The 142,067-nt window shown below is 41.6% G+C and overlaps 4 protein-coding genes across 4 annotated transcripts; 3 read left to right on the top strand and 1 right to left on the bottom strand.

Moving 5' to 3' along the window:
- The first annotated feature begins 32,787 nt into the window (after nt 1–32,787).
- On the top strand, nt 32,788–57,757 carry prickle1a (prickle homolog 1a). The gene is made up of 8 exons (XM_080474894.1): nt 32,788–33,071; nt 51,087–51,290; nt 52,974–53,087; nt 53,965–54,102; nt 54,618–54,821; nt 55,015–55,201; nt 55,307–56,176; nt 56,276–57,757. Exons 2-8 carry the CDS (start codon nt 51,102–51,104, stop codon nt 57,133–57,135), a joined length of 2,562 nt encoding a protein of 853 aa, XP_080331020.1. The 5' UTR covers nt 32,788–33,071; nt 51,087–51,101; the 3' UTR covers nt 57,136–57,757.
- Nucleotides 57,758–59,475: 1,718 nt separating this feature from the next.
- Nucleotides 59,476–79,547, bottom strand: LOC308116928 (uncharacterized protein). Its single transcript, XM_080475455.1, is given in 11 exon segments — nt 59,476–59,640; nt 59,643–59,805; nt 66,638–66,772; nt 68,293–68,369; nt 72,064–72,236; nt 72,542–72,625; nt 75,602–75,663; nt 75,947–76,168; nt 76,264–76,337; nt 79,100–79,165; nt 79,348–79,547. Coding segments are annotated over 10 exon segments (1,020 nt in total). The 5' UTR covers nt 79,101–79,165; nt 79,348–79,547; the 3' UTR covers nt 59,476–59,611.
- A 334-nt stretch (nt 79,548–79,881) lies between these two features.
- LOC308116927 (YY1-associated factor 2-like) lies at nt 79,882–86,836 on the top strand. Its single transcript, XM_080475454.1, has 4 exons — nt 79,882–80,058; nt 80,398–80,523; nt 84,467–84,619; nt 84,723–86,836. Exons 1-4 carry the CDS (start codon nt 80,033–80,035, stop codon nt 84,961–84,963), a joined length of 546 nt encoding a protein of 181 aa, XP_080331580.1. The 5' UTR covers nt 79,882–80,032; the 3' UTR covers nt 84,964–86,836.
- Nucleotides 86,837–87,739: 903 nt separating this feature from the next.
- On the top strand, nt 87,740–95,753 carry gxylt1a (glucoside xylosyltransferase 1a). Its single transcript, XM_080476041.1, has 8 exons — nt 87,740–88,048; nt 88,364–88,456; nt 90,355–90,538; nt 91,075–91,206; nt 91,288–91,539; nt 92,102–92,225; nt 92,303–92,475; nt 95,456–95,753. The coding sequence occupies exons 1-8, from the start codon at nt 87,831–87,833 to the stop codon at nt 95,615–95,617; spliced, it is 1,338 nt and encodes a 445-aa protein (XP_080332167.1). The 5' UTR covers nt 87,740–87,830; the 3' UTR covers nt 95,618–95,753.
- Nucleotides 95,754–142,067: the final 46,314 nt, after the last annotated feature.

Here is a 142,067-nt window from a genome sequence, read left to right as displayed (position 1 = left end):
CACAGCTCTGTCACTCACTTAACACCATTTCTTCACATCTTTTCTGTGTCATAGACGTTCATCCCTTTGAGCTTACATGACGTGGAACCTGCAGGGGCTTCACTCAGTCATCAGAGATGAAAACACACCTATATGAGTGTTGGACCACAAAGATGAATTCCAAACCGGGCTGCTCTACTTGCAGACCACTCCGTAAACCAACAAAGCTCATGTGCAGGCAGCCTCATTAGTTTGCTATTAGTTGTCTCCACTTCCTTACTTCTTTGCGTGACCCCTTGCTTTTGCACATCCATCCAGCCACCTGAAACCCTGCATGAGCCTGCATGATCGCTCCTCACTCTGCTGAGTTCAGTGTACGGTCAAGAAAATACCCCCAGCTGAGAAGCCTGAGGATCACTCATGCAAGTGTCCTGAGAAATCCCGCGCGAGGACTCACAGTCACCCTGCAATCATCTAAGAACGTCAACGCTCCCACTGATGCTGCAACCCTGAGACAGCAGTAAGTTGTCTAGAATTGTGGTTGGTGGTGAGGGGAGTGTCTGTTTCATGTAGTTGAGTCAGTTTCAACTTGGTGGGTTGGGTGACGGAAGGGAGGGAGGATGGGTGGTGAGAGAGAGACCAAGACCAGCTGTTTTCCTGCTGGTTAGCACAAAGGTCTGCACCCTGTGGATGATCCTCACCCATTGTGACCTGGAAGTCAGTTGTGCTGTCAGCAGCTCCTGGGAGTCAACGTGTTCATCTCTTTCATGTTGAAAACTCAGCAACATAGCATCTTCTCATCCCCGCGGCTTTACGGCTGGAGTGAAACAGCAACTTTTATATTAAACTTTCTTTTCACATTAGTGGTAAAACTTGACCGTATCAGAGATGACTTCACATATTAAAGACAAAAAAATAAAGTTCCTTCCAGATGTAGTCACTCCTCCACACATTTGTACTCCTAATGGAAAGAGGCTGAAGAAATAACAGAGATATCTTCAGGATGGTTAACCATGAGCGGTCCCCTCCCCCAGACTGCCTCGCTGCCCACTGTTTCCAGTGCAAGTGCTCTCCATTTGTCTCTGTGGATCAAATGTCCCAGCGTCTGCTCTGTTGATCACCAAGCCTCCTTATAAGGTCTGGGCAGAGAGAGGAAAGGCTTGAGAGAGCCTTACCAGCCCTTTCACTTTATTTACACAGACTCTTAGTGCACACAAGCATGGAAAATCCACCCTATCTGACTTTCTTCACGAGCTCCAGGAATATCTTTATCGCCAAAAACACTCCTAATGTGGCACAACCAATCACAGCAATCTAATTTTATTCTTTGCGTGCACTGAGATGGATAGCGTTTCACGAAAGTTACGTTTAACTATTAAACACGCTGTATTTGAAAAGCCTTTTACTGCCATCCCATTAGAAATGGCTGTAAATGCACGTGTGTGGCTCAGAAATTCTGATTTATATTATAATACAGTAAATGTCTGACATGTTGCCAAATGCCCTAGAAAGTCAAGACCGGTTTGTTTTTTATACCCCTTCAATTTATGGATGAAATTCAGAAGACTTTGCAGCGCAGATCGAAATTCATTATGTGACCCACGCAGACGACAGTGTCGCCTACAGCATGTGAAACAGGAATTTCCTGGGCTGGAAGGCTGTTAACCTGAATCCTGGGGTTAATCTGAGTGGAAAACGCTAATATGACTTTTTTCCTCTGCTTAGATTTGAACATGTGACTTATTGAGTAAACATGGAGTCAGAGAGAGCCTTGTGTGAACAGTACCTGCATTCAGTCCCGCAGCCTCCCAGAGGATCTTTAAACCACTTGCTACAATGCAGCATAACACACTCTTGAATTAAATTTATTTTAAGCTTCTCTAAGCTGATTTTGAAGTTTTGAACTTGCAACTATTTTGCCGACACAAGCGGTATTGATTTGTTTCTTTTTTTTATTTGTATGCTTTCGTCAGTCATACAGTTTGCAAGAACTTCTCCAGGTAGTCATCAGGCTCAAAAGGTCTAACACATGTTGACTTTATAGGTAAACTACCAGCGGAAAACCTCAGGTGCAGGACTGGAGAGCTTCGCCTCAGCAGCAGCTCAGTTGGTACGACTTTACATTTTAAATGTCACAAGTTCCAGTCTGGCACGAGTCAATTAAAAATGATATACGGTCGAGATGTTGAGACGAGTGCTGGCTCTCAGGAAACCTGCATCGGTCAAGCTAACAGAATGTTTATTGACCGTTTAGACCAACTGATCTGATTGGATGACAGGGCTGCAACACTGAGACAACTTCAATTTGGAAGAAAATCATGTGTTGGATGGATGTTATCGTGTTTGTAAAAGTGGCTTTAATTCACAGTCCTTTTTTTTTTTTTGCTCCTCTTATAAGCACTTGTTTATGTGGTAATTGACTATTTTTCAATATGTTTGTTACACTAGTTGACAGACACACTTATTAACATAACATTTCAATATGAGGCAAATCCATTAGCTCAGTATTGCTCAGTAGTTTCTTTGCCATTGTTGATGGACCTCCAAAGATTTATCAGCTTTTTTTTCTTCAGGTGAATTCAACTTTTGCCTCATTTACACATTATGACTCACTTGTTTAATACCACAAATCTAACATGCATGATACAAACAAAACTGTATTCATTACACTATGCAAAACTTTGAGAAAGATGTGAAAACAATCAAGTTAATGTTGATCATTTTCGTGATGCTTACACAAAATGAAGGATTGAAACTCAGCGTTAGGACATTGTTTGGGGATGTGAACTGAAAGCAGGCGGTCATCTTTACCGAATCAGACCAGTGTCCTAAAATTAATTATCCCAGCTGTGACATTTGTGCTGTTGAGACCTGGCCTGACTGCTGAGTCAAAGGTCCTAGACATGCAGTTATACAGATAATGAGCGAGTGGAGCCAGACGGTGAAACATCCGAGTCTGTGTGTGTGTGTGTGTGTGTGTGTGTGTGTGTGTGTGTGTGTGTGTGTGTGTGTGTGTGTGTGTGTGTGTGTGTGTGTGTGTGTGTGTGTGTGTGTGTGTGTGTGTGTGTGTGTGTGTGGGTGTCTCTATATGTATGTGCAAAATAGTAGAAGCAGTGTCTCAGTCCAGCATCAAGGCTGGCAGATTGCAACTGTCAGTAGCTTTCAACAGTCAACAACATTTTATAAAAATGTGTCAAGCAGCCCAGACGCTTGAACTGTGAATGCTATAATACACTGAGGTGATACATCTCTAAAAAGGAAAAAAAGAAAATCATGAGCCGGGTTAACTGGCTGGAAAAAGTTGTGCATGTCCAATAAAAGTCCAACCTTCTACTTCCTTTAAGAAATAGTCCTTCTACTTTGGATCTTACTTTAACGAAGCTAAATTTACAGACCCCTTGCTTATGCACTTAAAAATCATTAATGTTGGGTAAACCCATCAGGAAAACTCTTGTGTGTTTCTGTATATGTCTGCTAGCCAGTAAATCCAGCCAGCCAGCCAGCCTGTTAGCCCGCCAAGCTGTGAGCAAGGCCCTGAGGCAGTCTGGGTAATTACTGGCAAGTCATGAAGGCCAAACGTAATGTTTACTTTACCTCAGGGTTTGGAGCATTATGAGAGCAGTCTCTAAAAATCCTGACAAGATTCACATTAGGCCAAAACGATGTTTGCCATCCCTTCTTTTAAGACAATTATATTTAGTGTCATGACAGGCTGTGTGCACACTATGCACAGAATGGAAATAAGCTCCTTGAACAATGACTTGGTTTCACCGCTGGGTGTATTGTCGAGAATAGGCTGTAAATCATGTTTCAGGAGCAGGACACAGGTAAACACTCCGGCCATAAACAGTGTTGTTTGACAATTGCACACATGTTCTATGTAAACCTCACAAATCATCTTGCTGAGTATGATCTTTAAGAATAACTGTCAGCCACCGAGGCTTCGGCCTGACCCTGAGCTCTTGACCTTCGACCCCAAGGAGTTCACCGAGTGGTGAACCTTGTGGCTCTGAGGGCAACTCGGCCATGACTGGTCAGGAAGCAGACACACAGCTCAGGGGCTAAGGCCAGACATGAGAACTCTAATGCCAATCTCGGAATTCCACTTCGAGAGTAAAAGATGTCCATGGAAATGTAAAGTTTGTGATCCGAGAGTGTCCATCTTCGATGCCTTGCTTATTCAACTCGGCAGATTATGAGACGTTTGTCTTCCTGGAAAAAAAGTAAAAAACAAATTTGAAAAACATGCAAACTCCACACACAAAGACTCTGAGTCTGGATGGTGAAATGATGGCGTCCTCGCTACGAACAAATAGTGCTACTGGCCACCACGCGGCCCTGAAAGAGATTCACAGACCTTTAAATTGGTGTCACCACAGCGGGTTCTACAGGTGGCCACATGAGGGGCAGCTGCTCAAATGATGCAAAAAAAAACAAAGATAGACGACAAGAGATGGCGTGTGAGGAGGTCATGTTCTAGCTGTGGCTCAACGATGAGGAAGACCGCATATGTAAGTTACAAATGGGGTTTGTTTAGTTCTGTTCACAGACAAAAGTGTATAGTTTGATTGTTATTCAATGTGTTTCCTGTTCACATTATGTGTAGTTATGATGAATATGAAGCTTTGGTTTATCAAGTATTTACTGTGGCGAGTTTTGTATTTTCCAAAGATGTGCTAATATCTGTTTAAACTTGAAAGTTTGGTCATTTAGTTGGAGCCGCAACGCGATTGGTACTCACCTCAAGGAACTAATTGATGTTATTGTATTGGTGAAACTGAGTAACTTATGAGTATGACACTTGTTAAAAGCATATTAGATCCTGCAGAAGAGCCAAATGCCAGCTCAAGTCATCTGCCTCTTTTTTTTTTTTTTTTTTTACTTCTTTTTGTGGCATCACTTTCCTCTTACCCTCTACAGGACTATACAGACCTCAAAGCCTCAAGCATTTTTCACTTTCAACACCCTTGTGATCTTAGAATTAATACAGGGAACAACCTTTCCAACTGTTTTCACATGACTGCTCTGACTTAATTAACGCTGATCAGCCGAAGCGTTGTGAGTTCTTTAAATGGTCCTTGAAAAGTAAACCAGTTCTTTAAATAATATATGATTAAGCAACTAACTAACAAGTACAAAGCTGCAAAGTTAACATCCTGTGGGATGATGAGAGCTGAAGCACAAAACTCCTTTACAGTGTTTTTATTTAAAAAAAGTTTACTCCTAATTAAACACAGCCAGCAAATAGCTTGTTCGTGAAGAAGCTGGGAACTCACTCAGAGTGTCAGAATGATCCTGCTTCCTCTGCAAAGTTGCTGTTCTTGGCAGTAAACAACACATCCAACACGTCCAAGCCAAAGTCTGTGCTTCAGTAATCATTTTCCACTTTCATTCTGAGCTGGCGCTTTTGCTTTCAGCCTGTTTTCAGCAGTTTGTCCACATCGCAGTGCCAAGTGAGTGGTTAGGATGTATTTTTGTCTTCTTGTTTGTTAGATTATTTTTTTTTTTCTTTGTTTTGGCCAAAAAGTTAAAGACATGTTGTGATTCTTAGTGCATTAATCCTTATGTGTGGGAACGTTTTTACCTTTTGAGTTTTGCACCAGCTCTCGCTCTCTCTTTTTCTGTGTTATCTGTTCTTTATCTGTACATGATGTAATTATGTGACTCACTGTTGTCTCCGCAAACCACCAACTGATGAAATTGAAAAAAAAAATAGAGGTTAAGTTACCCGTACAACAGCGAGCGATAGGATCAGTTTCCTCGGTGCAAGGTATAGGGGAAGTGGAATGGTACAGTAGCAACCACTTCAGGGGATTTAGTGTGAAAGCCCCTCTTGTTGGCTTTCCTCCTGTCCAAAATCGATGCGACAGATCTCTGTTGGAACAGCAGTGCAGCTTCCCACCACAACAAAGCAGTCCGGGGCCTCCTGCTTAGAGCTTAGTGCTTCAGCAAAGACTGTGGGAGCTCATATCTGCCGGAAGCGGAACTGTGAATTATATTGAGATCCTGTCAGGAGGAAAATGTTCAGCTCTTGCACGAGGCATCTCGGTGTCGTGTGAAAGAGCGATCGAGCTATGCGGTGTGATATCATGGGCTGTTGAAGTCGTGGCCCGGGGTGACGTGCCCTCGGTACAGTGGAGACTTGTTCAACTCATCCCCAAATCACACCATCAGCGAGAGGAAACGGAACAGGCAGCGTTGTTTTGAAAGTCTGCTCAGGGCTGTCTGTGTGGTGCTAGAGTCTCAGCCGCTCGTCAGGACAGCGCATCTCTCTGGTATGAGGCCGCCTGTGTGAAACAGGCTGCATACGGGCTACTGCCCTGCACTGTCTTCATTCTCTGTAAGTTTCGTGGAGGAAGGTAATGTCTGAATTTGTAGATGTCAGTGCACTTTTTCAACTTTGTTTAGAAACAGAAAAACATGTAATTTTCCGCTCGAGACTTGAGGCCATTTTATGTCATTAAGGCGCCGTTCACACGACATCCTTTCACGAGACAACACCAAATCCGTAAAAATAAAAGGAGTGCGTTTACACTGCAGCAGCAGACACACTGACAACGATGTAGTTAGTATGCCAGGCTACGGGAGGGTGCTGTTGCTTGATTTTGTCATGAAACCACACAGACGTGTGCAAAAACAATACCCTATAAACCTGAAGAAAACTAAGAGAACCCGACATCCGTATGGACTGATGACGCATCGGATGCTATCAGGGGTGAGTCTCAACTATAAAACTACTTATATGGACGATACAATTAGAATACGGACCGCGAGTCATATCACTATGGGTCCGCCATGTTTGTTTACAAGTGGATCAGTAGAAGGAAGGGAGGGAGGGGCAGAGATACGCATCCACACACCAGTGTCGTGTAAATGGACCCACCAAAAGTGAAGACAGTTTTGCAAATACACTCGTATTCGTTGTCGTGTAAACGGGGCCTGAATCGTTTGAAAGTTTGACTCCAACTCGACTGAGCACCAAGATAAATCCTGTACAATATAGTTTTACAGATTATTTCAAATTGATATTTTATATATGTTTCAGATATCTAGTATATGTCCATATATATTTAGTATGGTATCATATGTCTTTGTTTCTCACCAAGAATGGTCTTCTTTGCCCCCCCCAATCCGAAACTTCGGCACTGACGTGTGCTGCACATGCACGTTCCAGCTCGCTAATGACTGCATCGGTCATATTTTAATCATGTTTATCAAGTAATGTCGCTACTGTGTTAGCCCCACAGCTCGTTAACATGTTGGCAGGAGCGCTTACGTGATGCACCTGAACGCACCACTCAACGTCTTTACACCGTTACAAAGATACTTTGAAATCCAATCCTTCAAATCAATAATGCCTAAAAAGCATGTAGCGTTGCTCCTGCATGAGCCCCGCAGCTCGTTAACATGTCGGAAGGCGAGCCTCAGACAAGTTACCGAGCACCTGAACGCATCACTCAAAACCGTCATCTATTAAGCGTTTTTGTGTGAAATATACTTAATATCTTATGTATTTGTGTCAAAATACACTTAATAATCCTTACAAATGTGTCAAATATACTATGTAATCCAATCCTTCAAATCAATAATGCTGAAAAAAAATAGTTGTGGACGAGTTGTCCGTTCACCTTCTAAGCCGACACACTGATGGTGGCCATTGGTTTCATTTGGATTCTTTTAAGACTTTCTATCACTCAGACCCTCATTTGCAGTGGCCGATACACATCACTACTACTCCTAACAGTGTTAGGGTTTAGAGAGCAACTGTACTATATAACACTGCCTTCCATTTCATTTCCCTTCCTGTCGGCTCCGTGTGTCTTTAATTTTACTGCTAGTATTAAAATAACTGCAGGTCTCCACTTGCATCGTAATTTTCTTTTTCTTTTTTTATTATCTTTGTTGTAGGTGCCGTTCATGCACCCCACAATGTTTTAATCTTCTGCTCATATTTTCACACATATTTCTCATTCATGCAATTAAAAGAAAAAGACACCATTAATGATCACGTAGAGGTCCAAGATAACATTTTGAAGAGAATAGAAATAGTTTGAAACCATTAGTCAATGAGGATAAACTTAGACTTACCAGCTGGAGTCATTGACTCTGACGCTCATATTCTTAAATTTTAGGAGTTATATGGATCGTGATTTGAAAGGTTTGGATGCAATCCAGCAGAATTATGCATTACATCGGTGCAGAGCAATGCAACATCTGAGTGATTAGAAGTAAAACAGAGAGAATTCGAAGCAGGTCTTGCCAAACTCCCTTCAGGTGACAGCAGCTGACTGTTTGTGCAGGGTGCTACAGGTTTCTGAGGGCAGGAAGTGTTCAGTCAGAGTTGATTCCGGTAAAGGGATCTGTGAGATGACACGTGTTCTGCTAAGTATCTGCAGAGCTGCTGGCCACACTCAGAATATGCCACAGCATGCCAACTGCTTCCTGTCGGCTGCCCGGTCCCAGAGAGTCAGAGAATATCTTCTGGATCAAAGCAAATGACTCATTAGCATCGAAATGCATTTGGAATAATAGACTAGGCTTAATGAAACCAGTGTGTGTGTGTGTGTGTGTGTGTGTGTGCGTGTGCGTGTGCGTGTGCGTGTGCGTGTGCGTGTGCGTGTGCGTGTGCGTGTGCGTGTGTCAGAAAATGGAAAATAATTTTCAGGAAAATCTGTGTGGCTTTATTTGGAAAAGGATCAAACTGAGGGCGAGCTGCCAAATGAAAAGCTAATAAATGAATGTGTCCTGGAGGAAGTCTTGTGTATCTTCCATCCAGGCTGCACTCTGATCAGGAATGTTAGTTCACTTCCTTACCTTCTGTATCTGACTGTAATTACAGGACTTGATATTTCCTGCTACGGGTGAACAGTGCTAACAGAGTGATAGGGCCCCTCTCTGTAAAAGAAGGAAAGAAATCCTGCTTATAGAACTATTTTTGGTTTGACTAATGGCTCAGATAAATGTAGATTTTCCTGATAAATGGAGGGTTAGGAAACATGTTTAATAAAGCTTCACCAACCGTTTGTTTTCTTGTCCAGAGTGCCAGAGCAATTTACAGCAAAGGGAGAACTGGTTCATATTTTCAGGGTCATGCGGCCTAATTGAAAAATGTTTGGGGATCATATGACAAGGCACAATCCAGGTGTGTGTAAGCATGAACGCGAGCACTTTTTTTTTTTGGACCGGAATGCGGAGACTTGAGAAAACATTTTCTGTGCACCTAGCAAAGGTGGGGGAATGAAAACATGGAATGAATGCAGGGCCTCAGAGCGCCATGTCCGGCATGTGCTGACGAGAGCCAGGGACCCGGCCTAATCCACACTGCCGGCTCGAACCAGCACAAGCTCCTGCATAGATGCAGGAAAGTGCCTGCTCATGCACAAACAACCCAGAAAACAGCTAAAGTTGCTCAAAACAAGCTGATGAAACCTCGGGTTTATGCTCTTAAAACATGTGATGCCTTGCACATATTGTTTTGAACATTTTGAGAATGATCAGGGGTGATTTCTGACATGAAACCATCTCAACTCAAGTTACCCACAAATTGACACTTAAATAGCAGACTGGAGAGAAAACCTTAAAAAATGGAATTCAAATCGAAAGTGACACTAAAAGATTACACACAGCTGTACAGTTTCATGCCGAGTGGCAACTTTTCGTTGATGTTGGACGGACTTGGGAATTTCACAAAGAACGGTTACTTTTCATTTTCTTGTGTGATGCACAAACCAAAAGAAGCAGAGACAGAAAGAGGAAGTCAAATGGATTCAAACTATAATATGGGCCTGCAGTCATTCCTGTTACATTTCCTGCTCACTTTACATCCTGGTTCTGAACCGTATTTGTTGTTTATATTATCTCCATATACTTTAATCTTCACTCTGCATCAGTAATTATTATTAAAATATTATATGCCATTGATACATAAAGTGAACTTGGCGCATTATGTGAAGTGTCAAACTCAAGGCCTGTAGGATCTTGAATGAATATAATTGTCTTAAAATGAAAACGTCTGCTGAACTAGCCAGAAACTATATATTCAACGCTGCATGTCAGTTTTGTGACCTGTGTGACAGCGTTGTGTCAAAAGATGGGTGTGTTTCCATATCTGTGTTAAATAAACCTAGAATTACAGAAATCTACTGGTGCACTGATTCACTACTTACACAAATGCATGCATACTGTATTTATATTGGAACAAATAATTAAAAAGAATAACTGCATAGACAGTCATATGTCTGTATCATAGGAAGTAGTTATACTTCTTACACTCTTATAAGGAGAACTGGCCCTTGAGTGAATCCATGATACTGATGTGACCTCTGATGTAAATAAGTCCCTGCATTTTATAGACTCTTCACATTAGTTTTTGCTCCTGAAGTGAGGTTCTCCATGCAGGACCGTTACTTCGGAGGAGGTGTTGATGGTGTTATAGATATTTCACTTAAGGGCAACGCTCAACACCTTTTCCAATACTCTCTGAATCCAACCAGGGGAACCTTTGCATTGAACTTCAATATCATGGACTCGCGAGACAGTAAACGATGAGTTTAAATGCTTTTCCAGCATAGTGAACATCTGCTGATAGTTTGGTGGTTTGCAAAGCATTCCTGCAAGGTGATGCTTGGACGATGACACAGACAATGAACTGGAAGATCCTTCATTTCTACAAAATGAAGTCATTCATGACTCCGTATTCCTTTTTCCCTCTTTATGTTTTACACAGTCTGAGGACGAGACAAGTATTTCTATTGCAGGTTATTGTCCAATGCCCACACTGGGACTCCGGTCTGGAGAGACAAAATGGGTTTTTACTTTTAATTAATCTGTTTGCTCTTTACAAGCCACTCAATTTGTTTCTCTTTGATAATGGCAGTCTGGCTTTCTAGGATTAGTTATAGTGCTGCAGTCCATCTGCTGGCTGAGAGCAGGCAGGACCAGAGGCCATAAAGCATCTTCTTTATTCATCGCAGAAAGCTGTCTGTTGGTTTGAACTGGAGCTCTGCACCAACTATAAGCTTGCCTTGACTCATGTAACCTTCTCCTTCCACTTCCACATGTGCATTTTTGCACAGATGAAAAAACCCATTTGGTTTGCAACATATGTTCTGCCTCTTGATGATAACATTGTCAAATATCTGAAGAGAAGAGTTGGAAAGGTTCCCTCTGTTGCTATTCAGCAATAATACACTCAGCCATGTTGCTCTTGCTTCCAAAATGAAACAGTAACAGTCCAGTAAATGTTAAAGTAAGCAGACTTGGCCAATTTCAATCGAGGAGCAGTTCATTAAAAAAACCCTCCCTCACATGGACGGACAGGGAATTCCTCCGCTCTGAGTACCGTTGTGACCTAAATAGAAGACCACACCTACGAAAAATGGAAACATGAGCTTTACAGAGTGCATGTAGGAAAGTATATTCCTCAAAGTGAAACCATATGACTCAATCTCTGGCTGTTTTTTAGCTGCAGCATTGCCGGTCGGGGGGGGGAAAGGTGTTGGCGAACGCAGAACTATTCTCAGCACGCCGTCAAGTGAAAGTTTATTATGATCTTCGCACGTTGAGGTGGGCTGAGCGTGCTCCTTTTGCCTCGTCGCAGTTCAAATACAGTTCTGTGTGTGTGTGGAGAGATCAGGTTCAGACAACATCTCACCCAGCCACAGGTTGCTGTGTTTACATAGTTTACAAAGGCACTGAAAGATCCCTGTCAAAAGCTGGTGAGGGGCAAAGCCACCATGTAAGTTTAGCTATTACACAAGCCCTGAGAGTATGCACTACATGGGCTTTTAGCAAATCAAAATATCTGCCCATAGTCTCCAGCCTTGTCTGTATTTAGCTGTTCAGACACAGGATATTCTGGTTGTGTAGTAAAAAAATAAAAAATACAAAAATTCAGGCTGGTTAGCAGCGATCGCACAGAAACTGCTAGTTTCCTGACCTGTGAAACCAAATGATCAAATATATATATATTGCCCCTTTTAAAAAGCAATGCCCCTTCATGCAAGAAGCAGCAATGCAGAAAGAATTTTGCACGCAGTATTTTAAGAACATCCCCTCTCCATTATTGTGCTCATGCATCACTGCATTTTGGAAACTGGGTTCATAGTTTCCTGTGTCAATCCCTCCCCCGTTTACAAATCTCTTGCCATTACTCATCGGTGGCATTCAATTTGTCAACGTTGTACTTGCAGTCATCTGTTAATGTCCGCAGATGCTCTTGAGCAGGGACTGCCTGTTCTCCCTGCCCACAGTAGACGCGAGCCCCCATCACAGCTCGCTGAGCTCACATCTATTGAGATGCACCATCTGCACTGCTATTTCTCTCTTCTTTCATCCAGGTTTTTCCTCCAGATCCTCCCGTCCTGCTTTGTTTGAAAGAGGATTTCCACGACAGAAGAGAAAACTTACATTTTTATCAGTGGTATTCTCTCCAAACATGTTTTTCAGGTTTTAAGATTTTGCACAAGGGCAGTGGTCGCCGACCTGCAACTGTGGATTGTCGTGCAGCTTTATTGCCCCCTCTGTTGTGACTTCTTGTAGCTTTCACAAAATCATGTGTAAACAGACATTTCATTTACACTTTTGTCCCACTGTAGAATAGATTTAAAAGTCACTTTTTTTTTTTCTTTTCTTTTTTTATCAAAGTGTTATACACATAATTATATAGTGGAAAGTGTGGTGGTAAAGCATGTAGACCCCTGGGCTTGGTTTTAAGGTTGATGTGCTCTCATCTCATTCTTGTTTGCAAAATATTTCAGATTGGTTTTTTGGGGATAAAATTCAAATTTTGTATACACAAAATTTGTCTTGCTAAAAAATGCAAAGTCATCAGAATTTTGTTCATAGAAGGCCAAAGGTCCTGTTAACGCGACAAGGAGTTGAAGTGAAAATGCATCATCTTTCATTTTGGTTTCAGCGAAGTTTATGCGCCAACATTTGGTAAACAATGTAAGTTTACAGGAAAATGGCAGAAAAAACTAAAAATTTATGTAGTTAGCCCGCGAGACCACGAGTTGGCACCGTTGGCTGTTGTTGAAACCAGACACGCATGCAGACAGAGAACAATACACTATAAATATAAGCCAGGAAACTGACATTCATTTGGACAGACAACATTAAGTTGGATTGCGATTTCAGGTGAAACTCAACAAAAAAAGCATTAAGTCCCAGGAGGATATGGACCGGGAGTCATATGCCACTCCGGAGGAAAACATTGGTGTTATTGTCCATTTCTGAGAAATCAATGACTTGAGAAAATTTGATTTTCACACAAACGTCCACTTAATGGTAAACAGATTGATATTTGTTGGTCTCTTCACACTGTCCCCCACACTTTTCTCCCCATTGTGATTTCGTGCATGATCCCGCGAAGATCTTGAGTAAATGCCTCCATGTGTTCATGTGTGCTCATGAAAGCAATAATTACATAGGAGTGGTCAAATGTCAAAGTCAGTGTGACCTCAGAGGACACAAAATGTGCCTCAAGTAAAGAATTTGTACCGTAATTAAAATACAATTTCACGCCATTCTTAAGAGGAGTTATCCAAGACGGCCTTGGGTTTGGGTCTTGTCACAAAGCTTTCTCTCAATCCTTCATACTGCTCCGTAACAATGGAAACCAACAGCAACCAGTCTGTTTTCCTCTGGAAATTATTCTCTGAAGACATTATAGAAATAGTGATACCTTCCTTTGGGCCAGAATACACACCCAATACCTTCTGTTACATTCTTTAACAGGTCCCTGTTCATTTATTATACAAGTGTTGAAAAGATTGATGGGAAGTACAACTTTTCTGGTTCTAATATTAATAATCACAGTTTGTCATAAGAACATAAACCTTGTTTAATGCTTCTTGGCGTACGATTAAATAGTTTATTTTCACCAGAGGGCTGCAAGGTGTTCATGTTAGCGAATATGTTCACCTACCAGACTCACTGAAAAACTCTGCACTGGCACCGAAATGACAGACATTTCTATAAAAAAAAAAAAAAAAAAAAAAAAGAGTGATTATTATTTCAAAGCAGTGAGCCCACACCAAATCTGTCTACCTTCCACTGTCTGTAGAAGCAGCTGAGCTGTCAGAGGGAGGATGGATGGGCTCAGGGCCTCCACATGTCAAAAGCAGAAATTACTGTAGCGTGGAGAGAGACAGAGGGACACAGAAGGAAAAAGAGAAGGGGCTTTTGGTCCACCCTCAGCTGACCCTCACCCCTCCTTTCCTCCCGTCCCCCCCATCACCACCACCACCAGCAGCAGCAGCAGCTCCAGCCAGAGCTCATAACACCAGCGGCGGACGTGGGTTGTTTGGACACAGCTGGTGGACAGGCCGGCGGGTTCTTACAAGGATGGGATTCAATCAAGCATCCCCCCCCCCCACCCCCCCACCCCCCCACCCCCCCCCCCCCCCCCCCCCCCCCCGCCAAACCCCCCCTCCCCTCTACGGCACAAAGATAGCCGGATAATGTATTAGTCCTCTTCATTGTGGTGACTTCCTGCACATGATAACCCTAACCCTAACCCTACATGAAGAGGAGAACGCTCCATATTCCTCGCGCTGTTCTGTTTGAAGTGGCACCGACTGCTGTAAGGGGTTTGGACCACTTGGAGTTGTTTGAGCTGTGGTTTGTGTTCAGGCTAAAGGGTGTAAATCCTCAGAGTGGGAACCTGACATAAATCTGCACACACTGTCAAACCTTGTTATGTTTCCAATTTGGCTTTATGACATCGTACACTTGATATGTTTTGTACTTCGTTACGAACAACCACAGGTAGTTTGAAAGTAATATAAGATAAATAAAAAGGAAGGTAATATTAGATCACTCATAAAGTAGTGAAATGAATTAGATTAAGACTTGTTCCCAAAAGTTCACATGCAACTACTAGGTTTTTGGTGATTTAGGCAATTACTTTGACAATATATGATCTTTATTCCCCCCCCCATATTTCTTTCTGGTGCCAGTGGTCTCACTTACAGATGTTTTCAATGCAGCATTCATCAGGACGTTTCCAAAAATGACAGTACACACGCTGCTCACAATCACCTCTATTGTATTTTCCAGTGACTGTCTGCCTTATTGTCTTTTGTTCAGACTTCATGTACACACACTCCTTTATTCTGCCAGCCCATCATAACTTACCCTGCAGCTCCTGCTCAGGAAACGAATGGAAACGGTGAAGCCTGCAGTGACTCAGGTCTCTTTACCGTGTCATTTATGACACGGCTCGCCTCACTCACGGTGACATCTGTCTGGCATTGCGCTGCGGTATCGCCGTAATAACAGACCGAAGTAAATCGCATCTCTGAGTGATGCCTTACTGCAACGTACACCAAACAGCCCCGAGGCGAGCTCACGGAATGAAGCTTAATAGTCACCTATTGTCAAAGGGTTGGCAACTGCAACTGTATCACTGCTGAGCATTCAGTCAGTTCTGTATTCAACCTGACAGCTTATTGTCAATATCACAGCTTAACCTGAGCTGGATTAATTCTAAGTGTTTAACTCAATTTATAGCTTGCGCTCATTTCCCGCACTCTGGGACTTTCCGCCAACGTGAGAGTGATGGCGTTGCCAGGGCCACATGTTCAGAACAACATCATGCCCACATGTGATATATTATGGTCTTGCAAATAAAAATATTTGATAAACTTGTATCATCAGCATTTTTGGTTTTTATCTTATTCCAAATAGATGCATGGTGGTGTAATGTAATTTTTGAAGTCTCGCTACATGTGTGTGTGTGTGATTGTCTCACTGTGTTTGTCCTGTGATGGACTGCTGATCTGTCCAATATGTCCTCTGCCTTTTCCTACAGTCAGCTGGAATTAACTCCAGTGAGCCACAAACCTGAATTGGATAAAACAGTATGGAGGAGCTGTATAAATGGCCCGCGCATGCGGGCACTCAAAATCGTAATTTCAACGGTTATAATAACTATACTTTCAAAGAAATGACCTTTAACTACTTTTTCATCACACCAGCCTAACCTGACCCTCACACATTATGCTTTTGTGTAAAGTGTCAGTATCATATAGATACTGTATAATCAGACCCACACAGCGCTGACAGCTCGGTTAATGTGTGCCAATAACAATAAGACAAAGAGAATGAGACTGTTAAAAGTGATACAAGAGCTATTTTTCCAAGTAGAACGTTAAATTGAGATGGTAGAATAACTTGCGGCTCAATGAAATATTTTTAAATAACTTGGACAACATTGACAATTAAAGCTGCTGACCCACGCATGTTGGAACGTGGCGCATGGTGAGGTTTGGTATATATAAGAGTGCAATCGAAATGTGGGCTGAATTCCATCCTCATGGAGGCCAAGCCATTGATTTTACATGAATTCTTTTAACATTTGGTGGCTCTGTGGAGCCATGTTGCCCCGCGTATGTCTGAAATCAATTAAATATGTAGATTTTCAAGAGGGCGGATTTTTGCTCAAAATGTCGTCTTTCTCCTACGTCAAAGCACAGACCCTGACAAAAACCTTCAGGTCATGGGCAAGAAAGAAAATGAGAAGTTGAAGAGTACATGGCTTTGGGATGACAAGTACTACTTGCAGGCCAAAGTGACATAAAAGAGGAAGTTGTGTCTGTGATGGTGAATCCGGAAAGCCTCAAATACTGATTGAGATTTTCGGTTAAAATATTGTCCGATGTCCAGGAATTTAGCCAGTTTTTATTGAGGGCCTGATTTACAAGAAAAATCCTGGATAAAGTGTGTTAAATTGCACACTTATGCAAAGGGATGGTGTTTTAGTTTTGCATGCATTTTGAGGTGGATTTGCTTAGAATGACACCGACAGTGACAAGCATCAACACAAGCGTTCAATTTAGGGTTTCTTATCATTTAGACCTTGTTTACACAAAACCAATCTGATTTTGCTTCCCTGTTCATTTTCTCTACCATAAATGTAGAGTTGGTCATGGTGGTGGAGGAAGTTCAGGTACTGCACGGAAAATACTTTATATAGTACACAAGTAAAAGTTGTGGTGAGCCAGCTAAGAACATGTCTCTCTTCACAATAAAAGCAGCACCACTGCTGAAGGTGGAGCTTCATGCATGTTAAAAACAGATGAGTTAGTCAATCACATTGTGCAATATACATTAAGTAGTAAGCATGAACTCCTCTCAGTGTTTTGTACTTTTTTTTAATCGAATTTCATAGGGTACATTTGCAGTGACACACCGTTTAGGTATAGTTTCCATTTAAGCAAGTATACAAGTTGAGTGTCTTTTTTTTTTCACTACGTGCTTAAACAAATAAGAGGCTTTTTTTACAGTTGGCTATTTTTGCAGCATTATTCTTATTTGGCCTGTCTTGCCCCCTTGGAATAAACTATTTCCAAATATAACCCAGAGTAATATGCATGCTCAGATAATGAATTATTCTCCTCTTTCACCCTATAGTTATGTCTTCATACTGGCCCGATCAGCCCCATTGTCCAACTCAATTGCTGTTTCAGAGGCGGCTAAAATAGGATCATTTGTCTTTATCAAAAACTGCCTGCAGAAAACATTCAAACGAGCCTCCTCCATCCAGGCTGGAAAGCCCTTGTTTTTTTCTCAGTTTCGAATATTACAGGCCCAGGTGATGGAGTGTGTTTTCCACATTAAACTGTCCTGTACAAACCAGGAAAATAGGTGAGACAGACAAGAAGTTGTGTTTCCTTCCCTTGTTTCTGCCAGTCTGTTCATTTTTCATGCATATAAATGTATTTCTTTTAAACGTAAAATGCATCTTTGCTGTTGCATCTTTTCCATCAAACTTTGCACAAACAAATTGTATACAGTTGTGTGCATCTTTCTTCATATAAAAAGCTTTGCAACATTGCAAACAAAATCTGACGTAACTTCAACGTTTCCCGAGCCACAGCAAAGTATAAAAGCTGTTTGGACATCATTTGTATTTTATTTAGAGAACTAACCTGGAAAAAAAACTGGAAAATTGGATGAGTATCAGATCAGTATCGGATCGGTATCGGTGCTACTGGCCCTGTATTAACTTGGTATTGGATCGATAGCAAATCTTGCAGTATGGCACACCGCTACAGCTAAACACATTATGCTGTCCCCGGGAGCTCACTACTGGGGGAATTTGGGAGTACATCCAACTCAAGAAAGATTTGAATATAAAATGCTCCCATTCAGATTTTTACATAGTTTTCAACACATTATAACCAAAATAAATAAAATATTTTGTGTGTCACGAGGACATTATTTTAAACCCCATCCTATTATGACGGTGACAGACTATACGTACAATGATGGACACAGCTCCGACTCTCCAACTGTCACCTCATTGACCTGAAAGTGTGCACCACCAGTGCTGCATTTGTGTGTGTGTGTGTGTGTGTGTCCATGATCCACGGCCGTGTGTCTCAAATGCCTGACGCCTGAAGTAAGAGAAGGGAGGGCCATGACACTCTCTGTTGCTCCGGGCTGCCGGTCGGCTGAGTGCTCGGATCGCACCACTCCTCGCTGATTGTCCAGGAGACAGTGAAGGAGTACTGAGTTAAAGTGATGGATAAGCACTTGAGCAGTAGAAAGGGAGCAGTTGACAGAGATGTATACACAGACGTTATGCTACACCACCTGAGTGAAATGCCTTTTGTTGCCCTGACGGCTCCTCAAACTTTCCTCGAACTGATTTGAAGTGAGTACTCACTCTGTTAGACAACATTTGCTTGTATGTTGAGTGTTATGAAGACGTCATGCGCTGGCTCCGAGCACAATGAGTTGAATCGGACAATAAAAAAAAAGATCACACTCATTAACAGTAGGCAGCAGTAATGCCTTATAATGTGAGATGATGACCGACGTTTCACTTTGTATAATTCGGCCCATAAAGTTTGTTTACAAATGCTAATAGAGCATAACGAAACAGGTAAAACCAAAAATCTGAGAATATACATTCATTATATTGAGGAAAATGGAAGACTTTTGTGCAGCGAGATTTCGGCACGTGAATAAATAAAACCATCTAAACCGAAATGATGATTAGGAGCTACATATTTGAGTAGATTTGAGTAGGAATTCATTTTACTTTGTCAGTGTGCATGAAAACAAGGCTGATTCTCCTTAAAAGGCGTAACTTAAGTTACTGATGCGAAAGCCTGTTTTAAACATTTAAGAGGGATGTTGCATTCGCTACCAGTGTTGCCACTGTTACCTTGAAAAAGTAATACGATTACTGACTACAAGTTACTCCTTTAAAAAATGTGTGTGTGAGGAGGAGAATGAAGGACCTGCTGGTTCTGTTCAGTAATAAAGCGGCTTTACACACGAGAAACTCTTCAGACAAGTTTTCCATTCCAACGTCCTGCGGGACGCTACAATAGTAACGCTCAGTGACTCGGAGATGTAACTTTAATCTGATTACTGGTTTGGAAACAGTAACGCATTAGATTACTCATTACTGAAAAAAGTGGTAACATGTTACTAAGTAACTAACTAAGTAACGCATTACCGGCGTCACTGTTCTCTACAGTCCCATTTCCTGGTCATTTTGCTGTTTATTATTAAACTCGTTGGTTTTGGGGGGTTTATTTATCCTGGCATACGACACTATAATATTGTATTTGATTGAGCTAAATCTAAATTGCATCCTATTGTATTTAATGAACATATTGATTTGCATTATATGGGTGGTGGCTTGTCATTAACACTGACCTAAATGTCAATGCAGCAAGCTAGTAACAACAAGTTTGCTGGTTCAAATCCCGCTGATGAAGGGCTACTATAATGGGTCAGGGCTTTAATCCCTAATTGCACTGGTTGTATCATGGCTTGCAGGTATCAAGATTGCAGCCAAACTACAATAAAAAAAACATTTTCTGAGCAAATGATTATAGCATTTTATATATATATATATATATATATATACTGTATACTTTTTAGGTGAATTGGTCACATGTCTCAAATTCAAGTGACACTAAATATTTTCTTTATTAGTTAATGTGTTTAGCTTTTAGAGATCTTTTTTTGTTATAATTGACTTACTTTAGCATTGTTATTATGCCGATCTAATTTTGAGGAGTGTGCCATGCGAACACAAACTGATTTAAACTGTCATGAGAATTGTGACACTTAATTTGGAGGCTTTCTGTCAAGGTTCAGCTGCTTTGTGAAAGCATTCCCACTAATTCACCTGCACGACGACTGCGATCGACTCAGCTGATTTAGCCACTAAAATAAAGAAATTAAATGGCGCCATTGAATTGAGTGAACACAGCCTTCATTTCACTTGGATATATTCCACGTGGGAAATAAGAAGCAGATCTTGACTGATGAGTCTCATCAGGCAGTCATGATCCATCACCGTTTCCTGAGTCACAACCACCCACATGTCACTTCTCAAAAAAAACATTTATCAAATTTTCGCACACATGGCAGCTTCGGAAAATGAGTCATAAATATTCTGATGGTGTTTGTCTCCGAACGTCACACGAGACTGGTTGTCATTGGGCCAGCCGTGACCCCCTGACTCTGTCCGTGTCGGAGTCCGCTTCACTGTGTAGTCACCTGCAGTTTAACACAAACTTTCCCTTTGCACCTTGAAATGAAACACACCCACAGGGATTGAAGAACCCAAACAAAGATAACCATCACTTCTCTGGATGTCGGAGTCGAATAAATCCCCGCATGGCCCAGGTGCAAGATTGTTTTGCAAAATTTGCGTTTTTAAGAAACTGATCTAAAAGGAGCAGCCCCCTTTTTGGCTAATTAAACGGATTAAGCTCCGCAAAGCTCCTCCGTGATGTATTTGATATTTGGCTTAAGGAGTAAAATCTCCCTGGTGGCAGTTTTAATAAGCACAGGTTGGACCAGAAATCACACAGAAACAATGGTAATGGTGTGGTTTGACCGAGGTAATATCTTGATCATTAGGAGCAGTATACATGCTCCAGCTTTCCTTCATTGTCCCTCGTCTCATTAAATTCTAAACAAGTGAGACTGTTTGAACGTGACGCCCCAGACAAATGAGATGACATACTGTAGATATGGTGCGTCTCATTAGAAGTGTTGATTGACAGGCAAGCGGTCTTTTGTGTTAGGCAAAGCTGTTTTTTGCCACCTTGTATATATGAATGCATTTGAAACCGGAGCCAAGCCAAAACAATGAAAGATGGCACAGTGGGATGTGTCACTCTATTCCTGTCTTGAAATCAGGCATCTGGCACTCAGCTCCTGGTTTGCAACAGAACATCTAGGTCACAATGAAATATGAAAAAGGACGCTCAAGCATTTGTGGAAGAACCAAATCTCTTGGAAGGACTTTTCTGTGACTCCAATATAAATCTGAACGGACATGAGAGTCCACACTAAAAACCAAAGCCTCGGGGGTTTCTTCAAATGCTTGAAGAGCTCATAAATATAATAGTAGTCCTTAAAATAACAATCGCTGTCTTTGACTCGTTAAAAATTCATCTGATCATGAAAATACAAATATGCTTCTTTAGTAAAGACACAAGATCTTATTTGACCTGCAGTGAACCTTGAGACCCGACAATAGATGAAGCAGGACAGGAGTAGGATGGATTATCTAATATCATCTCATTGTGATCCAACTCCTCTCCTGAGCTTTGGAAGCATTCCTAGTGGAAATACTCACAAAACACAATGATTGCTGAGATCTTGATGGGGCATTGAAATTCATACAAGTCAGTCTCATCTCATAGTAAAACTGACTTATTTTTCATATTTCGAGTAATATTTTTGTGCAATTAAAGAACATCTGTCATAGAATCTGCATGTCGTTTCTTTGGTTTGCAGATTGTTGTGCAACATAAAAGGCTGTTGTCCAGTAAGCTGCTTACTATGGTCCATTTTCAACCTGCGGGTTGTTTGTGGGAAAAGAGTTGAAAATAAAAGAGCCGCAGAATTATTTCTGGCCAAATAACAGGAGGAATAAATGAAATCAGACGCGCTTGGCTTCCGAGATGGTGTGATGTAGCTGCTGCCAGCAGAGAGAGAGAGAGAGAGAGAGAGAGAGAGAGAGAGAGAGAGCTGAGATGGATTAACACTTTGTTCTCACTGTCCTTTCCAACCTTGGGAGGACTGGGTGGGCCCTGCTTTCTGGGTGCTGCAGTGTCGTCTCATGTGGGATGAATGAATAGATTCATGGAGCATGTTTGCCCCCAGTGCAGGAGGATGAAAGGCGACACCTCCTGCCCACAGTTTTTCCTTTTACACTCAGCTCGACATACTTTCCTTTCCCCATCACTTTATCGTCAGACCGGGGACAAACGGCAGTTCTGTCTCCTTTATGTCCTCCATAGCGAACCATTCGTCTTTGTAATGCCTGCTTTTAACTTTGATCTGTCTCTCAGTCTCTCTTGGTTGGCATATTTTTGAAACTCTGCTCCCTTTGCCTTCTCTTTGCTTGTCCGAGGGCTGTTTTGACGTTCCCCTGTGTATATCGTCCACAGGCACAACCATCTGTGGCTGACCCTGACCACACAGCGTTGTCCCCCAGGCATAGACCCTTGTCATTATCATCCACAGTAACTTTCGGAAAAGGATTGTCAGGACCACAACTACACCAGTTTCACATTAGGATGGCAGAGCCGCAGAGAAAAGTGCACACACAAATCCCTCATCCTGGCTCAGCACTTGGTCGGTTAAGTAAAACAAAGCCCACAAACAGCGAGCCCGAGCAGGGATGGGTCCGCTGATAAAGATCTGCTAATGGCACGTTTCCATGGGACAGAAGGCTGAAAGGAGGGAGGAAGAGGGATGAAGGAACTGAAAAAAGGAGAGTTGGAGCGATCGTTTATGGGGATATAAAGCGAGGGCCAAGGTTTCCCAAAGCTATAGGCAACAACAAACGAGCATCTCCAACAGAAACATGTTCCTGTGAGGCAGGTTGCACAGCGAGGAATTTACGGAATGGGGCAGATTCCTCTGAGAGGCTTTTACCTTCAGACTACCTTTGCACGACCCCCCCACCCCCACCCCCCCAAAAAAAACATTCCCCCATCAGCCCGTTTTGCAGAGGTGCAGACAGAGTTGCACTGGCACGGCCCCAGGTTGAAGATCCTCACAACACTGTTCTACAAGAACAAGGAAACTCCTGCAGTGAAAAGACACCTATTTCTTGAAAAGAAACCTTTTGGACCGAGGTGCCGCAAGTACGATGGAAATAAAGAAACCTTTGCCTGCAAGTGCAGATAGTGCATGCACAGCAGTTAATCTGGTTATAAGGCTTTTTTCAGTCTTTAACAAGTCTGTGCACAGTAATGTATTCAATGTAAAGTGTCACCCAGAAGTGCGGCTGACCTCATTTTGTTAATGTGTTTTTTTTGCCGGCGGAACAAAGCTGTTGATGGCATTTTAGTGAGGCAATATGACTCGACGGTGAATTCCACAGGCACACATTAAATTACAGCCCAGTGCTGTCGAAAGCTGCAGGGGATTGCAGCTGAAGATGTGCAGCCCCTGTTATGAGGGAAACAGACACTGTCCACTGGCTTCGCAAAGAGTTCCCATTGCCAAGTAAAGACAGGATAATGCTGGAAAACGATTATACACGGCAGGCTGGGAACTCATACGTATAGCTTCCATCTGATGTCCATCAAACATAAAAGATTTGGGCGTTTGTTTAGAGAATGCAGGAATGGGAATTCCTTGTTAGCTTTTCCCTGTGCCCTAGCAATCAGGCAATCGCACACTCATCCGACACACATACAGTATGTATAGGTGTGGAAACCGCCAAGCTTATGTCCAACTTCTTTCAACGGGTTTTGGGTGAGATTGCTCTGGGAAGCTTTGTGTGAGAGGTGAAAAGGCACCAACAGTGACACAGAAGTTCAACTCTACAGCCAGAGTAGTAGTTCTGATTGGACAAGGTCTAAAAAGTCCCAGCAGGAGTGTGATGGTGCAAATCCAGTGGAGCTGAAAGCTTTAGTGAAGACACAAGAGACGAGGAAGGAAGAGAAACATTCTGGAGAGACTAATGTGGAGGAAGAGAGAAAGCAGAGGTCCTCTTATGTCCCTTATCTGGCTAACATAAGGAATCCTAATAGTAGCACAGGTTGTGTGCTCTGCGCTGTCTCACTTGCGACAGAAGACCGACCCAGAGCGCTGCGGCATGCCGAACGCTGCTTCAGTTCACCACTGGGGAATTAATAGCAGAAGCAAAGCAATGTCTGGGATAAGAATGAAAGGCTTTAAGGAGGATACTGAGATGGGGGGGGGGGGGGGGGGGGGGGGGGGGACAGCAACGGAAACCAGCTAACATCAGAGTCTGATCCTTTGACAATTTACGTCTGAAGCATAACATTTAGAGGGGCGTGAAAAATTCAGCAGGGAAGCTCACCCACACGAACAAAGAGGCACGGCTCATCAGCCAGACCGTGTTAGGAAAGGGGAGATAATGCTTGAACTCAAACCTCTTTGCTGGCACGGCTCATTCGAAGCCTCTCTGTGTTTGTCTTTCCTCCAGCTCCGTGGGTTTTCCTGTCCGAAATCTTAAAACCCTTCCCGAAGCTACGTTCCTTGGACTGGGAAAGCACGGGATAGCATGTGCAAGTCCTTCAGACTCCCTTCTATACATGCACGTTGCCTGCCAAAATGATCCAACCTAAAGCCCCACAATTTGGCCAAAGAAAATAAGATCTGTTGTCGAGATAACGCCACATCTGCTCGGGCTTAGAAAGTTTGTATGTTATAACAGGTGAGGATGCCAAAGTTTGCATTAAAACCCAGCACTGGAATATTATTGCTTCTTTCATCATATTTTACTCATAAAAAAGTATTTGACGTTATTCTACTTAATCTATTCAGGGACCAGGATTACGTGAACTTTCTGTGGGATACACCTGAATCAAAGATTTAAAAAGCAGCGCCGTAAAAAAAAGAAAAAGAAAAAGAAAAGTTAATAAGAAAAGTTGACATACAAGTAATTCCAGATGGTTCGTATTAGACTTCAGTTTTGATAACTGCTGAAAGCAGTGGCTTGTGTAAGCAAGACCATTACAATTTCATATTTGATTCTACTGTAACTTCTATAGCCAGAGCAGAACTGAGAGGGGAAATACTTTCTTCACATCAGGCCGTTTCAGTTTTAGATTTACAATATCAGGCCACCACTAGACCCTGTAAGCTTAGCCTAGAAGCACAATGACAGGCGAAAGTTGTTTTATTAGGTGCAAAATGTGGAAAACTCTGGAAATGCTCAGCTGCTTTAAATGTTCCTATTATGTTGGGTATTTCATAACTTAGGCCCCGTTTACCTGAGGTTTCAAGTGAAAATGCAGATTTGTGTTCACACGGAAACATTTTGTATACGATGTCCGTTTACACAGAAATGACTGAAGTCAGTGTAGTTTTGATGTTGGGCCACTAGGGTGCTGTTGTTTGTAAACATTAACAATGGCAGGTACACAGACGTTCATATGGACAGGCGAAGTTGGGTTGCTATTAGTGACTCTCAGCTATAAAAGCATCAAATCCAGGAAGAAGATGGACTTGGAGTCAGGACACTCTGGACGCAAACATTGTTTTTCTTCTCCATCAACTCACGAATGTGCAGAAGAACTATTTACTACGGCTGTTGTGCACATGCACAGTAATAGCGTTTTGCAAAAGGTACGATTTCCCCAATTTACGCGGAGACTGAGCATTTTCGAAAAGTTCTATCTTGGGAGTCTTTTTCAAAAAAAGTTGCATTTTTCAGTGACTCTGAGTACCGTTGTCGTGTGAACGGACACTGAAAACACAATGAAAGTTTTCCTTTTTCACTTGAGAACGTTGTCATGTAAACAGGGCCCCGGGTCACTCCCTCATAAAAGTCAAGTTACAGTGTTCAGAAAGCAGAAGGCAGGTGTCCAGTGAAGCAACTCTTGTCCTCGCTCATTCTGGCTGTTTTAGGAAAAAAAAAAAGAAACTTAATATACCCAAGCAACACTGTAGCAGGGCTGTACGTAGTATCTGAAACCTTGTAAGTACTGTGAAACTAACATGAAGACATAGTTTATATAAAATGGTCACTCGGCTGTCAGCCATCTGGAAAACAATACGTAGTCATCATACAAGTCCATCCATCCATTGAAGGTCACAGGGTGTTGGACCCAATCCCAGGTAACTGTCGCCAGTCCATCCCAGGGCAAACACAAAGAGACACACAACCACACACACTCAACCCCTCGGAGAAATTTAGGATCGCCAATGAACCTCACATTCATGTTTTTGGACCAAGTTTAACTGTATAAATCACATTAGTAGGCGGGTCTTTCATCATTTCTGCTCTGCAACTCAGAAAGGCTCAAAATTCTCTCTCTCAAAAAAAAGAAAGAAGCTCTGAATCAACTGGAAAGCAGCGTAGCTGCCAGAAGTCACATGTCGGATCATTTCTTGGTGAGGTTTGCCGATTCCTGTTGAAAAGACTCCTTTAGCTATGCTAAGACAACTTGCTGCTGGCTCAAACTTAATGGCCACTGTGCAGGCAACAGCAGTCTGCAAGAAATTCAATATGTGCATTCTCAAGAATAGTTAAACTATTACTTTCAAGAATCCTTCTGAGGTGATGGGTTTCAGTTTTTTTCCAATGTAGTTTAAAAAAAAAAAGAAAAAAAAGAAAGCGTTTGCTGGTCTTATGTGATTCACATAAAAGCAAACGCAAAGTAGTTAAAGGATTCCCTTTTACTCCCACACACTCAGCCTGTGGATCATGAGCAAACAATGATAAGCCTCAATAGAGATACAGAGATGGAGGCCAGCCGATATCATGACATCACTACTGGCAGTTTTACTTCTTTTTCTACCCTGTAACAATTCCATAATTAACATGCTCCCTGCCAACCAGCTTTTTCTTCTTTCAGTAGCTGTTTATAGTTATTTTGGGCGAGCTTGAGCAAGAGCCAATTAGAGACTACAGAGACTAAAGTCTAGCATGTCAATTATAATGGTCTAGTGTTCACGAAATGCGATCAATGAGCCAAAAAGAATAGCCATAGCCTATTGTTACTGTTACAGTTCATATGGCAGTTGAAAGCCAATCAGGAAGTGATTGACTGCTGGGACACCGACTCATTTATTAAGCCATAATCCCATTCGTTAGTCTGTGATAAATGGCCCAAGACAATGGAGGGCCGGCATTTAAGGGCCCTGGAGTGGTCGCTGGTGTTCTGAGTGTGGAAAACGATCTGTTCTGTTGAGTGATCTCAACTTTGCCTTCAACCACCAGCTTGTGTCCCTGTCACTTGTTTGTTTGTCTTCCTGCCTTTGTTTGGAAAGGAGGCTTCCTTTGTAAACTCAAAGAAACCAGATCTCTTGAAAAAAGAAAAAGAAAAATCCCCTCCCAAGTTGCTTGAGTGTATCTCATTGCAGATTTGTTTTCTCTCTTTGTGGCTGCATTGAAGCATTAACAAGCAATTAGCAGTTATCTCAAGTGGAAATAGGGTTTCTTTCTGTATCTCCTTATCTCATATACTTCAATAAGCAAACGTCTCAGTGGGTTCCACACATAATGCGATAAAAGAGTGAGAAAAATCATCTCAGCAAAATGTATTTACACATGCTGCAGCTTCATGTTCCCTCATGCTGAGCCAAAGTAAACACGCATTCACACCAAAAAGTAGAGCAAACATGAAAAGCAGAGTAAACCACGTGATTAAGACTCCACTAATACTCAAGCAAATACCCCCATCCAACCTGGCAACCACAGTCATAACTGCATCAGTGTTTGGGAAGTAAATAGCGACTTGTATCTGGTGGACAGCCTAATTACTGTAATTTCTTCCCAAACATCAAACAATACCATGGCTGGAACTTGTGTTGTTGAATCTAAACCACTGTTTACAAGTCAACCAGATACATCTGCACTTCCTGAGTATGAAATATACATGCAGCTGGGAGTCACTGCAGCCAGACACAAAATTCCCACAAGGCTGCAAAAGTGGGTCTCTGTGGCCTGGCTTTGAGAAGAACGGCAGACACTACATAGTAGTAGTAAGTCTATCCTGGCAGGTTGCACTTAATGTATGAATAATTCATGAACACAGCTTCCATGGAGGGGAGATGAACAGAGAGGTAAAAACGTGAAAAAAAAGAGTTAAAAATGGAAGTTGGTTCATACTTTGAAATATGGTTTATCCATGCTTCCAGACTTGGGGGGGGGGGCACCAAAGTCTCATAAGAGGTATAACATTTCTTCATATAAGTGACTTAGCGTTTATGTCTCAAAACTACAAATTGTAAGCATTTCTATTAAAAGTGTATCATTTAAAATTATGATTTTTTTTTTCAATAATCAAACTTTTAGTTTGTGTGTTGTGAGAATATGGGTTGAACATGAACATCCTGTCTGCAATATATACAAAGGTAAGCCCGCAAAGTCAGCAGCGGGAGAAGTAAATGGGGGTGCATCAGGCTACAGAGAAAGACTTTTTCATCAAGAAAATATAATAAATAAAGTGTGTACCAAAAGAGTTATATTAGATATGGCTTCACTGAAGCACTGGACAGAATTACAGCCAAATTCATCCTTTGAGGCGTAAAAACTGGCAAAAGAAAGTTTGAAACTTCAAACTGACACGGCACCAGTCCACCAAACACCCCGAGACGGTGTCTCAAACCAACGAGTTTATCTTCAGAGAAAAGGCAAACTCCAGAGATGTTTCAGAGATATTCTCACTGTAAAATATAATAAGTTGAGGTTACTTAAATGAATCTAGGAAACCCGTTGGACTCAGAAAAAGGTAAATAAATGTCATCATTTGTCTTAAGTTCAGTTGACTTCACATCTACTGGCTACGTTTACTCAGAATCTGTGTTTCCTATTTTGTGAACTTAAAAATAGCAAGTATAATAAACTTTAACTTTCCAAGTCTCAGCAACTTAGAATGAGCCAAGTTAACTGAACAGTTGCACTCAGTAGAATTGAGTAAACATATTGACTTAAATAAAGTAAGCACAACAAAGAGTTTTTTTTTCATCCATACATCTTCTATCTCACTTATCCAGTTCGGGGTTGTGGGGCGCTGGAGCCGATCGCAGCGTACTGTGGGCGGGGGCAGGATAGACCCCGGACAGATCGCCAGTCAAACACAAAAAAATCCACACATTCACAACCAGGAGTAAATTAGCATCACCAATTGACCTCACATGCATGTTTTTGGAGTGTGGAAGGGAACCCATGCGCACAACATGCAAACTCTACACAGAAAGGTCCACAAGCCATATTGGAACCCACAACCTAGTGAGGAAAGAGCACCGACCACTGTCTAACCATGCAGCCCAGTTTTTTTTTTTTTTTTAACAAAATCCCATTCAGAACTTAGTTATCCTGAGAAATGATAGATTATACAATAAAAAACAATAAGATACAATAAATCTAAAGAAAAATCTCTTCCAAGGGTTCATGGCATAGTTATAGCAAAAAACTATGGAAATATATCTGTGCCATCAGAGTTTGGATTTGAATTTCCAACTCCGAATTTGTTTTTTTACCATCAAGCTCAGACCTTGAATCGTCTCCTGTGCTGCTCTACTGCACATGTGCACAGCTGAATTCTGTGTTCACTCAAAAATTACAATTGCAGTTTACTTAGATGAACCTAGTTTTAAACCTCTTTGAGTAAAAATGACTACATACTCACAGTTCACGAATTAACTGAACAGAATAGTGGGAAATGAGAAAAGTACACTAACTAAGCACAGGTATTACCTTTTAGAGTGGCTAGTGTAAAGCAGTAAAAGTGTTAAAATGCATTATATCAGTATGTATGTATTATTACCATTTTTTTTACCATTTGCTCTTCACTATGCTACTGTACAGCCTGACAGGGTTTATAAAGACAATTACACTCCCTATCTCAAATTAAAGCAGATTTCCCTATGGGCGGCTGGGTGGGGGTTACAGCTTTCAGTGTATAATCTTATTAATGGAATTAAGCATTTTGCCCACACATCCACTACTACTCTGTCACACAAATTCAAAACAGTGACCATCGGAGGAAAAAAAAAAAAAGGGTTCAGTGATTTGTAGCCCATCCTGCTCTGCTATTTGATACTCGGCAAGCAGGTCCTATGTTATTAAAATCAACATACATGCAACTTGTGCTGAAACGTGCTGGAAACAATTCTGGGCATTTTTTTAACAATCCAAAGTGATGTAGGAGATGCTGCTCAGAGGTTGTTGTTTTCCTTTTACAATGCCGCCATAAATATCCCATTAGATAAGCTGGAGATAAACTCTGAAGAGAGACAAGATAAGTGATGGAGAGGGCGGCTCTGACGTTGCAGCTCCTGCAGGTCAGACATTCTCGGCGAAGGCATGAGGGCTCTTCAGAATAATCAGTGGCCTGAAATAACATATCGTCATAAGCATTGTGTTACAATATCCTGACTTATATACCAAGTTTGTTTATATCTGTCCTCCTCTACCTCATCCTGTTCTCACACATGTTCTGTGTAACGTTAAGGACAGCGTAGAAAAGAAATGGGTCAAATATCTCTAAATAGATCTACAGCTTTTAAAATTAGCTCTGATGCTAAAATGGGACACGTCGGAAATGGAGACGAGACAGTAAAGCATTTTGATCCGCGCGATAGAGTTTTGTGGCTGATTACCTTCTGATACCTCGTATCGATTTTCATGTCCCGACGGTGATAGGTTTAATTAGTTTGACATGAATCCTATCAATCTGCTCCATATGAGACTGACACAGTGCTGCGTTGCGTCGTGTGCAGACAATGCCTGACCTCTTTGAGCTGACCAAACCTGTTCTCACTTAGGATCCGTTCACACAGTCAGATCTACTCGATGATGACTGGGTCAGAGTGGAGTCGGGTTCTATGTGAGAGGAACCCTTAAGATCAAAGGGCGCACGATTACATTCATACATTTTGTCACACACGTCTTTCAAGTTTCAAACAACTGAAGTGACGTCTCGAAAAGAGGGCAGGATTTCAAAAACACGCTTAACGTCTTGATTGCAAATGCGACAAATGATCCGGAGGCAGGCGATGTGTTTGGGGGCGCAGTGTCACACTGATGTCATGGAGGAGCCTTATCTCTGGGGACAGGAGGTCAGAGCCTTCCTTCAAGGTCCTCCAGGACAAAACACATGTCTTGGGTTGATTTGTACCACTGAGCTCCAGACCCACACGCCAACAGAATTACCAGAAACACCACAGTGAATCTGTGGAAGTGAACTAAGCACAGAAAACAACTATTTGTGATACACAGCAGCTTTCACTGCTGTATCATGTTCACACAGTGATTTCTGGGTGGTGGCTGCTCCTACTCAATTCTGTGATCGCCTCAGAATATTCTCTTGGACTTTTTTCTTCTTCTTCTTCTTCTTCTTCTTTTTTTTTTGTTTTTTTGTCTGAGTCTTTTCAGTGTATGCATATAGACTTACCTTTCATGCCCTGCCGCAAATAGGAGTAGAGTTACACAGTCTGTGTGGAAGGACATAAAAGACATTGTGAGACATTTGTATTGGTCGCAAGAGGGACAAATAGGTTTGTCAAAAAAGGATCACGTTTCAACAGCTGGTGTTGCAGTTATAGTTGTTGAACTGATGTTAAAGGACAAAAAAAAGAGTAGTTATTCTTATTCTTGTTCTTGTTCTTAATACATTAAAATGTAAAAGTCATAAAAGTGTGTTAGTAGTTCCCTGCAATGTTGGACAAGTTGTTGAATACAGTTACTTTGAAAAGTATGACAGCTATTTTACTAGTCACTTAAGGAAAGAGTCATTTACTGGTGTGTTGCTTTGAATTGTTTCCTTCATTTAAGATATTTAAATAATGTGTACATTGTCATCAAACAGATCATATCATATGGAGTTGTATTAGTCTTGCTATGACATCGTCTGTGTGGATTCATTTAATGAATGACTTACAAATGACATTTAGCTGAATTTTCTTCATGTCTCTTTCTATACTTTGTGCAATTCAGTGTCATTGGACACTTGAGCTGTTCATTACAGACCTTAGAGGGGTTGCTGGTTTAATCTCAGGGCAAAAACAGTCACATCGATGGGCAAATTAGAGACACCAGTTACCCTCAGACACATATTTTGGATTACAGAAGGAAACTGAGTATCTAGAGAAACAAGCACACGCACACAGGAAGAACATGCAAACTCTTCACAGAAAGGTCGGCCGAGACATGATCCCATGACGACTTCGCCATGAGGTGAGTTTGCTAACCACTACTGGCTGTGTGGCCTCATCAGTCCAGCATTTCCAACTGTACTGTACACTCCTGCCAGAAGGGTACAATCTCCAGCAGCGGTGCAGAACATAGCTCAACATGTCTATCTAGAAAAGGTGCTGTATAAATACATTTTACTTACTTACCTACGTACGCACAGTAGCATACAACTCTTTTAAAGGTATGCTCACATTTATTTAAATTACATGAATTACATGCAAACAGCCAAGGGCAGAGAGGCAGCAGCTCTACAATTGTTTTCTGGACTACAAAAGTAAGGAGTCAGGTACAATACATGCTGAACTGCAGTTGCTGTAGCTGCATTTCATAGAAGTGATCAATTACAAGTGGGATACTTCCAAACGCAGTGGCATTTCAGTAACTCGCTACTTTAATCTTTTTATTTTTCGTGGGTTTTTTGGGGGTTGTTTTTTTTATCCACAACGGTGATCCTCACTACCAGTTTGATGTAAACTCTCCACACCAGCAGCCCGAGTTAAACTCTCAGGAGCATTTGTCCACAGTGAGTCCCCAGGATTGGTTAGGCTACTTGTTTAAGCCAATAGGCGGGAGGAACCGCTAATGTCATTTCACTGTGACCGCTGAGAGGAGCGCCAAAGCGCACCGTGCTCCTCTGATGTGGTGACAGTGCGTGAAGGCGGACCAGACTCTCTCTCTTTCTCTCTCTCTCTCTCTCTCCTCTCTCTCCCTCTGCTCTCCTCTCCAATGCAGCCAACATTACCAGGGGTTTAACGCTTATCGCCTTGCACAGCGCTTAGTTGAGCTTTGCAGACACAGCGGTGCGCCCTCTCTGGACTTTAGCAACTAAATGCCAATGAGACGCAGCGTGCATCGCTTTTCCAACTGCAGGAATATTGGCTCTGGATACTCGGTTTACAGCGCCTGAACTGCTTTTGAGGTGAGTTTTATTTTTCCACTCAGAAGTAGTGTATGAGCATTTACAATAAAAGTTTTCCTTCATCTGTACTAATGATTCTATTTTCAAGTTTTGCGCAAAGAAATAGCTGTAAAGGGTGTAAATAAATAAAGAAATATGCAACGCGATTAACTTTGTGAACTTGATATTGTCCGTCCATAAAGAGCATACTGGTTTTAATGTCTTCAACAACCAAGCGATATTTGCGCTTTTACGCAGTCTGTTTCACACCCCCTTGCGCGTGGAGTCCGAGTTGCCCCGTTACTCCGACGCTTAAAAAAACAAAAAAAAAAAAAAAAAACTTGGTCACAGATCGGACGTGTGGAAGTGTGGAGTCCCCGGGGACCTCCAGATGTATGGACTCAGCTGTCGCCTGTCACTTTGCTGACAACTGGTCTGCGCTGCGTGACCGCTGCCTGTCCCGCCCGCCACCGCAGGCTGCGTGTCGCTGTCACGAGTGCTGTTGGGATGATCGAGAAAGAGACGCACAGATATGCAACTGTGTGAAGTTTCTCTCACTTTCTCCAGTTCTGTCCATGATGGCTAGAGGTGAGAACGACTTGAGAAGTGGTGCAACTGCAACAAGGATAGGCATGCTGAAAGGTTTCCAATCTTCAGTCTCTTAAATGGAGGGATGACTTCTCGAAACGCATTTTCCATTCAACTAACCTGGTGTTTATTCCCGTGTAAACTGACCTTGATCAGTAAGTTCCCAAAGCCTGAAAATAAAGTGCACACTTTTAAAAGTCTGGCTGGATGGCGGAATTCACAACTCTTTCTGGACTCTAAACATCCCATAAAGTATTTTCTTAATGCAATGACACACCTGAAACTTTCAAACATTCCCATCCTCGGCTGTGCTCTAAAGTAGCACAACTATACAAGGCGCATGGGAGTAGTTACTGTTCTATCTGAGACTGTCTATAATAATAATTTGTTCTCATTGGACCACGGCAAAGATCACCATGAGCCTTTAAATCCTGTGCGTGCCTTCACCAGGGCTGACAGAATGAAAAACTCAGATGGCTCAGTGTATAAGAGCAAGCTGGTCTGAAATATGTCAGCAGGACCACAGCTGATGAAAACAGAGCTCTGCGGATCCCAGGACAGTTCAACATCAGCAAGGTAAAAAAAAGAAAAAGAAAAAAAGAGGACATGGTGTGGTCTTCATTTAAACACATTTATCCATAGTGGAAGTTATTTGAGGAGATGCAGTGCAAGTGAGAGTGCATTTAAGTAGACTGTGTTCTACTTTGGAGCACACTGACAGTACAAAGGAGGGAGATTAAGAGCTGGTTCTGCTCAGTGTCAACAATGCCACTTCAAAGTTAGAGCTCCCCAGGTCAACATCTCAATATATTTGGACCAGACGCTCCTCTAAACCATGGTCACTCCCTTCCGCGATTACCAAACTTTAAAGAATTCTTCTTTGTTTCTCTCTTGGGACAAAGACCAGAGAAGGAAAACAATCCTGCAAAGAAGTCGTCTTGAGTGTGAGCTGTGGACAAAGATACAAAGGAGGAGGCAGCACAGAACCAAGGGGGTGGTGTCACCTAGTGGCCAGATCACAGGCTGACAGCTAAGTTGCACTGGGACTCGCAGCAGGGCTCATCTAAATGAGTTTGGAGTTAAAATATCACCTGGAGGTTTAAGCAAGTCAACGTTGGCCATCTTTAAAAAAAAAAAAATGTAATAGTAGATACAGCACATTCCATTTTAGAGGTTACATGTATTAAAATGTTTTTCAATGCACCAAACATAATGTGTAGCCACTGAAATGTAGTTCTCATGCCTCACAGCTGCAGGCATTAGTGTTTAGATGACCTAGCTATGAAGGCATGTGTTGTGGGTGAGATAATTTCAATGAGCTGCCGCAGGTGAGAATTCTCTGGGAATATTAGGATATTTATAGATGGGGGGGGGGGGTTTCTGGAGCAGCTTCACGTGCCACGCAGTGTTTGTTCACAAGTCATTCCCAAAGCCTTGAGGTGAACCAAGAAGGAATCCAAAGACCCTCAAAGACTTTTTAAAGATTGTGTGTGTGAACGCAAGAGGGACATAAAAATATAGCGAGTGATGTTTATGAGTACTGTGGATTATGTCAGTGGTTTATGTTTCCAAAGTGCATGGTTAAAAGTAGGGTATAGAGACTGGGCAGCGCGCTGGTCTGCATTGTGTTGGAACACATCGACAGACTGTAACAGCAGTGAAAATGCATCACAGAAATGAAAGCCGCCTGAGACATAAACAGTGTGGCATGTCTGCGTGTGTGTCTGAGACGGACAGAGACAAAGTGTTCACATATGTATCACTGATGGTAGGTGTCGGAGAGCCCAAGTGTGTGCCACAGACACCCAGCTGAGTGTGAACGAGCAGAATATATATAATGTAAGTCCCAGTGTGTGTGTATATGTTCCCGTGTGTTGATTTAAAAGCCGCGTACCAGCGAAATGTAACACAGAGGCCTGTTTGTGCAAAGCTAGAATGAATCACCCTTGCGTCCGTGTAAATCGCCTGCAAGCCAAACACTCTGGCAGCCTTTTATCCCCAGACGTGGTCCAGCTCACCGCAGCCGGGCTAAAAGCAGAGCAGGACAGGACAGGGTGTTGTGAGGAGCTGTCAGACGAGGCCGGTCTTTCATGGCCCTGCGCGGCGAGATGTGGCATGGAGTCGAGTTGCCATAGACAAACTCCAGAGAGCAGAGTCCATCGACTGTAAACTGTTTGTGGTAGGTTGGCAGGAGATTGGATGAAATATGGCTTGTTTAAACGCCGGTGGTCCCTGGATCTGCGGTCACTTGGTCTGGCGGAGTGGACGATGGCTCGGTTGGTCAAATTTAGGGCACTGTTACAGTAGTGGTTGAAAAGGATTAGGATAGCTGCTCGGTTGTGGATGCAGAGATTATAATGCTGTGCTTTGCCCCCGTGCTGAAGTTTCCCCTGCTGCAATGTTCAAACGGCATCATGCATGAGTCGGAGAGACTCTGCCTGAAGCGGTGGCACACATTGGATGCACATGCTAAGCATTATTCTAAAGTGATTAAAGGTAGTTACTGATTTAGCACTTCCAGACACAGCTCTGTTTATTAGGAGTTGCAGGATGATGTTAGAGGAAAACGGGTTTGGCTCGCACACTGAGGTTTAATGCCCCGGCAGATCTCTGGTAACCACACGGGATGATTGTGGGACCAACCATCAGACCACCGCGATGATGAAAGTCATGTTTGACACACATGTTTCATTAGCAGCATCATGTATGGGCATGATGCTCAGTGAATGCATCATAATAATGGTGCCGAGCTACCAAGCTGGTTATTATCAACATGTGAGTGTTTCAGAGAGAGGAGTAACAGATATAAAGATAGCAAACGTCAGCGACCTTACTAATGGGGATTTGGAAAGTTCTTTTGACCCATCCTGACACAGACATGGATACCTGCAGGAGGCCTTGTTTTCCCCTCTGGCCTCCACTCCGATAGCGATCCATCCAAGCGATCGCTGCTTCGCAGGGCTTGGAAGCAAAAGAAAACATATTACCCTGAGATAGTCATTAAAAGGCCCAGCTCATTTCCCCAGCACACAACAGGGGATTCAGTTAAAGCTTTCCGGACCCCCGGCTGGAAATATGCAAAACACACTGTCTCCCCGCTGCCCTTCCTGTGGCTCTTGTTCCCCCTGTTGGCATTGTCACATGGGTGGAGTCAGTCAGTGTGGATGATCTGGAAAAGGTCAGCGGGGTTTAAAAATGGACCCTACGGGCCAAGCCATTTGGTTTGGGACCGACAACAAAGGTATTTCCTGAGATTTTACTAAAAGGTTACAGTTGCAGACTGGAAGGACAGTGTCTGGATGACTGCCAGGATACCCCCCCCCCCCCCCCCCCCCCCCCCAAACATCTACGCATTAAAACCCTTGTCATATTTTACTGTGCTATTAATCTGGTTTTGGGAACAAATGTATGAACAGGGTTTGACCGTATTCCTGAAACACACACTACCAAGTTTGGTTCTAAGAATAACTCATCAAAAGTATTTCCTGGGCTATATTGTTGGAAGATTAAGAGAAATACCAAGTGATAAATCTAACCATTATCTCCTTCCGGTTTCCTTCGAGAACGATTTAAAGAGATGTTTCTTCTTTGTATTATGTAGTGGACAGGTTTTACATGTGAACTTGTTCAAACATAACTCTTTATCCGGATCTTCCTTGTGAGAGCAATGTGTTCTCCATAGACCACCAGACATGTGCTCTTTGGCAACTGCTTCACATTTATAATAACACATGCAACACCTCCTCATACCATGTGAGATGCACATTAGTCTCATTCCAGTGATATTGCACGGTGCGACATTTACCGTGAGAAACTGCAAGTTTTGAGTTAAAGTTGTCACAAAATGTAATATCCATGAGTGTATATTGCATGTTTCAGTGCGCCACATGATCCAAAGTGGGTATGGTGGGGTTAGACTAGTAAAAGATACAAGAAAGAGGTCATCTCAGCTAATGGAGCAGGATTGGGCATTTTGTTTTTGAGGGGAAAACATTCAAAACTACACGTTTTGTGGAGGACTGAGCCATAAGTTGTTCTATTTTCTCTTCATTGTTCCACTTTCTCTTCAGTGTTACATCCTTCTCATCTCATCAGTATGTTACATGGTGTTGATAGTGTTGCTGCTCTGCATCAGTGAACTTCTTGTATTTCTCTGTGGGCTTGGTCCGCTCTCAGTGAATCAAACTGTAACATTTCAACACTCAGTAGATGAGTAAATGTGCATTTATCATACAGTCATTCTATTTTAAATCATAGTTTCTCATTGGTCTTGTACCCTCTCAGGTCCTGCAAAAGGCGATGCAATTGTCTACAAAAAAATTAAAATAAAGGGATTCTTTATTAATAGCTTCAAATGAGGTTAGTAGCATGAGCTTCTTGTTATATTTAGATTTATGAAACTTTACATTTTGTGATATTTATATATTTCATCTACCATATCTGCAATGTTTTCTCCCCTCTGCACCTACTGTGAGTTTTATCATGACTTTGACAGCTTCTATAAATTATTGTTTTTATGTGTTGTTACCCTGTAATCTCCTCCAATCTGTTCACATCAATGAAATGTATTATTATCAGATGGGAATAGTGCGACAGTACAGCCAAGCTAGACGTTTGCTGGATAACATACAGATGGGTAAAGTTCGCCAAAGGCCAGCTGAGGACGTTTGTTGCCACGCGGCGATGCGAGGCCCGATGCGGGCTCACTGAGCTCGCAGGGAGAACGTTCGTTCGGCCACAACAACCCGACAGCAGCTCCTAGTGAGAGGCCAGTTCAAAGAACTGGGCTTTTTGTTTGCTATGCTCGCACCGTCTTCCTGTTAGGGGCTGGGCTCCCAAAGAAAACAAGAACAGTGGCTGAACAGATGTGTGCATCTGTCCATGGGTCCCACCACAAGCAAAAACACACTCTTTAACCATTCAGGGTACTTTTATTTTCTTTTTTTTTAAATTTTAATATATATACATTTAGAGACCTTGAAAATAAATAAAAGTGAGGTAGCTCAAATTGAAGAGAGAAGATGAATCGACTTGAAACTCCGACAGAGCGTGTCCGGCCTCTGTCACATGTTCCATCGCTGTAAATGGTTTGCTGTCATTAGTGACCTAAGTATTAGCAGCTCCAAAAATAACATTCCCATGCTGACAGAAACAGACATATTACATGCGAGGCTTCTAAGAATAGGCTTTGCCCCGGAGGACTGGTGTCCGTAATTTGGAGGGTGATAAGACAGCCAGTTGTGGTACTTTTTCCATTCCACATATGCTTTGTGCCAACAGACACATTTATACACACACAGGCTATGACGCCTAAGACGGAGGCTTACTGACTGCCTCACTGTAGGCATGTATTAATATATATTCTGATATGCATGAAATGCCAATCCATCTTCTAAACTGTTTTATCCAATTCAGAATTCTACAGTGATCTCGGGCTCTCTTTTCAAAAACTACTACAGTAGGTACTTTCAACTGCATTCGACTGCATTATCTATAGCAGGGAGTCAATTCACTCGACCTGTATGGAACATCGCCGTTCAAAGTTTCTCAGCGGAACAATAAAGCATGTAAACATGCAATTTGTCATTTGTTATTTCAACAAATTTAGATATAAAGCAATGTATTTCAGGTATAAGATTAACTTTATTGGCTCCAATAAAGTTGATCACAAGCTTTGAATATTCATTCTAATTGTGGATGTGCCCATTACCAATTTATGCTTTCAAAAGTAGCAGAACAGATTATTTGGTTTAATTTTTTTTCTTATGAAAACATGAATGTTTGGAATATGCAAGTACTTCAAAGTACTACTCCATTAGATTAATTAGAGTGTTATTGATTCAATCCTCCTCTGACTGTTACAAAGTCATCCACGAAGGACGATTTAGAATCACCAAGATACCCAAAATGCATACTTTTTCAAGTCTGTGAGACAAAACGCACATTAGGAAAACATGCAAAACACACAGAAATGCACCTGTAATTCCAAATCAAACCAGGGATTGTCTCATTGTATGCCGGCCACATGGTGGGGTGGTGATTAGTATTCAACCCACTAACTACTGAATTATCTTTTGGAGCCTAATCTGATCCAAATTTACTTCATGTGGTGTTACATTTGAGGTTTAAACTGTTACAGGAGAAATAATTATTGGAAATAACCATTTAGAGGATTCAGGCGTTAAGCAGCATTAGAGATTTCTTGCTTTCAATAGGTGATTAGGATGAGACCTGGGCAGTAATCCCTCCCCTGATGTTACCTCCTGCCCCTTCAGACAACACAACACCAGCTTGATGAGGGACTAAAAGACGTCTGGGCCAAAAACAAAGGTTGAGCATGACAGTCAATTTAGTTTATTGTTGTATCCTGATCATAGCAGACCACACCCAATGGCACATTAATGTCTCACAAAGCACTAGCCAATAACATTAGAGTTTATAGTACAATGCTTCTAAAATAACTTGTATTTTACTTTAAACTGAGCCACCTGTTTTATTTAATCTAAGTTACCTCCTTTATAAACAGAATTTTTAATTCTCCCATCAGCTTCATTTACCCAAAAAAAAATTCCTATCCAATCATGCATATGCTGTATACCATTGTGTGGGTGTATATTCATATTTTTAGTGTTAAAAAGGTTGCAGAGTTCATATGAGGATCTCATGACTACATCCCACACCCTTTTGCACATATTCTTACAAAAGACCCCTACTTTAAAAGGGATTATGTGCAAAAGACAAAACAAAAGAAAAAGGATTAAAAAGAAAATTTCTCTCTGCAAAAATCACAGTGGCTTGGGTCATATGTCGCAGTATAACTGAACTTTCTTGAATATATCAAATATGTTCATCACAAACGCATGGCTTTCATAAGATGTGACTAAAATGCAGCTGGACATGTTTCATTTTGAGGAACCTAAAGGAGGTTAAAGGGTCAACAACATCAGAGCCACAGGGAGTCCTACAGGCCCGATCATTGGGCCTCTCCTCTGCTCTTACTGCTGTTTTACTACCACCTTAATGACTTAAATTGTATCCAATTAAGCAGCGCTGGAAAGAAGCATCCCCACTTGCAGTTGTCAGAGTTCCCTCTGTGCTGTTGCACTGGAGCATGTGTTTAATTAGAACGCTCTAAAAAGACTGTAACAGAGCGTTTCTTCAGGAATGTTAATCATTAGTGGGATCCTGACTGAGCAGCTCTTAACTATTTCAGAGTATTGTTGGATTCCACAGTTTGCCTTTTGAAGCTGAGCAGCTCAGGAAAATGTTTCCACGTGTGGGAATTGTCAACCTTATTCTTTTTTTTTTTTAACTGCATCGTCTTTTTCTTCAGCAGCCAGCTCGTAGCACTCATGACCAAGAATTGCTTGTTTTGGTATGGCGGTTTCATTCATGTGTCCACTCGAGCCCGAGGCTGGAAACACACAGGAAATAGTTTGGGTTGCCATATGAAGGAAATACTGTTGAACTCAGAGGACGGCTGAGGAGAAAAGCCCAGATGTGTGAGGTGTGAGGTTTAAGCAGTGCGTGAGCTGGTCTCTGTGAAAGCATGAGGTCATATGCTAAAATTTTTTTGCAATGTCTCATAGGTCATAAACATTGAACCTGGACATTGGCGGGGTGCTGCTTCAACAGGAGTGATCAAACCTTTTAAAAAAAAAGGTGATGGCTTTTGTAGTCACAGTAAAATCATTAAAGCCTCACTGCAGAAATAAAATGATGGTAAAACACCAGACTTGCTGGTTAAACTTGCTGCTCAGGGACTGTGTGGTTATTTAATGTCTCTATCTGAGACCACACATGACAGGCCTTGCCCCTTCACTGATCCACTGCTTTTGTTGGCGCAAGTGTGTAGTGTAAGAGCAGCCCATTCATCCTCAGCCCCGCTCTGTGTGTAGACAGCCACGGGCATTTGTTGAGTTATAGCGTCCTCAAATAAAAGGGGCTTCCTCCCTTTAACAGCCCCAGGAGCTCCTTCGCTCCACTTCCCATTGTCCCCAATGAGGTCCGACTTTTACAACTAGGTGAGAGGGTGTCAGATCGAGGCTGAAATATGACCTTTGCGGATCATACGTGTCTGCGATGTTTGACAAAGCAGTCGTACAGTAGTGTACGTGTTGTAAAGAGGAAAGAAAACAACCAGTTTCCTGACACCAGGCTTTGTCTGGAGACATGTCATGTGTTTTGCATGTTACTCAATGGAAACTGGACCTTTGAGTCGCATTACATCATATGTGATGCAAAAAAAAAACGTTATTGCAAATTAAATGAGCTGAAAGAAATGGGCCGATATGGAGCGTGGTGACAGACTTCTTCCATTAATCCAGGCCCGTTCAAACTAACGTCATCTGCTTCAGTGTTACGTTGTTGGTTTGATACAATGGTGTACTAAAATCTCATAATGAAACCTGGACAACCTGGTTATTAATTTATAATGTTGGAATTGTGACCGCCTGTGTTTGTGTTCGGTATATTAAAAATATTTGATTATCATTTGATACGTGCGATTCACACTCACCCGTATTGCATTCCCACTTCAGTGGTAATAATCAAATCAATCTCAATTACTTATGTGGTTCATTTTGATTTTATTGAGCTCTTGAGCAACACGTGAACCTTAGGGTCAAGTGTCAAGCGAGTAAATATTTCCCTTGAAATTTTTACAAATGTGTCAGGTCAGAAACAGGCGGAATCTAAGTGTTGCCTCTCAGCTGCCTGCAGTGTGTCAGAGGGAAAGGGTAAAAAAAAATAATAAAGGGGGTTACGTGAGGGTTATAGGGCTAACAAGCCCACAGTCTGACCTGAGTTTGTCAGCGCCAATCTAGCTAAGTCAATATCAATGCACTGGCTGCTCCACCAGTTGACCTTTTCCTCCCGCTTTCAGGGCGTAAAAAGGATTGTTGTTACAGTAGGGTGATAGGCTTTTATTGGCCTTTATAACTGAAGCTTTTGTTGTGCTTGTGTCCTGCTAATACCCGTTGGCAAGTCATTTAAACCTTGAGAATGCCTACTTTTTATAAGGTAGCTCACACACCAGTGAGAGCGGCTCTCAACAATGGTCATCAACGGCGGTGGATTAGAGACTGACCTTCCCTTTGCCCCCGTCAGCAGCCCCGTTTATGACAGGTGCTAAGACCAAAACTTGACTCATTTAAGCAGATAGATGACTCTGGGCTTGTGTCACCGGGTGGATCTCATGCTCGCTGTGAGATGGAGCATCCAGCTTTAAACGAGAAGCCTGGTTTTTATGGGTCCCCTTCCCGAGGACGTGTTTAGACCAGAGAAGAATGTGGCTTTATCGCCGAGCGCCGAGTGATGGTGATCACCCCCGTCCTGTCATTGTCAGGGCTTGCTGGTCACAGCAGACGGCCTCGCCGCTAGCACGGGGCGTATTTGTGCTCCTGCTTCTACTTTTACAGCGTTAAGAAGATGCAGACCAGGTGTGAGATGCTCTTCGGGTCGTTGCGACTATGACAGGGGAATGGGCTGTAAAGCCCCCCGGGCCATAGATTTATGGGTCATCTGGTGCTCTTTGAGGTCGAAGGTCAGGGATGCATGGCTTGTCCAACTTTATATTATTCAACTATCTGAGGTGAACCTTGAACCGGCTCCATCTAACTTTAGCATGGTACGATCTGACGGCTGTAGTTCTGATACGAAGCTTATCCGCGTCGTCGTTTGCGGCAAAGCCTAAATATTCACACTCCAGTTCAGTTTGTAGAAGCTATTTAAACCTTTGCACAACATTGAAACGGTAAATGATATATTAAAGTTACTCTATAACTGAATGAATAAGAAAGAGTTGGGCTCTCTTGCGTGTCGTTGTTGCTCTGCACCTTTTGTCCACGTTCGCCCAGCTTTGCATTTCATGAATCTCGCCTTCTGGGAGGGGCCCTATTGTATTGCCCCCTTTCCCTCAAAGACTTGCTAATGGAGCAGGGTGCTGTGTCTTTAAGGACAACCACAAAGGCCTGAAGTTTGCTGTGAAAGGGTGCCTCTCCTCCCTGGACTTGGCTGCTACAATGGCTTTGTCCACACACGTATGCAGTGTATGTACCACTCAAGTGTAAATGCACTGCGGCAGCCTTTTTTTTTGTTTTGTTTTTTTAGATCCTCCAACTTACATCAGACACAATTTGACTTACTTTCTCAAGAGATTATGTCCATAAGTATTCAAATGATGGTCACCATTCACCTCCCACGCTGTGATATTTCCGCACATATACTGTGTCAATGTATGTAGGCGTGAAGTGGACGCAAAAACTGCCACTCAGACTCTGTCAATCATGTGCTGGAAATGAGCTCCTGGCCTTCACCAATCTGTGAGCTGAATAAAGTTGAGCGTGTCCTAAATTTCAAAAGCATGGCCTAAATCGCTCATGTAGATTAATAATGTCCTTAAAAAATAAATAAATGAATAAATAAAAAGTACTACTGCATGTTCATTGCTCAAACAAATTCACAGAATTCGGTTTTCGCGCCACACCCACAAAAACAAACAGCTGCTAAAACGTTTATGAAGCAAGTAATTCTAGCTGTTTAATAGATTCTTTGCTTCCTAATGAAAATGTTTTACAGCGGTAAAGCATGCTGACACACTACTGCAAAAATATTTATAAAAAGCAGAAACAGTCAGTTCTCTTTGGAGATAGTCATCTCTCTCGTTAAGTGAACCTTGTCAGATGGAAAAATGACACTTTGACACAGTAAACAAACAACCACCAGCAGATGAAAATGGTGCAGCGCCCCAGAATTTGACCTGAGCAGCTCACTTTTGTTTTCTGAGGCAACAGGAAGAGAAACAGGCTCTGACACTCCTGCAGAGGTGAAGGAGAGGCAGAGGTCAACGGCATCCTCCCCCCCCGAGGGAGTTTCACTGCATGGGCGGATAGGTACATTTGGCTTTTATAGAACGTGTATAATTTAAGTTCCTGTCTCTGTGTGATATGAAGACACATTCAGCTAAGAGGCGGGGCACTTACTGATTGCTTGTTTTGCTGTGAATCAGTTATTGAGACATTTCTTCGTGATCTGATCTGATCTGATTACCCTGCAATTACTATTAGCCTGTTGATAAAGGGTGGTTTCTACTCTAAAAGCTCAATTTTACACCTGATTTAATATATCAGAGATTCATTTAGAAACATTGCTTCGTTTATAATGAACATCACTGGAAAGAATCCAAATGATTTAGAGATTCAACATCTCAATCTATATCAATTTTATCAATCGTATTTGTTTTTATGCTTTTATAAATCTGTTCTTGAAAAATGGTTAAAAGCAGAACGATGTAATGATGTAAGAGAAGAACATGTGAATTATAATCCAGATATTTCTGAATATGTGTCACGTTTGACTTGAGAAATTTGAAAAGTTTTATGCAATCTGGTAACTTGAAATATTGATAACCTAATGGACTTAGAGTACACAGTAAACGTTTTTTTTTGTTTTTTAAGTGAAACTTCCCAATATTTTGGATTTGTAACGCAAGAGAAATATTTCAGTCCCTTTTTTTTGTTATATTCAGGGTCATTTAAGCTTATAAGTTCCAAAAATCAAAATTGACTTTCTCAAACTATCACAATATTTCACAAAATGAAATATTTGTTTTCTACATTTTTAACAGGGACAAATGCTTTTACAATAGTTATTTTAAGATCAGTGAAACTTTATAGTTTATTTCTTGAAATAACAACTCTTTACAACTCTATTATTCAAATTCCTTGAAATGTGTGTGTACCTTTACCTGAAAATGTTTGTCCGCCTGCTCCATCTAATACGATCCAGTGAGTCTACACTGTGGTAGGATTCTCAACACTACAGTTACCATTAGGCGTGATGGATGACTTCATAAAGTTGAGATAAATAATATTGGACATTTCAACTCTTATTCAAATGTGAAAATGACAGTAACAGCTATGTGGTTGATAAAACTGTCTAAGGAGTTTTTCCCATGTCAAAGATATAGTGACATTAATTGAGTAGGAACGTATATGATGCTGATCTAAGATGTAGATTATTTTTTTTAAGCATTTTTTGTTTATTTGCCCTGACAAGCCCTGTAATCATAAAGCTGCAGTTAGCAAGCAGCTCCCTATAACTTAGTGGCATTTTAGTGTAGAAGAAAACAAAGGAGAAATCGCCAGCTAAACCAAAGCCAGACTCTTTAACGTTGACCACTTTCCCCCGCAGCTTCAAGCCACTGATAGAAAAGGCGGAAGAAGAATGTCATGTGAAAGCTCTTGTGGATATGAGGTGGTTAGTGTGGTAAAACCAGCTTTGCCATCACTGATGTGCTACTTAAAAGTGCAGTTCCTGGGAGCTCTACTGGTGGTTCTCATTTGTTTGAAGTGTGATGGGAGGGTCGGGGAAGGAGAGAGGCCTGCCTCGCTCTGCCTAACCTTTCCGTGACTGGCTGCTCGGAGGTTAAGGGGCCGGGCTGAGGTGAAGAGGGTTGGAAGGAGGAGGAGGAGGAGGAAGAGGAGGAGTGGGAGGCAAGGGTGGGATGACCATCTGGTTGGGCTCCTTCATGTGCACGCACATGCACACACCTCTCTCAAACACTCTCTCCTGTGTGCTCAGACATCTCCCCGACTTTGTACAGTCTTTCCCTGGAAATGGGCCATTCCTGTGCTGACAGCTCGGACAGAGAAGTCTGACTGCTCCTGTCCTGTCCCGTCCTGGAACTTGGGCTCAAACGATCTTGTGCAGATATGAAGCCCAGAGGCTGGAGAAGAATCTAAGTGTGGATATAGCTGTGATTAGATCATCTGTTTTTCTGCTGGCCTCAGGAGCAGTTGGCCTACACTGAGGTAAGACCAGCAAAGAGAGCACTGGAGATGTGGACTTGTGTTTGAGGAGAAACCTCCGGGGGGAAAAAAAATGCACAAAAAAAAGCAAGAAAGAGTGAAGATGCCATAGTGTTGATCACAACTTATTGTGAAGTATTTTCGGGTCATTATGCAAGGACATGTAAGACTTATGACATTTTAATTCTAGGACTATTGGTCTTAACAAGAGAGAAGCTTAATTGTGAATCCATGCCGCGCATGATTCAACAACATAGAGAACAGTTTTCAAAGCAGCTCTGACTGACATTAAAATCTCCTTTCACACCATGGATGGTGTTCAAACAGCTGATAATTAAGTCTCCGTCAGTGCCGGCATGCAAATGTTCGATGTCCGTTCTGTGACATCAGTACCTGCGGGCCGAGCCTCAGTCCAGCCTACTAAGCACATGCAGGTGGTCTCACTCGTGGAGAGTTCTGTTCAGTGGGGATGTCACTCCCATCCATTTGGACCGGATAAACACTCCCCCAGCCATGAAAAGAAGAATCCAAACTCTGTAGACCCATAGCGCCTCAGCACTGCATAAAACAGGCTCCTGTCCGCCTCCTTTGCCAGGAGCAGCTTCACACTGACTGGAGTCTAAAAAGCAAATGTTATTCATGGTTTATACATGTTTGATATCACACATTTTTTATTTTTTTACTTAGCTTTACGCATGATGATATACCTCTCGAGTAAATCTGATATCGCCTGCAGTTACATATTTCATAAGAGAGACATCTTGTTAAGCACCGAAAAATTGACAGGCTGTCATTTGAAAATGCTTTCAGGGAGAGAAATGACACACTGCATATTTTCCGATTTTCTGTGTCATAAAAATTGTTTTTAAAAATAAACTGGTTTGTTGGAGCTCTCGCTGAAGTAAGCAGGGACTTTGAGCTGAATTTCTTGTTTTTCTCCAATTTGAGCCAGTCTTGCATTGCTGAGCCAGCACAAGCCAAGTTAAACATGTCGGGTCAGTCCAGACTGACAGAGAGCACGTTGTGTGCACGTCTATCATTCACTTCCTAGAGGCATATAGACAGAGCGAGTGCACAGGAAAAATAAGCAGCTTCTGGTCTGAATTACTAAGGTTGTTAATCCAAAGCCCCACTGTCTGGAGTTTGGGGGAGACTCTGGTTAAAATGTTGCTGAACGCTCTTTAAAAATGTCCCTCTTGGCTTTATTTATTGTCCAATCACTGTATAGGGTCTTGTGAGAGGTTGGTGTTCCACAAAGTGATAAACAAGATTATGCTTGACTTTGCACATGATGCGGTGTTGCACAGTATTTTCTTGAGGGTGAATTCCAACAAGTAACTTCTTATGGACTTTGACTTGCAAACCTGATTCATTTAGCTTTTGTTGCAGGTTTGTGAGAAAATAAATGCCATTGTGTTCTTTCGAAGAGCACAAACCTCTTCTTTCTTGTTGAATTACTTGTGGGATGTTTAGGAATCTAGAACTACTATTTGAAAACAACGATGTGTTTGCTCTCCCCTCGTTCACCTGTCACGACTTAAATATCCTCCTTTTTGTCGAACGAGACATTAACATTTTCATACATGTCAGTCACCCCATTTTGGCCTCAGCCTGACTGCACCCCCACTGCCCTGCAGCTCTCTTGGCACATCAGTCAGATATGCAGGACCAACAGCTCCCAAAGCCATGTTAACAAGCACCTTTACAAAAGAGTGAGAGGCTGTTAAACATTCAGGACTGCAGGGGTCTGGCCAGTGTGGGAGGAGGACAGGGCAAGGGGGGGGGTAGTTTACTAAGTAATCATACAATCCATACATCCCTGTTGGGAGAAATGTGCTGAAACCCAGGAGACGTGATGAGTCTGGAAGTTGGTGAGTCAGTAAGAGGGTGAAGCAGGTTGGCTCAGTGCGTCTGTCCTTCCAACCGTTGAGGAAATTCAGAGGAAATGAACTGCACAACATCTAAAAGGAAAAATTAGCATGCAAGCACATATGGTTGTGTGAGCGCAGGGTTGTTTTTTTTCGGACCCCGAGCCAGGCACATCCTGTGTACTCCATCTGACGGCCTGGTGAAAGTTCAAGCCTGACATTCCAGTAAGTCAGGTTTGGCCAAAAAAGCAAACATCTTTCTACCAAAGGTAACTGAGTCTGTCCCTGATGCTGTATTAAAAAAAAGGTGAAGCTGTGAACTCCTCAGTCTGACTGAACCTGCCTATAGTTAGTCATCTCCCCCGTGAAACCCAAGCTGCTCTCAAACAAGGCCACATTTTTGGAGGTTATTTTGGTCTCATTTGCAAGTCAATAGATGCAACGAGAACAAGAGGGTGTCTTATTCCTCACCCTGCTCTCTCATATGAAGGCAGGTCGTGTATGAGGAGATAACGTAGCACACTTTCAGAAAAAAAAACCCAAAAAGATTTGAGACTAAACAAACATCTGTTGTGAGTAGAATCATTCACAAAGGCGTCATTGTTGGCGACACCAGAGGATTTTTAATGAGACACGCTATGAGTCAATCCACCTGCCCTGACAGTTTGTGGTCTAAATTTCTAACAAAAAAAAATCCATTAATCCACTGTAAATATCATCTGTCATGTAATTCTTTTAAGCTCATCTCTGGGCAAACCAGTCATTAGTAATAGGGAGTCCAAAGTGACGGGCTTCATCTTGAGCAACATGGCTTAATATGAGAAACCAGGAGCTGCCTGGGTGTTTTGGAGAACAGTTAATCATTCACAGTTGGGTCCCTATCTGGGAGTGTGTTGATAATACTTTATGTGTCTGTGGGGACCAGCTTAGCCCATAGTAGCTTGTTTCTTTAAGTCTCCACGCCTGCACGCCTCCATGTGTGCATTCCCTCTTTAGGTTTAGGACCTGCACACTCCCAGAAGCATATATCATTCTCTCAGAGAGAGCGTAGATATTCAGGCCCCTTTGCCCGTCATGTCTGTGTTCAAAGGCTGCCTTCGAGTGTGTCTGGTTTTCCCAGCTGTCTCTCTGTGGCCCTTTGTGCCCCTACCGGCCATAGGGGGCTAAGGCCTGAGACGCGGGGGGGTGAGGGCCAGGTCTGCTGGATGCTGGCTGGTCTCCCATTTGATCTCAGCTAGAGCCCTCGGCTTGTGAGAAATGACCACAACTGGACACACATTCATCATGTATATGTTTGTGTGGTCCTGAAACGCTTACAGCAGCTCAAGGAATCAAGTTATGGAATTTTAGGAGTGATTTAAGAGGAAAATATGAAGCTAAATTGAACAGATCAGGTATTACGATAAGGAAGGATGAGGAGAGACAAGGGCAAATGTGACTGAAGTGCAATCCAATAATCCAAACATAATATTACCTATAACTAGTTTCAGTCTTGACCATTTACATGCAATCTTTCTTCAATAGACTAAAAGGATTTTCCAGCAACAACTTTGAGAACGATTGTAAACTCAGTGTTTAATTGTATAATGTTTGCAGGCTATTAAAGGATCAGGATTTCCCTGCATACCCAAATATTGGAATTAACTCATCTTGACAATACATATCACATGTATTTCACATGTCACTGATTCTTACAGATCTCCTTTGTTACATGATGCCAGTCTTGTCTCACTACAATGGTACATGTCTGGTAAAGTGTGGCTGTGTAGAAATGCATTAGTGACAACACTCACCACACACAGTCGAGGCCTTTGATCTCCTCACTTTGTTTTTTTGCCTCTTGTCGCACTGTCAGTATCTGTCACTCATCCATGTTAACCTCTATCTATCTATCTATCTATGCAGCTCCTCCACCTGTTCGACAATAGCTTTGCCCAGCTGAGAGATGAAAGAATGATCAAACACTCAGTGCGGCAGGTTGGAAAACAAACAGTCCAAAGAAAAGGGGCAGATAAAGGGAGAGCGCAGGCTTGTGGACATTCTCCATATGGTGGCCCTGTGTTTATACAGACCTCAGCCTCAACTGCTCGAGCGAGCATCCCATGGGGAGGTTCCTTTTGGGACTTTACATGATGCAGCATCTCCTCAGCCTCAGATGATGTCATACAAGAGAAGGTTCAACCACCAGCGTTTAACGCTATTGTTTCTTTTGAGGTGTTGGCTGCATATGCATATATGTTCTGTGTAACATTGCCCAGGAGTGTGTGTCCATAGAAGCAACTTCAAATTTATGAACAGCACATGGCTTGTTATTGCCGCCATAATGAGTTCGGGCGTCGTGTCATGAAGCTTTGGGAATTTCCTAATGGTCTCTGCATCCTCAAAAGCCACATGAGGAGGGCACGTTTAACTGCCACCACAATAGCAGTGAAAAGGGTATAGTTCTCTTTATTGGTGTCTTTATGTAGTAGACTCATCACCAAAAATGCGCCAAGAAAAGCTTGCTTAGATACCATAATGGCCTTTTGAGAGGGTTGTGAGCCTCATGAAAGGCGCCAAGATGGTGTGATTCAGCTGGTGGTTAACATTCAGCCCAATGGCACTGAAATGACAGAGTGCAACTTGGTGGAGCAACGGTAGCATCATTGAGGAACTGATGTCATGGCCAGACAACTAATATTTTGTTTTCTTGTCTTTTGTCCCTCCCACTTCTTCCTATCCTTTTTCGAACGCTTACCACAACCATCCATCTTCCTCCTTGGCCTGTCTAGTTAAAGGAGAGTCTGATGAGCCTGGCGAGTGCAGCGGGGCCGGTGGCCAGCTTCCAGGGTGGAGCACGCCAGCGAGACTTTGTGATGGAGCAGAAAGTCAGCAAGTTAACCTCTGGCTTCCAGCGCAGCTCCACGTCCGATGATGACTCAGGCTGTGCGCTGGAGGAGTATGCCTGGGTACCACCTGGCCTTAGACCTGAACAGGTAAAACTATCAAGTATATTTGTACGATCAAAAAAAGATTCATCGTTGCTTTTTAAGCTGATCCGCTCAGTGTTCAATATAGCCCTCTTGTGTCGCAAAGACTTACAGAAACCACAACTAAAAAGAACAAAGTCATGCTATTTCATTAATTCCCAAGTAATTTATTCCTCAAAGCATCACAATGAATAATTTGTGTATCCTATTGACAGGGAATATAAACAGTCCTGACCTGATTTTAACTCCTTTATAGCCCATTTACCTGTCCCAGATAAAGACCATTCAGCATATTACTGACACATAAGCTGAAGCCTCTAAAAGTGGCACCTAAGGGACAGAAAACGCATTTCATGAGGCGTCCGTGGTTTGTTTGAGGCTGACTTATCAGGCTCTACCAACCAGCCACTTAATGGCAGGATGTGCGTACTTTTATTTACAAACTGTGGTATGGTAAAGTCTGCTTGTGATTATCAGGGATCTGTTAGGAGTAGAGCTTGGTGGGTCGAGTCTACTGCTGCTGGCAAGATCAGAAATCAAGGGGCCATCTTTTAACAAGCCTTCCCCTCCATAAACACAGCCAGGGCTGTTAGTTGTGTCCGCAGGGCAGCCAGTGTGATGTGGCACGTTTCCCAAAATCTGCAGCATTTTCCCTCGTTTCTTTTTTCTTCTCCTCATTGCCTTGTTCTTTTCTTGATGTGCCTCTCTTCTCTCTCATTCTCTTGCCACCACACATGGAAATAATGAGCGGGTGATGGGCATGAGGGAGATGACTTTGGAGCAGCAGAGAGCCCCGAAGCCTTAACATGCATGGCCTTTTGTTTCAGGAAATGCATAGGTCAGCTGTCATGCCTTTACTGCAGCCATTTCCCTAAATGGGCCGTGCATTAAGGGTCATCATTACAGTATACAAACACATAGGTCCCTGGGTGATAACTGAGTGTTCCTCAGCCCTTAGGGAGCTAGATGAGGGGTAATAGCAGCATGAAGATGTGCATAATTTATGGTGGTGGTTTGCGTGGGGTGGGGGTGGGGGGTGAGTTGATTGTCAGGGTAAATTGCCGTTACCCCCCTCTAGACAGCTAAAGCTGCAGGAAGTCCTCGAACACACAAGACAAGCACATCCCACCTTTTTATCTAGCTGACTGTAATAGCCCCTCCCTCATAAAGTTGAGTTTTCTGTGGTCAGCCTCAAGGGTCAGGGTCTCACCATGACAGGCCGCTTTGTGCTGCCCCTACAGAGACAAACATATGACTGGAAAAAAACAACCGTTAAACTGATTTGACCTGTTGACCTGTTTTGGCTTGTTTGGCGTGCTACACTTATTTTCTTCATAAATCTGTACCACAGTCAAAGTGCTAAGAAAACTGTCATTCCACAAAGTCAGTCTTCCATACGTTTGACTCAGAGTCATCCAGGATCATGCGTCGTCACAAATCAATGTGTTTGTGCTGTAGTTTCTTGGAAAGAATTACGTGTAAATAAAACTATTGCCCCAAGATAATAACCACAATATATTACTGCAATTAAATGGATGACTTCTGGGAATTTAAGAATTGTTGGGAAATCAAAACGAACCAATGATAAACAAAGGATTTTAAGTGTGTAAGTTGAACTGGATTTCATGTGTTTTGTGACAGGAATTGGCTGAATCTGGCTTAATACCTCCATTACATGATCTTCCCCAGGTCCAACTGTATTTCTCCTGTCTACCCGAGGATAAAGTCCCCTACGTCAACAGCCCAGGAGAGAAGTTCAGGATCAAGCAGCTCCTATACCAACTGCCACCACATGATAATGAGGTGAGAATATTTTTGAGTATTTTGTCTGTAAAGTATCATTTAACATATCCCAGCAGGTCCTCTCATATATGCCACAGCTGCTGGAAAGATCCACTGTCCATTTTTGTTTTACTCGCTGAATCTCTTGCCGCCCTGCTAATCTTGCAGTCTTAAAGTCTGGCCTCTCCAGGCCATCCCACTAATGTGAGCCCTTGGCATTCACGTTGACATCACACTAGGGGATTTTTGTTCCTCAATCTTGTAGACATGTAGTGTGGGCACAATGTAACTTTTGACTTGATGATTTTATGATGTTTGCCGGGAGCCCCCACCAGCAGGATTCCTGTCATAGCAGTGGTTTTTATGAGGACTGCTCAGCGGGAGTCAGGGATGCTGGTTGAAAGAGGCTTTATGTGATGCCACCACCGCAGTGGCACCACAGTTCGACTTGGCTGTCTCTCTTCTTTTGTTGCCCATCCTCTTGATTTCACTCTAAACACAGGCCTTGTTTGTGTAAACGTCTGCTTTCCCTCTTGTTAAGGCTTTGGGAAACATCAAAAAGGACTGTTGTAAAGATGAGGTTCTCAATCAGGGGGCTGTGGGTGGAGATATGTTTAAAGGGGTGTAAGAAGGGCAACCTGGGGTCAAAAGTTGCTTTTGTTCATTGCGCTCTGGTATGCACACTGCCCTTAGTCATACTTACCTAACTTTATAACCTTTTTGGTGACTGATGACCCTGCATTGGGGATCGTTGAGAGGACATGATAAGAAAAGGTCACTTTCACCTTTTGAACAAAATCCATACCCCACATAGCTTCCTTTTTTACTGTGACACAGAATAAACGCATTTTGTATCCCTTTTGTCTGTTAACCCACAAACTGTCACCTTTTCCCTCAGATTCGGTATTGCCAGTCCCTCAGCGAAGAAGAGAAGAAAGAGTTACATATGTTCAGTGTCCAAAGGAAGAAGGAAGCACTCGGAAGGGGAACAATCAAACTCCTGCCCCGCAATCTTCTGAACAGTGTTTGTGAACACGTACGTTCTCTGTCATTGACTAGTGTGCTGGAACAGGGAACATTTGCATACTGTCCTCAGTGGATATATTCCCCCTTTTTACATACAAGTGCACAACGTGAAGCCATTCAGACTTAAACATATTTATAAGTTATGCTGGCTTAAAACGACCATTGAGCAGCCATGATACATTTTGACAAAACACAGTCCCACATAAGGCACCTCTTCTCTTTTCATGACTGTTTGCTTCTGTCTTTCTTTTAAACAGCTAAAACCATGGTCACGATATGACAAACCATATACTCATAGAATAACTTCATCGGGATGACAGTTAAAAAAAAGACAAATTACCACAAGGAAACTGCAGTTATGAAAGTCTGGTGGACTTGCACAACATGGATCTGACATATTTAAAATCATTAGCCCAATCGTACTTGAAGTAATATCACAAGATATACCCATAATCAACATGAATGTGCAATTTCTGAGTGACATCAGGGGAAAATATTGACGTCAATTATGTCTTTTTATGGCAGTGTGGAGAAAACCTCAACGGTGGGGAAATGGCAGTGTTTGCCTCAAGGGCGAGTCCTGGGCTGTGCTGGCACCCAACGTGTTTTGCCTGCTCCACATGCAGCGAACTTCTGGTGGATTTGATTTACTTCTACCATGATGGAAAGATTCACTGCGGAAGGCACCATGCTGAGCTCCTCAAACCGCGCTGCTCTGCCTGCGATGAGGTAAAACCACACGACTGGAATTCTACCTAAAAACAATGTAGAGAAGGAAGAGAATCTGAAGTATACTGCCTTATGGAATAGCAATAATATATGTCTCCATTGCTTTGAACAAACACAACTTAGATATGAAGATCTATAACGGCTCTGTCTGTCTCACTGTTTTGTCTCATCCAGTGAACATTTGTGTCCACAGATAATCTTCGCCGACGAGTGCACTGAGGCAGAGGGGCGCCACTGGCACATGAAGCACTTTGCTTGTTTTGAATGTGAGACCATTCTGGGGGGGCAACGCTATATCATGAAGGATGGCAGACCATACTGTTGTGGCTGTTTTGAATCTCTTTATGCGGAATACTGTGAGGCCTGTGGGGAACATATTGGTAAGAAGATGCAGTTATGGAACTCAATCGCCCACCATTAGTGTGTAGTCTTAAATAGCAAGGTATTGTCAATTGAATACTATGTCAACATTCTCCTTTTTACAGGGGTTGATCATGCTCAGATGACCTACGACGGGCTCCACTGGCATGCTACGGAAACCTGTTTTAGTTGTGCTCATTGCAAGAGCTCTCTACTAGGTTGCCCCTTCCTGCCACATCAGGGGCATATCTACTGCTCTAAAGCCTGCAGTCTTGGGGAAGATGTGCATGCATCAGACTCCTCCGACTCTGCATTCCAGTCTGCACGATCACGTGAATCCCGCCGCAGCGTGCGTATGGGCAAGAGCAGTCGCTCAGCCGACCAATGCCGTCAGTCGCTCCTTTTCTCCCCCTCTGTCAACTACAAGTTCCCTGGCTTTAGTGGGAACCCCGATGACACTCTGACCAACAAACTTACCCACATGAACTTAGCAGATGAGCACTTCTGGAGGGGAAGGGCTGAGGAGACCGAGGCACCGGAGGAACCTGAGGAGGAGTGGGCTGAGCATGAAGACTACATGACTCAACTGCTCTTAAAGTTTGGGGAACATGGGGTCTTCCAGCAAACCAATGACTCTCGACCGACAGATTTATGGATTGCTGAAAAGGATACCAAGTTAAAGCAGGAGACCTCAAAAAGTGGGAGCGGTGGTGGCAGTGGTAGGGGTAGCCTGGCCAGTAAGAAATACCAGGCTGACATGTACTGGGCACAATCGCAAGATGGACTGGGGGACTCTGCCTATGGTAGCCATCCAGGCCCCGCAAGTAGCAGAAAAATCCAGGAGTTGGAGCTGGATCATGGAGCTGAAGGTGGTTTTCAGGGAGAGGAGCCACGGTGGTACACTGACTCATTGGAGTGTATTACTGATGAATTGAAAAAGACCGATCAGAGCGTCCGAGACTCCATGGACTCACTTGCTCTCTCCAATATTACTGGTAAGTAGATGCACTGCAACGTCCAGTCTAAGGATATACTTTAATATTATACTTTGCCTTTGATTTGGACATTTTATAATTTTTCTCTCTATTCTCCAGGGGCCTCAGTCGATGGTGATGGCAAGGATAGATCTTTAACATATTCCTTGCAAGGCTATCATGACCTAGAGACAGAAGAATGTGAGAAAACCAGCAATATGGGAACTCTTAATTCATCTATGTTACACAGAAGTGCAAATTCCCTCAAGAGTCTTGCATCTGAGCAAGAAGAGGAGGTTCAGGAGAATATTCCTGAGGAAGAGGAAGCACTAGAGGACAGACCCAAACCTCATGTCCCTGCTCTCAGGAGGACTCGCTCACAGTCTCGGCCGCAGCAAGTCAAGTTCTCTGATGACGTGGTGGACAATGGACATTATGGAGATCTCCCAGTGCGTCAGCCTCCTATGAGTGAACGAACTCGTCGGAGAGTGTACCACTTTGAGGAGCAAGGCCAGGAGCTTCAATCAAGTCGCCATCATCACCACCACAGGAGACGCCGAAGCCGCAAGTCTCGATCTGACAACGCCTTGAATCTTCTGCCCAAAGAGAGGGTTCAGATGTGTTACAAATTAGACCACAGAGGAAATGCCCTTGGTCCCAAGGGCCACAATGCGTTCCATGGTCACCCACATCCTGCTGCCTCGTCAGACTACAGGCTACAGGGTCCACCAATGGGCAGGTTCGCGGGCCTGTATGGTGATGATGATGACTGGTGTTCCACATGTTCTTCTTCTTCCTCTGATTCTGAGGAGGAGGGTTTCTTCCTGGGCCAGCCAATCCCTCAGCCCAGGCCCCATAGACACTATTACACTGACGACTTGCCTACTGCTGTAGCAGGCATGTCCTCACCTCCATATGGCCAATGGACCAAGTCCAAAAAGAAGAAAGGCCACAAGGGGAAAAACTGCATTATTTCTTAGGCTTTACACTCCTGAGCTTTGGGTATTGCTCTGACTCTTACCTCGTTCGCCTACACTCAGTGTTTGTATTACAATAATGGTCTACTTGCTATTAAATGTTTCCAAGCACTCAACTTATCAAGGTAGTTGTGTAAGACACAAGTCCGTATTCTCACTATTCATAAGTGTATGCTTCAGTAACATTACAAACTGCCGGTGAAGTATTTCAGGTTAATGCATATTTATGGAGCACAATTTAAAATGTGTTTATTTAACAGTGCATAATATGTATATAATGTAAAGTTGAAGCAATAAAAAAGATTAAGTGGCTATTTTTGTAACCTTGACATGCTTTGTGCCTGAATGGCATCGACATGAAAATATTGACAATTGGTACGGAGCCACTTTTTCTACAAGGGTGTCAAAAGTTTTATGACAAGTTTACTGGACCCGAGCGCTTCAGGTGCGTTTTCATCCAGGTTTGTGCAGCAGCAAACATTTAAGCATTGTGTGTAGAATTGCCTGGTTGAACGGTGTATTGATGGGTCAGTGTAATGTAAACAAATCATTGTAATCTGTAAAAATGTACAAACTGGAATATAAGGCTAAGATAGATGATGATTGTAATAAAATTATCTATATATATTTTGTGTTGTTTTTTTCCTCCATTGACAATCATTTTCAGTGTTACATTATCAAGGACACTGGAAGTATTATTTAAAGCAGGGGTGTCAAACATATGGCCAGTGGACCAAAACTGACATGCAAGAAGCTCCAATCTCGCCAATTATAACATTTTAAACAGTTTTATTAAGAGTGGTGGACACAACACAACACTGAGACCGAAGATGCAACGTTGGCGATGCTGCCATAAATACATCAGCCCCAAAGCCATGCTGTCAGGGTGAGTTCGTAAAAACATGCATAATGCAACAGCTATCGGAGACGTTTTTGGGATATTTCATTGTGTTTTACGCCTGGAGATATTGTTAAAATTGACTTTATGTCGAGATTGTAGTCACTTTCGGTAGAGTTTGGTATTCAAAATTATAGACATTTTCATCAAGTACACTCTGCACCACAAAGACAAACTGTAAAGTTTCAATTTAAAGTTCATCATGGCTCTATTTTAATTGTCCAAACCACTCAAGATGAAATTGGACTGTTTGTGGCCCCTGAACTAAAATGTGTTTGACACCTCCGATTTATAGCGTGGTGTATTTTTATAAAGAATTCAAAGGTATTTATTCTGGGTGACTTAATGTGAAAATATCACAATAATGCACAGATAGATTAAAGCAAAATTTTATTTAAACTTTTTTTTTGGTTCACTTTTTGAGTAGTAATAGCACAAACAGTGGTTTTCCTTCATGCTGTGTCTCAATCAATGAAAAGGCCCTGAACCACAGCCGAAGAGAAGTAACAGTATTGCATTGGTAAAGGAGGAGCGCTCTGTTACCAAGCTCATATCTGAAAAAAGGATTTTGCAGAACAAGGCAAAAAAACAAAGACAATAAAAACACCTGGAATTAGACAGCCGTCAACATTTTTAAACATTGGTACTAGAACATGGAGTCATGTGGCATGTGCTGAACTTGATGCTTCAGTTTTAATACAATCTGTAGTGTCCTCAGCCTATTCCTTATCACCCACCCTGCTGGTTTCACACAAGCCAAGATCACTCTGCTTCTTGTATTTTAAAGCCTGTGATCAGTTTAATGACATCCAGCACCTGTAGGTGGCTTCTCATCCCCCAGCATGATCACTTCGTCACCGCTTATCACACAATCTGAATATAAGATGACCACACTTCCAGACTTCTCTCTGTGCAATGCGCACACGCACGCACACCAACACACACACAACCATACCCATGGGTACTTGTCACACTATCCAACTATCGTACACATTCTCTTCTTTAATTCTTTATTCCTGGTGCAATGCTATTCTGTTCTGTGCGTAACCTGTGAATTTCCCCATCGGGATGAATAAAGTATCTATCTATGGATTGATTTATGGTAAGTAAAACACAAACATGTATCATACATACTGCAATGGCGGAATCTCCCAGTATTTGAGCATCAGCTCCTTTAAAACCACAATAAGTAAAAAAACACGATTCTTATGAACTTCACAGATTAAAATACTATATATATCTATATATTGAAAGCATTTGGCCCTTCAATACAGATTGTAAAATAGTTGTGTTTACACATAGCGTCTTTTACATCTTGTAACTGCCGCGAGAAATTCAGATACTGAAACAGAGTTACAACACAGAAGTGATTGTGAGAAAACACACTAAGGTACCATCCCTTGATCACTGCTTTCTGAGAGCTGCTTCAGTCGAACTCAAGCTGGTTAAATCTATAAAGCTTCAGTAACGTTCAATCATTGGTTAATACATCAGTGAATTCAAGGGCTGTGGCAGGGACAGAAAGAAACTTAGAATAAACTACATCTTCCTCGGTCCACAGTGACTATTTCGATGTGTGGCTCATGCTGAGGCGTCTGTCTGCTCTAAATCTTGTCCAGCTCGGTCACGAAGCTCCTGAGGGCGTCCAGGCAGCGCTGCTGGAGCTCGTTCAGGTTCTCATCTAGCGACGCTTGCAGCAGATTATCCAAACTGGGCTCCTTGGCCACCAGCATCTTCACCACCATGCGAAATGTCTCGCAGTCCTGCCTGTAATGCTGCACAGAAGACAGTCCTTTCAGAGATGCCAGTGCTCATTATGAATACTGAGAAGGTACAGAGAGGAAGAAAGCAAGTCAAACAAAGCAAGGCTTTTGAGCTAAAGAGAGAAAATATTTCTTTGAGAAAAACAAAGATGATTATAGCTTTTCATCCATCCTTTTTTACTATCCTACCCAAATTATTTATGGACTTACAGTGGCTGATAGAAAGAGAAAGAGAGAGACAATAACCAGTGTCATACAAGGTTATTCATATTGAGCAAAATGCGTTCCTGAAGATCATACGTGCTCTTTAGAGGGAGACAATTAACATATTTTTGGTTGTTCGTGTTGCAAATGAAGGTAATTGATCAGGATTTTTTATCAGCATCTGGTTAACCGGCAGAATTTACAAGTAAATTAAAAGTAAAATAAGTAAATACAAGTGAAGAACAAAGTAAAAATGGAATGTTAACGTCAATGACACACAATATACAGTATATGGACATGCACAAAACTTCAAACAACTGCTGCTTTTTCTAAAACTGTAGTCTGTCAGATTCACCACATAAAGCATCAATTCAACAGAAATAAAGTCCACCTCTGTCAATCTGTCCCCCATAAAGAATAAGATAAATTAGTTTTGAGAATATAAAGAAAGTATAGACAATTGTCTTTAAAAGTAAAAGGTATTCTTAAGTACTTGTACTGTGTTACTTCCCACCTCCGCCACCAGCTGCTCAAAGTCTAATGACCCCCGCCACAATTCATGAATTCCACTTCTGGTGAATTGGTTTATCCCATCAAACAGGTGTGTGTTTGAATGTGTGTATGTGGGCCTGTGCGATTGTGTGTCTGCCCATAACGAAGGGGACACGAGGTGTCAGAGTATGTTTAGTGGCGCTCGGGCATTCTTTCACACTGCTTTGTAACAAGCTTTCACATCCCTCTCAGATTTTACTGCCGGCCCAAAACGGCTGTTAACTTCTTTATTAGAGTCCCAGGTGCAAGCTCACAACATCTTTATCACCTGGAGAGGAACGGCTGAATGTGAGGGCCCTGCACTAAAACCACAGAGAGGGTCGGGGAAAACACTGGCCGGTTCAGGAGCCTGTCCTAATCAGCACTCCAGTCAAGGTAAAGTCATCGGGTCACTTTTCCTGTGGCTTAAAACAGCCACTCTGTAAGCGCGAGAAGAAGAAAATATACAAACAATTACACAATCGATTTTCTATAATTATCCATCGGCGCTTCTTCGGTTGGTAACAACGCAATCAGGTGCAAAACAATAACTTGTGTCAATTTAAATCAAATGTCGGGAGATGTGGCCTGATTTTTCAAGAGTAATGACTTAATCACACAGTTGCAGCCTCCTTAGAGGTGCTGCGTATCTGTGTCATGTGCAGATCGCACGGCCATTTTAAGAATGTAGGTTTCGTAGGCTGTGGAACTAAAATTAGTTGACAATAACTCATCCGCTATTGACTTGTCTTTTAAGCGCCAATAAAACTTGAGCCACTGGCTTTGGTAACTCTGAAAAGAAAAATGCTGCCTGTCAACTTAAATCAGAGTCCATGCTCAAACAGAAATGTGAGGTTAACCGGTTAAACAGCCATATTCCAGCCTTCTGTCAGTTATGGGGAAATTTCAAACCACAAGTTGCCGTTTCTCTGCCTAGATACATATTATGCAATGTGAGCCCGAGCTAAGTCTTGATTGTGCATCCATAAATCTCTGTGCTGAACACAGGAGCAATTTAAACTTCAATGTCACACGAGTTAACCTTTCGCGAAGGCAGTGAGAAAGACACCGTGTTGGAAAATAAAGGATAAAAAGGTCGCCGCTGAATGAGAAAAGGAGACAAACCCCAGTGCGAGTCTACAAATGTGTTTTAACAGCAGTGGAAATGTAAGAGAAGCTTTACTGGGTGGGGCTTTAAAACAGAGTGAGAAAAAAAAAAGGTCACAGAAAGAAAAATAATAAGGGTGAAAAACAGCTCCTCATATGGGAACCATTCCCTGCTTTTCCAAGCAAGAAGCTCATGATGGGAAAGAAAAAAAAAGAAAGAAAAAAGTGGGTACCTGTTGGGAGGAGAAGCAAATCACAGGTGCACATTTGCGGGAGTGAGACAGGGACCAAAGTAGGTTAAGAAGTTGATGCGAGATGGTAAAATTAGACACAGAGCTTGCAGGGTGAAAATTAAGGGTCGTCATTTTATGTCCTACTTGATCATTACAACGACGCCGCCGGCCACTTTGCTTCTCCTTTCATTTCATCCGTCTCTCTTCTTCACGATAAATCCGAGCAAGGCTTGCTGCAGCACGTTCGGATTGCCGATTCCCGCTCATCTTTTCATTCCTGCATCCCTAAACAACCCTCCTGTACACACCGGGAACAATGCGTGTTCCTGCAACAAGGAAAAGCTACGACTGAATGCACGTTATTATGGCTGGATAACAATGTGCATTGTATGCACAAAGCAGGGGAAGGTCATTTCGGAGGACTCCGACAGAAATACACCAGACTGTGGGAGATGTTGGACTTTCTGTAGATCATGTCAAGCGAATTTGGAGCCCCCACATAATGATAGTCCTCGGCTCAACCGCGCGAGAGAGACTCACGACACGTGTGGCCAGCTGAGCTCAGGGTCGGCATCATTCGACGTCATAGGTCTCCTTCTTTTCTCCCCACAGAGCACGGGACGAGCCCTTTCCCCAAGCCTGGAACACTTTCTAGTCAATAATCCTAATTCAACACAATCCCAAGCTTCGGCAAATTTCTACACTATTTGTGAAGTAAAACATTTTTCTGCTCCTACGAACATTTTTTTCAACAAAAGGATTTCAGGTTTTAATAAGAAGGAGACATGGGATTGAGCTGACACAAACATCTGGTGTGTGTGTGTGTGTGTGTGTGTGTGTGTGTGTGTGTGTGTGTGTGTGTGTGTGTGTGTGTGTGTGTGTGTGTGTGTGTGTGTGTGTGTGTGTGTGTGTGTGTGTGTGTGTGTGTGTGTGTGTGTGTGTGTGTGTGTGTCCCACTAACCAGTGCCCACTTTAACCACTTTACAGTTGATTGTGTGCCATTTTTCATAACAAAACATTTCCCAAGCTGTAGCCTTTGTTGACTGATTACATTTTCTCTTCGGTAAACTCCAGATACGCGCCAGTTTTCACAATGGAAAGCCACGGTGTAAGCCATGTGGGGCCCGAGAACCTCTGGAGGGAGACCGAGAGGCTTCGTCTGCTCCGAGGTCGTCAAAGAAAGTCACGGCAGGCCTGGGTCGTTTGCCCTTGCTTTTAGTTAGAGCGCTTTGGCTTTGGTATCTTAGTGAGAGTTGGTGTGGCTGCACTGCATTGTTTGGCCAAACTGAAAAAGGAAAACTCGCGTTGCGTTTTGGACGTCTGTTGACACGACAAGGTTGCTTGGAGCCACGGAAAATGCAACTGTTCGAAAACACCGTGTAAATGGAGGAAAATGCAACTTTTTGGCCGTGGTAAATAGTTATTCTGCAGACGCACGAGTGGATGGACAATAACAACAATGATGACCTCAAAAGTGTCATAACTCCCAGTCCAGATTCTCCTGGGACTTGGTAGCTTTATAGTTGAGAGTCACCCGGAATATCAATCCAACTTGGTCATCTGTCCATACGAATGTAATCCCATTCTTAATGTGTGTGTGGTTTCATTACAAAAACAACCAACAGCACCTACTAGTGGCCTGACAAGCCAAAGACATTGTTTTCATCATTGCTGCCATTTCCAATGCGAACTAAAAATCGTTTTCAAAACGTCGCCATGTAAACGCAAAACTGAAGAGCCTTAAGAGTAAAACTTGGGGGAATCGCAACACAAAAGGTTGAGAGTCATTGGAATCCTGTAATAATCTTGGGACTGAAAACACTCCCTCCTTTCCCATAGCTGGGACACAAAACATCTTCATCTGTCTTGTTCAAAATAACCACAACTGCTATTGTCGCGTCAACAATTGTGGACTGACTTAAAATAACCACCTACTTGGTTGTAAGAGCATGTCTCAGATTAATTGAACAAACAGGAAGGGCTGCTTTTGACCTGAGCATGCTTCTTATGTTGAGAGAAAAGGTTGCAGGGAGGTTCTGGGAGTTTCCTCCCAGCAGTGGGAGCCCTGAGCTGATCTTTAAGCCCGATACTAAAGGGCCACACATGAAGGACCGGAGCCCCAAGAGAAACAGCACCACTCGGGGCCTTAATAACGAGCCTCAAAAAGTGGCCTCTTGCCCAAATGGGATGTTTGCGGAGGTCCAAATTGTGAACATGCTGACAGGAGTGAGTGTTGGAATATTGGGGGGGGGGGGGGGGGGGGGGTTATACACATGGATGTGAGGTTCGGTTCAAATGAGCACCGATGCAGGCAGGGGTCCTGCATAATAAGGGAAGCAGGGTAATCACTTGAGGGCTGGTACACATTAGAGGATATTAAAAGAGCCAGTTTAATCACTCAAACTACAAAACCGGACCTCTGGATGGAGAGGTTAATAGTTGAAATGGATAGGTTTCATTTGCACTGATTGAAATGATGAATGGGCTCCTCTCCAAATCACTCCCAGGCACTTAACTACAATAGAGCACAAAAGAAGGATGTAACCTATGCTTCTGTGTTGTTGTTGTTGTTGTTGTTGTTGTTTCATGTGTTTTCATTATATGTTCAGTGAAGAATCACCCAACAATCATCTCTTGCATCAGAAAAGGGAGAAGGACATGTTGTGATGAAGGTTCACAAAATAACTGCATGAAATCATCAAATTTCAAAAGATGTTATGACAAGTGGTCTCATAAGCACTGATGTTAACCGTCAGTGAAGTTGTTGGCGGGTTTGGATCTCATTCATAGCCTTGAAACACCCACAGATTGTATGCATTACACTCGGCTCTGGGCTGAAAAACACCAAGCAATGTTGGTGTAACAAATCCATTTCTGATTGAATTGAGCCCTGCGGTAAAAAGGATGTCCATGCAGTATTAGGACCATGCTGAAACAGCACATTAAGAGATGACTAATGCTAAAAAACAAGATGAAGTGATTACGAGTTTTGGACTGCGTACGTGTGACAACTTTGTTTGACACAAACTAAACTGGACCGGTTCTATTAAACCCATTTGGGGAGTCTGTGGTCCGGCTGTGCCAACCACCCGATCTGTTCAGTTTGGCAACCGGCAGCGACGGATCAATGTTTGTTCGAATGCCGCCCCCCCCCCCCCGGGGGCAGATGTTAAAAGTCGAGATGCAGCCAGAGGTTTCTGCCTCTCACCACGTCTGGTGAAGCAGCTGGAAACGGCAGAGTAAGCATGTGTGCTCTAATGCCAAGAGATGTACCACACTGTGGGTGGGCCGCCGCCTGAATCCTGCGGGGCAATTCCTGCCCCGCTTTAACGGGAACAGATAAGTGGCACTGTAGCGCAGCACGATGAATAGAAGGGGAAAAGTGCAACTCCAAATGGAAGGCCACAAAAGGCATCACGACCTGAGGACGTTTTTCTGCTGACTCATCCTCCTCCCTCAACGGTGAAAAATGTGTCTCGAATTAGGTGTTTCTCAAATTTAATGCGGAGCGAGCCAAGGCGCATTTGAACATCTTTGACATCATCTCTTTTGACTTTCAGCCACATCATAAAGTCAATTAAATAAGGCTGTTCGGATACATAAGCTACCTTGAAATCAGGGTAAAGTCCACACATGTGACGTGGAGCCAGAAGGAACTTTCCCTTTCCCTTTTTTTTTTTTACAGCTTAATAAAACACATTTGTATTGAATATTGTGACACACTTCATACCATGTGCTGCAAACGTTCTGACCTCTGCTCCGGACTTGTGTGATTACACACTGGACTGACAGCCACACATTTTACTTGTGAAATTAAATGTAATGCGACCTTGTTTAAGGGAACACAGAAAATGTGTGTGTGAAAACGGGGAAATCATACAACATCGAGCTTAAACTAAAACAGAAACAGACCAACGGTACGATCTCTAAAGGGGAAGGACCCTCTACCTCGCGTCCGGACCACCTGTGCTTCATTATTTCGATACGAGGGTATAAAATGTAACTCACTGGGACTAAAGCCACTTAATTAGAATTTTATTATACATTTGTTCTGTACATTTCATGATATTGCATCCTACATATTTTTAAAAGTGCAATAGTTTCACTCAATACCACTTGCTCTACTGGACATGCTCATGGTAGTTTAATGCAATTTCAGAACAATACTATATAATATTTATACATCAAATTTCAACCTTTTTATTTGCCATGCTTCTTTTTAACTTTAATCGAATAAATGTCTTTCTATTCTTTATCCATGTATTTCTTTGTGTATTATCGGATTATGACGAGGCGGGTTTCATATAAAAGGGGCATTAAAGCTTTGAGTTAAAAATACCAAGGCTGTGCAGGAAGTACATTTCATAATTTAAAATAAACGCTAATGAGGCGAGAGAAGGATCTACTTTCACTTGCTGTCACATTTCTTTCATCTGTTTTTAGAGCTCTTTTTTTTTTTTTTTTTTTAAATAGGCATGTGCCAGTATTCTGAGACAATACACAATAATGCAAACTCCTTTAAAAAAAAAAAATAAAAAAAGTTATTTAAGCTAAACCCTGCTACAAAGTACAACCTTACTGCGTTTTACAGCAGTCAGATCTTAGTGTCTGGACGACATATTTCACAGTATATTAAGTCCTCTTTGATAATAATGCATGTAGGTTTAGATCGAACCAATGTATGTAATGAATTGTCATGGTTTAGGAGTTTGTTAAAGTTCTGAAATATAACAGAGGGTTTGGTCGTTTCATGGACCAAATCTTACTACCTTCTCGATTTCCAGAGCCTTGGCTCTAATGGCCTCCGACCGGCGGGCCTTGAAGTCCTCCTCTGGTGTCAGCTTTGGCTCCATGCTGGCAGTCGCCACCTCCTCCGACTCCGCTACAGATGCTGAAGGTTGTTCCTGGCGGGGTCAAAGGTTGAGGGGTTAGCGGCGGGGCCACCGGGTTTAGAAACTCGGCTCTGATTTCAAAGTGTTGCAAATAGAGACAACTCTGCTCCCTTACAGGTGCTGAGTACTTGTTTTCGTATGTGCCGCATGTCAACAGTAAACACAAATGAGGTGCCATACAGAGAGTCTGTCCTTCTAATTACAGAGTGGCGGCAGCGAGAGATCAAAGTGAAGACGCGGTGACGCAAACACAGCAGCGAGTCGCGTTCACAACGAGGGAAAACATCCATTTGAACCAAATGACACTATTTGTTGATTATTTTTACTGCGACGTGACGATGGCTCACCGTGCTCTATTGTCGCATTAACTCATGGAAATACTGGACATTTTACATCTTTATGTTAAAGTTGCACTTCTGCTGCATATTATTGGAAATGCTTCTTATTTAATAAACAGGAAGACTTTCATAAAACTATTGAGTGAATGTTCAATGTGCTCATGTTTTTATTCAAATTATACTCGCACATGATTTATTAAGATCCAAATGTTGGATGACATTATCTTTGGGTTGTCTTGGTTAGATGATGATAAGATTCATTTATTTCTAAGAGGCATATACACATAAATGTATGAGATTATAAACCAAAAGCTTATTTCCGTCTACATTCCGATGGCAGACACAATGATCACAATAACTGCAAGAAATTGCCGCAAATAAATTAAATGCAAAAATAATAAGAGATATTAAAAAATAAATGAAGTTGCTTTAAAGTTCACTACATAAGTGAATTATGTGCATTACTGAAATCAGTTATTGCACTTCTTCTGGGTTCACAGTATATTCTTCACAGTAAGTCCAAACACAAGGAAAAGCGAGCAGCTCAAAGGTCCACAATGCAACTACTCAGACAGGACAATTTAACATGTATGTACAATAAATACTTAATTCAACAACCGTTTTCTACTTTAATAATATTTAAGTGCCGTTCCTGATTTTTTTATTTTTTTATTTGTTGTCTTCTGGGTTTCTGTTCCATACGTTTACAGGGAACTGGGCAAAAGACCGTTTGTTTATTATGCAAAGTCGCAGAATGACTGGAGAGACGAACAGAGAAAGTCTCACTGAGCTCTTTTACATCCAAACTGAGAGCAAACTTGAGTTTGATTCAAAAAGATATACTACAATCGTATTCTTTTTGTGTTTTAAATGTGTGATTTTAGAACTGCTGCTGGCTATCTTGGCCAGGTCTCATTTGGAGAAAAGAAGTGTTTAATCTTGATGCGACTTGACATAAACGGTCTAAATTAAAAGAAAAAGAAACTGTAATTATGCTGCTGGAATTTCGTTTTTAATGTGCAATTTGCCAATGTGCTTATACTTAAACATGTATAAAAGTGTAACCAACAATACCTGATCATAGCTCACTTAACGGGAGCTTTATTCTGCATTACCCAAATGTATTCTAGACACTCTCCCATGCTTCCTGTGAGATGAGTTTAGGTTGATCTTGAGCTAAAATGCTGCTTATACCTTAGATGCTCCTGACGTTTGGGGGGATTCCTCCACAGAGCTGCTTGAGCTTTGACTCACCACCACACTGGGCTTATCTGCAGAGGAAAAGGAAAAAAAACACCACAGCGTAATAAGCAAAAGAGCGGATAATCACCCACAGGTAATTATGGCCAATTAAAAAATGTCCTGACTTGGATTTTACATCTGCAAAAAGAAAGCGATCCAATTAATACAAAACAGCAACCAAAACATTGAAATAATTTCTTTCTTGGTACTAAAATGAACCCTGGAGGAACATCGTGGTAGGTCAGGCTTGGATATGTGCCACATTAAGCATCACTTGTAAAAAAAAAAAAAAAGAAATCTCTTGGCAGTAATCTGTCTTATAGTTTACACTACGTTTCCTCTCTATTGTCCTGTCCAGCTGCGGTAAAACAATATATCTTTGAAAAAACATATATCCTTGAGGAGTAACTGTTTTCTACTGTGAGACATCAAACAATTACTCACTTTTTATGGTGACCAATCAGGAAGTCATAGCTCAGAAGCAACAGAAAAGTACAGATGAATGCTTTTTCTTTCTTTTTTTTTAATACTCCCTTGTTGGGAGCCTCCCACACAATAGCTGCCTTTGAGTTCAGCTGTGCCTTAAATTGAAATATTGTTCTTTGTTGGCTCCAGTGTGTCTAGAAATAATCCGCCAGGGCCGAGCTGTCTGAGGATATTCCTCATTGTGATTAGAGCGATCCAGAGCAGAGCCGATCCCGAATCCCTGAGCGAGACGACGAAGTCCCAGGATGACACTTCCACAGACATCCCCACAGAAACAGCAAAAAAGGGTAAAGCCGTGTGGTTTGGGGTATTAAAATGCCCCAGTTATAGTGTCATGTCCTGGAGCAGGCGCAAGAGAAGATGCGGTGAGAGCATGAAGCGAGTTGAGTCGGGGGACAAACAGCCTGCCGTCATCCCGAAGCGCTTTCGTGCAATATTAGCTCGGATAGGAGTAATAGCATGTTACTGTATATGAGTAATGGATGAACTTGTCAACTGTGGCTTCATAGCGAACCGCCGCAGAGGGTGGCTCTTTGGGATGAAGATAATTGCAGTTAGCACAGTCAACAGTGTGTGAGTGCTTTGGTTAAAGCCCACACTGGAACCGTGTCCCCAATTCACTCGCAATTCCGCAGCCTCCGTTTCCTAAACTACGAAAGAGTCAACAAACGCGTCTTCGGTAGACTCGCATGTTCCACGATTCACAGAACGTACGCAACTAAAACAATTTGGGAGGCTTGTGCAACATTGGAACTGGTGTATGTCCTTAAACATTGAGGCGAACAAATGTAATCCAGGAGAGAAGAAAAACATTGTCAAATGTCAGGATCTGCAAAATACACACAATGTAGGAGAGGCGGCAGAAAGAAGGAAGAACAACAGGGACCAATCAACTACAAGGAGAACTCGGTTCCTGGAGCCCACTGTGAGGTTTTCTTTCTTGACCGACTGCATATCACTTATAACAACAAGGAGAGGGAGTTTGTACCCAAGATGCCGTTATCATTATGGACAGAAAAAGAAAAATGCAGCAATTTTCCAAGACAAAACAGAAAAACAAATTCCAACAATAACTTCTGAGAGCAGAGAAGATGTAAGAGTCAGTTGCAGAGTTCATACAACTCAGTACAACAACACAAGCACCTTTAAAAAATAAGAACGAAGTAGCACATCAAGTTAAAGGAGCTGTAAGGAATGGGGAAATACAACAAGTATTCCCTGAAAAAGAACAAAATGCACGATTCAAAACAACTGGCAAGCTTTTATAATACACTATACCCCCTTTGGGAGCAATGCAACGACAGATGATAAATAAGATAAGGAGCCCAATGAAAGTGAATCAGACCGATCTGCGGCCTTACAAATCATCACCCTTGATCAGATATTGGAAAATATCATGAAGACAATGTCAGACAACCGCTGACACACTTAAAAGTTAAAAGGTGAAGAAGCCATCGTGTTGTCTCTCAATGCCCAAAAACCGTTTAATATGTTGCATGTAGTGTCCTGGAAAAATCTTATTTCAAGAGTTAAAAACGATTTCAATTTGTCCATCATTTTATGAAATAGATTCACTATGATCAAACCCACGAACTGCAGTCAAAGCAACTGGGACTCCTAGTAGGTCAGTTTACTCTTGGAGACAGACGCAGACGGGCTCTTGTCTTTGACATTTGCATTGGACCAGTGGTGCAGCTAATCAGCGACGATCATTTATCAACACGTTTACAAATGATCAAATGATACAAACAAGAGACCAGCATGAATTATCCCAGTAAGCAGATGACGTTCTCTTATATTTTAACAAATTCCACAAATTATCCCTTCAACCAGCTGAAGGAGATCAGCAGGCAGAAAATTGATATATTGCAAACTATACAAATGTAATTAAAACCCGAGGTTTGCATTTCCATAAGAAAATGCATATGTGGATGCTGATAGTGGAATAAAGCTGATCTCGGCGTCTCCGTGGCAACAGACGCTGATCTCCTTTTATCTCAGATCGCGTGCATTTTAAGCTGTTATTCCAGTGAAGACACCAGATCGTCGCCACCACTTATAAATTATGTAAATGAATATATATGTTGTGAAAAATAAAAAAATAAAAAGAAGAAAAAACAACCCAGTCAGCGTCAACGAGACATTTTAAAGACACATAGTCATCTGTGTACAATACATGGCCCATCCTCGCCATCCCGTCACTGTGAACTATGCTCTGCTGTTCTAATTAGAATCCCAGATGGGAGTGGAGGTGGAAGCTACAACTGTTTTCTCGCTGTTTTATTGCATTTTCAAAGGGCGGCGCAGCACGGCGCTATGCTTTCAACGCAGACATTTTTATTTATTTCACAAATCAAAGGACAACAGGCATTACTGTTCACAGTTTTTCCCCTCAAATTAATGATAGTCTTGACGCCATATCACTTCATAACAAGCGTTTGTAATGAAAGTCACAAAATGTAAAACGGACAAACCCAAAGTTATTTAGAAGACGTCACTGAGGAGTGTATTAACTACTTTCCCACTGAAGAAAATGTTGGGTTTTGAACGCAATGCCAAACCGCTCCAATAAACCAAGAGTATCCTTTTTCCCAGCCTCCACAAAGTGTGTGCATGTGCGCGTGTGTGTGTAATTAACATCCTAACATGTTTGAGCACACCCTGACCCCTCACATTACACACCTCTTTTGAAAACAGATGCTTCACCTGGAATGGCTTAATTCCTTTAGACATACTGGGGTCACATGCGTCTCAGTAAAAAAAAAAGAAAAGAAAAGGGGGTTAATGATTTCCATCGTTGCTATTTCACACAAATTTTGCATTCGGTGAGGGGGAATTCACAACTTTACACGCAGAACCTAAAGCCTGTGCGCATTTCGATTATTTTATTTATTTATTTTTTAATACTGTGGCCAATCGCAGAGTGTCAGGTAGTCCAGAGCGCTGCTCTGTTATTGGATGTCATAACATCCACTGGGTCACCGGGTCAAATGGTCAAGTCCATTACTGCAACGTCTGGACAACACATTTAAAATGAAAGGTAAGGCCAACCCCCTCACAACATTGTGACTTTACTTAAAATGACAAAAAACAACGACAAAATAGCTGATCGTTGTCCAGCAGTGGAACCTTCCGTCACCGCACAGACGTCTCTGGGTACTTTCTTCTGTTCTTATCATTAGATAACGGCGAGCGTGTACATTTGTTCGGCCGTCTGCGGAGGACCGAAACACTTACGCTTTTTCTGCGTCTGCTGATGGCCGTGCCCTTTCTCCCTCTCAGGAGAGACGCTTCGGTTGGAGCCTGATGCAGAGCGGGAGGTCGCGGGTGCCGAGCCTTCTCTCTTCACAGGGGAGCGGTCGCGTTTGACTACCAAGGACTGAGAGCTCCTGTAATCGTCACGATCCTCTCTGTCAAAACATGAAGTAATAATAATAATGACACATTGGAATTAACCTTCAGAAATTTTGCATTAGCATTTAGCACAAAGGCAATAATGTGCAGTTTTGCTGGAAATTGTCAAGAGAAGTTCAAACCTAATTGACTTTAATAGCAAAGCTGTTCAACCGGGATCGCGCCAGTGATCATTATGAAGTAACCAGTGATGATCACAGTCTCTTTACTCGAATGAAAAACTTAAAAAGTGATTTCTAACTCACTTATAACAGAGTTTGGTGTATATATAACAGAATCATAAAGATTTGAGAAGATTTACTTGGCATTTTTGTCCTGCCGTGGTCTCGGACGTGGGCCAGACCCTCGGCCTCGGCCGCGGAAATGGTGAGATCGACTGCTTTTCCTGAAAGAAGAAAAACAAATATATAGAGATATAAGCGAGTAGGCCAAAAGACTCAGTCAGCAAATGCACAAGCAAAATAATAAAACAGCATCTACAAGAGCGTGTCGGGTAGACACTTTTTCCAACGGTGAAGCTGTAAGAAGTAAAAGTCCTGGATGTTTTCCGACTGGTAATGGAAACAGAACAAATAAAGACAGAAACCACAAAGACTCAGTGAGACTCTGTGGCACACTGATCAATTTGTGGAGCAGATACAATCTTCCACTTTGGCACCAACAACTGTCGGCTGACAGATGGACCAATTTTGTTCCCTCTTTGCTGTGACTACAGCAGGGTATCCGCCTAAAAATGGAACTGAAGCTCGAAAGCGCCAAACGATATCCAACCGTGTAATGCGATTTCACAGCCTTTTATTTGTTTTTGACAGACCTCGCACAGCTACTAAATAACAACAGTTTAATACATGTTCACTCTTTACATTTGAGCAGCATCCCTGAGGTCCGGACGGTGAGCCCGGCTCAAAAAGCACCTGGCGGTTATGACCTCCGGCTGAACTCGAGCCACATCTGAAACAAAAAGCAGGTCTAACAAGGCCTCAAACTTTTATGACCCGCAGTCTGTTTGAAGTAGCCAGGACTTGGCATGCCGTTTGCCAAATTCTGACTTTCCATTCATGCACCACCACCTAAGAGTAGGAGGACATATAGGTAAAATAGAAAACGTAATTTCCCGAGGCTAAATGACTGAGCAGAAAGAAAATCACATTTTCTGGCTGGTGTCCACATTAAATTTGGACAAATGTGACTCTGACCTTAAATAGTGCCTTGCAGTCTGGTAATAATCTTGATACTAGCAGTCCATAGAGAGAGAGACAAGCACATAATTGCTGAAATATTAGATAGAATATGAATATTTGTTGCATTTCTCTTATTTAATAACCAAAAACAGCCGACATCAGTATTTGCCTATAGAAAGACCACTGAGTAAGGTTACAGCAGGTGTTTCATCGTCAGATTAATATAAATCTTTCAAATACATCTCTTGGAAGAATGGTTATTATAGTAGCATAATACTATAAAACCTTGTACCTGGTTTGGCCACAAAGATAGAGAGAATTAATGAGCTAACTCTAAACAGGTCAAACTGTAGATTAAACCTTCCCTGTACTAAATATTGCAATTATATTGTTGTGATTATGAAGCATTGACATTTTTTTTTATTTATTTAAAGATGGCGTGATGCATCCTGGGATCAATATTGTCACGCACATGAAGCTCTCGCTTGATATTGGCTTTCAAACAGTTCCATTTAGTCCCATGAATCTGCAAGCGTCAGCAGATATCTGAGTGAGTCACATCAAATGTGCCCAAAACGAACCGTTGTTGAGAGCAGAATGCCCTCTTTGTTCAATGGTGGGGGAGTGCAAGACAAAGAGGGAGTCCGGTTACAAAAAAAACAACAAAAAAACAAGAGGACTATATTGACTCAGCTTGTACCTTTGCATAATACTGACTTCAAGTTTACATTCGAAGCACCTGACTATTGTTTAAAGCAGTGGATTCTAAAAAGTGTGGGGTGATTCTGTCCTAAAGACAGACAGCTTCAGCGGGAGCCTATCAGAAGAAGTGTATCGATCCTCATGAAATATATCACAGATTGTTTGGGCTGAATGTATTGTAATTGCAACGGGAGACTTGTTAACGCCATAAAATAAGTGTGCCAAACCTTAAGTGTCGTCGTTGCAAGTAGTTACATATTGGATATAAAAACACAACATAAAAGCATCGAACTAGCAGAAAACAAGTTGTTTTTATTGCCCGAAGAGTCCCACAGCCATTAACATTAAATTATATAATAATGTCAAAATTGTTAGTCCAGCATTCAACCACAATTGACCTTTTAATGTGAGACAAAAAAAACAGAGTGAGATGTGGGGGACACAACGTGGTTCAGGCTCTTTAACATTCCCGGTGTTAAAGACAGGCGTGAGAAGAAGTGGTGACTCCTGCTCGGTTCAAGTTAAATGAAGCCAATCGCTCAACGTCAACAATCTCTATAGGGTGCTGAATGGGCTTGTAATTGATCTGTGTTGGATGCCTTTATGCATCTTTCCAAGCAACAAAACTTACGGTCAACCCGAACAGGTAATTTGTCTGGTTTTCTGTACTTTTCACGCCACAAAGTATAATAAACTACACATTTAATTCACCGGAGTGAGCATCTTAACACTGCATACTTGAGTCTGGATGTGCAGTGGAGGGTATTTAGATTTGGATTATTTTAATTTAACGCTGAAAAAAAAAAAAAAGTATGGACATGAGACTGGCTTCTCTGAGTATCTGAGACATGTGTGTGGGTGTCTGTGGAGGGAGTGGTCCAGCTGTTTTTCCTCTCAGGGTGGGGTAAAAGGCAGAGGCGGGGGTGAGATTTTTTTGGGCTGAGTGAGTAGACACTGGTGCCCTTTGTCCCCTTCTTTAGCCTGGTATGACTCCTGGGGGGGTGGAGGGGGGGAGGGGGGGGTAGGGGGCTGAGGCCTCTAAACTGGTGGTATGTCAAAGTAGTAAACGAAAGAGCAGTGTGTGTTGATATTGTTGTTATCGCGGCTGAACTTTAATGCTTGGGTGTTCAGATTCCACAATTAACTCAATTCTAAGACACCGTGACTTTAATAGTGTTTACAAATTTCCCAACTATATATTTTTTTAAAGCGAAGACGCTTACGCAGCTACAGTTCAGTTTTCAGGCAGAACTCTACCGACCTCTAGTGGTCAAAAACAGATTTTACACAAACAATTCACCGAAGCTGTTGGAACTTAGTTCAAAGTTTCAACCAAGCAGAAGGGCTGGGTTGTCTCTTCGTACCGTGGGCTCCAGCACTCATGACTCGAACTTTAGTAGGTAAATAATATGAACATATTAGTCTGAAACCAACAGAAACTGTCGGGAAACATTCATAAACAAGTTGTTAGAAATTACCTTGCGCTTAACTGGTGCCTCAGATCGTCTCTGCTATATGGCTGTTGTGGATACGGCCCCTCCTGAGAATCAAATGACACTGTCATCAACTCAACCTGGAAAATGTTTTGTCATTATTCGTCATGGCATTATTGGGAATTTGAACTGATGTAACTTTCCACGCAGCTGTTAACTATCTGACAATGCACAGTTTATCATCGTTGACACTTACATACAGCCCAGTCATGTTTACAGTTCATAAGTTAAAAGAGGCTGTGCATGTTTCGTTCAGATTTTTCTCACATTCATTCTCAAACTACAGAAACCAAAAATATTTCAGTTTATAGATCACTGATCCTGACTTACATTTCTGTGGGGTGGGGAGTTTCTGCGAAAGCTTGGGTTCTCATCGTAGTAATGGCGGTCACTGTGTGGATAAGCACCTTCATCGTGACAGTCTCTCATGTCCTGGTAATGTCGAGGATTACCATACCATTGGTCATCATCGTATCCACCATCATACTCCTGTCCGGGCCGTGGCATGTAGCTCCTCTTATCAACTATGTTGACCACACGATGAAGCATCACCTCAAAAGAAAAAGTCAGAAACGACATTTTAATGCATAAGCTATCAAAAACAAAAACCTGAATGAGGCAAAGATCTTGAAAACAGGTCCCCTCACCTCTCTGGAATTCGGTGGCACGAAGAACTCCTCATATGACTCTCTAACGGATTTTCTACCATGTCGGTAAGCCACTTCAAAATTTAGAAGAAAAAAAAAAAAAAAACAGCACATGCTTTTATCTTCTTAGAGTTAACTTTGCAGCTTCATTGCAACATTTATAAAATGTTCTATATATTCTAAAACAGATTACATTAACTGGACTGGAGATGGACTGAAAACTTAGATTGAAGGGTCTACATGCAGATCTACTGTCAACATTGAAACAGAGCGGCACCACCGCCATCATTGTGTCATTTTGTCAGACATTTTCGCCATATGGCTGAAATCTGACATGCTGGAGGCACAACATTTGAACATTTCCCCAACACTGAAGCATCAAGGACAAGTACTGCTGTTGTAGGTCTGGGGACATCCTTTAAAGCTAGACTGTCAAGTTGACTTCATGACGTACAGGAAGCTCAACAGGCCTGTACAGACATGCTTCAAAACAGGCTCTACAAGTCGCTGGCAATTTTCTTCTTTATTCACATTGTTTGTCTAGATGTATCATCTCATCTTCAAATAATCCCAACATTATAATGACAGAATTGTGACGACACAAAACAAAAACAACACATTATAACCACACTGTGGCCAAGAAGACATCTTTGTCCTGTATTTAGTGAAATCACAAGTAAATTATGTGACAGTTCAATTGACAGATAGAAGGCAGGAGCTGCTTAACACATTTTATAACTACATTGAGTGGATAAATTATGAATTCTTATAAAATTCTGGAATAGATGTGTGCTTCTGCCTCTTTTCCAATATAACCTAAACGTTCAATAGCTGACAGTTCTGCATTTCTCCGTGTGTTCTTGGCAGTACCAAAAGGTTCCTGTTAGAAATATGTGACAATATGTTGTGAATCCTGTCTGTGATTGGATGATCTTATTGAGGAAGTCCAAAGCTTCTCTTCTCTGCTTTCTGGTAGTTCTTTTTTTGATAATGTAACTGGTGTAGGAGTTATGGTTAAGATGAGTTAGCATGCCAGTTGTATCAGTGGTGACAGAAAAGGAGTAAGACGGTTGGATCTAGTGAACAATAAGACAAAAATAATGTTCATGGTAGATTACATGAATCAAACATGAGTAAGAATATAAGCGCCCGTTTGTCAATTGTTTTCTTAATATGGGGAAGTTTGGAAAAGAGTTGAGCAGAGTTCTGGATATGATCAATATGAGTAACAGGTACCAACTATTGATGTTACGATAATTGAAACGTACACAAATAACTGTGAAGTAAAGCCATTTCTTGTGTTTTTCTTGTGTGCAAGCATGGCCAGGAAAGTGCACCTTTCATTGCTCAATGATATATCAAAGCAAACAATACAGGCTAACTCAGCAGTTTGGTGTAAGTAGTGTTAATTTCCTTTTAACCCGAGCTTGAAATTAGAATAGTTTTGTTTATTGATTAGTTATGCTACAACTACAGGCTATGCTGTCAGTTGCTTTTCTGTCCATAACAAAGACTTTTTGGGGACCGGTATATCTCTTCTTTATTTGCACTGTAATAACTTTGTTCATTGATCAGCAACTTAAGTGGCGTATTCTAAAAAGTTAAATGTGAGGGGAACACATCCAAGGCCACAGGAGCCGACCACTGGAGCTGCTTCTCTGTCGCTCCAGGAGACTGTGGAGGGGGTGTCTGCTATTGTCCATTATAGCTTTGAGTTTATTCAGCGTGCCCCTCTCCACCACAGTTCTAAGTGGGTCCAGTCCCCTACTGAGCACTGAGCCTGCTTCTTTGATCAGCTTATCCAGTCTCTTGTTGTTCTTATTTGTGAGACGGCGCCCCTGCCCCCGACCCCAAGCACGCCGCAGCAAAGAAGACTGCACTGGCCACCACACTGTGGGAGAACATGGCCATCATCCCCACATAGATCAAAAGACCTCAGAGTCCTCAGGAAGAACAAACGGCTCTGCCCCTTCCTGTCGAGGGCATCGGTGTTGGGGGACCAGTCCAGTTTGTCATCAATGGTGACATCAAGGTATTTGTAGGTGTGCACCATGGCAATGTCCCCTCCATATATGGGAATGTTTGTTCACCGATAAGAAACTAAACTAAATGATCTCTACAAGAAGGGTCAGAGCCACCTTTATTTTCAGAAGAAGCTCTGGTCCTATCATATCTAACGGACCAAGCAGAGTATGTTCAAAGAATCTGTGGTGGCTCGTGCTGTTGTGTTTGGGGTTGAGTCTCTGGCAGTAGTTTTACACAGGGTGAGGGCTTGTAAACGGCATGCAATCCTAGATAATGACTAATAACACCCTCTCCAAGACTTTGTCATAAAGCACAATAGCACCATCAGCCAGACATTTAGCACTCCTGAAATCACCACAGTGCCTGTGGCCATAAGACAGGACATGAATTTCAGTGTCACTCATGTATTTCATCATATACTGGAGAGATATTTTTTTGTTCTCTATTATTGAGTCCTCTTTCACATGGAGCAGCTGTATCACAGACAACTAACCCCTGCCCTTGGATTAATAAAGTATTTTGATGAGCATTGCAATGGAGAGGTGAGCCATCCTGTCTCTAACCTCTTAACTATTGTTTCCACAGCTTGATTCACAGAAACCATGTGTGTTTCACATGTGTCCCTGCAACTCTTTCAGACCAATGCGAAGCAAATGTGCTTCTCAAGCAAGCATGTCAACAGGGGAACCCTACATTTAAAGACAAGCTGAAGGAGGGAGAATCAATCCATGTCAACATTGTAGTCTCAAAACGATGTCTTTATTTGTTTTAACTGACACTGAATTAAAATCATGCAGATGTTTTCACTTACTGTTGAGCCTGGAATGTGGGGCGCGCAGCAGAAAGATGGAGACCTTCGGGGGGGAGGAGTAAATCTCTGATGGTATAAAAGAGAGGGGTTGTGGATTATAAAGATACATCAAATTCCACACCACTTTCACACAGATCTCAAAATATGGAGCCAATATTGCAGACACGGGGCAGTTATAATATACTAATACCACTGCTGTTCGGAAACACGAGGAGCGTGAAGGCATGTGACGATTTGTAAACACTCACCGAGTGGAAACTTAATGCCTCGTCACGTCAAAATACGCGTGACCTATTCCTCGTTTCGCAAAAGTGCATGTATCCGTGAATTCCGATGACAAGAGAGAGCACCGGATTCTTCGTAGAGCACAGAAAAAATACAAACAAAGATAAATAAATAAGGAAAAACAGCGGGGTTCACTTCCTGCCCTGCATACTCTTCTTCCCCTGATGCAGCCAGTCACTAAAAGGTGTAAGGCTGCCCCCTACAGGCGAGGAGGAACGCGAATACAGAATGCTTAGAAAATATATAAATACGATCCACGTTGTCATTAACCGTTTTGTGTGTGTACTTTTAATGCACGAGGGATCTGTCTTATCGCAGTACACCCTGCAGTAGGTGCAGCTTCAGCCCATTATTTTATGTAACGTGTATTTATTGCACATGGGACGTGTCTTTACTAAGAACCTTCCTCTTTACACCCTGGCTGCAGTCGGTCTACACACACTGTGGCTCTGACCGCTGTCACGAGCAGAGCTGTTGCGATTACGCGAACATGATTGGGTGACGCCGCGTCACGTGACCATCCTTCGACAGGACTTTCCACGACAGCTGAGGAGCCGCTGAATAAATGCGCCTTTTCACCTGTAACGCGGCTCCTTTTCACCTCCGCTTTGTAAAAAAAATTAAATAAAAACAATTTAGCAAAAAAAAATGGGAGACAAGAAGAGCCCGACGAGGTAAAATCTTTGCTGGCGGATTTAGAGTGGAGACTTTAAACGGGTCACTGGTGAACAGAGAGCTCGGTCAATGGATGAAGCTGTTCCACCGGAGTGCTCATGGCGGCGGGCTGCTGCTGCTTGCTTTTAATGCGGGGCGACCGTCTGTAAACGGAAGGGGCTCCCTTTTTACTCCCCTCGGCGTGACTCTGGAGCTCTGAATATTTAACCTGGTGTCGCGTTTTTCCCCCGCCACACACTAGCGTGTTCCTGAACGCACACATCTAGTTTGTGGAGTGAGTATCGTCTTTTGTAAACCCGCCGCTTGTGCCTGTGTTTTTGTTTTGTTTTTGTCTGAAGGCCGAAGCGCCAGTCCAAGCCCTTCTCCGACGATGGGTACTGGGACTGCAGCGTCTGCACCTTCAGGAACAGCGCCGAGGCGTTCAAGTGCATGATGTGCGACGTCCGGAAGGGGACGTCCACTCGGTAAGGAGAACCCGTCCACATGTTCGGTTTGTATTGACATGATGAGCTGCGTGTGCAAACCCGCGTGCTTTCCCGTCACATCGATCCCCTCTGTTGACAGAGCCGCAATTCAACTTTACACATTTTAGTTCAGGGGCCGCGTACAATTGCATCTTGAATTAGTGGCGTAATAACTTTTGAATGAAGGCCTGACGATGTTTCAAATGACAAACGATGTAGTTTTCACGTATTTCTCCACTTTGTTTTTTGTAATGACACCAGGGACACGGGTGCAGAGAACAATGAACATTATAAATGTTAAGAATGGCGAGTACGCAGACATTTGGGTTGCTATTATGGGTGACTTTCAACTGTGAATATGGCCTGGGAGTCAAACCACTCTGCAAGCTGCCATCGTTGTTATCGTCCAGCGACTCCTACATGTTAACTATTTACTGTAGCCGTGGTGCACGTGCGCAGTAGTAGGGTTTCAGAAAAGTTGTCACCCTGACAGCATGGCTTTGAGGCTAGTGCTAGTCTGCTAACTTTCAATGGAGCATCACTGATACCTCAGCTCAAGTCTCAGTGTTGTTTATGTTGTTCTTGAGAAATTTGTTTTAAATCGTGCCGGGCCAGATTGGAGCCTGTTGCGGGCCAGTTTTGGCCCGCGGGCCTTATATTTGACACCCCTGCTTTTGGGACATTGATGATATATGCAGGGCGGTCGCCAGTGGGTCCAAAAGTTTTCAAACTTTCATATACAATGTGCACATACACAAAACCTCTGACAATAAGTGGATAAGGTTTTGGTTTTTTTCAAATTTTGTTTTACAAAAAAAAAAAGCATGTTAGTTTAATGCAGCCACATGGTGGTGTAGTGGTCAGCGCTCTCGCCTCACAGCGAGACGGACGTAAGTTCAAATATCAGCCTGGCCTTTCTCTGTGGCGTTTGCATGTTCTTCCTGTGTGCGTGGGTTTCCTCTGGTTACTCTGGTTTCCTCCAACACTCCAAAAAACATACATGTGAATCTTAATTGCCCCTCAGTGTGTTTGTCCTTTTGATGGACTGAAGAGCTGTCCAGGGTGTGTCCTGCTCTCGACCATAGTTAGCTGGGATCAGCGCTAATGCGAGCCTGCACAGGATTAGGCGGTTTAGAAGATGGAAGTAGTAAAAACTGTTGAGCTCAAATGGCAATAACACCTTTCTTCTTCTAGTTACAATCTTTATTCCATATTTACAATTAAAACTAAGCCAATCTTCTTTTTTTTTTTAAATCGTCTTTTCATTAGAGATTGTGTCTCAGAACGACTGCATATCCCCTCTGATGTTGGAACATTGAAGTGAAGCCACTTTCACCAACATATCAAATCAGGGACAGGCTTCCCAAAGTCTCAAAACAGTTTTAGGATGTTTTTATTCAACACACTCCTGGCGGTCCTGGATCCCAGGTTGGGACCACTGGTGTAAAAGAATCCACATGATGTTCAAATTATTCTAAGCCATGTTTTAAAGGGGACATATCATGCTAAATCCACTTTTTTAGCCCTTAAATGCATTTTGTTGTATATTTAGAGTGTTTAGAAGTACAGAAAAGTTCAAAGTAGTCTCTTCAGGTGCTCCGTTGATATCTTTATATTCTGTTTTGGTCATATTTTGCGATCGGTTTCGATTTTTCTATTCTCTATTACGTTTTTTGAACAATGACGTCACAGTATTCTCAGCGGAACTGCCAAATTAGGACATCGACATTTCGAGCAATCCGCCATTTTTGTTTCTCGCTGCGATTTTGTAGTCCAACCGAAGTTACGAGAGGATAAGTCGAAATGTTCGGTTGTTGGATGTAGTAACCCACAAGCTTCGTTACACCGTCTCCCAGCATCAGAACCTTTTCGAAGTGCCTGGTTGAGTTTTATTTTTCACAGAAATGTACCCACATCTGTGGGTAAGGTCATTTTTGTGTGCGCGAATCACTTTAAGGACGACTGCTTCAGCAACCTCCGCCAGTATAAAGAAGGATTTGCCGAAAGACTTGGTCTGATTGAGCGGTCAGTTCCTTCTATCTATGGAGACGACGAACAGAGCACTTCGGTAAGCTGTATATAACGCTAAAAAGTGTGATGATAAGACGTCCCTGTCATTGTTTTGTTAGCATTAGCAGTTGCACCATCTTCATATGTTAGCGCTGTGTGCTCGTTTTAGATTATAATGTCACTTCTGTGTTAAATAGTCGTTGTAATACAGGCAGTATTGTAGTAGTGGGCATGGATGGAGAAGTTAGTGTAAATATAGTAACACACCATTGCGTTACATCCATATGAAGACGTTGTTCTTCAGATGCATCATCGTCATTTTCATCTCGCTCCGCCGGGTCCGACTCTGGCTCCAACATGTATGGCTGGATGGACAAATCTTCCGTTGTTGACATTTTGTAAATAATGTGTGAATATAAAGTTTCTGCGCCGCTAGATAATTGTATCTGTTCTATCAAACTACAAAGATGGCCGAACAGGGTGACGTTGAACCGAGTGTCACCTCTGCAACCTGGAGAGGAGGAGGGGTATGAAGTGTCTCATTTGCATTTGAAGAGACCGCCCCAAAACGAGTTGCTCTCAGAAGCGCATCAGAAAAGGGGTTGAAAAGGGGCCTGTGGAGCTCTAATAATGAGGAATTCAGACCCAAGCATTGCAGTTTCGCGTTGTATAGACCACAACTGTATGATTTATATGTAAAAAGGAAGGATTTAAAAGCATGATATGTCTCCTTTAAATCATAGTCTTATGAGGGTTTTCTTGTAATAAAAAACAATCGTTCCATGCAGAAGCGAGAGGGGAGCAAGTCCACGATGACAGTTCTGAAAGGTCTCTAATAGTGAGTAGTCCATTTTTAGGTAACTTCACTTCAACCGAGTCTGATTTTCCATTTTAAAAGTTGTTCCGCACCACCGGCATGATGATCACCTAATAATTATGATAATTATAATAGTCATTTTTATCATTATAAAGCACTTTTCAAAATCAGAGTTACAAAGTGTTTTGTTTGATAAGAAAAACAAGCATTGGTAGAAAAAAATCATTTACGTCAATCAAAGTATTTCTGAATAAAGAAAAAGTGAAGACAAAAACACAAGAGTAAAAACAAGTGTACAGTCTTGTTACAATATATAAAATCTCTTTGGCTGATTACGAAACTGCTGTGTTCTGAACAAGCTGTATTTTGTGACTAGTTAGTGGATTTAAACTTGAGTTCAGAGTTACAATATGAATTATTGTAATATCAGCATGAGGGACGGTCTCAAAACTTCAGCCTGGATTGGCTTTAGGTGAACTTGTGCTTTTCATTCCAATCTGTTTTACCCTTGCTCCTCTGAGCAGTTCCCCCTCTGCACAGCATATTAAAGAAAAAAGCAGCCGCAGCTTCATACGTCACTGAAACGAGGAACAAATCTTGTCAAATTGCATGATGGGCTGCAGCCTAGTGGAAGGCTCTTGTTATCTGTTATCATAATGTGTCTAATGGTCGAGAGAACGCTCATAAAATATATTACAACTTTCATGCATGAAGTTGTTTAGAGAGCCTATTCAGTTTGCTTCTTCTTAGTCACTTTCCAGTACAGACTTGTCTCTTTGAATAAATCAAGTAATACTTCATTCCACTGTGTCGCATACAGTAGCGAGGACAACAGGAAACAGCCAGAGGTGTGTGTGTGGTCATGCCTGAGGCCAGCAGCAGAGGCCTGGATCCGTATTAAAGCAGAGACAATCTGAATATTCATAGATTCAACAAAAGGTTCCATCAAAGCCTCATTAGGGGACAATCTGATGACCTTTATTTTAACTTAAAGGGTTTTCAGATATTCAGCCTGATCATCTTCAACACGAGCAGTCCCACAGATCAAGCCACCTTGGAGAGTCGGGGATCTAAACCGAAGCACAGTGTCGTTAACCCGGTTTGATTCTCTTTCAGAAAGCCACGGCCCGTCTCTCAGCTGGTTGCACAGCAAGTAAATCAACAGTTTCCACCACCCACACATCCCAAAAAGGAGAAGAAAGACAAATCTGAAAAGGACAAAAGCGATAAAGAACCCACACTGAAAAGGAAAAGCTATAAAAAGATGAGGTAATGAATTTGTGTTTCCATAAGAGGTTGCCAAGATTCACTGAGCTTTGCCAAACATGTTTAGTTTTCCTTTTGCTTGTGTGTGTGTGTGTGACTCTACCAGGCCCAGGTTAAAAAACGTAGACCGGAGCAGCGCTCAGCATCTGGAGGTCACGGTTGGTGACTTGACTGTAATAATCACGGACTTTAAGGAGAAAGCCAAACCCGCGTCCACCTCCACGAGCGTGGCTTCGGCAGACCAGCACAGTCAGAGCGGCTCCAGCTCGGACAACACTGAGCGAGGCGCCTCCAGATGCCCGTCGCCGCGCGGGGAGGCCTCGTCGGTCAACGGAGAGCCTCACTAACATTCAGCACAACCTCCTCCTCTGCACTCTCGACAGCCTCAACCAGAGATTAAACTTAAGAATGCACGCTTGCTTTTTTTTTTTTTTTTTTTTTAAAGATACTTTTAATCTCAATAATGATAGCATTCACTTCCATTTGAGGGTGTCGGTTCACTGCCTTCTCATGATGAGAAGGACATCAGGAGTCGGCATCTGATGCTCGATTCAGAGAACAAGAACGGTAGCATTAAGTCCTGGATGTCAAGCGGAACTGCCCCGCACGTTGAGGACGCCCACGTCTTACATTAGCGCCACTCGCAGAATATCAGGAAAGAAATGTGAAGACGTCATCTCAGAGTTGTACTTTATCTTTGAATGTTGTTATTATTTGCACTTAATGGCATCCCGTGTTCATGATAAGTTTTTTCTTCCAGCATTATTTGCCACCGATATCGTCGGTGAATCAAAACACTGTCAGTTACTGGCCTCTCTCTCTCTCTCTCTCTCTCTCTCACCCTCTAAGAGTTTTTTTTACTGTCTAACATTCGAGTACAAATAATGAACAGTTACTTTAAGTATCCTTCTCCTTCATGTTTTAGAACTGAGCATGATTTATTCTATAGAATGGTTTATATTGTAAAATAATGTTGAATAAAATAAGGCTTAGCTATTTGAATATGTTATTATCATGGGTTTTTTTCTTTGGATGGTCCTGCTGAATTTTAATGAAGTGATAAAAAAAAAGTCCTATTTAAACAGGCTGAACTGATTTCCCTGCCCCTTGAGACCATTTGAACCACAACGAAATCGGATGTTTCTCTGGATAACACATTGATATAAAGAGAAATGTGTTGAGATCAGGCACGTCTAACTTATTTGAATGCAGATTCACACACAGTCCAACTTGATCTCAAGAGGAGCCACACATGAGAATTTATAAAATGCTTTAAATAACAGCTACTCCAAATGATTCCTTTGGTTTTAGTCCATAAAGGTGCATTATGAAAATACTACACATTTTATAGCAACAAACCATTTTTAACAACGTGTCCAAGTGTTTACTACAGTAAAATGTCACTTCTCAGATTGTATTTTCTCTTTTATGTCGCAATATTGCAACAGATGACATGGCTGTGCTTTGTTTTGGTAAATCTGCAGAAACATCTGGAATAGTACAATAACGTATCTCTTCAGGATAACTTTGGGGAAAGCCCCCTGCTCCTCAGGACAGAATCTGGAGTTTTCAGCATGCACCCAGGTTTTAACTCTTTGTTTCCATGACCAGCTTTTCAGATAAGTAATCCAGTATGCTTTACTTTGCATATCCAGAAGAGAAGACGGATTGTCTAATGACACATCCAGAAGAGATTTGATCCCCGTCGCTGAGAGTCAAAAGTACTTCCCCTTGAAGTAATATCAGCATTTAATCATAAGCGGTTACAAACAAAGCTCACCTTCATTTCAGATGAGTTCATCAGATGTAGCTTCAGAGTTAAGAGGAAGAAAGTCCCACACAGCAGAAACAATGGACCATTACAAGTTTATAAAGTCACTTTCTCAAAGACCGTTTGTATTTTGCGTGTTTGACCTGGGAGCAATGTCTGTTAAAGTTTGGAACAAAAGGTATTCGCTGATTATAGTTTTTAATGTTACTTCACCAGCAGATTATACAACGCCCATAAAATGACTTGGCAGATTTTGGAACGGTGCAACCTCTGTATACTCGTGTTACTTATGTAATTGCAGTGGTGAAGGCACAATTATTTTTATTTAATTATCTTGTGTGCGGCTGTTAATCCTTATGCTGTGTTTAAAAGTGTGAAAAGAAAACCACATATTTTGCTTGTATACATTCAGAATCATTGTTTTTTTAAATTAAGTCCTTTGAAACTTTTGTGCTTTTTTTCCCTTTTGAATTTATTTTGATAGAAAGTTATTGAAAAGTTTGCTGGTTTCTACGTTTAAGGCACAAGGTTTATGTTTGTACCACCTTTTCATTGAATACCTTTGACATCTGTTAGATGTTGAGACATACAAGGATTTTATATGCATCATAGCAGGATTAAAGCAGAAACAAAAAAATCTGGCGACCAGGGGATACATTTTAATTTGAGAAGACATCATGATGATAAAAAAAAAAAAATCATTGTACTATAATGGAGAATATCAAAATTATCAATATTCAGTGCAAAAGTGTGGCAATTACAATAGAGGAAGATAATATATAAAGACTTTTTAATGCATTAATCCAATTCATTGCACTCAGCAAGGGGCTGAACTCACCCTGGACAGGTCGCCAGTCCATCACAGGACAAACCCAGAGACTCACATTCACAACTCTGGGCAATTTCATGTCCCAAAATAACCTTGCATGCATGTTTTGAAACTGGAGTAACCAGAGGAAATCCACATGGGGAGAACATGCAAACTCCACACAGGAAGGCCTGGGCGATACTCGAACTTATGACCTTTTGGCTATGAGTGGAGGCCGAAACCCCCAGCTGACCAAACCAGCATAATTCTTCACCAGCATATAACAACCATAATACAATCAAGTTATACACCTCACATCAGATCAGACTCACGCAAGGAAATCATCCAGGGTTTTACTTTACGATCAGCATGGTGAATTAAAAGTAGTTCCAATCTAATCTTTTTACATACTTACCGTATGTAATTCACAGGGTATCATTTAGTGACTAATGTAGAGGACTGGGCATAAACAGCACGTGTGAGAGAACTGGGCGGGGCTAAGATGTGTAAACACTGCAGCGCTCACCTTGAGTCTTGGTTCATCACAGATTACTTTACCACTTTAGGTGTGGTAGGTAGTTAGTTACCCCGGGGCAACAACAACAATGTGCAGCGTATAATAGCCGTGTCGCAAAATGCGATGCTATCTCCACGCATTTCTGCTGTGCACGGTGCTCACTTTCTTCTCTCTGCTGTATGTGTTCAGTCAGCTCGCCTCCACCCTGGAGGCTGGAGACGAGCGCGGCGTGAAGGAGCGCGGCTTACCCGACAAAAGCCGCCATGACGCCGGGAGCCTCCTCAGGAAAAGGCCGGGACTGGTAGGCCTCCGGAGCAGCGACGAGGCGCTGGACAGGTAGCTTAGCTGTTAGCTCTTAACTCCCACCCCACGTTTAATGTGTTAATGTGACTGTTTTGCATCCGCTTTTCTAATTTAAACGTTTGTAGTGTCTCGTGTCGATGTGTTATTTGTTGTTTTAATCCTGTTAGCTCGCTAGATTAAAGTGACTCATAACGTTAGTGTGATGGTGGATTTGAAGGAGCACCACCTGTTAAACCTTACCGGGGGGGAACTTAAGGACACATGTAATCGCAAAAAATACAGTTTCCTGATGTTGAACAGATCCTTTTAACGCCGAGGAGCCGAAAGCTCATGTTTTTATTCTGTCAGGTGTAAATCACTGTCAGTCTCATACTGGAATCCATATTGGAGACTGCCTGCTGATGTGTGTGGAGTGAACTGCTTGTTGGATTCATCTCTTAGGTATGATTGATTTTTGTGCACCTCCATCAATGATATCAGCAATCCATGATCATGATAATAACAATCAACTTTGACTTGCAGCATGAGCCTACACCCTGATTTTACAGTTCAAAATTAATGTCTGACTGATGTTGCTCTCACAGGTTTCCTTGTAACTTGTTAAATGTCCTCAGTAAAGTTTGAATATATATATATATATATGATGACGATTACTTCATTTTGATGGATAAATTGTTTAATTTAGTTATTGTGGATTGATATTCATTTTAACCCACTCAACTTTGCAGGAATGTATCAGCAAACTATTATTTATCATTGGTAATCATTATTTATCCTACATGTTTTTCTAAATGTTGTTGTGTTTTTAAAGAGATTACTAGCAACCCTTCTCGTCATTTTTGCTTTACTTCAATTATATGTACAGCCATTGACATATAGTGAGCTGAAGCTACTTATCCACCATGTAATCTCAATAGTTAAGTGTCTCTACTGCAGCAGAGGGAAAACAACAGCAAGCATACAGCTGGTGATTATTAGGAACAACCTTCAGTGTAAAGAAGCAACAGAGGATCCTGGAAGTGACGCTGTGGCGCTCACAAAGGCCTCAGCGGGATCTGCGTCGTTTTACACCTACAGCAGATCTTTGCTTAGTTCGCCGAGATGTTTTAAAACAACTTTCTTGTAGGATGGTTAAAGAACTCTGGAAATGTAATGTGACGATCCAATATTGATTTAAAGGCAATTGATAGACACACCTTATACTGATTTCTCTCCTGCGGAATAAGATGAGATAAGATATACTTTTGTTGCCGTGAGTACAATTTTATCTAGACTCTGTCCAGCTTAAGTTTACAAGGTATAAAAACAGAATACCCAAATAAGTATAGCAGCGACATACTTCACAGAAGTATATATATACACAAGTACATGTACATAATAATAATAATAATAATAATAATAATAATAAGATCATAACAGTATTGCACTTTTCAGTTTTATTAAGTGATATAATTTTTTTTTACTATTAACCCAAAATCTTTAATACACACACACACCCCAATCAAAAAGTGTGCACCGCACTACCCATCTTTTTTTTTTAACCTTCCACTTCTTTTTTGTTTTTATCCTGTAAAGCGCTTTGTGGTTCTGTCTATATTTTAGATGTAGTTCACAATCCACAACAAAGACACAATCGGCTCATATACGTACGATTTTATTTACTAGATGAATTATATTCATTTTGTTGCTGAGGATAGCGTTACTTTTTAAGCGACAAATAAGAACGGAAAGCTGGATTTGGCTCACAAGGCTGGCAGAAGCAGTTGAAACACGTCGGCAAGGTAACAAAAAAACCCCAACATCTATATAATTTGTCACTTAAAAACTAACCCTATTCTAATATTATGTACTTCTCAAAATAGCTGTTGATATATTTTCCTTTTAAACCAAGTGATCACTGTGATCTTTGCAGCTTGGCTCTATAAGGTCATTTTTTTTTCCTCATCTTGAAAGTGTGCCAGCATCAATAAGTCCAAATCTGAGCTGGAAGAAAGATGAATTTGTCAAAATTGGATTTGTGTGTCCTGACCCTCCACACTGTGACATAAAAAAAAGACATGATTGAAACTTACCGGTGTGGCCTTTTAAAGATATGACAGCTGCATTGATGATTTCCAAATGTGAAAGCAGTAGTTCACTGGGAGCGCTCGGAGGTCCCGCAAAGTACGAGTGATAATTCTCCACTCCGTCCCTGTAATGACGGTTTGAACCCCACAGGGCCGAGTAGCAGTCAGCTGAGTCCGCCGATATTTTCATTACTTTGCTGTCTGCTGCACTCGTCAGCGTGCGCAGCGAGTGATTTAGTGCTGATAATTTCAACTCTTGTCTTGGCCCTTTAGTGAGCGGTCAGGCTCTGCGGCCCGGGAACATGCTGATGAGAGGAGTCACCTGGCCGTGGTGGCCTGTGGCCCCAGGCTAGAAGAGACTCTCACCATGCTGAAGTCTGCCGTCCTCTTCGGCAAAAAGCCTCTGCACTTCTACATCTTTGCCGAGGATGAGCTCCATGACAGCTTCAGAAATGGTGTAAGTGTCTCCCGCCTACAACTCTTACGCTCTCCCAGTGTTTTCCCGTTTCACTACTCACCCACATGTATAGAAACCTAACAAAGAAGTCTTAACAACTATTCCACAAATGGAATGGTCATATCAAAAGTATCTTTTAGAAAACAAACCATCATTCTGCTTATTTGTCGAAAAAAAACATGATCTCCTTTTTAAAGTTTCATATTTTGACACAGTTCTTGTCAGACGTTGGCGACTGGCAGCAAGAAAAACACTTGCCATGTTTGAAGTCAATCTCAAATATTTTAAAACTAATTGAATTTGAAGTGGAAATAATCAGTAAGGTTATTTTGCAGTTATCTTTTTTGTGATTTAGCTGCTCGGATTCTCATTAAAAATCCCGTTAAAATCTGCCTCTGGTGGAGAGGATTAAACCTGTGTGGGCCTCATTATGAACAAAACTGCCCAGCCCTGATCGATCTCGTAGGCAAGAGATGGAACAGATGTTAAAATAAAACGTGTGAATAATGGAATGTTTCTGTCCGCCTTCCTTGAAGCTGAAGTCATGGCCGAGAAGCGTTCAGACCAGGTTTAACTTCACAATCTACCCAATCACCTTTCCCAAGGAGAACGCGAAAGAATGGAAGAAACTCTTCAAACCTTGTGCCTCTCAGAGACTTTTCCTTCCAGTATGTCTGCGGCCTTCATTCATACGATTTGTAAAAAGGCTTTTCCGAGGTGTGCTCATCGACTGATCCGTTTGCTTCCAGCTCATTCTAACGGAGGTGGATTCTTTGATCTACGTAGACACAGATATTCTTTTCCTGCGGCCCGTGGAGGACATCTGGTCCTTGCTCTCTCAGTTTAACTCGAGCCACTTGGCAGCCATGGCTCCAGAGCACGAGGAGCCGCGCATCGGCTGGTACAACCGATTCGCCCGCCACCCGTACTATGGCAAGACCGGCGTCAACTCAGGGGTCATGCTCATGAACATGACGCGCATCAGGGAGAAGTTCTTCAAGGTACGGTTATTCTTGCATGATTTGTTGTTTTCAGTTAAAAAGTTAGAATTTAATGGAAAAGATCATTTTTGATATGTATAAAGAACATTTATCACACATAAACAGATTTCGAGCCTTTTTAGGTCAGAAATCATGAATGTGAAACACAGTCACTCAGAATATTACACAACATCAAAGGTTTTCTTTCTAAAACCCAATTGTGAAGTGAATGGTTTTAAGATGAATCTGTATGTATAGATCTGAGCGGTGGATTTACTATTTTTCTTTTTAATCGTTAATTAACTTTACCAACATCTAATTCAGTAGTGCGTTATTCCCAGCAGTTTGGGTGTTCCTTGGTTTCACATAGTTTTGCAGTTATAACTGAATCCTCCAGAGATTCGCCACTGGAGATAATGTGCTGCACCACCAGCTTTGCCCAGTTGAGGTCACTCTTGCAATTTCTTTGAACATGTTCCCATTGCGTTCACTTGTTTCTGTGACAATTCATTTTCTTTGAGTTGTTGTGAAGTGTCGCCCGCAGGTGTGAACGCCGTCTGATTGCAGTGTTTTGTCCTTTCAGAATGACATGACTGCCGTCGCACTGCAATGGGGGGAAATTCTCATGCCTCTCCTTCAGAAGTACAAACTGAATATAACCTGGGGCGACCAGGATCTTCTCAATATCATATTTCACTTCAACCCAGGTATGTACAACCAAATGAACATTTGCGGGACCTGCAATGGGTGTAGTTATCTAAACGCGTCCGTCAATGTGCTGCAGAAAGCCTCTTCGTGTTCCCCTGCCAGTGGAACTACCGTCCAGATCACTGTATTTACGGCAGCAACTGTCACCAGGCTGAGCAGGAAGGTGTCTTCATTCTCCATGGAAACAGAGGAGTTTATCATGATGACAAGCAGCCGGCATTTCGAGCCGTCTATGAAGCCATCCAAAAGGTACCAAAAAAAAAAAAAAAAAGTGTCAGAAATCAATTTTTTGGAGTAAATCTGATATTTTTATTTGTTTCTTACTGCTACATCCGACTAATAAATTCCACTCACAGCTCACTTGAAATCTTGATGCAAGAGGAAGAAATCTTGGGAAAGACTTTGTTTACTTTACTGGGGACCGATCATTTTATAGACTTTCTCTCTGGTGTCGGTGCTTCTTCAGCATGTCCTCATGCTGGTTAGACCAGTCTGTTTGGAGAAGCATTTGCATGTCATTACATTATCAATAGCCACTCCAGGCCATTGCTATTCTTTTACGGATGCTTCCGTCCTCCGGTGTCTAATCAATAGCCTCTTAAACACTTCCGTCATCCTGTCTTTGTCTCCCCCCCCCCCAGCCTCAAATCAGGCAAATTGGTCCCACCCGGCTTTGGCCAGTAAAGAAGAAGCTTCGCTGTGAGGTTGTAGACTTGATGTGCATCATAATCTAAAGGATTTATTTTTTTATTTTTTTCCTGCTTTAACAGAACGTTGGATTTCACCGTTGTATCTCCATGAATATTGTTTTATTCGTTTAGATGATGTGATTAATGCTCAATGTTTTGCTAGAAGAAATAGTTGAAACAGAAATAACCATTTAAAGGAAATTAATCTCTTATTGACAATAATCACAAAGGCTGGTGGAGGACCAAAACCAGCGATATGGAATCTGTTTTGTTTTTAAGAATATTTTGTCTGGGATTTGAATGCCACAGACATGTTTATTTTTATAATTTGTCATCAAAACCCACGCAGACTCCGTCAGAAACCCAAAGGCCCAGACTCAACTCTATGGCATTATGGGTGAGAGTGCAAACTACTGCCTCACTGTGTGTCCACTTGTTGATGTTTATGAGAGATTTCTTCGTTTAAGATCTAGATTCTTCCACGCCATCCACTACGAGCACAATTCCTGCTTTTTGTTTTTAGAATGAGGGCATCTTTATCATGCTGCTCTGCCGGTCGGTCGCTAATTTCTTAGGAATCTTATTCTGCCTGTAAAGAAGAATCCTGGTCAGGTTGAAGAAGTCCAGTTGGTCTGCAGAGTTCCAGCGACTGATCTGGTTCAAGAAGTCCAGGTCTCATATCGAGTCGGTTTTAAAGAGATGTGTTCTTTTGAGAGGCTGTTAAAGTTGGTTAGACACCACGGCGCGTTCATTGCGAGGACACTGTTGGGATTCTTCAAAAAAAGTAGAGCATCTGTCAAATTTCCTTTCAATGCGTTCCAGCTTTCAGAGCTGAAAGGACCCGTCCACTTCCATCAGCCTGAGAGCTCTCTCGCCGTCCGGCCAGTCGGCTCGCCTTCGATCTGCTCTTGTTGATTTCAGCACGCAGGCGGCAGTCCACGGAGAACGGCGAGCTTCATTAGCTGGTCTCCATCCATTACTGCCACGGGGCCGAGCCTGGCCACTATCAGCGCGGGCAGTGTTCTCAGCCATTAAGTAAACGAGCAGGCTTCATTATGGGGCACTCGGCCCTCGTGCCGCCATCAGTCTCTCTGACAGCAGCAGCAGCAAACACATAAAGCATTCAGACTCACCTGAGAGAGGCGTTAGTGTTGCTCATCAGCGAGTGCACCACATGTCCTCTCATAAATAGATAAATGTACGACGCCGGGCTTTATTGCTCCGTTAGCTTATTAGTACTCGGGAGTGTTTCATTGTGTTAAGAAGTCGGTTTATGTTGAAGAATGGCGTCAACTACCTCTCGCTTCAGCTCACCAGGTCCCCTCTTTACTTTGTTCCCAGTCAGTCCTCCGAGGAAGGCATCCCCGGAGCCTGGAGCGGGCAATTCTTGAAGAAAACTCTCCCATTTCCTTTCAGCCAAGCTCCCAGGGCAGGCTCCCTCTCAGCCAGCAGAGGAGCTGGCAATAAAGGGCACCACCATTACCCAGCCAAGCCCACAGAAGAGTAGTAAAATTTTTAGTGCTGATGCTAGTTTGAGACATCATGATGGCTGTGTGGACAACGCACCAGCCACATCCACATAAAAATCGATAGGAGGCTGTTAATGGTGCTTTATTGCCTTCTGCAGTATATGAAGGATAATAAAGAAAGTGTGCTTTGAGTAAAGTAATGCTTTGCAAACTGGAGTCAAATAAGATGCAGTAAAGTAGAGATTTCTATTATTTACTAGAGCGGTAAAAAAAAAACATTGGCATTGCCGGAATATAAAACCGAAAGGCCCACATGTATATTCGCATTCTGTACGTGACCGCGGCGTCAGCTGCTGATCGTAAATGACTGAAGAGCAGAAAGTTGTTTACTTTTTGACGACAAAAACATGCGGCAGTGAAAGTTATCGGGAATACTGAAGCTGTGGCTGTCATGCCTTACCAAGCCTGTGTGTGTGTGTGTGTGGCGCTGCGGTGGGAGATAGTCATCATCCAATCACACTCTGAATACAGATGTTCTGAAACCCATCACAAGGTATCGGGTCTGGGAACTTACGTAAAATCAGCTCTGACATGGTTTCATGCAGTTCAGAAATGCAATAATAATAATAAAAAGTCCTGTTTTAGTCCATTACTGGATTTATTTATTTTTTTTTTTTTGTGCTTGTTTAATTAGGATATGGGAGTATTGGTAGTTGTCTGATTATAACAAGCTTAGATTTCTACCCATTTTCTGATCAAGCTGTTTGTTTGATCTGATGACTCCAGAAAACAGATAATTAGATTTTTATGATCAAACTTAGTTTTTATTCCCTCACAGTGAACTACTCTGGTACTCATGTGATTCGAATAAAGTTCAGTGTGTGTGACAACAAAACCTTTCCGCTTTAGTTTTTAACAAAATGTACTTTGTCTTTTTAAGAGGAGCGGAAATAAAAGTCAGGCCGTCCATTCTGCGACGCAACAAGGTGGCGTTGGATTTAAAAAAAAAAAATGTTAAAGTTATTGTGATAGCAGAGAAATCTAATCCCCGCACGCTTCTCTTCGTCCTAGTATCCTTTCGGTGGGAACATGGAGACGTCCCTGCTGCAGCCGTTGGACGCGTCGCTGCAGTCGACCACTCACACGTACTGCGGCCGAGCCAGCCACCTCTTCACCAAGAGGTTAAAACGGAGCCTCGCGTCCGTCCAGCAGGACGCCGCCCGGGGGAAGTGACGCGGTCCCCCGGGCCTGTACGGCGCCACGGCGTTGCTCCCATGGAGACGATCAGCTGGAGGACACAGAGACTCAGGTCAACGCTGCAGCTTCATTTGTTTACAGACGGCGGAGAACAGAGATCAGTGGACCAAGTGCTGTGTGTGTGTGTGTGGTGGGGGGGGGGGGGTGTATTTTTTTTTATTTTTTTTTTTAAAGTGAATGTCGGTACATATCTGCCCAGTGAAGTCACAATCAGGTTGGTAATGATTTCTCACTGTGGTGCAAAATGCACTGAATCAGTTTGCCTTGCAGAGATTTTGGACTTTCGAAGCCACTTCCTGTTTTTCAGACAATCAGTTGTACTTTTTTTAATTTTATTTTTGTCTGAGACAGAATCTTCCATCTCTCGGAGGTTGTCCACGAATTTAGTTGTAAAAACAAACGCAGGCTTATAAAGAGTATTTTATTAAGAATTTTAATATAAATCTGCATATGGAATGTGTGTTCCAGTCATTTTTCATGGAAATGTACCTCCATCATATACAGGTACTTTATTAATTACTTAAGAACTATGTTGTATTTGAACAAAACATGTTTGATGATAATGGGGGTATTCCAGAAAGCGGGTTATGTGAAAACTTGGGAGTATTTTAACCTGAGCTATTCGTTCCAGAAAAGAGAGCTCCATTAAACTCTGAGTAAGTCACCATGGTAACAGACTCTTCCACCTGCTTCCTCCCACCTGAAGCAGCCACCAGTAAAGGATCGTCCGTTGTTTCCAAACTCGAGGCAGAAATGGTTCAAGATGCTTTCCTTTGCGAGAGTCTTCCGGCCCAGATTAGATGTCCTATCATTCCCAGAGGAAAACCTTTTACCTGAATAACATTCTCCGTCCACACATCAGCAGCCTCACGCAAGACCTATATATCTAATGTTATTATTTTTTTGAACAACTGGTTTTTCATTGAGTGTTCATGTACACATGGTCACATTTTAAATGACTCCACTCTAATAAAAGTGTGTGAACATTGTGTTAATCTACTCCGTGGGATATTAACTCATGCGTTGACTCAGGCAGCAACCATCTCCCATGAAGTCTCTCTCTCTCCTCCACCGCTAACTATTTTCGGTCTGTTGCCATAGTGACTCGTGGTATCGGGGCTCCATTGATGATGGCTTTTTGTTGTGGTTGTGCACGCGCATAAGTCAAGGATCGCCTACTCTGAGTTGATTGAACTAATTCAGATCAGCTGCTCTGGAACCAGAAAGTCAAGCGTTGCCCATGTCGGAGCGAGTCGCCTCAGAGTTCAGTTTGTTGAACCTCTTTTCTGGAATACCCTCCCAATATCGGATCAGTATTTATTATCATTGGACAGAAGCACTTTGGAAGCCTTCCGCATGAATTTAATACTCATGAGTTGTTTACTGTACACTGATGTGACTAACCGTGTCTTGTCCTCAATGTGGTACGTTGTCATATGAACAGAAAGTGTCGAGATAATCTTACAAATGTTGCACAACCGCCGGAGTAATTGATATGAGGATGCAAAAAGTCTTCTGTGAATTTCAATGTTTTGCTTGTAAAGAGGAGAAAACATTTAAATGAATATTGAATTAATGCTGAATAAATATTTTATTTAAAAAAAAAATCAAATGTGTGCAATGAAAGTGATTGGAGTGGGAGCATTTTAAAAGTGACACAGCTCTGCAGGGCTTGTGGTTGCTCGCCTGCGATCTGATCAGACCATAATGAAGCAGGGATATGAACCACATTGCACCCTCAACGTTAATCTGAATGTCAGATATTTATGTGAAGTAAAAACGCGGGACAAGGCAGACCCCTGATCCCTGGACTGGAAGCTCTCTGGCACCCTCTAGTGGAGGTTTTCCCCACACTTGCAATAAGGTATTGCATCAAATAACAGGTCAAAATGGGTGTAATCAAATTAATGTGCCAATCAGGGAACACTAAAGGTTTCATTCAATACACTCTGTATGACTCAGTCTTGCATTATCTTTTATTATTAAGCCATCATAACCACTATGCATGAGTGTACTTGATGCCCGCTCACTCCACACCGAAAGTGCACAAAGGCATCGGCGAGCTGGAAGTAAGAAATCAATGTGTGAAATGTGAAGACTTGAGAAAGTATTGTCAGCTGAGCAGAAAGAGGCTGGTGTGTCTGGGTCAGTTGCCCCTGGCTCCTCATTTCACAGGCAGATTGACGGACGTGTGCAGAGTCGGCAATAGGTCTGTGTGAGGAATTAAAAATGGTCGGTATGCTAAGGAGCAGCCGGATTTGTTCGTTCTCTCGTCAAGAAATGGGCGAGTGTGCAGTGAGTGGGTAACATCCTAAGAATTATCATAAGTTGCCGGTGACCTCTGAAGCTCGGTCTTGTGATAGAGAGCCAGCAGAAAGGCACCGCAGAAGTGAATCCAAAAGTTTAGCATGAAATTAGAAATGAATAATGAATTAATTGAAATGTGCTATGCAGTTGGAGACCGCGCTGTAGTGTTTCACGCCTCACAGAGAGAATATCCTGGTTCAGTGGTCAGCTCGGCGTGCGCCACCTTCCTGCGACTCTTTAATTTGCCTGGAGTTGGTATTGATAGGTGGAGAACAGTAGATCGGATACAGTATGCATAAATGAGCTATAATACCTGCTGACATCAGAATCTTGTTGCATTTTAAATGTAATAGACAATAGTGTTAAAGCTTGTTCATATCATTTAAAAATATTACTGGCAATAGTATAACATTTTGTGAATATAAAACATATCATTGAAGTGGCAATAAAAACTTCTAGGAAAAGGTGAAATATATAGTCAATAATGTAACAATCTGGCGACATTTCTTGGAATTTCCTTTGCACTTTATGTGCAATCTGTTCACGATTCCCTCCATTATTGTTTTATTACAGTATTGTCAAGATATGATGTTTTTCAGTCTTTCACACTTAACATGATCAAACTTATTACGTTAATGACAACTACATCATCGGTCGCTACAAGGATTTATTGAGAAAACAATCTACAAGAAAGAGTGTTGCTGAACATTAAAAACACTGCCAGGCTTTGAATTGCATCCAACAAGGACGTAATAAAATCATCGGCGTATATATTTATCTGTTTATCTCTCTGTGAGCAAGATTACGTCAAAACTACATTACAGATTTTGTCAAAGTTTGAACCACAAATAGATGCTGAAGCCATGAAAGATTCCACTTTATTTCATAGGCTTTTAAGGATTACGTCAAAACTGCATGACAGATTTTCACCAAATGAATGAGTCCAGGTCCATGTTTGGCAGAAATGTCTGATTGCTCTTGTTAGATTGTTAAAAATCTGATCAATATTAGACATTTCAATTCACCGTTTTCCAGAGTTTCACTTGCATAAGTCCAAACTATCCCATATTTAAATAGATAGGAATATTTCATTTGTTTGTCATAGATATTGCTTTCAAAGGGAACATTTAGATGAAGTTGTTATTGCACTATAGCTTAATTAAAACTTTGGAATTGCCTGTATTCCATTTTTCTTTTTTACGTATATTTTTGCCACACCCGAGATCTAATTTGACTGCATGTGGCCCCCGAAACCAAACGAGTCTCACACTTCTGGTGCAGGCAGTGTGGCGCTCTCCGCTGGATTGTGGTGTCCCCTGAATGACACTTTCAGAAAGAGATTATTAAATCTTTTGGGAGTTAAACAAGCACATATAGAGTCTGGTTGTGCTGAACAACTCACAGGAGGTCTTTTTCTTTCTTTATTTCCCCCCCTTTCTCCTCTTCCATAAAGTCATTATGCTGTAACATGGGCAGAGAAAATGTTTGGCGTTATTGAATACCTTGGAGTACAGCCCTGAGTAAGATGGATGTTTACAGCTTGGAAATGCAAAGCATATTCGGTTTTTAGGAGAAAGGCTAATGCTGCTCCAGCCTGGTTTCACTCCCCCTGAGTATAATGGTGATTGAGATCTCCTTCTCTTTCAGCCTAACAGGAACTGCCAATGGATTATTCATGTTATTGCGAGCACCACTTCTCCATGATGCTCGATAGCGATTTAAAGCCGGGGCATAAATTAAAATAGTTGGAGACAAAATGGCCCAACACGGAGCAAAAAGTAAGGATAAGGCCGTGTTAGGCAGCGCAAGGTCGTGAGCATCATTTTTACAGGAGGAAAGCAGCAACAACTGTTTTTTTATTCTTTTTTTTTTTTTTTTCCCCATGCAAAGGACATTTTGAGTTTGAAGATGACAGGATCTGTTCTGAGTGCAGAGTCCATTACGTTTGTTGTTAATGGGAAAATGATGTGTACTCACACACTCAACAAACACACTGCGTACACCACTACCACTCATAAAAAACACTTTAGTACAATGCCCACCAAAAGTGATTTTGCAGACCATGAAAAGACGCACGCACACACACACACACACACACACGGCTTTGCTTACCAGTGTCTCGTTGTTAGGTCCTTGCAGAGCTCTGTCAGGTAGAATGTAAAACTGGGTCTATGGGTTGCTCTATTCAGGCCTCTCCGCAGAAGCTTCATCACAGAGCTGTCAGACATCCACCAGGACGGCCTTGCTGGGTGTTCAGTTGACAAAGAGAACTTTAATCTTTCAGTGAATGAAACAACTGGTTGTGTGTAAGATTCACGTGACACAACGTTGAGATATTGAGATTAAAACAACTATGAAATCGTGATTCTGCCACCACCATGCTTCAACAAAAGGATGCTCTCATCCATTTGAAAAAAAAATTTATGCTCAGTCGGGCCACTTCAAGTTGAACTTTGCTCAATCCAGGACACGATTGTTCCTTCATTCGTTCCTTCCTTCACCCTGTCACAATGCTTCACTCACTGCTGTGTTGGGTTTCACGTCGGTGTCCAGGACTCCGAGCACTCAGGATTTATGTTGGGCCCAGATTATTACTAGGTTGAAATCAAACAAAAGTCTTCCCAACGTTTGTTAGACTCAGAGCCTTGGAACAGGTTTCAGACTTCATCATCGAGATCGACTAACTAGAACTTTGTCTGACTTGATGTTTGTCTTGACATGAAGTGAGAATGGTTTGTCTTTCTAAAACTATATCCAGGGAGGGTTGTTTTTTTTTCCACACACTCGTCTACTAAAGGAAACGGGAAGAACACATTGAATGTCTTAATTTAAATAACTGATGAACGTTCTACCAACACATTTTCAGTTGATATGGGTTCGAGATGAGCAGAGATGATAGAAATACCTATTTTATTACTTTACAAATGCAACATAAAAAGCTTAACATGAATTAATACGGTCTAGTTGTTTCTGATTCAGAAAACCTTCTGAATGTTTTTAACTATAAAGGCACCCGATCAAAGATGACCAAAGAATTTGATGTGTCAGTTCAAGTTAAAGATAAATATGTGAGCAATAGACAGACCTTTTCCCGTGAAGTGTTTATTCTCAAGCATGTCAGACCTGCTCAGCCGCTAAGACAACAACCTCTGACTGGAGAACAAGACTTTTACAGTTATTCAAGACACGAACCCATCAACTGTCATGTGTCTTGTGAGTTTGATAAACCGAAATGAAAGACAGCCCAGCGCGGGGACGAGTTGGAAAGTAAGAAGTTCATCACAGCTGAACGGAACAGGTAGAAAATCAGTTTGTTCCCCACACATCCATCTTTCCCAGCGTGCCTCCTCTCCTGCTGCAGGAGAACATCATTTCACAAGTGAACATTTTGATCAATAATACATTTGCCTGCACTGCTGAGACAGATATAAGTGTGCTGGTATGTCAGGGTTTAAAACAATTCATGTAATTTACTGCCAAGCATTAGCTATGCATGGATCCTTCTGTATCACGTTGAGAGGTGAATTTGCTACTGTAAGCAGAACTCGATGAGGAATATGCATATGCAAATAGAATGAAATTGCTCTTTCATTGCTCACATACAGATATCATCTTGTCAGAAAATGAGGTCCAGTTTAACCAGTGCAGGGCACGCTAGACTGAATATGGACTGAATGCTGACTCAGCAATCACCTGCTTTCTGTTTGATATAACATTGACGTATACTGATGGATGGCCTTTCCACCAAGCTTTGTACAAACAAGGGTGAAAATCTACTGTCAGCTTTGCTCCTCTGAGTGACATTGTGAGGTTTACGCTTTGAGCTAAAACGCTTCTCAGTTAAAGGAACATCACTGAAATCTATCTGTTGCAGCTCAAGATCACACAATGCCATTGAGCCTGTGGCCCTTGCATCTGTAGTAATGCAAACCCAATGACTTGGATGTCGACGGTGTCATTGCTGGGAGAGAAACAACGGCCGTGCAGAAATGTGTTCGTACATTTTCCATCACCCAGCAGCAGCTGCTTGTTCCTTTAGACCGCCAGCACACAGGGAACACGGTGGAGATCTCAGAGGGAAAGTCCATGTTGCTGCTCAATCTGCAGCAGAGACGCCATTTGTGAGGTTTAGGAGGATCCAGGTGGAGAAGCAGCTGCAGGGCGCAGTCTGGCCCCTGCCATCCAGTTTATTTGCACACATAGAACAGAATGCGTTCACAGTAGGGATCAGGCAAACAGACTCTGGCCTCGAAGAAAAACTGCAGAGCACCTCTGAGCTGAACGCGAATCTTCCAAACCATGACAAAGGGGGGGCACAACTACAAGGTTAGAAATAATATATATCGAGTTAATTTTGTGAGATTTAAACAATTAATTTATAGAACAATTGAAAATGTAACATAAGAGTTTTCGGTGGATTACCAACGTGGTCAAGCAAGCAGAGCGTTGTACACCCAGAAGCTAAGAGTCATTGCTCGATGGCAATGTTCATCCGTTTATCTTCGATACCGTTATATCTTGTCCGCCTGAGCGCAGCTAACTAGTGGTGAAGGTTCGTCACAGGGAAAACGACGGACATACATCCTCAAATTTGTGCATACAGATGATTTAGAGTCAACCATTCATCTTGCACATGTTTTTTGATTGAACCCAAGACAAAGAACACTAACCACTACACATCAGACATTACACAAATCGGGCCGCTGTGGTGACAATGATTTTTTTCCACAAATGGTAATGTCAATCCATCCGATAGTGTGTTTCAGTCTGCGACTGGCTCGCCAATGCTTACTCATAGATTTACTTCTCCAAACCGGCAGTTCAAATTTCACCTCAGTAAATTCCTCACATTTGTTCCTCCATCACTAGAAAGTCTGCTAGATTAATGGCACATTGCCTCATGCTACACTGTGTGGATCAATGTTTCAACAAATAATCAATAGCCCCGGCTACACGAGGGTTGGCTGCTCCTCTCCACTCACCCGGCAGCCATAAACAATGAGTCAAAGAGCTTCCATGAAGACCCCAAGGGCCCCCACCTCCGCTGCTTCCACGCATGCATGATAGCACGGCAAGTTTTATGGATGCGTAACATTCAAACACACAAAAATAAGGATGTTATGACTCAGTCTCACTCATATATTGGCTTTTTATGGCCCAGTTGGAGCAAACGTCAATGAGATTGAGCATTCAAAATGCACACGTAATACCGTCTGTATTACTGCTCATAAAAGAGGGCATCCATCACTCCGGCTGACCTTTTTTCCCTTGATAAAATGTCTCATCAATGAGCTACATCCCAATGCCGGAGGGCTAAAGGACTATTGGTTGAAATCAATGCCGTGCAAAGTATCGCCGGTGAACAATACGCTCCACGACTCCACACTCTCTTGATTGCATTGTGGACAGCACTGACAAGCAGCATTAATGAACTGAGCTGTTGATTCACAGGAGCTGATTGACTGCACAGACTATTACATACGTACATCCACTTTCTTGCACGGGCGTCAGCGGATGCACATCGTTTGTGACACGAGTAAATGCCACAAATGGGTTTGTATCTGTTTGCATACAAATGAATTAGTAGCTAAGTGTGTGTTGTTGACTTTTGGGAGGGATGCCAAAGTGAGGGTTTTGTTTACCGACGTTGTAATCGACCTCCTGTTCTCTGAAAACATTTCTGTCGCCACGACGACTCCAGTGTCAGGGAGAGTCATTTTCTTTTTTTGACCCAAATGGTTTTAATTATAAAATAATTACAGAGATCTGAGTGAACAGTGCTGGTGCTTTAGTGGCAGTTGTTTTCTTCCTTTCGTCTTTACAGTCCCCCGGGTCCTCCAGCTCATATACTGTAGGTCATTTAATTGTCTTGCACATACATCCGTCCTCCAATGGCATTTCCTAATGAATCTATCTTTCCTTGGCCCACACACAGAGGTTGCTTCATTGACTATTGGAGCGGGTCGACCTGTGTGTGAAACCTTTAATTGTTTTTTCCGCAGAGTCTGACAGCAGACGATACATGATGGATTTGCCTTATCTTTGACATGAAGAAAAGGACAGTCTGTGTATACCTTGAAGAACATTCACGGTCAAATGAGAAACTTCCGTGAAATCCGGCTTAGTCCCTGCAAACACATTTTCTTTTTTTTTTTTTAATGGGCACATTTCCAAGCTTGGTTTAGACTAGAAAAGGGCCTCATTTGGAGCTGAAAGTACATTCAAAGGAAATCCCCGGAGCTACTGTTCCACAAACTCCACAATTTACCACAAATCTCTCTCCACCTCATGAACTGTTGGCTGTGATGGAAGTGTTAAATGAGCTGAGGTTTTCCACAAAAAGACGTCGACGTGTCCCTCATGTGAAACCTATTATAAAAATCTAATCTCAAACTAATTTAGCCTTCTATTTCTTGCACTCCAAGGCATTTGTAACACCGAAATGGATTAATCAAATACATTACAGCAACAATGCAATTTAAGGTTACCAAAGCTGCAAAAATGCATAATGAGCTGTATGGCTTCAACCAAGGAAAAGAAGCACAAATTGCTCCAAGAAAGACATTTTTCAGACCCTCCTTATTATTTTCAAGGGCACTTTGACCACAAAAACAGAGGGACGGTTCCTCATCAAAGCTCCTGTGAGTCATTATCATTATTTATGCATGCTTGGAAGATTGAAGGGCCTAATTTCTCAGTGATATGAGTGAGAGTGGGGTGAAGGTAGATGTGATAGGGACTCAAAGGTTTGATGGAATATTTCTCAGAAAAATGTCGTCTGCACTGAAGACTTGACTTTGTGAGGTGAATTACATCTAACTGAAAGGTGACTCACAAGAAATTTGACTGGGTTTATGGGTTTTTTAAACTGTAATCACATTGACAAGTTTTTCCAAAATTGAGTCAAATGGTTCCTAACTGATAAATAAAATGTTTTCTGATTATCTTTCTGATCCAGTACTGAGTAAAGACAAAGGTATCGCTGATAGATACAATCCAGATATGGCATTAAGCTATTTTCAGAGAAGTATACAAGTAGGGCATTTTGAATAAAGTCTATTTAATGGAAATAAGACAAACCTTTCTTCCCTATTCTTCCCATAAAAAAAGTCCCAACCATGTTTCCCACTAGTTGACTAGATCAAAGTTCTTATGTGCAGAGAATTCGTACAGGCCTGAACTTCACAGTACGATAAGAGAGAGAAGCAGATGCAGATTCTATGGTTGAGGAAAAGTTCATACACACTTACAGATGTAGATTGCAAACAGTATTATTTCAATATGCAAATTGCTGGAAAAACTGAAAAATGTTATGTCAGAAATTTAAATAATGCCTTCAACTATGATGCTGAAGTGAAGGGGCCCCACTACCATTGCTGTGTAAATCATTGTAAAAATATTTCAGAGCTGTTTGAAAGTCATCTACAAACATCAAGTTGAACCTATAAACTGACCGGTGGCTGCCTTTGTGAATAATGTATATAATTAAGTGGCATGATCACTTTCGTTGAAATGGTCCTGCAAAAGCGACATCTGTATATTATATTATATTTTAAATTGAGACAATAAAAAAACATTCACAATTGAAATGAAGCCCGTTGCTTTATAATGATCAAAGTCTCGACAGTTTACCCAAAAGTTGCTCTGTGAAGTGTTTGATCTGTCAGACAAAAAGCAGGGAGACGTTTAAGACAAATGAACTCAACTGTTCTGCTCACATTCAACTCATAATACACATATTTTCTGGATCATAAAGTCGGTAACACCATGAACATCAGATGTAACGAAGCCCCACACAGAAAAGTCAGGGGATTTTAAACAGAAGCAGTTTCTTTCTCAGGAAAAATCAGGAAGCAAAAGTCGTTCATTTTATTTTAAAAGTTGCCCATCAACACTGGGGAAAACCCAGATTTCAATTAAAAGAGTAAGTCTTTATTGTCATAGGAGCCAGAGTGACTCCCCGGCATTTGCCTTAAGGGTCTGACTTCACTTTATTTTCATTATCTGCCTCCGTGGCTGCATGGATTTCCTTTTACCTGTACCCAACGGCCACTCGATGTTCGGTTCACTCAGTACTCCACCTAAAGGAGGTGTACAAAGATAATCAACCTTGATGTGCAATCATTTCTCAAGAGTTATGACCTGAGTGTATAGGATAAATCTTGTGCCAGTATGAAGTTCATTTGAATTCTTTAAATATGAATCTGAATGGTCCAATTTGAAATTGAATCTCATGGTTTCCCATATGAGTGAATGCATGCAAAGTCACAATCACCGATTTGTATATCGCTTCACTGATATAAGAAACCAATACACCAACAAATAATATAACACATAATAACACATTTGATCCGTGAAGACTGAATTTACTTGGCAGAAAGGTTGCAACATTATAAATGGCAATTTAATAAGAAGATTAACTTCTAATCTTGTTTGGAGATCACTGCGTGTTACTGAATGACTTTGGAAAATAATCCATGTGGGTTCTAAAATAATTAGCTTGCTGATGTAATAATCCTATGGGCCATTACCTTGTCTGCTGAATATGTTTCATGGTGTCTATCTTATATCCACCCATATACTTGAGGCGAATGCATGCTTTTCACTATATGAATGTAAGAATGAATTTTGTGATCACCAGCAAACTCAAAAATACATGTTTTGGAAATGTTGGGGGGGGGGGGGACTTTTCTGCCAGTTATAGAAAAGTTTTGTTTCCTGTCAGTCATAAGCGAGATCTATGCTGCCTGTGTGGAAAAGTTAAACCAATGAACTTGTGAATTTCACAAAATGTTGCTGCTTCGTGGTTAAAAACAAAGAAAAAAACATGGTTATGCTGCTGGCCGGCTTCCAGATGGCAAGGTATGAGTGTGTGACTGGATTGCACATTTCTAAAAATAAATAAACAAACAAATGAATAAAAAATTACAAATAAAATAGAGAAAGCATTAAATGTCATGTGGCTAAAGATTATTGCAGACAGGTCTGACCTAGGAAAGAAATAACATGAGGTTTCACTATCTGCAGTTTCCACCTCTGGGAATACCTGAAGGCAACATAATCAGTGTTGGGAGAAAAGTAATGCATTACAATAATGCACTAGTGGCTTTGTCTCTCTCTCTCACTCTCTCTCTCCAGCTGTCAGCTTCACCATAAGCTGAAACTGCATATTGGAGTGTCAGTGGAGGTCAAAATAATCCAGTCTAGTGTCACCATATGTTTAGATAATTTGTTACTCAGATGTTTTGGGCCAAATATAATAAGGTTCAGAAGCAGAAAATCACAGCTCATCCAGGCTTTTGTGTCTTTAAGACAAACTTTGACAAGTTGAGAAGAGTAGAGAAATAGATTTGTGTATCATCCACATAACAATGGAGGTTAATCAGAATTGAAATCAGAAGAAACAAATATCTCAGAGTGGCAATGAGTTGGGCAAAAGCCGCACATTAAAAAGAGGTAAGAAAAGATATTAGATTCTGTACAGATAATGTACAGTGGCAGGCCTGCTGCCAGTAACAGTGTGAGTGGTAGCTGCGGAGGAAGTTAAGGCAGTTTTGCACGTATAAAACAGCAGGTATATTAAAGCGCCAATTAAAACAGCAGGATTAACAGCAGAATGTGCAGAGTGGTAATATTGCACAGTGTAAAGTAAAAGTAAAAGTAAGTGTCTAAGCCTAAAAGCAATGGCAGTTTAAGTAAATATTGCAAATGAATGGAGTGTTTCCTGATAATATTCCGGGCAGGAAGTATGTATAATTTGAAAAATGGGGGTCTTAACACCGAACCCTGTAGAACGCCATGTTTAATTTAGTTAGAGCTGAAGAGTCATTACCAACATGCACGAAGTGTAATCTGTCTGATAAATATGATTGAAACCACTTTAGTGCTGGACCTTTAATAGGTTCCAGTCCAGATTATACATATTTCTTCAACATAAGAGAGTAAAAGACAAGCAAAATGATGTGCTGGTCTCGTAGAGTATTTAAATTTCCCCTGTGTCAGTTGATTTACAACTCTAATTTAGACACGTCATAGAAAATCTGCTCTCTGATTTGTTAAGACACCAAATCATTTTCACTGCGGTTTGTGACACTAACATTAAAAGAGTTTAAACCGGGACGATGAGATTTGAAAATAAAGCAGCCATTGTTTAGAAATAGCTGCACAGGAAGAGACACCTGTTGACAGACGCGTTCTAACCGTGGTGACACTGATGGCCTGGTGGCAGCAAAACCAATTCTCCCGGTGAGGCCTTTTTCTTATGATCCTCCTCATCTAATTACGCTCCTGTGCAGACTGCAGCAGGTCTCAAATTGCATCCTGACCTTGGTCTATACATCCCCGTTTATTTCTCAGAAAATCTCAGAATGCCATATTTAAAAAAAACAACAAACAAACCAAAAAAAAAACACTCACTAGGTTAGGGGCTCATAACGATTTTCACTTCAATATATATTGTACATATTTTTATTGACTGACATGCTTTATTGCTCCGGGAAGGTTTGGTGTTTTTAATATATTACAGAGACAATAACCCGCTTCGATTCAAAGCCTCGTCATTACTTGTGCAAAAGAAAAGAAAAATTAGTCTGGTAAATTGATTTCAGCGTGTTTCAGTGACACCGTTGTGTGAAGCTGATTAAAGCACAAACATATTTAATTTGGTGTTTATGAAGCACCAGTCGCTGCCGTTTTCATTGAAATGAGAAGCAAACAAACTAATCTTTATAGCTTGTAAATATTGTTTGGGAATCTGCCGCACAGATTGTCGCTTAGCCACACGATCATCTGTATACCACACTTGTTATGGATGCGATAAAGCCAGCTGATGAAAAACAACTTTGAAAATCCGACGGTGTCTTTACAGATGAAACGCACGTTCATTGAAATTCAGATTACAGATGTAAACATCACCTTCCGCGGGCCAGCCTGGGAGGTGATTGGCTTGTCAGCCATTATAAAATGATGGCTCCCTCACTGATTATGTACAATATAGCAGCATTTTCTGCTCTGCCTTCTGCTGCAGTCGGCGCCGCTCTGCCTTCTGATGAACAGTATTTTAGAGCGCCAGTGCAGAAAGTAATAAAAGCAGCCTTTTCCTTCATTCCTCCATGCCGCCACTTTGAACAACCTTTCGCGCCACTGCCTTTTCCTTTTTTAATTTGGTCAGAAAACGTATGAATGCTCCGAGATAGGAGCGGTGCGACTCAGCAGGACCATCCATTAAACACCCTTGCGCTTTTGATCAAATTAAAAATCGGCATGCAACGCCCTTAGCGACGGACCCGGGTCCAAATCGCCGCACATTCATCTACGGCTGGTCGGGGTTCCCTCCAAATTCCTAATTCAATTAACATTTCATGGCGATGCCTTCTTCTAATCATAATTATATAGTCTGGCATTTATACGGCATGTCCACAAAGAGGTCTGTCCTGTTTAATCTCCCGCCGCACATTGTGGCGATACTTCTCTGACTCCAAGTGATAGCTGTAACGGAGCCCCGCGCAAGTTAAGAGCAATGATTCAGCTGATATAATACGATCGTTCTCTCCATCAGCTTGGCTCAAGGTGTGAAATGCCAAGAACACGGGGCTGAAATGAAGCCAGCAATAGCCGGAGTTAAGCGATAATCAACAGTGGAGGCTTTATTATGATGTTAAACCTCGTGTGACATATTTCTTTCTCGCATTGCATTTAGATTTTTCTTAACGCCTGAATTATTCATGAGACTGCCGATGACTAGCTTGAGAACACAATCTTATATAAAGAGAAGAGACACCGAATAAGCAGCTCTGCTCGGTCCATTCCATTTGTGGCTTTTGTATTGGGCAGGAAAAATAAAGATGCACAAAGCTGCGAGGCCTCTATTCTGACCGGATCACCTTCTGGGAATTTGCCAGCGCTGCCATACAATGACTAAAAGGTACAATCGCTTTCACTTAAAAAAAAAAAAAAAAACAACAACCAAAAAACAACATTGTTTTTTTGTCTTTGTTGTGACAGGCTGGGTTTACAGAAACCACTCCTATCCTCTCAATTGTCAGGTCGTGCCATTATTATTCAGGTGTTGGTGTCCCAGGAGAAATCCTCCCATGGAAAAGCTGCATCTCCTGCTTCTTCCCCCACATACTCCTCCATTAAACAATGCATTCAGAATACAAACACTGTCTTACTCGGCTTTTGTTTCTGGCCTCTCCTGGAGTCTCTGACAACAGCACGCCGAGACAGTGAAGAGAAATGTCACTATTGTTGCTGAGCGATGCATCTTGGTTAGCGCCACAAATCTTTATCAGTGCGTTACAGTGGTCATTGGCCATGTTTATACAGACAACAGAAGGTTAGGATGTGCCCGGGGGGCAATAAAATGGAATTAAATAAGTTATGCTCGGCTAGAACTATGAAGACACGTCATTAAAAATGTTAATCACGGCTGGTCTTCGTCTTCTCATATGATTTCTTTGCACTAAGCTGTAGAATATTACCCGATAGATTCTGAAAGCGAGACACTTTTTAAGTTGAGAAATAGTTCACACACATTAATTCCCTCCTGTTATGGTTTCCTTTGAGATAAAGCAAGTGCAGTCCAGGTCAGATTGATCCAGATAATGCTTAATCACCCTGAAGTACACCGACAATATATTACGCAGCCACCCAACCCCCAGACCCACAGCGAGTGCGGTCGAATAATTAGACACTTGTGTTACTGCTTACTTTGAAACGTCTATTATATCTCCATTTAATTTATCTTGTAATTTGTTTTGTTGTTTATTTGTCTCAGTTCAGACAAACTGTTAAATAAATGAAAGTGTGTGTAAAATAAAAGTGGCCTTCTCTAATTTTCTCCCCTTTTTTTGATGATTCCTTAAAAAATGTGGTGATCCTCTCCCTCTATCCAGAAACAGTTCGGCCTTCAACGTTGACCTAAATCACACACCAAATTAAAATATTAAATGTAAATAAGTTGGCTGAGGAGGTTATGTTTTCGTGTGCATGTATTTAGTCATTTATTGGTTTGTATGCATGTTCTTTAACAACTTGTCACAAAAAAACTGTTTATCTGAACTTCATGAAATCTTCAGGGATGATTTGTCACCATCCAAGGACCAATCAAAATAGATTTTGGGACGTTAACTGCCAACCATTTCTGAATAAATCCCCAAGAAACTGTGAAAAAATGTCCCATACAAAGCGAGAGGCACCTCATGGAGGTAGTTTAACATTGTGATACAGGGCAATTTAGTAATTTTGTGTGACAGATTGAGTCAATATGGCATTTGGTTGAACAATAACATTAATTTATTTCTTACAATTTAATATAAAGGAAACAAATGTCCAACATTTTTGGATTTTTTTTTTTAAATGGATCTCCCATATTAAAGTCTGGGTATTCCAAGCCAAACAGTACGTGTGAAATACAAACATCCTAGTTAAAGTGGCCATTTTTTATTCCAATGTTCATTACACTAATTGAACCCTTCAGGGAAAGTTTAATTCTCTAAGAGCTATATTGTTTTGTTTTTTTTAACCTCAGAGTTTCCAAACTTTGAAGGCAATTAATTTGAACAGCAACTTCTGAAATACTAATGATACTTTACTACTTTACAGTCGTGTCATTCGTATTCTACACTCGCTTTATTAATGAGTTCAGGAAGTTGGTTCCAGTTTGGGGGGGACACAATGGGCAGGTCAAAGAGAGACTCAAGCACAGATATACATTGAGATTTAGAAACACTCGGGTTTCAAACTACATGTAAAACACCCAATCATGCAAAGGGAGGAGTCCACATAAAGGCCTCAGAATAAGAATAAAGGTCTTCTAGTTTAGTGGATTAAGTCTTCAATCCAAGTGAGGACGAACACATAAGAAGCAGAAAACACACAAGTTAAAGTACTGTGGACACAAGCCGTTACCTCTTGTAACTTTTATTACCTATTCAGCGTTGCAGCTGATCTCGGTGAACTGTGGTGGAGTGCAGGGTTCACCATTCCATCACAGGGCAAACACACAGAGACAGACAACCACACACACACGCTTCGGGGCAATTTTGGGGTCACCAATCAACCTGACGTGCCTGTTTTTGGACTGTGGGAGGAAACTTGAACCCCCAGAGGTAACCAGAGTACCTGGAGGAAACCTACACACACACTCCACACAGAAAGGCCCCGGCCAGTATGAACCCACCTTCTCACTGTGCGGCAAGAGCGCTAACCACTGCATCACGGTGCAGCTTTTATAACTCCTACAACAGTGAGCAAATAAAAACCTTTTCCACTGAAAATCATTCTTTTATTATATACAGTGAAGGCTGAGATTCTCCATTCTGGCTTCTCATCCTAGAATAATAGGTCCAAAAACTTTAATAGCAAGGATTTTCTTAAACAAGAGACTTTTTTTTTTTTGCTCCATTTTTAATCAAGAAAAAGAAAAAGATTACTGCCTCACGGTCGAACTCAAAATTCAGACACTAAACTCTTAACCGTAAGCACTGCAAACTTTGAAAGGACAAATAGGAAATATTTATCTCTGTACAAATGCCTCTAAGCCGAAAAAAAAAAGCTTTTGTACGGCTTTGTACTCGCCGTTGCTCTCTGCCAGTCGTGCTCCGATGGGGATGGAAGCATGGAGAATGAACTTAAAAAAAAAATAAAAAAAAAGGCTCGTCAGGAGACAAAACTGTCATGTGAAAGACGGCGCCACTGAACGGCTCTGTGGAGTATCTGGGGGGGGGGGGGGGGGGGGAGTGTGCATGAAAGAGTGCTGCGTCTTTCTGCCGGAGACCCATTGTCTCCCTGCTTCAGACAGACTTTGAGTATGATAAAGAGGGACTTCGTCATACGGTTGTCTTCTCTACAACATTTAACACAAATAACAGACTGTCAGTGCCCTTGGCGATGAAGCGAACCGTGCTGCTGAAAGTCAAAAGGATGAAACAACCTTCGTGGGAGTCGTACTTTTATTACCTGAAGGAAAAAAAAAAAAAAAAGACTGTTAAATGGTTTCCATCACATCCGATATGAACGGGAAAATTAACAGTGAAGTTTTGTGTTAAGCAATTTACATTCAAAATCTGAGACCCAATAATAAACATTTGCACAATCGGACGTCTGGACTGCTTGAACATGCATTAAAACTCAAATGAGAACACACATGAATGTACTGGTGGCTTGGTGCGTATGCACATTCAGGTGGACAGGTTTGCACTTTTCTGATCCAACACAGCCAAATGAACAGTGAAAACTATTAAAATAATCTGACGTGCGCTACTGTTCACTTTATGTACTTTTTCTTTATTGTACACACACGGCACAAAGCCTCCATGATAAATCATATCTATACAGAACATAATTCTCTAATTAAAATTCAAGATACTTTTGTTCTGTTCTGACAATTTACATTATTCTAATGGTTCAGGAAGCGTATATGATCGATCACATAAGGATTTAGTTCAGACTAAGTGGTCGCCATTTTATGTGCATTTGAAGAAACTAACACTAGTTTCAGGTCTTTACTAAAATTTTGGGTCACTATGTTTTTGATTTCAATATGGATTCTTTCTCAACTGTGTAAGCAACATTTACCTAGAATGATTTTACAAACACTGTGACAGCGAGAAATAACCTACACTCTCAAATAAAAACATTTGATTAGAAGTTGCTTCCTGTCATTTCTTTATTCACCAGATGTCAATATAGCAGAAAAATTTATATTTCCATCCATGTGAAAAAATAATTAGACGGGCATTCTCTGTAGATTTCTCCATCTTGTGAACATTAATTACTCTCAGATCAGCTTTATTTCCCCAGAGTTTAGCATAAATGAAATCAAATCAACACAGGGGACCCAAAAGGTTAAAAGCTTTACATTGATTAGAAAGAGAACCAACTTGAATGACAAGTACTTTATAGCAGTACATGATCTCAGATGAGACCGTTTGACTTGTAGCGCGGGGCAACCACAAGTGGACAAGAAAGCGTTTATCGCGGTCACACAGAGGGAAACATGAATATTCAGATTACAGAGATTACGAGCAGCATTTGGGTGTTTCGGTGGGGTGGCGGGAAGTTCTGCTTAATAAATGAGCGTCTCACCAGCTCAAAGCGTCTCTCCAAACTTCTCACACAGCGGTTCATCTCAGCAGTCAGTCGTCTGATAGACACTTTTTTTGGGAGGGGGGGGGGGGGGGGGGGGGACTCCCCAGAGCAGCTTTTCAAGTCTCCCCGAATGGCGGCAGAATTTAAGTAAAGAACTTGCAGACGGAAGCAGAAGCTCTTTCATCTTACCAGGCTGTAAAATTAACTCCCTGCAAGTTAAAAACCTCTGACTTATTCTAATGTCCTGTGGTCATTAAAGGCTCTTTTCTGAGGATGGATTTTTTTCTTAACTTACTGGTAGTGCTCTTATCTTGGGACTTTTTTTTTTTTTCTTTTAAATCATTTTCTATTTGAAAAGTTACATACTGAGAAATTGTTAGATATCTTGGCATGAGTAAACATGCATGTATGAGGTCGATTTCCTGTTGGAAAATAAAAACATTGAACCGACTTCAATGATGAACTAGTCAGCTTTTATGTTTGTATCAGTTGATTATTAATCAAGCCCAGAGCATTAAGTATTCTTTAACAGAAATTAAAACCCTCTTGCAAAAATGACTTGTGTTTTAAGGTTACTTAACATAACCATCTTAGTGTAACTAGACTACTTTATTTAAGAAGTAACCAGTAACTGCAATAATAGCTACGACAAATAAATGCTGTCACATGAAAGCTGAGCTGTCAGTGTTGTGTGGGTAAATTTGACTGATTCACTTTTCCTGTACAGCCGAAGATGGGAAACATAAACTGGATGTCGGCTTTAGTTGGATTTATTCACTAAAGGCGGCGAGAAGAAACAGACAAACCACCAACATGCAAAGCTGGTGGTGATTTAGGCTGGTAATACATCACATAGTGTGATGCCAAAGTTAATGTTATTGACGGAGACAGCAGCTCTGCAGCTCTCATATTGTTGAGAGAGAGCGATTGGAAAAAGCTCATTGAAACTTCTGCAACTGCAAATTAATAATCAAATTTCTAACTCAAAGTGGTAATGTACTGTGGAAATTTACTAACCGGTCATTAATGTTATAGCCAGTTCTATGAACTTTTTTTTTTTTTTTTTTAAACTACATTACATATCATCATACATGGCATCTCAACAGAAAAGTGAGCAAAAGAATAGAATTTCTTGACATTCTGATCCTTATTGGCACCACAATTAGAGTTAGTCTCTCAGTGTCTACTTCACCCTTGGTTACCTCGGAGTTGAATTCTGGCTTGGTTTGAAAAAAGATGCAACTGTTATATTCATTCTCGTTATGTCAAATTGTCTGAAAACAAGTGGATGCAGGAGCAGTACTTTGTAACGGCTGCAGCTGCAGGGTTGTCTTTATTTCTAGGCCAGCGATAGTACAGCTATTAGTCCTGTGATGGTGTCAGTGAGACGATGTGTCCAACAATGTGCTCTAAATGGCACCATGTGACAGAGGTGTCTCTGCTGCATACAATAAATGACTTTGTTGACAGGAATCTGAAATCGAGTTAATGTATGTTGTAATGAATTGCTGTTTGTTTTTATCCCATCATCTTAAATCTGTTTTCCCAAAGTTTGTATGTCTAATTGATTGCAACAATTTAAAACATTAAGAGTAAATTGCCATTTTAAATCAGCCTCACAAGCAAGAAAAGTTTTTTTGTATACTTATTTCCCTGAAGGGATATTTTCTGTCCACAGTAATTAAAGCTGCTTCATAAGGAGGCCAAACAAACCAGGGCTGCCGCCTTCTCACATTGATGTTATAGCTCCACAGCATCGACTGTACCTTCTCTCAGGTAGGTGACACATTTTGGTTGATTTCAGACTTTCTAAAAAGTTTCACAGTTAAATGTTTTGTTGTTGCTTGCTGTTCGGATAGAGGGAATAAAAAGCATTAAAGGAAGTGTGGTAGTTAAAAGCTTTGAAAAAAGGAAGCCAGGCAGCAAATCGTCCTTTTGCGTGACAATATATGAAATTTCATTTAGATTTTTTTTTCTTATTACATTTACCTTAAAACGTAAATGTATGTTATAATGAGAAACCATATTTGAATTCCAGACAACTGGTTAAGAAAGGTATTTAGTGATATGTCCCAGTTGGTCTAGAAAATGGGTGTCAAACTTAAGTCCAGTGGTCCAAAGCTGGGCTGCAAAGTGGTCCAGTCTGGCCCAACAAACCACCAAGCAAATGGCAAATATTTCAAACAAAACCGAACAAAAGTAATGCAGTCAGGGTCCGTTGGTGAAAACACCCATAATGCAACAGCTACAGGGGAATTTCTTTTGGGACATTTTACTGTATTTTGCACCAGAAAGTTTCATTAAAATTGGATTTTTGTTGATCTTGGACTAATTTTTGCTAGTAATTATTTGCTTTTGTAAAAATATAGACATTAGTATCACGTATACTCTGCACCACAACAAACAAAACCTTCAAAGTTAAAAGTTTGAGGTTGTTATTGTCGGGGCTTGCTCAGAGGAGGACTCGGGATATGAGGCTTTGCTGTTGGTGGAGTGGGAACTCATAAAAACCAAGAACCAAAAATCTAAATGACCACAATAACAAAGTCCTCGAGATCAGAGGAGACAAGGACGAGACACTGGAAAAGCCCAGACATGCAAAATACACAGATGAATCAACAACCAGAACACACAGAAGAAGCACAGCCACTAGGTGAAGACGGCAAACAGACATGAGGAGGGGAGTGAGAGACAGTGTCCGAGTCACAGATCAACACAGGAAACAAAATGTGAACCATAACAATTATGTCACCAATTTCCCCGCCTGAGTTAACCTATTTGTAACAAATGTGTTGAAAATCTTTTAAGTTGAGGAAGGGAGACACAGATATTTAGATTGTTTTTCCACACAAACATATGAACAACGTTGTCTTGTAAAGAAATAATCACGTCTCTCCTTACAAGACAAGTTTCTCTCTTGCACTTGGTAGAAACTCCAATTGTAAACACTAACTCCTTTGCAGGACCAAAGGCCTGATCGAGCACATTCAAATATTTTTCCAGGGATTTTACCAGCTATAGAAGTGTATTTATAACTTCTCTTCTATCTTGTGACATTATTACAGAAGCAATTTCCATGTGGGGATTAACAAAGTTTTTCTGATCTTGAATATTTATCAGGCTTTGCAGCTGGATGGAAAAAATAAAAATAAAATAAAAACAATTAACACATAATGTTCATGGTTTTTACTGCAGCTGAGAGATTAAATTAGATGAGGCAGGAAATTTTAATGGAAAAATTGTGAAATTTGCAGCATATTTAATGACTCGGCCCACTTTATATTCCAGGCTTCTCTTCTGTAGTCCCACATGACTCATGCTGTCGTGATTTAGATAAACTGCTTCCCGGCGTCTGAAGACAGTGGTGGACCGAAGAGCTGCAGATAGGTTAGAAACACTCACCGTTTCAAGATCACGGGTTCTTACTACCCACTGCAGTACCCCCATTAAATGTGCTGCGGAAACCAGCTCCGACGATCAAGGAGAACGAACCAGGTCGTTCATTTTCATTAGCTGCTCGTATTTCTTTACAGCTGGAGAGGTGAGGAGCATCTACCAGGCTCGCAGCATCAGGACTAAAGCTTTAAATGATTATAGTGCGTCCTTCTGCTCATTTTATCCGACGCGTGTGACTTTTCAAAACGTGCACAGATATCCAAACAATGAGAAAATATTTGTTGTGCGAGGCGAAGCACCCGTATTACCATATTTACTCAAGCAGGACTACCTGGATAGCAGATGTGACTCGCTCACAGTCTGAACGTTATTACACTGCCTATCTGTCTCATTACGTGCTGATGCTGCAGGAATTTGACAGAGAATGCGTTTGGAAAGATTTGCTTCTTAGTCAATGGCCGACCCACGTCCACTTCACACACACGTGTCCCCTGCACTTTTCCCCTCCCGGGTCTTCGGAATATGAACAGACAGGTTGAATGAAGTGATGCTATCTGCAAATAGTGCCTGTGTTTGAGGGGACACAGCTGACAACAAATGATAGCGTACCTCCCTGCCATCCAAAGGCTCATTATTCTGGACAATTTCAATCCTTTCATGATATGCTTCTTCATTCCCCTGCTTATTCCTCCCGTAAGAGGTATTGTTAACCTTACTTGCAGCGAGTTTAAAGAAGAGAGAAGAAAAAAAAAAGGCAGATTTATTCATGAACACCTTTTCATTGCCAGTCAACAAAGCCAGTGCTCTTGGGATAATGGTGCTGTAATAAAGCACCTTCTCTGTATTATGGGATTGAATAACAGCCTGAAGTGCAAGTTTCTATGATGAGATTATCATTAATACACAATGCAAGTCACATGTATGCGTTATAGCCCTAAAATATTCTCAAATCCTGCTTTACAGTCTGAACAGAGGAAATAATTTCAAGAAAACTTGATTTTTCTCAAACTGAATACCAATGTGCATGCATGAGTGTGGATTTCTATCATATTAACTACAAGTGGCACTTATGTGCAATCAATTGCTCAAGGTTTCTTTATCTTAAAAGAAAGCTATAAAATACTATATTTTTGACTCAATAAACCCGGAGTGTCAAACCTAAAGCCTGTGGCTAAATCCAGCCTAAAAGTGGCTCCATTCCGGTCCGCTAAACCACCAAGCAAATTGTAATAAGTTACAACAAAATATTGATTTAAGAAAAAAAAAACTAATTAAGAGTAGCGGACACAACACAAGACAGACTTGAGTCGAGAGATCTGCGATGCTGCCGTGAAAGATAGCCACCTGGTTGCTAGCACACTAGCATTAGCCTCAAAGTATGTATAAAAACCCGCATAATGCGACAGTTTCTTGGACATTTCACTGCATTTTGTACGGGAATGTTTCATTGAAAATGACTTTGTCGAGATGATAGTAATTTTCTGTTACAATTGTTTGGTTTCACAATAATATGGGCCTTTTCATGACTCATACGCTGCACCCCAACAAATCAAAAAACCTGAGACATTGAAAAAGCAGTTGAGGTCACCCCTCTGTGCTTTGTGATATTTGTGCATGTGTGTTAAATATATTCATTAGATGAACTGTTAGACTGATACACAGTTCTGAGTCACTCCTTACTTGGTTGGAAGTTAAATGTTGAAGCAAACAATTTTTGGCCTGTCTTGACTTAATCATTTAGTGAAAAAGTCTGAGATTTTTAACTATCTGTATTACCACAAGGAGGATCCAGTTTTCAGTCATCATGCAGAACTTGTCATTATACCTTTTCTTGAGACAAAAAAATGGATTTATGAACTAATGAAAGCAAGACCAGGCAGTAAACAAAACAATTGACAGAAACTATTAATGGGTACTCAGAAATGCAGATGATAAAGGAAAAAAATAAATTGAAAATCCATCTGCATCCCTGCTGTGCACTCCTTGTAAGAATCCTCACGCTACACTTGTATTTGCAGTCAAATTGCATGACATTAAAACCTGTTCCATCTGATCTATTGTTTGAGATGTGCGTTTGAAAAACTGTCTTCAGAGTCTGTAGTATCACTCAAATATGCATATTGATGGCGTTGCTGATTATCCTGATGTACTGCTTCATACCGACAGAGACACTTTACATCACAAGCCTTGTCAGCAGGAAGCGGCTTAATAACTCCTCCCATGAGCTTTTTAGCTGATGTGAAATGCTTGATTACTAATCTCGATTCATTATACCTTTTTAAAAAGCCTGATTAGATTATAAATTTGTTCTACAAAATAACATGATTATCGGCTAAATTTAATAAACACAATGCTGAAAATCCAGCATACAAAATAGCTGTTGAGGAGAAGCTGAAATCAGGCCTAGCTTCAAAAAAACATTTTAATAAAGAGTGGATGTGATAATTTGTTTTAACACAATACAGAGTTGTGTGTCCAAAGTGTTAGGTTAGCTGGGTTTAAACTCCGATGTAAACATTTCCCACTTCGCAATGCTTCACCAGATTAATAGAATCTGTCCGTCAGAAGCACCCCATGCTAAAATTAAATCACATGCTGCGAATGCCAATACAGATTAATTTGCTTCAGTCTTAGTCCCCATTATTAAAAATCAAGAAGGATTCAGAAATTCAAAAGGTGACAGAATTCCTCTGGGAACAGAACCCTGCAGTCACACGTCATTGAGATATGGAATATACATACTGCTGTAGGAGTTACTGCAGTAGTGTGATTAATAAGAAGCCAGAGAGGAGGAGACTGAAGGCCTGTAGGAGAGAAATAAGCAAAGCAACCACGTGTGTGTGGAAGCAGGTGTAAGCAGCAAAAGAAATAACAGTGACTGCAGGGGTACCTGCAGGGGACAAAAAGGGTTCGCTTAAAAAATGAGTAAATACAGTTGTTGGTCACCAAATGTCTTGTGCATCCGTGACCATTTCAAAAGGTATTTTCACCACCAATTCCCGCATTTTATGGGGTGGCATTATGCATTTTAGCTCAGAGGGAAACAGTTAACATGCCTGGTGCTGTTGGCATACTCCCGAAGGAAAGTCTGGAGGGGAAAATCTCGACCGCCAGTAATATACTGCATAACAGGTGTGTAAAACCAGATGCTTGACTTTAAAGATCATCCCTGTGCTCACATTCACGTTGACCCACAGCGCAAATTCAGCCTCCCAAATCCATGTGGCTGGTGCCAATACTGAGCCAGCAGGATACATTTCAAAATAAGAGCAACATTCTTCTGCTTTCCCCATCTGTTGTGGGGTTGTTTGTGGAGCTGCCGATGCCCCATGTATAATTCTGACAGGTGCCTTTCCCCATCCCACATGCATCTGCCAATGAGCCTGTCAGCAAACAAAGGAGGAGTTGGCATAAGAAAGAACAGCTGGTGAGCACCAATATACAGGCCCACTGAACTGCCAAGGCCTCTGTGGTACACATATGTATTCTCAGAGACATGCTCAACCTCAGATATCCCCTCCTCTAGGACTTCCAGACAGCCTTGCAGTCTTAATCCTAAAGCTGGCTTCAAATCACCACCACCTGTGTTGCAAATTTAGGCAAAACATACACCTACAGGCAAAACACAGCCACAACCCAGGATGCTATTGGATGTTGAACAGCATGAGACAATAAGGCCATTGACTTATTTGACAAATGAATGAACAGAATGATTGCTCGTTTTGTAAAGACACGCATAATACCTTTTGTGTTTCGCACAAAGTGTTGCTTTGTTAGTTTTGTAAAGACATGCATAATATTGCATGCAAAAAAATAACTGACTGATCAAAGGACTGAACTAACCAACCAACATAAGGACCAACTGACCAAGACATTATTAAACAGATAAACAAACTACGAATATTTTTCAAATAGCTTGAAAACCTTTCTTGAAAGTGATATTTGAGGATAACTGATACTTTTCACCTGGCTTTCACTTCCATTAACTGTCAGCAAACATAGTTGACAAACACAGTAAATGTGCTGGATCACTGAACTGAAGCTGAAGGAGATTTCAGGGTTGTGTGAATATTCTCTGTGGGATTATTCAGCAAACTCATTCACATCACACATTTATGACATTGTTAAAATATATAAAAGCTATTCTGAATGACTGGCATCACAGAAAGCCTATTTGCATCAACAATCACAGCATTTGTTAAAAATTCTCTCCATTTTCAGAAAACTAAACCAGCAGTTCACTGTCCAACAGATTAAACCTTCACCTGGATCCTCATTAGTCACCTTCTGCTCCAGTTCTCAGCCTCTATCCACAATAGCCAGATAAATTACACAAAAAAACCCACAGACAAACTGCCAAGCTCCATCTGTTTTCTCTCAAACTGGGAGTCCCGGCCAGGTATACAACCCTGTGATGTCACATTAAGGCTGCACGAGTCTGGGGATCTGGAAAGGAGATGAGGGAGCAAGAAGTAGCACAACAGGGTAAAATCAGCTTAGAAAATTTCCTCAGGGGGGCTCTGGAGTTCACAATTGCCACACACAAGCACCCCACACCCACGCACATGCACACACTCTTCAATACACATTGAAACAGCACAATGGCTGTTGTGATCCATTAGAGCAATGATAAGAGAGCGTGAGGCAGGGAGAAGACTATAGATCTCAATGCAAATCCTCTGTTTCCTGACAGAATGAAAAGACTATTCTTTAGGGGAAAGCATGCTGCTGTGGCAGCGGCACGCGCCTTCACCAGAAATATGGAGGCTGGTAAACAGGAATTAAATGATGCCGGGTGTGCACCGAGGCTGCAGGCATGACATTTCTGCTCCGTGAGATTAATAATGAAGGAGATTACTGGAACCTCAATGGGGACGTACAAATGACACAAAACCCAGGAACATTATTAGAAGGCTGACAGCAGACGTCAAATAAGGGAGCGACCCAGACAGCTGTTGTGAAATTAATATCTTATGGCCTCCAATGAAAGACCAGAGAAAATCTTGCAACCCATGATATAGTTGACTTCATCGACATAACGGTGGCGTCCCCGAGTTGGAAATATGCGCGGAGAATCATTCCAACGACTAGACAAGTGTGAAATAATTCATGCAAGACGTAAAGCGCTATTGTTTCGGAAAACCTCTGCATAAGCCCATTGTATAATCAAAGGATTGCCAGAGGAGGCAAACAAGGCAAAGCAGCCACACTGGAGCTGGCAGGTGAACATGCGAGGGGGCAAGTGGAGGTCAGGAGTAACTTATGTGGCAATAAAGACGCCTTACACAGTTCATAACAAGGTCTCATATGATTCAAGAAAACGCCTGCATGCGATCAGATATTCTGTCACACCCTTTCAATAAAAATATGCATTTGTGTTTTAACAGTCGGCTGAAGGCGGAGCATCACATCTGAACACAGCGTGCCACTCTTACAGTGTTGAGATGATCTCGTATCGAGGAGTCTTGATGTGTGCCGACAGTGAGACGGGATCAAACAGATATGGATTGACAGGTGAATTTAATTTGCACAATATTTTTTTTACCCCTCATTATGCGGCAAGTGTAGATTGTGATTTCTGACAGACACGTCAGCCTGCTTGACGCCCCGCAAGAAGGAGACGAAGCTCCCCCTGACAGATCGCTAAAACAGACCGTGTACTCTGGACAAAGATGCTAATGCAACACTGCTCCAAGTTTTTCATTAGCTCAACTCAAAGATCAGAGACTTTTTCTATGTACACAAAAGGCCCATCTCTCTCAAATGTTGTTAACAAATTTGTCCTAATCTGTGTTAGTGAGCACTTCTCTATTGCTCAGATAATCCGTCCTCCTCACAGGATTACGTAGCACGATTAGGTGTGACTTCGACTTGACACAATAAAAGGAGGACACTCAGCTTTGTCACAAAACACTGTCGAGCTCCAAGATGGAAGACAACTTCTCTCATTTGACAGACAATTTCTGGTCGACCAGACAACCTCACAGAAATTGATGATGCGTTATTGTGTTTGACAAGTGGCTCAAATCGATGGGGAGGCTCCGTGGTTCAGACTTGGCCGGCCCTTGATGGTCAGTCTTCTATTTATGCCATTTCTTCTCCAATGACATGTGACAACAACCTATGAAGCTCCTTCCTCTTCAGTTCTGTCTCTCACTGGTACCAGTGTCTATGAACACAGATGCATTTTATTAATGGCATTTTGAATGCACAGAGACGGTGTGATGAGATCCTGAGGCTCGTTGCTGTGCCATTCATCCATGACCATCACCTCATGTTGCAGCATGACAATGTGCAGGCCCCAAATAGTGGGATCTGTACACAATTTCTGCAAGCTGAAAAGATTCCATTTCTTGCATGGTCAGCATAATCACCGGACATGTCACCCATTGAGCATGTTTGGGAAGCTCTGGGTCGGCGTAAACAACAGTGTTCCATTTCCTGGCCTTCCTTTTATTGTGGTCAGCCTAATCCAATAATCCAGTGGATCAGCATCTTGAGATGCCACACCTGTGAGGTGGACGGATTATCTCAGCAAAGGAGTCACCAACGCAGATTAGGACAAATTGGTGCACAATGTTTGATTGAAATGGGCCTTTTGTGCATGTTTAAAAAAAAAAAAAAAAAAGGATTTGAATTTTGAGATGAGCTCTTGAAAAATGGGAGCAACAGCAAAAATGTTGCATTTATATTTTTGGTCAGTGTAATCGTTTAAACGAAACACAAAAAGCAAAAAGGACTTCACAGGATAACATGTTTGGTTTTCTTGGGGACGAGCAGTGTTTGATGCGCAGTACCCACTTTATTGCTTTATAAAGTCACCACAGAAAAAAAATAAAAAAATAATTGCCCCTTTTTGCAGATGTGGAGATTTCCCATGACAGGGTCGGGTGAAATGCGAGCCATTACGGTCCCATAGCATCCCTGGCATTTCAGCACGAGGCCAAATCTAAATAGCTGGTGACGGAGCAGTGATACACGGTTATGTCAAGCGCCGTGCAAGTGTAGCCGAAGGTCGTTCAGTTTTGCACGAATGGTTCGTCACCCAGCGCGCACAGATTGTCACAATGAGCGATAGAAGTCATTGCTTTCTATTTGTGAAGTGCATTTCATTCAGCCACACCATGAACTCCACAGTCTGGAGTTAGTGTCTGTCGCGGTGAAGAGTTTGAAGGATTTTTGCACCAAACAAGAGGCTTCGAGGTTGCATAATGTTACAGGACAGCTTTTCTTTTGAATATCATTACACAGCCTTGCCTTCATTATATATATATATATTTTTTTTTTCCCTGTTCTGAGTAATGGACATAGAAATTGCTTTGTGATGTTTTTCTCTACATGAAACTCTATTCTTCATATTCAGGGTAAAAGTGTTTTTTCCACTTCAGGTTGGGAACAAGAGAGAAAACTGAGCTCAGCCTTGTGAATTCCTTCCCAGTAAGTTAAACGTTGCCTCTCAACACATCCAACAGAAAGGCTTTAAATCTTAATCTTCTGAAAAACAAAGACAAAAATGTGTTGCGAGGGTACACAGCAGGCAGAACTTCCATAGTAGCACAACAAATACTTCTGAGGTTTGTTTAGTAACTGCACCAAAGAGGACGTGTCCAACCAATCAATAATAATAGTATTTCATCTTCTTCACATGGCCTTTGGTTATAAACATGCCCTGAAAACTACTTAAAAGCCCTAATGTCATGAAAATATATGGAACCGTTACTGCTTTTTCCTCATATGTCTGAAAGAAACAGTTTGATTCACAAGTAAAGCTAATATTGCACAATATTTGGATTTCCAAATACTACGGACTATCTGTAAGGTACACAAAAACTATTAGAATAAAGTACCTTACTTTTGAAGCTATGCAAAAAAAAATAAAGAATTCATTAAGAAAAAAAAAACGTGACAAACTTCTAAAGGACGTACGTAGAACAGTTAGACTTCAGTCCATCACTCCATGTTCTACAGGGTACACTCTGAACAAATCACCAGCCCATAACAGGATTTACAATCTAGTTGATTTATAGAGCATAAAGAGATAATGGATGACTGACCAAGATGCCAGCTTCAAATACAATAGCAGGACTTTTGTTTTTATAGCTAAATCAATATTGTGGATCAGATTATCAAACAATGTTTGCTGTAAGAGGCGCCAACTGTCAGTTTAAGGCTTCTTGAGATTTTATGTTTACGTTTCTACCTCAGTATTTTTAGGTTAAAGGCCGGATAAATGGGCGGCACAGTGGTGCTGTGGTTAGCGCGTCCAACTGGTGATCCTAAATATGAACGAGAGTGTGTCTGGTGACCTGTCCAGGGTGCAGGAGTTGTTACTGGCTCCAGCCGCAATAGCATTTTAATAGTAATAGGAGGATTCTTTTTGCAAAATACGAGCCCAGTTGCTGGTTTTAAATATCCTCAACATGTCCCAGCTGGGATAAACACACGCAATGCTTTCATCTACAGGTTTCACCGAATCATAAAACACACACTCCATCTCAAAAAGGTTCACACAACAGTGTTCTGCTGCTCTCATGATGACCCATATTACATATGTTAAAGACTCACTGGCTGCTAATTAAACTGTTAATGCCATACAGTATCAGATTTTATATTGTTTGATATTTTTATTGATTCACAAGCTGTGATGAACATGAATTTCTCTTTTTTATCCCTCTTTTTTTTTTCCCCAATTCCTATATTTTTTTTGTCATGCATTTATGTCCAGATGCTGCATGTGCTCCATGAAGTCTTATCAACATATTGCCAAACATAGGAAATTAAACAGGGTATTCGTGCTTGGAAAAAAAAATGTTAAGCTCTTTGTATCACTGGTAGAATTGATATTATGCCGTAGTCCAACACTGAACACACATTAATGGCTATCAGGTCCCTCCGTGTTTCTGATCATCAAAAGGAATATTAGCCAACCTATTCAGCCTCTACCGTTGAATGGAATCTCATTTGTAATACGCCAACAAGACCTTTTCTTTTTTTTTGGGGGGGGAATACGAGGTGAGCATGTGCATGTTATGGGGGCAGATAGACGAGTACGCAAAAGAATAAAAGAGGATATTACAAAGGCTACCATTCATGTGTGCAAATACAATGTAGAATGCTGGATTTATCAAATGATAGAATGGAACAAATCAGCATCTTGTATTATGTCTGAGAAGCAGAACCAGGGCTGAACGGTGCTGTGTCAAAAAAGCAAGAGGAAAAAAAAAAGCTTGTATGTTCATATTATTGACAACAGCTTTTAGTGTCCAGTATGGAAGTGGACGGCAAATGGGTTGTTAATATTGACAGAAAGCCAGAGAGTATATTTCTTGTTTTTAGAAAGCGCATGAAAACAAAGCTCATCAATAAATGATGGAATGGGACATTAGCACTCAGATGTGAATGCGAATACTTTGAGCAATGCTGGATGGGAAAACAATCTCCAACTGATGGTGAACACAAAAAGTGAAAATGTGTCTGGTTTTGGTGATAATACTGTTTCTATCAATAAGGTTGAGTTGTATTAGAGAGATGTGCAGCCATTGATCGCTCTGTGTAAGCAGGATACACCCTGGACTGATTGTCAGCGGGTCACAGGGCAAAAACAGAGAGACAGATTAGAGCACACACACTTACATCTCGGCGTAAATTAGAATTGCTAACTACCCAGAGAAAACCCACCCACCCACATGCAGCTCTATAGAGACGGGGCCCCAAGCCCAGAGGCTCTTAATGTGAGGTGAGAGAGCAAACCACTACAACACTGTATGGCCTCATTTTAAAGACTTAAGGTGTTTTGAAATCATTTCACTTTATTCAAAACATTTCCAGCTCAGCTAAGAAAGACCACTTTATCTCAGGATGTGTTGCCTACGGTGATGAAGCTGCAGGTAATTCAGTGTGTGTGTGTTACGACCCGGCTCTGCTCGGAGAAGGATGTAGGTGTAGGAAGTAACAAGCACCGGGTGAGTTTGGTTGAAGTGAGGGTTTTATTAGTAGTTCTCAGGTTAACAATGATCAAACAGAGACCCAAGACATAACAATGCAACAAAGGAGGGCTAAACAAGTATTGCCCAACACTCACTATACAATGATCAATTCAATTTAACAAAAAGCCAGCTTCTCCTCTTGAAGGCCATTAACTAAAGTTTCAACTAACATGAAGAGGGGCAAAATGGAAACAAACAAAACACCTAATTAACTCAATACAAAACAGCTGGTACCTTCACCAAACTGCTGGACAAAGGTTCAGGTCAATTAACGTTGAACTAAAATTCACAAAGATCAGAGTGGAGCCAAGTTGAACAGATCACACACTCGTCCAAACACACACCAAGGGTTCTCGAGGCAAACTGAGCGGACACTTTCCACATCAGCCGCCCTGACGAGTCTGCTGGAGCTGATTAAATGGCCTCAGCTGGTGGGCGGAGCTGAGCCAATCAGCCGTCATCCTCCAATCTAAGCGCTCCACATCAGGACAGGAGGAGGAGGAAGTCTGTGAGGGGACCTCCTGTCAAACAGCACACACACACACACACACACACACACACACACACACACACACACACACACACACACACACACACACACACACACACACACACACACACACACACAAAGAGGCGGAGGCGAGGCCATACAACCTGTGAGCTGTAACAGTGTATGTGTGTGTGTGTGTGTGTGTGTGTGTGTGTGTGTGTGTGTGTGTGTGTGTGTCACTGTCACTGTCACTGTGGCTGATATATTCAAAAACCCACCAGCCACTCAGCCTGTTTATCTTCCACATTGATATTTAAACGTTCATGTGTCCAGTTGTGTACAGTGTGTACAGAATGCCTCACTCCCTTTGTTCCACTGCACTGGAGCCACACAAAGAAAGTAGAACTTGTTATGGAGAAATCTTCCAAATGTTAGGTCATAACTGCACATGAACAACAATACAAAATGATCCACCATGTTAGATCAGGCTTATTTAACATATTATTTGTTTTCATTATTATATAAGGAATCAAAAATATCAACACTTATAGAGAAAATATAACACGAAATGTAGAACAAAAAGGAGAGACATCAAATAATATCCAACATGCGATGAAAGTAGTCCATCTGGGACAAAAAACTATGAAACTAACCAATTAGATATGCAAACAAAACAAAGTGATTGACGATCTGCTCTCTGATTTCTTTTCTGTGACGTGTGCAACTACATTCTGCTGAGAAGGCACACACACAAACCATCACACATTCAAAACAGAGAATCTATCTTTCCAATCATGCTCATTAAAGTTAACATGACATTAGGAATATCTACAGAACAATACGTATGGTGTTAGCACATCACAGCTAAAGTTATCGGGGGATACACACTTTTTTAATTTGGGAAATGCCAGAATCAAACACTTCAATCAAACATATAATGACTTGTTCTACAGCTGTTTCCAATGGCAGTTTATGTAAACACACGATGACTGATAGCAAAAGTTCTCATTCAGATAAAGAACAATTAAAAAGCAATTTGTAACGCTGAGAAATCCAAGCTATAACATACTATGTACTTTGGGTGTTTTGTAGTTGCTAATGAACCCGCCATAGTGTCTGGTAAACTGATTCAATTCACCTGCCAGGACACAAATTCACCCACACGTGGTGAGTGGCGGGGGCTAATTTCCATCCCTGGTGTGTGTACATGTTAGTAGGGGTCAGTGAGATTCATCTGATATTCATTTTCATTTCAGGGAAGTTTCACGTTTACACGGGCAACATTTTGAAAACAGCAGAAATACTGAAAACAATGTCGTTTTCATGTAGGGCCACTAGTGGGTGCTGTTTGTTTTTGTCCCAGGAGAACATGGACTGGGAGTCATGTCACTCTGGAAGGCCACCATTGTTGCTATTGTTCTACTTGCACATGTACAGAAGAAGTATTTACCACAGCAAAGAAGAATGAAAAACAAAAAAGAAGTATTTACCACAGCTGTGGTGCACAGTAGCAGCTTTTCTGAAAAGTTGCGTTTTTTCCCCCCGTTTTCATGGAAATGGAGTGTATTCAAAACGAGGTGTGACAGACGGGTGGTTTTGGGTTTAATACAATTTTGACATTGTATGTACTTGCTGACATTGTATATACTTCCAGATATAAGCAGACTTTATCGCAACATCTCTTGCTTAAACAAGTCAAGTGTTTACTGCTTGCTGGTAAATACAGTGTTGTTGTTGTTGTTGTTGTTGTCAAAAACATCCGTCAGTGCGTGTGAAACGACAGTTGTGCCAATTATATTGGTGTATAAAAACAAAATTGCCCTCTTTTAGAAGACGAACTGATGACAACGTAAGACTATGTAATGAAATGATAATGTCCTTGACTCAGAATCAAGTTTGTTCATAATACAAGGACAATCGACTGTTGTCTTGCCTCGTACTTTGGTCCGTAACTGTGACTAATAGTGTAATTTCCTCAGCGAGGACGCCTAATCAGAGCCCGACTTGCCTATTCAGACGATCATGAGGGAAGATTTACCCATGATAGTTGTTTTCTGTTTCCTAAAAATGCTGCCTAAACAAAATCTCATGCACTTAAGATAATGAAAATACTGCTCTCTGTAATTGCTATGTACAGCAATCTCCTGAAAACACAATGAATACTGCCCTCCAGAAGCCTTTTTAATTGATTGCACTGCAGCACAGAAGTGGATGCCCATACGTTTACATACTTTATGAGAAGTCTTTGTTCTCTCTGCTCTTAGATCCATGGGTATCTTGGGAGCAGAGAGGAACACCTGAGGAGTTTGAGCCCAAGGGCGTCAGCAAGTATTATTCTTAAAGCAGAAACTGTAGCAGGTTACAGTACACTGGTATATTACATCTTTAAAAGATGATATGTGTTTCTTTGTGTTTCCTGGACATTTTGTGCAATAAACTCTGGTTTTTATGGAACGCTGTGAGTCTCCACTTGGGTCCATCCGCACACATCCTGACAGTGAGAACAATACCCTATAAACATTAAGAATGTCGAGTACACGGACCTTTGTTTGTACAGTTGGACTGCTATTCTGACTCAACTGTAAAACTATTCCCAGGAGAATATAGACTGGAAGTCATGCTTCTCTGGAGGCCGCCATATTTGTTATTGTCACATGAGCAGAAGAACATGTATTTCGGCCTTGGTGTGTATGCGGGGTAGTGCCACACAAACTACCTCCAGAATTTGGGTGTAGAAAAGATGGAACTATCTGTCTGCAGTTCTGACCTCAGGGATTTGATCGATCCGGCTGTTTGTGCCAGATTGACCAACACATCAGCAGCAAATTATGATTGGATGGGATCATTTATCCCAGCAGTGTGTGTATTTCAGAAGGTAAATTAAGTAGATTTTATAATAATTAGTATCCATGAATCCTACACAATGCACAATCCACGGCAGACCAATCTTTGTGACCATTGTGCCGTGCCGATAGGATATTCAAAAAGAGAAGGATCAGGATGACAGTGATGTATAGCCTATTTGCTTTGGGGTAGAGCAGTAGGTTGCGTTGCTCCCAATGAGTATTCCACTGCTACACTTTCCTTTTCTGCACTGTTAGTGAGAGTAAGAGCTTCATGTCTGTGATGCAGATGCAGCTTTGCATGCACTACAAATGTGGCCTTCTTTTAAATACACAACTTTCATCTTTTTAAAAAAACAACAATCTGCCAGTGGAGAGAGGGAAAGTAAAGCCCGGGCAGAGGGGCAGAAATCAGTTATTGTGTCCTATGTTTGTGTGAAGCTGACCTGATGGTGGTGTTATTTAGCCAGCCAGTTTATGTCACACGTAACTTTATTGTTTGACACCCAAGGCCATTTGAAACAAACGCAGTCATCTTCCATGGCTGGAGTCACTCCTTCCCCATCATCCTGTTCTATAATAAAACTCAGCATTGTCAAATGGTCTGCAAAGCTCTCTGAAACCAGGAGCCATGAATCATAAAGCCTGCACACACACTCCTGCAACTTACAGTAATAAAGTATAATGGTGCAGTCTCGCCTCAAGGTCAGTCACCATGAGAAAGACCCTGCTGTGCAGTCAACTGCATCCGTCCCCTGTTTGCATTCACTTAATCCTTCAGCTGCTCACCTGCCTGCTCTGGACGGCAGCGCACCTTGTTCGCGGCACTTCAAAGGCAGAGCAGATCATCATCTTTATGGGACCAAACCAGCCTGCTCATGTGCATCCACCAACCGATACTTCAAAGGATCTCCAGTGATAAAATAGTAAACGCACGTCGTAATGGAGGAGAGAGGTGCATGCATTAATGACTCAAATAGAGAGGATGTTCCGAGTTGCGAGGCTGATTTAAGTGGTTAATTGGAGAAAGGCTCTGCGCGGCTTTGATGTGCGCTATTTTCCAGCTCGTCTCCAAACAAAGCACCAGATGAGATGGAGCCATTACTACTTTCACATTAGGAAAAAAAGGCCGTCATTTACTGATTTGTAAAGGTAGTAGGTAATGTTGGACAATAATGGCATTTCCTGAAGACAAAATGTACTCCTAATCAAAACAACAAATCAGTCTAGTGTTAGTACATTTCTTGTCTGTTTCCGTGTTGAAACAACAACATCAAACAAAGTGAAGACAGGATCACTATATTTCCTTTCACATTAAAAACCCCTGTGGTTTACATGCCCTCTATTAAAGGATGAAAGTTTTTCCAATGGATTTTGTTTTTTATCTTTTAATAATTCAGACATGGGTAACAGAATGCACACAATCAATTTTTAAATACTATCAAGAAGATAGGTTATTCTTTATTTGCTGTATCTTTAGGTGAGAAATACCAAATGGTAGTTTTACCTTAAAATCAAATATTTCTCATATATTGTTGTATTCCGAGTGCTAACAATTTGATTTGGTATTGTATATCACATTTTTAAGACTCAAAATGCTCTGATTGTAGAGGAAATTAACACAACCTTTCTTTCAGAATCGTGTTTATAAAAAGAATGTTTCTTCGGAACCCGTTACATCATGTCACGAAGATTTCCCATCCAGAGCTCGCCAGAGCTGCACTGATCATCTGCCCCCATCTCATCCTATCTCCTGCCTCCTCTGCTGTTCCACCAGCTCGCTCCGCATCCTCCGTCGCTACACCCATAAATCTTCTGAGGTCTTCCTCTTCTTCTGCTACCAGACAGCACCATCTCCAACATCCTCTGTCCAGCACATCCACTATTTCTCCTCTACCTGGCTTCTATAGCTTTATTTTCAAACTGTTCAACCATCAGTTGTCACAAGATCAGCCCCCTGTTCAGTCACTGATATGAAAAATAGTTTTATAGATCAGTGCCATGATATAGTAAATCCAGATGGCCGACACCCTGGCCATCTGGGTTTACTATATCACTCAGAAAAGTCTCCATTTGAATAGAGCATACTTAAAAACAACAAACAGCATGTATATATCAGACATATTGAGAAGGGTTTTGTCACACATGAAAACAAAACCAACAACAATACAAAGGTCTATAGTGAAATGAATTATAAGCACATCATGTTTTCAGAAATGTTTTAATCTTTATAATAAATGACTTATAGCAAAGTTTGTAAAGAGTAGTAGTGGGTCGAATACAATGTGTTATAAGCTTGCCATCCATACTGCCTTATACCTCAGTGGCGATAAGAAAACAGCTTTATGGAGAAATATGAAGGGTCATTATTAGATATCTTATATGAGGCTGGGAATTCTTTGAATTAAAAAGTATGCGTTTCCTCTCACTTCCACGTGGGGAGCTGGAGATGCTTGAACTCATTCAGTTCAACTTTATCTCGGCTGACTTGTGCTGATGATCTGAAAGAAGCACTCTCTACCTTCTAACCAGATCATTACTCTCCGACTCGCTCTGCAGACGCACCGTGGATCATTTCCAGCTTCACCCGCCTGTGGCAAAGCCTGGAAGCAGTAAAGAGTTGATCTCCGACCAGCGAGGCCTCCTGGCAGGAGGCTCATTACTCACAGTGCAGGTGTCCCTTCTACCCACAATGCAACAGGATCTTCTACAGCTGGATGCCGGGCTGTATCAACCTCCTTCGGTGGGAGAAGTGAAGAAAGATGAGCCATCTTCCCACTCTACATTCTGTAATTTCATTAGGAAGCACACGAGGAGCCAATTAAATCAACGCGAAAGACAAGTCCAGTTACACAACTCCTGGTTGACAGGAGAACATGGTGTAAAACACATGAATATGGAACGGTAATTGATGAGCTCACCATGGCTAATGAAAGAACTCTCTCCATAGCAATAATAGCATCAGTGAAATCACGTTAAAGGAAGGAGGGAATTGATGTTTACATTGGGTTGTAAATGGGAGAGACACCCTGAGCACTACCGGCCAGACATTATTTATTAATTCTCAAGCTCAGCGAGGCAATCGCAGACTGAGAATTATAATAGTAATTTCTATTGGATACGGACTCTGACCCACAGCTCATGAATAAGGCGAAGTGAAACTTTACGGGAATGTTAATGGGATTCATGGAGACGAGGAATACAAAGGTTACTAAAGTGTTACATTTGTACACAGCACAGGGGGTGAATGGCTGACCGCATGTCAATCTTTACCACTTTGGAGGTCAGATAAAAAAAAAAAAAAAAAAGTCAGGGTGAGAGACATTTTGAAGGAGCGGATTAACAATGAAACCACTGGAAGGTTTCATTTAGACTTTATGGTTAAACACTAGAATCGACAAATGCTTAAGATGTTTGGTATGTCAGGCTGAGAGGGCAATGGCAGGCAAAATAAATTTTTTTTAAAGACCCAAGGACTTCCTTTGATGCCGAGTTAAAGCAGTCTGAACACTGGCTACCTTTATGGAGCAAAACATCTGTATAATTTCATTGCAGGGAGTTTCTCTTTCCCCCAGCGGGTACTAGCAAATCTGCAGTATGTGTCTATGAATAATATACCAGCATATCTCTGTCTCGGGCTAACAGTATTACAATATGTTTTAGAAAGTATTATACAGATTATAATTGCAATCCAAACAGTACATGTTTGAGATCTCTGTATGTATTACCGTTTGGTTTGCCCATTTTATGAATAATGAATTGTAATTAGAACTCTAATTATGCCCTGAAATATTCACAGGTTTTTGCTTAATAGGTCTCCGAATGCTTTCGACTGGGGTGAAAATGAAACAACAAATGACACATAAAAACGGGGGTGTGGGAGGTAGAAAAAAAAAAAAAAAAGAAGAAAAAAAAGTCCCAATGGCTCTCTGAAGCAATAAAAGATCCCTGCCAATTATGACACACAAACACATTCAGCAGAGTTTGAATACACAGAGCTGTGGAGCAGAGAGAGAGGCAACACCAGACTTTTTTTTTTTTTTTTTTAACTAATCCTTAAAAAGATTAACTAACCATCCATCCATCCAGTCATATTACAAACACAGTTGACTGTAAACACGGATTTCTGTGTGATGTGGGGCTGGAAATGAAACCAACTGAATCGGAGTCAAGGTTTTTTTTTTTTTTTTCTGCTTTACAAGAAACTGCAGACTTTTGGGAATTTGCACCAGAAATGTGGTAGGAAGCAACTTGCTGTATTCTGAAATGAGCAACATGCACCAGAACTCTGTACGATTTCTGCAGTGCTTCTGAAGTTCATAGATTGAAAAAGAATATTATTGCAGAAACAGCAACATGTTTTATGTTACAGAGTCTGAACAGGCTTTTCAACATCATTCTATTGCTCGCAGTTTGAATGCTGCCATTTCATTTAATTGGTTGGACCTTCACGGTTTAAGAGTTCGTCTTCAGGCTCCATACAGATTGTGTGATTTTATTACTTTTACAAGTTTATCTCCTGCTACACTGTGCAACATGGGTTTTTATAAACTTTAGTAAGAAGGTAAAGGCCCCAATGCCAACACCAAATACACAGACAGATATGGACAGAGCCTTCTGTGTTCACTAGCTCTATAATTGAGTGTGTCTCTACAGAGCTTCCGGAAGTGCAGCATACATGGTAATACCACTGATGACCTGTGGGGGCAGTGTTGTGCAGTATCGCGCATGTTTAATCAGTGTATGGAACAAAAAAGACAATATAACTGGTAAGAAAGCAGAACTAACAATCCTTTCGCAGAAAAACTGTACGAATGTGTTCGTGGATACAAGCATATCTAAGACTTACCTCACCTAAACATCGGGACAAAGATGCTTCAGATGACTCGTGCAAAGAGTTTATGAGCATCTTCACAAGAAAAATTGAAAATAAGGTAACAAATGATCTCCGTAGGTAAATTTATATAGTAATTTGGGACACTTATACTTAGTTTTAAACTAATATATTATTAAATATTTGGATTAGAAACAATGTGCACTGCCCTCTACAGGATGGAAAGATTAACAACCAAAGTGCTGTTAAAGAGACGCAGAGGGGTATGAAAGCAGTAGCGCATTTGAAACGCATGCAGCTAATTTCTTGCGTAAAGGAAACAAATTCGGACCCGACTGCACAACATCGGTCTGCAGTGAATCAGATGGAGACAACTGCTACAGCATTAATCAATAAGCAAGAATTACAACTTGAATCCTCAGATCATTTGCAGACATCACTGTTTATTTTATAGAATTGAGCGATCAATCAAGTAAATGGCAAGTGTGGACAAATCCACCGTATTACGTCTGAGCATCTCGAAACTGTGGTTTTATGCAGCTCTGATGTCACACTTCCATCTGTTATTGTGAGTATCTCTTAGCAGCAGACACACTATGTGGTGAAGTGAAACTGTGATCGTGAAATTTGTGACGCTGTTTACAACATTTCGGAGGTTGTGGTCACAAACATGACCACAGATGTCCATGAACTGATCAAAGGTATCGCCATGATCGTTCCTCTGAGACTGTTAAAATCTCACAGTGTGCAGCCTGAGACCATATGATGCTGCTCGATTGTTTAGAAAGTCAAACTTACGGGGAAAAAAGCACACAGGAATCTCTAGAATCAGGACGGATGAGCAGAGCTCTATTCAGACCCAAGACGAATATCATTCACTAGTACTGCATTTCAGAGGTCATTAACCAGTGATCAGTCAGTGATTGCCTCAGATTAATTAGTATCAAGCATATTATATCCCCAGGAAGAGACATGAAAGCCTTTATCATTGCTGAAAGCTCAGGGATTCTTTCTTATTACACATTAAAAAACACTTCCAGGGCTTATCACAGCAAATACTTTATACACCATCTTGATATCTTGTGTTTATAATCGCGTCTTTGTGGCCTTTTCTGCTTGTAAATCCTTTCGTCCTATGGTTTGGCACAACATTTCACACAATTTATTGCTCCTTTGATTGCATTGATGACTATCATGCAGAGCAGGATTAAGAGTTGTACCAGTCACTTACGTATTTTAGAAACTCTTTGGGGGAACTATTGTAACTCGACTAGTGCAATGCCGGATAGTTTATGAACATGGCACAGTCAACAGAAATCTGGTAAAGGCTTTGCATATGTTCAAGAATATCACAGTGAGACACTTTCTAGACTCTAGAACAGCCCTGGGAAACTGGTCATTGGTTTTATATTGAAGGGACCCAGCATTGGCCTCACTGTGATGCTTTGACAATTCATCTGGAGGGGGACTGAAGCCTTTGTTAATCAGACTATATCTTATTTATGAGCATATGTCAAGACACAGTCACTGTACTTGATGGAATAGTAAAAGACAGTTAAAAACATAACATTAGAATATTAAACATCGGTACGTTTGAAGTCGTACGGTGGGATTTAGAAGCATCAGGGATTGAATGTTTTGGTTTTTCTGTGGGTAGGAGAGGCCTCGAGCAGGGGGTCTGAGCTGCTGCAGGCTCTGAACAACATGGATGGACGGTGAGGCTGAGAGAGGAGGTCAATCTGAGGGTCCAGCTGGGTGAGCTGATGGGGAGGTCAGTCAAGTTATGAATTGTCTTGAATGTGAGAAGGACAATTTGCTGAATTGGAAGCCAGTGGAGTTTTTCGTTAGATGGTTGGATGGTTGGATGGATAAAGGTGAAAATATTCAGAGTGATCGTTATCTATGTGGGTTTGGAATGGTAATAGTGCTGTTACATAAGAAGGGGAGAACAGAGGAGTCACTGGTGATGGAAACACTATTAATCTTTATGACGGCGGACTTGGAACCCGTGAGGAGAAGCCCTGTGTTTATCAATGTTCATTTGAGAAAGTTGAAGGAGAACCAAGCTTTGAAGTCCTGTTAACGGTCACATTGGAAGGTTGGTGGAAGAGGGTTTTGTGGATGGAGTTACTCTGGGGAATAGTCTTAGGCCCCGTCACAACACAACACAACACACAACAACGAATAGGAGTGTATCTGCAAAACTTTCTTCACTTTTGGGGGGTCGGTTTACACAATACCAGTGTGCAGATCCACTGTATCCGCAAAGTTTTTATACCTGCTCCCAAGGTGGAAAGATTCTTTCACAATGTGACGATCTCTCTTGAAGAGACTGCCAGAGGCGACGGAGCGCTGTTACTGCACATGTGCATCTCTCCCTCCTCCCGTTGTAAATAGTTCCTTCTGCTCATGCGCCTGTAAACAAACATGGCGGACCCGTAGTGGTAGGACTCGCGGTCAGTATTCTAGTTTTATCATCCATATCAGTCGTTTTATAGCTGAGACTCACCCTGTGGTTTCATTACAAAAACAAGTGACAGCGCCCTCCCGTGTCCCGGCATACTAACTACATCGTTTTTCACCTGAAATCTTGTCATGTAAGCGAAGCCTCGCGGGTAATTGTAATACTTTCATGGTACTCTATATATCTATGTTTAGTTTGACTGTATACTACTATCATTAAACCCTGGCAGTGGTGGTGATCATCTCTGGTTACTTTTTTTCATAATTTAAGGGAAAAATTGTGATTCCAATAGTATTGTAGGAGAAATTGTTTGATGCACCATAATCCTCTACCAACACTCTCACTGTTATCTTCTGCTTGATTAAGGCATTAAAAATCAGAACAGCTGGTTCCACACTGGCATACTGTCCACAGCACCCATATGCAGGCTGCATCACGCCACTACATCTGGCATGATAGGGCCAATTACCACAACATAACTGTTATGATAGTAAAGATCAAGGCAGCCATCAATTTCTAAAGTGACATCGAGAGACACATGATCCGAGGCAATTACAGTTTGTTACTTGCCTCTGAGATTAGGAAGGAGAAGGGCCACTATGAAGTACACTGCACCATCAAGTGTCAAGTGTATCAGTGTGTCAATAAATAAGGGCCTCCCTGGCTGAATAATGAGAGAGAATTTGTAGTTTTTGCTGTTCAGGGACCCCTAAAGGTTATCAGCCAACATTCATAACGGAGGTATTGGCAGGGTGTGTGTGAGAGAGCAGAGCACTGAAGAGGAGATGAGCCACTGCGATCCGCTTGACATTTCTGTCAGTACCCGTATTTGAACTGCTGGATCGCTCTGACAAATGCCAGGGCTGTCACAGGCTCAGTTTTAATTACACCTGACTGGGTCTTTCAGGGGCTCGGGGATGAACTTAATTAGCTCGCGAGCGCGCAGGCTGGTCCTGCCGTCGGTTGGTACAACCTGCGCAGTTTTTTTCTGTGGCTTTTCATTGACATTTTAATGGTCTATGTCTATACAGGCCGAGCGAGTTAACAAATGAGGGGGCAGAGCAAATGGGCTCCGGGGATGCCTGCAGTGGACTTCTCAATACCAACTTGTTTATGTTTCGTCACTGTGTTTAAGGACATGTCCCAGATTATAATTATAAGGGAAAGTAGCTGGATCATCTTGACATTATAAAGCAGAACATTGGAAGCTTTATGGACTTAAAAAAAAAATAAAAAACAGCTTTTGATTTGATTGAGTTTTGTTAACAATAACGGTAAACTGATATTGAAACAAAAACAACAGAAACACTGATAATTGCACTGCGAACAAACTTTCCCTTACCCTAAAATGACCTTGTTTAGGAGAATTCAAGTGTTTTCTCACACTTTGTGACACTGTTCAACTGGAAGTACACATTTGAAGTTGTGCTTTAACCACCAACAAAGTGCAGAGGCGAGCTTCGGTCCATACCTGTTCCAGTCTGGACGCAGAGATGGTCGCACTCAAGACACTTGTTCCAATCTGAATAACCCTGAAACGGTAAAACCTTCCAGCACAGTACAGGTTTGTTCTTTTTTTTTTTTTAAAGGTGTCATGAGAAAACACCTTTAAATAAGCACGTCTCTATATTATTTTGCAAAACGTTTCTGAAAAGAAAATGCAAAAATGCTGAGTCTTCACTTGAAATGTTGTGTAAATGGAGGCTTAGTGTTGCTAATCAAATTGACTAAAACGCCCTCTTTAGATTAGTTTTGTACGGGTAAACTCGTCCCAGAAACAAAACCCGAGGTCCTTGAAGCTGCCCAATGTTTGTGTTAATACGCTTTTCACGTACAGATTTTTTTTGACAATTTTAATTACGCACGCACAGACGCACACACACGCACGCACGCACACACACCTCCGGTGAAACAAATGCAGCGACGCTGCTGTGAATGATGCAGCATAACATTTTGAGTTTTGCTTGGGAAGACTGACCTTTTTGAGCAGTCAAACCATGTTTTGGAAAGGATCAAATAATATTTCTTTACAGTAAGGAGATTTGATTAATACGTTTTGGCGGATGTAACTAGATTTTCCAGATGGGAGACAAATAATGCCTTTTGGTGCCCAGATAGTTTTTGCTAGAACAGAGTATATGAAGTTGTCCGACTCGTAATACTATGGCAAACTGGGTTATTTCAACCGATCATTCTAAACAAGGAAATTTGAACCCCAAGGCATGTAGGAAAAATTATCATTTTGGCTTCTAAGTGATATTAAACGTCATAGTTTGCACATATTCAATGTTTTCAAGTCTCAGTTATTTTAGAGTCCCTAAAAACACAAAAATAAACACTCTGCCAGCGGCAAACAAGATTTTATAATGCCCCAAAGAAATATATCACTAATATATTTCCGTGGTGTGGTAAAAAAGAACGAAGCCTCAGTTAAATCCCAACAAAAAAAAGTAAAGTGTCTTAAGCCAATGTGTTGCCGAGGACTCTTCCATTTCAGCTTTTACACGCTGACAAGTTAAGATAACAGCGAGAGCAGAGGATCCCAGTAGCTCTCTCCTGCATGTGACAGGGCCATAGTGATGATTAAGTGGTCGCTTCATATTAATGAACACAAAGCCATCCAAGTGGAAGGAGATTTTAATTGAAATCACCTTCTGTTTAATAACTTAGCATATTCAGAGGGAGTCAGTCTTCGGCAGATATCTTGAGGTGAGCGTGTGTGTTCAGTGAACAAGTAATTCAGTTTCACTTCACAAGTTTTTTTTTTTTTTCTCTCCCCCCCCCTCTTGAGGTGGCTCGTTTTGTTGCTATTTTTAGCAGCGTTTAGGTTTGTGATATGGCACCTGTTTAACGACAGAGTTCACACCAGCAGTATGAAAAATAAAAGCTACATTTTAAATGGATTTATGAAATGAAAAGAAACCTTGTACTTGCTTACAAAAGTGTGATGTTTTTTTTTTGTTGAATTCTAGTCAAGTGTTTCACTTTGGTCATTGTGAACCAGCACTTTTCATTCCTGTTCAAACACACAGCAGCAACTAAAAGGTAGCAGCAGAGGTTTGTGTTTCACTACGATGAAAAAAAAAAACAAAAAAAGAAAAAAAGAAACACAGTTCAGTGCAAAGTCATACCAAAAAAACAATAATTTATTATCATTTCGTTTGCAAAGATCACCATTATCACACATTTTATCTGGCTACAAACCTAGGCCACCTACGCTTTACTCAGAATTGGACCATCAGACATCGACTCAAAACATACGGGACTCGGTTTAAAATTTCAAATGTACAATATTTCATGTAAAAATGAGGCATTTGGAATGAGTATACTGTACACGTAACTCAACTATAAACACTTTTTGAGGACCGGCAAACCATTTATTTCCCCAGGTCTTAAATGCTGTGTTCTGAGTCCTGCTCAGCGGCAATCATCCCAACACTAGTTTTAACATGGCTGCAAATATAACTCAGCAATGACTATACAACGTCCGAATGCTTTCAGGTAACAAAGAACTCAAGTTATACAATGCGTGAATAAGGCTGAATAACGTCTCTCTGGTGCACAGAGATATACTGACGGGTTAGTGTTGGAGTATGAAATCCGGCTGCCACACCAGCGTGTCTTTGATTCAGTATTTGCTGTTAAGGCTATGCTGAGGAAAAGGTATCCGTGGAGAGTATAAAACCCTGCCATGTAAACACTGTGGAGCAGGTCCGTGTGCTGCTGGAAATGTAGGAAGAAAAAAAAAAAAAAAAAAAAAGTTTAAGCCAAAACAAGGTTTCGTATGAAATCCTTTTACCCAAAATTGACAAAAAAAAAATAATAAAAAATGTTATCAACACATCTATTTTGGATGTAATGTACTGCAAGAATTTCCCAAAAAAATAGACTTCTTTCCTGCCGGTGTTGGGTTTCATCGTAGTTATTGACTTCATTTCCTCAGTACGGCGATGAGTGTAACGTGTAACATGAGAGTCAGCGTCCATCATTTTAAAAGATGTATGGTTTGTTAAG

This window comes from Lipophrys pholis, assembly GCF_963383615.2.
Source record: "Lipophrys pholis genome assembly, chromosome: 11".
Classification (NCBI taxonomy): Eukaryota; Metazoa; Chordata; class Actinopteri; order Blenniiformes; family Blenniidae; genus Lipophrys; species Lipophrys pholis.
Note: the sequence above shows the minus strand (reverse complement) of the source record. Positions and strands in the feature narration are given on the sequence as shown.

What these genes read in the sequence shown, in the direction of transcription:
- prickle1a (XM_080474894.1), top strand. Translation starts at nt 51,102, where the DNA reads ATGAGCCTGGCGAGTGCAGCGGGGCCGGTGGCCAGCTTCCAGGGTGGA. An exon ending in TGAACAGTGTTTGTGAACAC is followed by an intron (nt 54,103 to 54,617) that starts GTACGTTCTCTG and finishes TTTTTATGGCAG; the next exon opens with TGTGGAGAAAACCTCAACGG. An exon ending in GGCCTGTGGGGAACATATTG is followed by an intron (nt 55,202 to 55,306) that starts GTAAGAAGATGC and finishes TCCTTTTTACAG; the next exon opens with GGGTTGATCATGCTCAGATG.
- gxylt1a (XM_080476041.1), top strand. Translation starts at nt 87,831, where the DNA reads ATGCGATGCTATCTCCACGCATTTCTGCTGTGCACGGTGCTCACTTTC. An exon ending in AGCGACGAGGCGCTGGACAG is followed by an intron (nt 88,049 to 88,363) that starts GTAGCTTAGCTG and finishes TTATTCTGTCAG; the next exon opens with GTGTAAATCACTGTCAGTCT. An exon ending in TCAGGGAGAAGTTCTTCAAG is followed by an intron (nt 91,540 to 92,101) that starts GTACGGTTATTC and finishes TTGTCCTTTCAG; the next exon opens with AATGACATGACTGCCGTCGC.
- LOC308116927 (XM_080475454.1), top strand. Translation starts at nt 80,033, where the DNA reads ATGGGAGACAAGAAGAGCCCGACGAG. An exon ending in GACAAGAAGAGCCCGACGAG is followed by an intron (nt 80,059 to 80,397) that starts GTAAAATCTTTG and finishes TTTTGTCTGAAG; the next exon opens with GCCGAAGCGCCAGTCCAAGC. An exon ending in CGGAAGGGGACGTCCACTCG is followed by an intron (nt 80,524 to 84,466) that starts GTAAGGAGAACC and finishes ATTCTCTTTCAG; the next exon opens with AAAGCCACGGCCCGTCTCTC.